This window comes from Echeneis naucrates, unplaced genomic scaffold (genome assembly GCF_900963305.1).
Source record: "Echeneis naucrates unplaced genomic scaffold, fEcheNa1.1, whole genome shotgun sequence".
Lineage (NCBI taxonomy): Eukaryota > Metazoa > Chordata > Actinopteri > Carangiformes > Echeneidae > Echeneis > Echeneis naucrates.
In genome coordinates, this window is record NW_021780168.1 from 377,088 (window position 1) to 521,266 (window position 144,179).

Below are 144,179 nucleotides of genomic sequence, written 5' to 3' on the forward strand. Positions count from 1 at the left end.
TGAAGATAAATAGGAAATAGGAGATAGTAGGGCAGGTCAATCAACACCCCGTCACTCAGCTCTACCCACCTGCTGCACCCACCTAAACAGTGCGTTCATCTCATTCCACCCATTTCCACCAGATTATCTTTAGCATCTTGCAAAGCTCTGTCATATTCATTGCCAGATTGTTTGTCTGGATTTCACCCTGCCTGTCTCTGACAACATAACCTGACCACCGTCTGTCTCTGACTCCTCTGACTGCCGGCCCCTCACCGCTCCCCTGTTTACCTGCATTCCCTCACCACAGGGGCTTCAGAATAAACTGTTGAACTGTTCTTCTTTGTTCTCAGTCTGTGCTGCTTGTTTCAACCTAACGCCCGTTACAGTCAGTTAGTATTGAAATTTTGTACCATAGGAGGATATTACTTTGATCGGAGGGTTAAAGATGCAAACCAAATACAAAACAACAAAAATGTCCCTAACATGACACGAAAGATAATCTGTCAGAAAATGAGTGGAATGAGATGGTTGCACTGATTAGTGGGTGCAGCAGACGGGTAGAGCTGGGAAGAGGAGTGGAAAAGTGCTGGCAGGTAGGGGTGAGCAGATCGATCCACATAACAACAGTGTTGACACCAAGGTTGGATCGATACTTGCATGATGTTTTTGTTGCAGTCTCTCTTTTACATGTGAAAAACGTGACTTGAATTTCCTCACAGAGTGTGTGTGAGTGCAGCTTCTCTCACAGTCCTAATGTGCATACAGCGCTCCTCCCTCACTCCACTCAGGCTCACTTGGCCCGCCACAACTCTGCCAGGTCAGAGACAGGCATTATCAAAACAAGGCAAACAGTCTGGAAATGAAAGCAAAGAACACTAAAGACAATCTGTCAGAAAATCAGAAGAATGAGATGAATGCACTGATCAGGTGGGTGCAGCAGGTAGGTAGACAACCAGAAGTGGAGTGTGACAATGTCACGTATTTGTGATGATTCTATCATAGCGTGCATTTATGACCTTTTCCATGGCAGAACTAACACAGACTAACATTATTAACAGCTTTCAGTTCATGACACGCACAACTGATCTTCATTGCCACTGAAAATTCTTGAGGAAACTCATATTAATGCATTTAAACACACCCAACACAAAAAAATATCATAGATATTTTATATTAATTATTTTGCATCTACAAAGCATTGTGACAACACATTTGGGCAGAAAGTATATCCATGGTTGTTTCTTTCCTGTTCTCTTCTCATTTGAAGTTGCAGACTCAGGTTTAGAGACAAACCAGCCTTATTGCCTTATTGACTCACTGAGGATGATTTGTGTTGCATCTACCTGGAGTTTGTCAGTTATCTTGTCCACGGTAACATGCTAACAGAAGTAATGCGTTATCCATTTTACTTGTACCTTCAGAGAAGTTAAGGGCAAAGTTTCACTCTGCCAGCATGGTTTTCATTCATATCAAAGCAATGCTTCATGCTGTAGTACTGTTAAATCTATTTTTGCTGCCACGTTGATGAACTTTTTACCTTCAAAAACAGTCCTGCCAGAGAAATGCTCTCCTGGGTTTCAAATTGTCTGATACCACAATTTGTTGAATTGTTTAATAAATAAAATAATAAATGAAATAAATGTATTGCAACAAATTCAGTAATGGCTTCAGAATTCATTTCAGCTGCCTCCCGTATAGCGTCAATTTGTCAAAATCGCGATATAAATAAAATGTATTATTATTATTAGTGGTAGTCGTGCAGGCCTAATAATAGTAGTATTAACTAATTAGCTAATTAGCTAACCCACGTCTCATTTGATTCCTTTTTTGTCTAATGTTAACGAGTTATCCTGACTAACGCGAACAGGTTATTCTGACAAACGGTAACAATCGGTTACGTCCAATGCGAATGCGTTATTCTTACTAATGCTACCAATTCATTCTGTCGAATGCTAATGAGTTATTCTAACTAATGCTAACAATTAATTCAGTGTAATGCGAATGAGTTATTTTGATTTAGGTTATAAAATTATTCCTTGTTCTTCCATCTTCTGTGTTGTGTGTGATCTCAGCTCTGGCACAAGTGGACAGAGTAAAGATCTCTCAGTGGATCAACCAGCTTTCCAGTCCAAAGAGCAGAGAGAAAGCCCCCTGGAGCTCATCAGGAAGAGGGAGTCTGCAGGTAAGAGAGCCAGAGCAGGATTTTCTACATGAGGGGGACAAGAGATGCACCGAGCAGAGTTATTTTGGATTTAGTTGTGCTGCAGTCCTTTTAATTGAAATGTCACGTGTTATTCATATACACCGGTTCAGTTCAATTCCAGTCAGGTTCCAGATTGTCCTTAATGAGGACATTATATGTGTTGTTGTACCTCGCTGACTAATAGCAGCAGTACAACAACAAATCAAGTTTCTAAAACAGGTTGGAGCGGTTTTAACGTCACTCTGATGCTGTTTTATACTTGATGAGGATGTGACTTTTCCTCAGCTCAAACAGACACCAGGACTGACGAGGGAGAACAAGCAGCTTCTTCTCTTCACGTGAAGCTGGAAAGTGTCAGAAAGTCTCCCTGAAGTGAGTTCAGCAGGTGAGAATCTGTAAATGTGTGAACAGGATCACTGTGATCACATTGTGTTGTTTCACTATTTTGACTGGACGGAGAACTTTTGTGGATGCTGATTGGCTGCTTTCAGATGTGTAAAAATAATATTAATAGTTTTATTTTTGGAGTTAAAGGTAACAATGATTTCAGGATCAGTTGTATTCATGACCATTAATAGAATCAACAGAGCACTGATCTTCAGTGTCAGTTAAAAGAGTTTATTAAGAATCTGTAAGTGTGTGTGTGTTTGTGTGATTTCTCAGAAACACAGTCTCAAGGTTTGTGGAGTAAAAACAATGTATTATTTATTTCCAATTTATTTCACCAAGATAATTCCCTTTTTATCAATGCAGTTGTGCTGGCTTTGAAAATTAATACAACCTTTATGTGATAAATGTAACACATTTGGGATTACAGATAAGTAAATACCAAAGGTAGAGCTGCTGTCACAGATAAAGATAGTTTGCTTTGGTAATTTCTTCCATGTTAACGAGAGAACTAATGTGTCCTGTGATTATGGAGAGAATCAGATCAGACAGATCTGTAAATATCTCATGACCATGATTACTGAGAACAGACTGTGAATCCACAGTTTTTAAAATAAGCCTGATTCTATTAAAGTGCATGTAATTAGCAACAGATTATTTACTTTCTTACCTCCAGACTCTATAGTTCTGACAGGTTTCAACAATAGAGAACATTCACCTGGATAATGTACACTAAAGCTAAATACAGTCAAGATAACTAATGTTAGCTAGCTCATAATGCTCCTTTTTATGTTCAGTGTTAGCTTGGTATTTCATCTCCAGCATAAAATATCAGAGCAAACACATTAGACAATGGAGGGTTATTTATTTAAAGATATCTTATGAGTTATATTGTATCAGAATATAAAGTACAGTCTACTTTTTATCTGATTTTTATGTCAAACCATCTCCTTTTGTTTTGTTTAAAGAATTCAGGAGTTTTAACTGGTAGAGTAACTGAACACCAAATAAAATACATGTGTGCTTAAGTATTTGTATGAACAATTATTATATGAAATTAATTCATATTTTTACTTAAGTACAGTTTAAAATGCTTATATAGTATTTGAGTGTTTCTGTTTATTGGTACGGTATTCTTGAATACCATCACATTTCAGAAGGAAATATTGGACTCATCTACTGAACTACATTTAATTGACAACTTAAGTCAAAAACAAATATTTTATTCTAAACATTTCAGCAACATGTCAATAAAAACATTAAGGCCTGTCACTAATGACTTTGTAATTTTGATATACAATTAACACAATTTCCTTTCCGTGTGTCCTCAGGGACAGGCAGTACGATCCCTGATTATTATTACCAACCTTCTCTGTCAATATTTTATCTGCAATTAGCAGAGAACAGTTTCATCACTTCATTATTGTTCTAATATAAATTAAGATTTACTGAGGAAAGTCAAGAATTTAAATCATATTAAATCACCAGACTTAAACTAGATTTTAATTTTTGAAAGAGTCTAAATTGGCATGACAAGTTAATCGAAAGTGAAACAGAATTTTTTATCAACTTTCATGATGATTGAGTTGATTTCCTTTATCCAGTGTGTTTCTGTTGATGCGTGACAGAACAAACATGTCAGAACTGGTCTGATAGCTTGGATGAACTTGTCTAAGAGAATTGAATTCTTGCTGTTCTGAGTATTTCCAGATACAGTGAATTTCTAAAATGTGGAAAAACCTTGTCCACAGGAGAACAATGACTTCAGACTGGTAGCTTTATCTTATCTCTACTGTGATGACGGCACTTGAGCGCATCATGATAGGGAATGTGAAAGGTGAAGCTCAACATCTCTTCAACCCCTACCAATTTGCGTATAAGGATGGCTTTGGCACTGTTGATGCTTTAAACACAATCAAACACATAATTTTGAAACACCATGGCCTCAGATTTAGAGGTGCTGATCCTCATCCCAGCTGCTTCACACCCGGCTGTGAACCTGTCCAGTGAGCATTGGAGGTCACAGACCGATAGAGCCAATAGGACCACATCATCTGCAAAAAGCAGGGATGTAACCCTCAGCCCCCCAAACTGCAGCCTTCCTCCCCCACGACTACGCCTCGATATCCTGTCCATGAAAATCACAAACAGGATTGGTGACAAAGCGCCGCCCTGGCTCCAGGAGTAGGGATCCAGAACCAAGGCTGTGCGTAGAAGTAAGCCCGGCCAAATCCAACTGGTAGCGCTCCCCTTCCTGCACAAGCTCTGACTCCTTCCCCCTAGCAAGGTTTCACATCCCCAGAGCCAGCTTTTGCCACCCAGGTCTGGATTGTCGAGGCCACCACCTTCACTGCCACCCAACTGGCAGTGCACCTGACCCCATTGGTTATCCCAGCAGGTGGTGGGCCCACGGGGTACTACTTTCAATTTTCTTAAAATAATTATACCACATGTTGTTCAATCATTTTCTATATTTAAATTGTTTACATTAAAGGTTTCAGGCAAATTTCAACTAAAAGTTACAAAACCATATTATTTCAGATTTATTTTAACATGTGGAGGTTTTTCATTTCATGTAATATACAGCACAGGCCAAAAGTTTGGACACACCTTCATTCATTCAAATGAATAGGAAAGTATGTCCAAACTTTTGGCCTGCACTGTACAGCAGGTGAACATGGTTCCTTTCAGTAAACATCGTGAATATTGTATTCAGGTTATTTTTAGATCATTTAGTTCTATGGAGTTATCTGTTCATCCACACAGAGCTAATCCCAGATTGATTTTAATTTCACTTTCTACAGCACAGCAGCTTTTTATCAGACAGTCTATAAATACAACAGGTGGCTGCAGCTGGTGACTTTTACTGAATAAAGGCAGCTACAGACTGAGCCCACTCAGCAGATTTTTGGACCCGCCCCCTCAGATTGGTACACAGCCAATAGGAAACCAGGATCATCTGAGAGAAACGTGATGACGGGAGGTTTTGAGCTGCAGCTGCTGCTCTACAGTTTCCTCCATCATCAGATCTGAGTCAGAGGATGTGATCAAACACTGATTTCTGCTATCTGCTGTGTCTTCTCCTCTCACCAGGTGATTCTGGTGTCAAACAGAGTCCAAATACAGCAGAGACAACAATGGATGTGTCAGAGGACAAAAAGCTGGACAAGGTGAGAGGTCAAACATCTTTCCTGATGCTCCAGACTGATTTAGAGGCTCGGCACACGGCAGGAAATGGAGAACAAATATTAAACCAATATCTCCTGTAGCTGGAAATGATTTAATCTCTTTGGGCAGAGAAAGAGGAAAGGACAGAAACTGAAACTATTGTTTACATTTTTTATAATGAGTGACAGACGAGTTTCTTTGTTACATCACAATAAGACTGAAGGCAGAGACACATACAGTTTCAGTCCAGTTTATTCCCTTACATTAAATTTTTTAAATCCAGACAAACATCATTTTGAGGTCACAATCAGCTGATTGATCAGCAGTCTGGCTTTCAGATGAACAGTTAGATTTCTGTCTGATCAGTTCTACCGTCTGATTTCCAACATGGCTGCTGCTTCTGTGCTTCAGTTCAGATTGACCTGTGTGTTGCTTATTTCCAGTCAAACTGATGATGTTTCTTTCTGGACCACAGTCTCCACAGAGCTTCACACCTGAACTGAAAACTGAATCTACCAAAGTGTCATACAGGTAATTCAGCTGATGTCATCTCTGCAGTGTTGGTGGTCTCATGGATGGTTCCTCCTCTTCACCTTCATGCTCAGTGTGCTCCTCTTAGACAGTGATATGGTGTTTGTGTGTCAGCTCATTCTACCTTCTGTGTCCTGCAGGTTCAGGTGTCCTTGTCCAGGTATGTTCCAGTGTTCTTTAACTGGACTGGTGTTTGTTGTTGATCAGGAGGCGGAGCTCCTCTACAACACTGTCCAGTGGGATGAAAGCCGCCTCCAATCAGCTGGCAAGACGGCTGCTGGGCTGCTGTTCAATATCCACTGTGCTGAGGACGCTGTCTGTGAGCTCCACCTCCCACACTGTGAGACAGAAGATGGTGAGATAGAGATTAGTGCTTTTTAGAGCGATGATTAAAAGCCAACAGTCCTGTTATCTGTTCTAACAGCCCTGCTGTGATGACAGACTTCCCATTCAGACTTTGTTTTATTAGTTAGTTAGTTTTATTTTGGACTTTAATCTCAGCCTGACAATGTTACAGTCACAGTACACTGACAGTAACAGACCTTATTAAGGAACTCTGAAGAATTTAATAATTAATAAAGAAGTGACATTTTTCTCCTGACAAAATGCTGGAAAAGAAACTGTTTTCTAAGATTTAGATCAAAGGATGAGCTATTTCTATAGCAAGTTGATGTTGTCCGATGGTTCATCAAGAAGAATAGCTTGGATGTTCGGTAACAAACAAAGTCTGAACATCACAGAGACAAACACTGATAGCTGACTGAATTTCCTGACGTTCCTGTCCTGGATATAGAATAAGACCATCACTATCGTTTTACAGAATGTGTCTCTGTTTTCCCAGCTCTCTCCTCTGAAGGTCTGCTGTCTGTCGTCCACATCACTGATGATGGAATGAGCTTCCTCAAACCTCTGGAAATCACAGACACTCATGTGATTGTGAAAGTCTCTCATCTATCTGCCTTTGGCCTCGTCAGGGATGCAGGACAGAAGCTAAGGGGGTTATTCACCAGAAAGAAACGCGTTTGTGGCCAACTTCTGCTGTTCCTCCGACCTCCGGCCAGAGACATTCAAATACTGGATGTGTTTCTCCTGCCAAGCAACCTCCCTTTGTCTGAGGTAAAGCTTTGTGTCATTGATTTTAACTTATCAAACCTTCTCATACTGGGACTCCTAGAAACTGACATCTGAACTGTGAACCTTTAGATGTCTTCTGTTCATGTTAATTTCTGCCAGGCGGTTCAGCAGGTGTCACAAACAGCAGCTTAATGAGTCCAATTTAATCAAACAGTACAGAATGGAGCTTTAGATCAGGATCTTTGTGTGTGTTTTTCAAAATTAACTTTAATCTCCTTAAGCACTAATGATATAATGTTGCTGAAGGTTGCTGCCCAGCAAGATGATGCTGTTTACATCAAGATCTCTTCTGCCTGTAAACTGAAAGTTGGCGAAAGGTACATTGTCCGCTCTGATCCAGGGAAGTTTAAAATACAGCCTGAGGTGAGTCAAACCTCCATACACTTCTAACAGATATCAAAACCATAAAAATGTCCTTCTATTCGTCTGAAAGCTGCGTCACTGTTTGAAATAATTCTTGTTTTGCTCTTATTTTTATTCACTATCTGTTGTGTTGACTTTAGCATGCTAACGAGGTAGCTTCATCTAGTCACTAAGTAACATCTTGTTCCTGCAATTTGTCTCCTCTTTCACAGTCTGCTGTGTTTTACTCAAAATTTGGGGTAAATTTCTTTCCAACATTTGAGGTCTTCCTGACTCCAAACATACAGACATTGACTTTGATGGTCAAACATGAAAAAGGAACAGAAGTGTGGAAACGCAGCATTCCTCTGCCAAGTAAAGGTTTCATCTTCCTCTATATAAAATAAATGAAGAAGTGACCCAATCATTGCTGTTGCAAAGATCCCAACAATCCTGTCTGTGTTAAAATAAAAAATTACACTGAAATCATCTGAAATCTGACATTATATCAGTGTTTTAAAGTGCTGGTTGTTATTGGTGATTACTAAATTAGTCTTTCATCTGGTTACCTGTTAGGTCCAAAAAGGAAAACTGTTCAAAACCCAGCTGACAAAAACTTCCAAGCAGAAGAGAAGCTGTGTGCTGTTCGGGCAGAATTCATTCAGAGAGTGTCTGACACTGTTCTCAACCAGCTTCTGGATAAACTGCTTGAGCGTGGTGTTATCAGTGATGCAGAAATGGAGTCAGCCAGAACAAAATCCAGAGCAGAAAAAGCCAAAGACGTGATCGACTCAGTAAGAAGAAAGGGAAGCGAAGCCAGCTCATTTCTGATTTCTGCTCTCTGTCAGCTGGATCCTTGTGTTTCCAGAGAGCTCTCATTAAGATGAAGGCAAAGACACAAAGTCTCTGAGGATGGATGGAAATATTAACATGCAAAGTTTTGCTGTAAAGTCTCTTTTCTTAAGTAGTTAAGAACACATGTCTCCACCAGATCCCACAGTACTTTGGGCTCTGGGATTTATTTTCTGATTTTTAAATTTAAAATGTGTGTTTGTGTTTACTGTTGGGAGGAAGGAGAAATAAATAAATAAAGGAGAAATAAAGGTCCAACACAGGGCTAGTTATTGTTCAGTCAGATCCACAGCAGGCTGCCTTCCACTTCTCACTTTTATTTTCATTCCTCCTTCAAATCTTTATTAATATGATTAAATATGTTTTTTTGCTGTTTCAAATCATTAATGCTTTGAGCTTTGATATTTAACTTTTCTATCCTTTTTTTATAAGCATTTTTAATGAACGGAGCAAATCTTCAAAGGCTCTTCATACTTTTTCATCTTTGATGTACTTCCACATACGTTCACCTAGAGACTCCATTCAAAATTTAAAATGTTCACAAAATCTTCAACTATTAAACTTGTCCACTTTCTGAAATCAAACAGTTTAAACCTTGTGCTCATTTCTGCTGTTTCTGACTTTATGATGGGTGTGTATTGGAAAGAATGTTCACAGCTGGAGTGGAGAGTCGAAAAAACCTCTTTAACTCATTCTATAATTTTTACTACTTTAGTTTACTTTACTACTTTACTACTACTTTAACTTGTGCTTGTCCAAATAATAAACAATGTTCTATGTTGCTCAAAGTGAGATTTACAGTTTACTTCATCCTCACACTACATGCTAATGTTAGCACAGTTGCACTGCCCCTTTCCTCTACATTGGTTTCTGTTTCCTCATCAGAGACTGGCAGCTGGACGAACATGTCAGGATGGTCGGTGGTCTAAGGCTCCTTGAGAGATGTGTTTGCTTTCCCACTAAAACTTGAAAACGTATCTAAGTAATACTTCTACAGAGCTTTCAGTTGTCACCCTACCACTCCAAATGTGAAACTGAGTGTGCAAATATGGAATGATGCAATAACAGCCAAACAACTAGTTGAGTATGTGATTTTATTTATATTTAGCATGCAATGTCTCAGTCTCTGCTGTCTGTTCCACAGAAGAACACGACAGCTCAGCGGGACTCCTCTCTCTCTGTGACACTGGATCTGTCTGTCTGTATCCATGTCAGAAACTTCATGCATGAAACACTCTGAACTTCTTTAAAACACGGTGGATTTATTGATATGAAAGTGTCCACCGGTCCACCAACCCACCATCGATATATTGTGATGGTGTGAAGAACATGTGAGCAGGAGAGCAGCTGCTTAAGTTTATGATGTGTTCAGGAAACAGTCAAAGCTCCATACACAACAACAGTCCTGCTTCTGTTTACCAAAAGGCTCCAAAGCCCACCCAGGGACCTGCTGTGTTTAGTTCACTTGTTGCTGTAATCTCCAACAAAGAGCTAAAGTCTTGTGGAGAATGTGGGCATCGATCCCACTACCTCTCACATGCTAAGCTAGCGCTCTACCATTTGAGCTAATTCCCCAGCCATCAGCACATGTTCTCTAAATGAACCCAAAGTGGTACCGTGATGCACATATATATCTTTATTTGCACGTGCACAATGTGATAATATACAGTGAAAGTATCTCCAGGAGTAAAATGATTAAATCACGACCTCAATCTGAATTGACAATCTCTGTATTATATCAGAGGCCCTTTGCGGTACATATACTTATCTTTATTAGCATTTGTATCTGTATATACACACACACAAACACATACACCACGTTTTCCAGCCCTCATGGTTCTTGGGGAATCCATACATGTGGAAACCCTTCTCGGACTGATTGGAGCATCCAAACGCTGCACTCCTACATTAAAACAAACCACTTTACCATCAACCTCACCTGCAGGATACACATTACACTTCCATTACCCTGGACTGATCACTGTAACTTTGTGTTATTGTTGTATCTGATAAGTTAAGGACCAGAAACTTTCTATAAAAGTGTATGAGCAGGTTAAAAAGTACTGAGACTTCCACCTGCAGTCTATCTAATGACCACCAGGGGGCGGCTCCACTCTGTGACACAATGATCAATGTGATCAGCTGTTTGCTGAAAGGCTGTGAAGCCCACCAGAGACCTGCTGTGTTTAGTTCACTTGTTGCTGTGTGTAGTTGGAACAGCAGGCTGCAACATCATGTCTCTGTGGGGCGATTGGTCAGCGCGTTTGGCTGTTAACTGAAAGGATGATGGTTTGAGTCCACCCATGGAAGTGGTTTGTCTTATCCACTGGAATTATAGTGGACATGTGGAACCCCAAGATTTGATCTGGAGAAGGTGTATGACCGGGTTCACAGGGATGTTCTGGAGTATGGAGCCATCCCATCACTATATGACAATAAGCTTCCCTTTCCCCGAGACAACTACAGGGTGTAACAGATGTACAGCTGTGGTGAGGACGGGTTACAGGTCTGTAGCTGGAGGACTTTGGCACCATCGGCCTGAGATCTACAGGATTTCTGGAAGGAAAACAAACATGAAAAGCACAAAGTTAAATTGTAGACACACAGTTGAACTGCAATGGCCGGGAATCAAACCCAGGTCAACTGCTTGGAAGGCAGCTATGCAAACCAAGCAAAGCTCCATATAGCAGATACCAGGTCCATCCACAGCTACTGATCAGCTGAAAGCTAAAAAACTGAGCAGAGTGCTGTGGACTTGAGTGAAACAGTGAAAGGATTTCCCCAACAAGCCTTTTGATCGTAGCTGTCGAATGTCATAAAGATGTTCTGTGGCTTAGCTGCTCACAGGGCCTGTTTCTGCAAACAGAAAATCACCGCACCTCCACTGATGTGATTCAGTTTTCAATTCCTCTGATTCCTCAATCAACTGTTAGTAGAAACTGTGGCACCTTTGGCATTTCCTACAAGCTTTTTATCTCTCATTTCAGCATGCATGGTATAAAAGGTATTCAAGTGGGAGACCTAGAATCCATCATGTGTTAAACTGATGTTGTATGCAGGATCCAAAGGAATGGAGGCAACTGGCAGTGGTGGGATTCAAACCCACGCCTCCGAAGAGAGTGGAGCCTTAATCAGGCACCTTGGACACTTCAGAATGGGAATGACACCCACGTCACATTAGTACAAATAAGTACTTCCTGTGCTTGTTTAGCAATGCTGGGGATTGCACCAAAGGACTCATACATGGAAAGCACACATTCTACCACTGAGCTACATTCCCTGTATGGTGTGGCAGATGAGATGATTGGATATCCTTCTTCCTGCTCTCAAAATACAAGTCAAAATAATTTTAATAAGAGTTTGGTCTAGACCTGCTCTATATGTACTTGATGTAACTTCATTATGATGTTTTGACGTGAATTTAAAAAAAGAGGCCGAAACATTAGGAGTTTGCTTTTAAGTGGACTTCAATGGCTGCTGTTTTGTCATCACATGTACACTTGTGTTCACTTTGGTAATTTGGTAGGATGACTGCACAGGATAAATTGCTCCAAGCTGAGAGGATAGTTGAGAGATCAGGGTGTTGCACAAGATAAGTACTTGCTGTGCTTCATTATCAACGCTGAAGATGACAGGGATTGAACGCAGGGCCTCATACAGGCAAAGCATGCACTCTACCACTGAGCTACATCCCCTGGATGGTGCACAATGCCAGCTGGAAACTAATCACTAAACTGTAACAAAGGAAATGATCAATTTGCAGTCTGTGCTCTGATCATTGTAACTTTGTGTTATTGTTGTATCTGATAAGTTAAGCTGTACTTCTAATGACCACCAGGGGGCAGTTCCACTGGTTGGAAAAAGACTTCAGACTGCATCAAAGTCTATGGAGAGAACAACATCAAGTTCTGAGATGCTGCTTGTGGCCAGTATGGGGATTGAGCCCATGACCTTGGTGTTATTAGCACCACGCTCTAACCTGCTGAGCTAACCGTGTTTGTAGAAGTCTGCAGAAGTCTGAGATCATAACAGTGAAAACGTAACGTTCTCCCCCAACCTGTCAATGATCTGGATAGTCTTCGTGTCTCCTTCTGGTACAGCTTCAACTTTGGTTGAAGAGGTGAAACCAAGCAAAGCCCCAGATAGCAGATACCAGTCCCACTACCTCTCACATGCTAAGCGAGCGCTCTACCATTTGAGCTAATTCCCCTGTACTGGCATGCAAGCTAAGCTTTGGGAAAAGGCCCCTTTAACAACCTCTGAGTTCACCATCAACAGGTTTCAAAGATATTTAGAAATCATTCACGATGGCCCTAAAGGCAGATATTTAGGATAATTCTAGCTGGAATAGCAGGCTGCAATCGGAAAGGTTCGTTCAGTTGTGTCATGGTTCATTGGTTACAACTAACATTTTGTAGATCAGTATCATACCATGGTTGGCTGTGCAGCGTGTGGATGCTCCAATCAGTCCGAGAAGAGTTACAGCATGTATGGATTCCCCAAGAACCATGAGGGCTGGAAAAGGTGGATGGTAATGTGCGTTTGTGTGTGTGTGTGTGTATACAAGTACAAATGCAAGTATATGCACCATAAAGGGCCTCTGATATAATATAGAGATTGACAATTAAAAAGACGACGCGATTTAATCATTTTATTCCTGGAGATACTTTCACAGCTGCCAAAGTCGTGCGAACAAACTAGCAGACAATCGGTCACCTGCCAAGATAAAAATATATATAATCACACTGTGCACGTACAAATAAAGAGCCGTATATGCATCATAATTATGGACCAGTAAAGTTGGTGACAGATAGAACATGATGTTACTTCATCAGTTAAGTTTGGTATATTTCATTAACATTTTGTTAGAGGCAGGTGGAAGGAATTTCAAAAGCTTTGTCACAGGTTCCTGCCATAATTCTTTTTTTTTAATGTTTCTTTTCATTCTGATCTTTATTCAATCCTTCTTTATTGACAAGAAAGATCCAACATTAAGAACAGAACAGCTACACACAAACAAAGGAATCATTAACAGCCCTTCAAGAAGGGGGACCAGAGGGTGTGTGCCAACTACAGGGTCATCACACATCTGTGTGAAGCTGGCCCCCCACCCCACGCAAAATTTCAGTGAAATTTTGCGTGGGGTGGGGGGCCTTTGTGTTTCGTCTGTGCTGGTTTGTATGGTATTATTTTATAGGACATCCACAGGTCGCCCAGCCCGCCATGAATTCAAAATGGACCCAAAATGGTACCGTTCATTTGTACTCCTACGGTTTCATAGATATTACACATTTTAATTTCTGGTGATGGTGTCGCCCAGCCTGCCACGTTCTCTGAATGGACCTGAAGTGGTACAGTTCCTTTGTGCTAAATTGTGCCATAAAAAAAAGGTTTGTCTCTCTGCTAGATGAGTCCTAACAACAGCACTCAGCTGTGTCATATTTTAAGGCTGTGCAGATTACAGAGATTCTCCAACATGCTCTGTAGCTCCCCACCTGGGAAACTTGGTCCATGAAAGCAACCAACCGTCAGAGTCAGGCCGACCACAGAGCCTGTTCTCCTGATCAGCCTGTTCAGTCTCTGTGTGTCTCCCCTTTTGTTGCTGTCTGCTTTAGTTTAGTTTATTTGCACATTAGAAGGACACTGAAAAAGACTTCATGATAAAACACTGTGCAGGGGAAGTTAGAAGTCACAAAAGGTTTATGGAAATACTAAAAGCACCAAACTTTTCATTTTCACATTATTACTTTATTATTCTTCCTATAGTCTGGGGAAAAAAACTGCTAAATCTACCACGCCATGGAGGGGATGTAGCTCAGTGGGAGAGCGCATGCTTTGCATGTATGAGGCCCCGGGTTCAATCCCCGGCATCTCCACAACTTATCTTGTTTAAAACTTAGACAATTTTTACGATAAGAGCAGAGGAGTATCTTACGAGTATCTCAACAGAGCCGGGCTTTGTTTGGGTGAGCTGGCTCGACAGTCGAAAGCTCCAACCAGAGATAACGAGTATCACGATGTTATCAACTTGGTTTGTCGACCCAGGCTTTCCTCAGCAGGCTCTGTGCATGTCCACATAAAAAAGGGCTGTTTACAGGGACCTTTAGATTTTCAGTCCAACGGAGGCAGACTGGGTACTCAGCACTAAAACAACATTTGAAATTTGCTTTACTTCCACTGCTAAGGAAAACTGCTGGGAATTAAAACAAGCAAGGTTAATACTGTACTGAAGATGTTCCCTCTTCAGCTAGTGCAGCTTCAGTATGGCATTGTTACTATTGTAATGATGTCATCTTCAAATACGACAAACTTTGGATAGTGAACAGCTAGCTGTTGCTAAAAAGCCATTAGCAGAGGATGGTTTCGATCCATCGAACTCTGGGTTATGGGCCCAGCACGCTTCCGCTGCGCCACTCTGCTCATAGGACCCCCAAAGAGAAGCACTTGTACTAAAGGAAGTCGTCTGTGTTTCATAATTGAAATGATCAGTATTGTATTCTAAGAAGAAGTTGTTGTCTTTGTCAATCAGCACTGCCCCAACAAGTAGCACTTACAGAGTAAAGGAAGGAAAACTTCTGAAATCACCAACATTACCCCAACTAATAGCACTTACTGCTCTCACAACACAAGTCTGTGCTTCAGTTCGGGAAATGCTGATGACAAATTAAAACATTACACAACTAATCCTGCTGACTAATTTTTCCTCAATATTCCAACCAGGACAACCCCAAAGAGAAGATGTTGTTGAATCATCAATGTCTCTGATTGAAATGATGAGAGTTAGATTCTAAGAAGAAATGGCTCCCAAACCTCCCGTTGTGTTTGTCAGTCAGCACTGCTCCAACAAGTAGCACTTACTGAATTCAACAGTCAAGTTAGTGCTCAAGTTAAGGTAACATTTGTGACTTTCAAACTACTTCCTTATCCCCCACCCCCCATATCATTGATAATATCTGCTGTCCTGGTGATTGAAGAAAAGAAGGAATGACATTTCTCATGTTTTTTGTCCAAATTCCATCCAGGACAACCCCAAAGAGAAGCACTTATGCATCAGACTTCATCAGTGTCTCTGACTGGAGTGATCTGAGTTAGATCTGAAGAAAACATGGCTCCAAGAATGAATGCTGTTTTTGTAAATTAACACTGAAAGGGGAAAAAGAGCAAAGAGCATCTCCTTTTCCTGTTCCATCAGTAACCATCAAAGGAGATGCTGATTCTGTGATGTCACAAAGGTTCTAACGACATCACAGAGATCAAAGACTCCTCCCACTTTTTTGTCATGACCTCCACAGAGTGCACTCTGTTCATGAAGCTCAAAAGACAATCATGGTCCTGCCAGATACCTTTGAGTTCTGCAGACAGAAGCAACATCAAAACTGGAACTATTTGGACTGAACCTGGTTTGTCTGGATTACCTCCCAGGTAGGCTTGGAGGTCTACCAGGTCCAATTCTCTCCAGATGTCCCCAAACACACGCTTCCCCTCCAGGTTTGTCATCTCAAGTATAATTCCCTCAAAAAGAGTTGGAAGCTGTGCTTCCTCACAACAAGAAGGTGCTGTTTCCTTTGAGGAGGAAACTATCTAGGCTGGAAAATGCTGAGAAATGCTGGCACCGGTGTGTGTGGTTGTTGTGGCCAAGTGGTTCAGGCGATGGACTTGAACTCCATTGTGGGTTCCCCGCGCAGGTCCAAATCCTGCCAACAACCGTCTGTTGTTGGCACAACATGTGCTTCTTTCATGCTTCTTCTTTTTGCTGCCACAGTCCTGGTCATATTGGATGAACTGTTGGAGTTACTGCCTTCACTCCTGACGTCCAAGAATCATGCTACATGTTAGGAGAAATTACACTTCCTGTCTGAACACCCAAAGAACAACTTGTCCATCTCCTCCTTAAAGTTGCATCCTCATTCTGATCACCTGGCTCCACCCTATATGCAGCTCCAGGCCGGGAACTGAACCCAAGAACTTATTGAACGTATTGTCTTATTCACAAAAATTCATCAGTGTGTCTCATTGCAGAGTTCCGAGTTAGAGCTGAAGAAAACATGGCTCCAAGACTGAAAGACCAGAAACTGAAAGGGGAAAAGCATAGAAAATAGAAACATCCATGCAGAAAATAATCATCAATGTCTCTCATCAAGTCACATTAAGCTTTCATTCTGACCTCACTCTGGTGATTACTGATTAGGGTAGTGTTGTTTCAATTGATCTGGAGAAATCTGTTCAAAGTGGGAATCTTGATCATTTTGTTGAAACTCTAACCAGGACAACCTCAAAGAGAAGCACTTGTGCACAAATAATTCAGCAGTGTTTCTGATTGAGGTGGTCTGAGTTAGATTCTAAGAAGGGTCTAATGGGAAATGGATAAAGGAAGGAAAACTTCTGAAATCACCAACATTACCCCAACTGATAGCACTTACTGCTCTCACAACACAAGTCTGTGCTTCAGTTGGGGAAATGCTGATGACAAATTAAAACATTACACAACTAATCCTGCTAACTAATTTTTCCTCAATATTCCAACCAGGACAACCCCAAAGAGAAGCTGTTGTTGAATCATCAATGTCTCTGATTGAAATGATCAGAGTTAGATTCTAAGAAGAAATGGCTCCCAAACCTCCCGTTGTGTTTGTCAGTCAGCACTGCCCCAACAAGTAGCACTTACTGAATTCAACAGTCAAGTTAGTGCTCAAATTAAGGTAACATTTGTGACTTTCAAATTACTTTCTTAATCCTCACCCCCCATATCATTGATAGCAGTTGCGGTTGGGGTGATTGACGGAGAAGGAATGGCATTGCTCATCATTTTTGTCCAAATTCCAACCAGGACAACCCCAAAGAGAAGCACTTATGCACAAAGACTTCATCAGTGTCTCTGATTGGAGTGATCCGGGTTAAATAGCTCACACATAATTTCCCCCAAAGAGTCTTGCAGCCACTTCCCTGTTGTGTCTGAATGAAACCACTCCCACCTGTCTACGTTGTTGAGACGGTTTCAGTGGTCTTGGTAATGGTTCATATCAGGAACAGACAACGATCCTCTTAAATTCATGAGGTCCTTTAGCATATGGTGAGACGGCAGCTAACTGTGGTGATTGGTTATTAGGGGAGTGTTGCTGCAGCTGATCTGACCAAATCTGTTCAAAATGGGAATCTTTGCTTTTTTTTTTTTTTGTTTTCCAACCAATTCCAACCAAAACTAGAGATTCAAATTTTTGTTATTCATTGACACAGCACCAACAAAGAGCATGTACTACTTTCTGAACACAAGTCTGTGCTTTGGTTCAGGAAAGGTTGATGACAAATTCAGCTGCTTTAAGAAATTTATCAAAACTGGTTTTAACTTTTAACTCCATCCAGGACAACCCCAAAGAGAAGCACTTGTACCAAAGGGACGTCATCAGTCTTTCTAATTGAAATGATCAGTGATGCAGTCTAAGATGTCTTTGTCAGTCAGCACTGCCCCAACAAGTAGCACTTAATGAATGCAACAGCCAAGTCAGTGCTCAAGTTAAGGTAACATTTGTGACTTTCAAATTACTTTCTTAACCCCCACCACCCAAAAATTGATAGAACCTCATCTGCTTGCGATTGGCTTTTGAAATCACCAACATTACCCCAACTAATAGCACTTGCTCTCAGAATACAAGTTGGTGCTTCAGTTCGGGAAATGTTCATGACAAATTCTGTTGTTTTAAAGAAATCTATCAAAACTTTAATTCCATCCAGGACAACCCCAAAGAGAAGCACTTATGCACAAAGACTTCATCAGTGTCTCTGATTGGAGTGATCCAAGTTAGATCTGAAGAAAACATGGCTCCAAGACTTAATGTCGTTTTTGTGAATTAACCCTGAAAGGGGAACAGAGAGCAAAGAGAATAGAAGTCACATTAACCTCTCATTTTTACCTCACATGATCTCCTCCAAAGAGTCTTTGCAGCCACTTCCTTGTTGTGTCAGTTCCAATGGACTCCCGTTCAGGCTTTTACCTGAATTTATCTTATACCTGAATGAAACCACTCCCACAGCTGCCTGCCTACTTAGTTTGGGCGGTTTCAATGGTCTTGGTAATGGTTTGTAATGAAGACCACATTTAGTCCATCAGGAACAGACAACGATCCTCTTAAATTCATGAGGACCGTTAGCATATGATGAGAGGACTGCTAACTCTGGGGATAAATGTTGCTGCAGCTGATCTGAACAAATCTTTTCAAAATGGCCATCTTTGTTGTTGTTTTTATTCCAACCAAAACTTTTTTCCACCAAATTGTTAAATAAACTCTCTGTCCTGGTTAATCCTTGGACGGAATGAAAAACATTTCAAATCACAAACTCTGCCCCAACAAATAGCACTTACTGCTCTGAAAACACAAGTCTGTTCTTCAGTTGCAGAAATGTTGATGACAAATTCATAGATTTAGCTGATCTCAAGAAATCATTAAAAACTGGTCAAATTTCCACCAGAGCAACCTCAAAGAATTAGAATTAGAATTAGAATGTTTTTATTGCCATCATACACAACGTATAACAAACTTTAAAGACAACTTTGTGGTACAAAATATAATTATAAAATAAGAAAGATAAAAGATGAAGGAAAAAATATATATACAAAAATATATTTACAAAAGAAGCCAGTAAGAATATATGTACAGTTGAGAATTAGCATGACTGTAGATAACGGTGGAAATAAATAAAAAAGTAAAAAAACAAAAAGTAGCTATTCCTGAATTTAACAGTTAAGGTAACATCAGGTAAGAATAAATAAAGGACACATTGACAGAACCACTGTGCTTCATACCAGGACACAGCAGCGTGAATCATGAATCATGTTCGGGAAATGTTTATGACAAATTCATGACTTCGGCTGATAAAAAATAAATATAAATAAATAAAACATTTTGTCCAAACAGGACAACCCCAAAGAGAAACGCTCATGCAGAAAGGAATCAACAGTGTCTCTGACTGATGTGATCTGATTTAGAATACATTGATTCTTTACTTCTTTATTGTCTTTGTCAGTTAACGCTGCCGCAACAAGCAGCATTTACTGAATCCAAGTGAATCAAGTCAACAAACACGTTGGATTGTGACTCTGAACTTTTTTCCACTGTGTTGAATAAATGTGTTGTCCTCCTTCAGCAGGAAGTTTCTGTGGGCTTGGTAACATTTTGAAGAACAGAATGATCAGACAATGATCCTCTTAAATTCATGAGTCTTTCTTTTGTCATCCCTCACAAAATTTTATTTGTAGGCACAGAGGCACAAATAGAAAAATGGCGAGGGGGGCTGTGACTTGGTTCCCATCATTTACATTAAAGAGCCGTTCAAGAGACTCTCTGTGATCTCTGTGAACATAAATCTTTACCTCGGTCTTCTGATCCAAAGTCAAACACCTTGTCCTTTGGGCCATGTGGGGTCTGAGTGTGGCCCATTTTAATGTCCTGTTGTCAGTTTAGTGTCTGTTCTTGTCATATTTCATTGCTTCAACATTCATCAGGATGAAGGCAGCATCAAGCAGCCTGAGATCAGATCCACCTTCTGTGGAGGAGATCTGAAAAACCTCACTGATTTCTGTAAAATGGACACAGTTTAGTCCGTTCACCTACACACAGCTGACCAACCACGAAGGGACTCGAACCCTCAGTCTTCTGATCCGAAGTTAGACGCCTTGTCCATTAGGCCACATGGTCACTGGGCCATGCTAATGTCCCATTGTCAGTCAGTCAGCACTGCCTGGATACAACAGTGGTCAGGGCTACAGGAAAGTAGATCCCTCGAACTGGTTCAAACCTGAACCTTCTACTGCTGGATGTGCTCCTGTGATGTGTGTTAGCAGAAGCGTCACACAATTTAGCCCGTACGCGGTTCTTATATGACAGTAACCTGCTGAAGTTGTGAGTTCAAGCCTCAGCTGGTTGAGCTGTTTGAAGAAAGGTGGTATCTTCTTACAGCGCAAAAATTCTTTCTTTTTTTGTGGATGATGTCACAGTACTCACAGAATGAAAGTCTTCCTTTGAAGCTGCTTTGAAGAATTTCCAAAATCACATGTGATTGATTATTAATGATCAGCTCAGAACCAAACAGTGTATCTGAAGCACAGGAAAGAGTTCTGCTCTCCAACACTCTGATCCCTCAATTACCATCGAGTGCACACTGTTAATGAAGCTCAGGTAGACACAGGTAGATGAATAGTCCTACATTAAAACCGTGAATTGAATTCCCCAACAAGCCTTTTGATAGCAGCTGTAGAAGGTGCTGTGATCAAGTGACGGTCTCCTCTGGAAGTGAGGGTTCAAATACCACTCCTGACAGTCTGTGCTGTTACCCAGCTTCTTTGTCTGAGGGCCTTCTGGGAAAGATCTTTGTTGTGCTTTAAGTCACATCTGTCCTCATTCAGCTGATTCCTCAATTAACTGTTAGTACTGTTTGTAACTGTTTGTAACATATCACATACATCTTCACTGAAATAATGACACCTGTGTCACCTGTGAGAAAGCTCAAAGCTGTGTCCAAAGGTTTGGAGGAGTGAATGGCAGAAAGAATATTTCATGTGGTTGTGGTGTGGTTGAAAGACGAGGCAGAATATTGGAAATGTAGGTCAAAACAAGGTCCACCTCTGATGCTGAAACCCGGGATCAAACCAGGGACCTTTAGATCTTCAGTCTAACATCAGTTTTAGATTTAATTAAACAATTCAATGTTGCACTCATCCATGCACTATGCAATGTTGCAGCTAATGGCTCGTTGCTCTAGGGGTGTGATTCTTGCTTCAGGTGTGAGAGGTCCCGGGTTCAAATCCCGGACGAGCCCTTAGTGATATATTGCCAATATCTTCCCAAAGTTTGTCTCCTGTGAAAAGCAGTCACCACATTTCCATCTGCTCAACACAGCAACAACCACTTTGTCTTGTCCAGAAACTGCAAGCGAAAGCTGGAATACAGGAAGTGATGAGCAGGAACTCCACTGAGAGCAAAGCACTGCTGGGGTTTGAATGCAACATGTCCTGTTTACAAGACAAGACTTATTGATACTAATACATACTAAGCCAGCAGCCTGCCCATTGAGCTAATTCCGCTGTGCTAACATGCTAGCGTGCGCAGCTCACTTGGGAGAGCGTTAGACTGAAGATGTAAAGGCCCCTGGTTTTTGGCATCAGAGGAAAGAAAAGCAGCTTCTGTCAGAAGTGGGATTTGAACCCACACCTCCTGGGGAAACTGCGACCTGAACGCAGCGCAATGACAGCCTGATTAGAAGCTGTAGAGTGGACAAACAGGAAGTGTTTTAGTGTTTCACTTGTAAGATTCAGATTTGAACTCAGATCGCTGGATTCAGAGTCCAGAGTGCTAACCATTACACCATGGAACCCTCCAGGCATATGCTCATTATACAAACAAACTAATTTCGAGATCATTCAAGACTCGAGATCAAGGACTTGAAGAAGCCTAGTCAAGAGTTACACTCATGAACGTGCAAATAAAGATCAGTATATGTATCACAATCATGGACTTAAAGCTTTGCAAGAACAAATGAATGGTACCACTTTGGGTCCGTTTGGAGAACATGGGGGGGCTGGGTGATGTCATCACCAGAAATTAAAATTTGTACTAGCATGCATACAGGGGAATTAGCTCAAATGGTAGAGCGCTCGCTTAGCATGTGAGAGGTAGTGGGGTCGATGCCCACATTCTCCACAAGACTCTAGCTTTTTGGAGATACAGCATACAGGGTGGACTTTGGAGGCTTTTGGTAAACAGAAGCAAGACTGTTATTGTGTTATTGTGTAAATCATCATAATTTTTACTGAATTTCTGAGCAGGACAATCCCAAAGAGAAGCATTTATGTAGAAATGAATAACTGTAGCTGTCTGAGTTAGAGCCTCAGATATGGCTATGGAAGTGCAACAAATTCAAAATTTATCTGGACAGACTGTATCTGCTTTCAAAGCTGTTGTCAGATCTTTCTGTTTTAATTACACAACTCCAATACCAGTTAGTCAGCAAAACATGATGAGCCAAGTCCACTGTGACAAATAAGGATTTTCTTTAGCATAAAATAAACTGTCTCATATCAATCAGAAAAACGGCTGACAGTTTGAGATTCAAACCAACGACCTTCTTATTGTGGGACCAGTTCCTGTTACAGCAGGCTGTAACAGGAACTGGTCAGGAACAGAGAACAGAGCAGGCTGTAACAGGAAATGTAACAGGAACAGAGACATGATGACCAGTTCCTGTAACAGGAACTGGTCATCATGTCTCTGTGGCGCAATCGGTCAGCGTGTTCGGCTGTTAACTGAAAGGATGGTGGTTCGAGCCCACCCAGGGACGATCTTTGTTTAATTCACTGGTATTATAGTTCACACATGGAAGACCAGAGGATTTTTAAGTTGATGCTCAGCTATCTCCATCTACTGGACAGATGGTAGAAGTTGATTCCTGAAAAGAGGAAGTGACTTTTCCTCAGATCAAACTGTTGAAGGAGAACGAGCAGCTTCTTCTCTTCACATGTTTCCTCACTGACTCAAATAGATGCAGAATGTCATTTATCACTTCCTCCAGTAATGTGGACAGTTGTCACTGTGCTGCTCCTGACTCAGTGATGCTGTTGGATGCTTATAGGGCCGCCGTTCTTAAAGTGTGGGCTCCACCCCACTGGTGGGGAATAGAGACATGACAGGTGGGGCGTGAAGAAGTTGAGGAAATGTTCCTTTTCATTCTGATCTTTATTAAACAACAAAGATCATACATTCAAAACAGCCACACACAAACAAAGTTATCATTAACAGCCTGCATGGAGTCTAAATGAAAAGAACATTAGATGGAGACTTTTCATTTGAAAATTTTAAGATGGGTGTATTTCTTCAGCATTTTGTTGGGGCAGGTGGGACTTAAACACTGACCCTTGTTCAAAGTTGCAGTTTGGCAGGGGACACTCAGAGACAAATGTTCTACCACTGAGCTACACTCTCCATAAACACACACAGCCAGTCACTGCAGATCAACAGATCTGGGTAGGACACCTGGTCAGCTACAGAGAGAGTTCACTTCTGTCACTCTGGTTAATGAGACATTACAGAAAAATGCATGTGCTCTCCCTGTCAGGGAATCAAACACCGGTCTACTCCGTGACAGGCGGAGATACTGTCCACTATACTAACGAGGATCCCACATGCCCCTGGTGGTCATTAGATAGACTGCAGGTAGAAGTCTCAGTACTTTTTAACCTGCACATCCACTTTTATAGAAAGTTTATGGTCCTTAACTTATCAGATACAACAATAACACAAAGTTACAATGATCAGTCCAGGGACATTTCTGTGCGTCTTTCTGCGCATGCGCTCATACATTTGAAGCGAATTTGAGATAGTGTGAAGTATGCATCTGTGTCATGTTGGAGATCAATGAAAGACAGGAAATACCTTTGATCTCCAGTGACGTTACACAGTCTCGTTGTGGAGTTATTAGTTGTTGATGTTGTTCTGTAAAAATCTGCATCAGTGAAACATTCATTCATACACGAGGACATCACGTATATTGTTGGAATAGAAAATCTTATTATTTCTGTGTGTGCTCCTGAGAAAACGGCTCATGTGCTGCTTGAAGTGAATCAGCACAGCTTCTTTGAAGAACATCTGTTTGTTGCTTACAACATCTGGATTACAGATTACACATCAGACTGATATTCTCTGTGTCATGGTGTTCAGAGATTTCAGCAGCTCACATCCAACACAGAGACTCTGAGCAGGCCCACCTGGTCTTAGACCCAGACCCAGACCCAGACCTAAATCCAAACCCAGGAGACAGAGGTTGAGTGAGTCAGTGAGGAAGAAGCTGCTCGTTCTCCTTCAACAGTTTGATCTGAGGAAAAGTCACTTCCTCTTTTCAGGAATCAACTTCTACCATCTGTCCACTAGATGGAGATAACTGAGCATCAACTGAGAACTGAGTTCTTCATCATCTGGAAACAGACAGCATTGTTTTCTTCAGCTGGAGCTCTTTGTTCAAATCTACATTGAGATTCAGAGCCAAATGTTTTTCCTTTCCTGGATTTACTTCATCATTTCAGTCACTCTGTGGATTCAGCTGACAAATGCAAAATACAACCAACATTTAAACGATGATGTGTTGAAACTAAACTTTATTGATTCAGTCTGGTCAGCATAATATAACCTGATGAAATCAGCAACATTAAACTGATGTTTCTACATGAATGCATCACTGATTCTAAAACCATAAACTGAACATGAACACTCTGTACACTCAGCGTTACACACATGAAGACAACATCATGTGTTTAAGGTGATGTTGAGCTGAACAGGACTTGTATTGAACACACAGAGGGAGTGCACCGTTCCTGAAGATACTGCAATACCAGGTCGATGCGTGGAGTGGACGGAGCAAGCACCTATTCCATCTCCCTGTTCCAAAAATCTATTTAATATATGGTCCCCGGGTAGGAGACGTATCAGATATTAAACTGATAAGAACAGATACTACACTTGATCTTAGCCAAAAGGCCGAGAAGCGATACCGCTCAGCTGTCGGAGGTAACGGAGTGTTTCTCCGCACCGACCCGCTCAGTGAGGGGTCAGAGTCGGCTTCAGTAACAACATCACTCCGAGAGAGAGACACAAACAGAAGACATGAAGAAACGAAGGAGGGATCAGAAAACAACCACAGACATGTTATTTTCACAAAGTTACGTTGTAGAGCAAAGAAAACGTCTCTTCTTGGTCACCTGTAAAACTTCATATCTATGTCAATTTACCAGCTGAATATTATTGTGAAAACATCAGTTTGTCCTCTCATGTGATTGGCCTCATGGTGTGTCCATCAAAATAACCCCCCTGTCTGCACGGATTCTCTGAAGATTCGGCTCTCCTCGACTGGACTCCTTTTTTCGACCGAAAGCGAGAATAATAAAATGATACTTTGTCATCCACAGAATAAAACCACAACTGAACACACACATATTTAAAACAGCATTCAAAGTCATTTTAACCAGCATTACTGCCATCATTTTATCTTAACATAAAGTCCGTTATGTCCATTAAATGCTAACATACAATGGAAAACGCCATAGACCGGCTAACGGGATTAGCATCAGTACCGCGATCATTTTAAAGCGTCAGTGAATTTATTCCAACTCCAACATGGCAGTAATACAGACATGTACAACAACACTTACAGACATGTATTCTCTCAGCTCTTCCAGAACAATAAAACAGCAGGAATTTAGTTTCTACCTGTCTGTTTCTGTCTGCTACTCGACATCATTAAAAACCTGCTGTCACACTACTGACCCCTTCAGATGAAGGAAAAAACTGTATTCTACATTTTAATACATTTGCCTGCAATGGTGTTATTCTGGTCAGCATAGCTGCCTTCCAAGCAGTTGACCTGGGTTCGATTTCTGGCCATCGCCGTTTCCTGTTATCCTTCCTCAAATCTGAAGCATTATCCCCAAAAACCCCGACCTGTAAACTAGAGGAAGGTTAATCTTTTTTCTGTGATCTGGGGAGTCCTTCTTTAAACTCACAGGACTAGTGTGTTTCATTTAACTCAACATAAGTCAGTGAAAAAAACTATAAATCAAACTAAACAGAAGTTGAAAACCTGCTCCCTGCTCTTCCTCCAACAATACTCTGCTCCACTTCTTCTGGGCCTCACTCTCCATATTTGGCTTTCTGCCAGCATAACCTGCAACCAAATTATGAAATGATTAAAAGTGTGAATAGATACATTACTGGCACCCGCTTACAATCAAGCACAATGTTTGTTCCTAAATGGCCTTTTGTAACAATCATTAGTCAGACAGCAGGAAGTGTACTTCATAGAAGTAGCCACATGAACATTTTTCTTCCATGGGAAGTGAAGGCAGCAAGAGCCCTGTCCTTTGAGGAGGAAACTATCCAGGCTGGAAAATGCTGAGTCATGGTATGGTGTGCATGGTTGTTGTGGCCGAGGGGTTAAGGCGATGGACTTGAAATCCAATGGGGTTTCCCCGCGCAGGTTCAAATCCTGCCAACAATGGTTGGATGGATGCATGGAGGATGTTTCACGCGTCTTTAAATTGGTCACTGGCTGCTTCTGGTTATGTTTGATGAACAAAAGCACAAAAATCATGGTACACGTCAGGAGAAATGACACTTCATGTCTGTTTTCTGAGTGTGCTCAGAACAACTTCATTCTCAAATCACATCCTCACGACACTGTGTGACGTCACTGGAGATCAAAGGCATTACCTGTCTTTAATCGCTTTCCCACGCGTGACACTCTAGCGTTCGTGTCAGATGGATGAGCGCATGCGCACAAAGACGGACACGAACGAATGATAAATGGCAAATAATAAATGAAAAAGCACAAAAACCCAAAGATCCAACTCAGTTTGAAAATATTTTTAATCTTTAATTAAATGTAAATCATTTAAAAATGTTGAACTACTTACATTTAAACCACATAGACAAGTATGAAGGATGATACAACAGGACGTAAATGAAAATCCTAACAGTTTTATCTCGTCTTTGGTTCAGATTGGCATGAAGAAAAACCAAGTGGCTCAGCTTTGATGGCTTTCTTGGTTCCTTTTTAGGACAAATAAGGAGAAGGAAAGAGTCGAAGTGAATGAGAATATTCTCTCGTGATCACAGATGAGGCTCCCTCCCCCGAAAACCTGATTGGTCCTTCCATGTCCCCTCAGCTGTCATTGGCTCTCAGTGGTGTCATTCATTTGGAGTGACAGCGCGTTGTGTAAAGTTGTTTAAGTGGCTACAACTCGACATTTTGTGAGAAAATGGAAAACAAAATAAATCTTAGAAGTGAACTGAAAAGAGGAGCAGTGCCGAAAACAAGTTCAGGGAGTTCTGCTGCAAACTAAATGCTGTAAATTCACCAGTCTGAGTTTTGAAACAAACTTCCGTCTTCCTGCAGCAAATATTCACCGGAGTTCAGGTAAGAACTTTAATGAGAACTTTAACGCAGAATTTCTGTAAAGTTGTCTTTTCTCTGTTTCCACGTGAAACTGTTCTTAAACAACATTTAATCGACATGTTGAGCAGAGTCCTCCTTGTTGAAGGTCGTTACGTCGTTATGCTAACATCGCTAAATTAGCTAATTTGGTTAGCATGCTAACTTTGTTAATTTAGCTAGCATGCTAACTTTGTTAATTTAGCTAGCATGCTGACGTATCTTAATTAGCTAATTAGGCTTCGTTAGCATGGAAAAACATTTCTCACTGTTGCAGTTACTGCCTCAGTTTGAACTCGAATTAAAGACTTGTTCTTTCAGAGGAAACACAGCAGCTCAGTGTAGGTCAGCAGGCTGAAGTCCTGTTAGTCAGAGCACACCTGGACCGACAGGTGAAAATACAGAGAAGGAGAAATTGACTTGGTGTTTGATTATTTCTCCTCAAAGACAGTTGATGATGTGTAAACTTGATGACCTGATGAAGACATCACTGAATCTGATGACAGCGGAAGGTCCCTCTCTGTGATGAAGTGATGATGAGGATTGTTTCTTTTTGGGTGGTGTTGTGGGGAGGAGGTTTGTCCACATCTGGTTATGGATGGCTGGCTCCTGTGTTCAGGGGGAGGACATGGACATGCTTCTGTCTCTCTTTAGCCTGTTAAAGGAGGAGGGTTGGAATTGTGACAAACAAGAAATGAAGAATAGACAGAGGACAGTTCATTTGTAGTTCAAAACATATTTAGGGTGTTTTTTTTCGGTAACTGATAAACAACTTTTCTTAACAACATCCAAATGTTAGAAACTCAGTGCTGCTTGGAATAGTCAGTACAGTCTGGATACAACAGTGGTCCGGGCTGCATCATGTATGTTTATATTGAATGTGGTGGAGAGTTAATATTATAATCCCAGTAATTTACTCATTGACAGAGCCTGTGATTAATTTCCCAGAATTTTTGCAGCCTTTGTGAGCTGCAAGTCTGTTGCTTTTTGTTCATTTTATTGGTTTATAGTCTTTCTGTTTTCTTAATTTTACAGTTGTGAAATTCAGTATTGTGTCTTCTCCATGTGGTCGGTTGGTCAGATGCAGCAAACCCAGCCCTTTTTATGTGGACGTGCACAGATCTAGATGGAAAAACCAGGTTTGATTATCAAGTTGATAACCAGCTTTGTGGATCACTAAAACAGATCCCAGGCATGTTAATCCAGCTTTGTGATACAGGCCTCTGGTTCCTCAGTGTCTCTTAGCTCTTTGAAGGAGGCAACATCTTTTGAAGAGACACCCTGATCTGCAGTGGTCTAGTCCCAGGGTGATCTGCTGATATGCTGATGCTGAAGATGTTATGTGTCTCACCAGAGAACTCTAGATATACACTGTAGAAAAACAAACTGTCCCCTTACACACTGTAGACAAACACACTTTAAAATATACCATCCTCATAAATGCTCTCATACATTGTGCCACTATGCCATTTCTAATCTGATCATTGTAGACAAACATAACTGTGTATCTGAGCATGTGTAAAAATGTTTTCTAATCGTATTAAAAGATAAAGGATCATTTATTTGTCCCATATTGTACAACACATCATATAAATCAAAGGTCATTGGATCTTTGTGATCTACCTGATATGGTTTTATTATTACTGTCTGTTAATGATTGACTTCAATTCATTCCAAAGTTCAGATTTGCTGGGGTATGAGATTTTCCTGTAAGTCATATTCAGTTTTCCACAGAGAGCTCAGACTGTGTTTTGATCAACAACTTTAGAAAACCTCCTGCTGTCAGATATACATGGATATATTGTCTTTAGTTTTTTCATGGAAGCTGCAGTTAAAGTTCACCTTCACTCATCAGCTGCATGAAGATCAGTTCGACCATCAGGTAACGTAACCAACAGCCTTCATCCTGTTTGTGTCAGTGAATGTTGAACTGATTTAAAAACAGATTAAGTCAACAAAATGGAAATATTAAAATTAAGATAAGATTTAGCTGCATTGACAGCTGAACTTTACTCCTTCTGACTTCTACAAATCAAGAAATAATATATTATTGAGGAAATTATATTTACAAATTTGATTTGAAAACTGATAATTTGATGCTCATATCTGGGGCCTTGATGATCATTTTCAACCAGCTACCTTCTCAGATATATTTACGAACTGAGAAGGGCTGTTGAAGAGTTGAAGAACATGGCAGAAAGACAGGGAGATAGACGAAGTGATAAAAGAACACAAACAGTTCAGTTTTGTAACCCTTAATGTTCACTATTAAAGGAAACTGTTAACATAATTTAAATGTTGCAGTCAGTGAATGCTTTAATCCGTATGCTCCCTGTTCAGATTCCAGATAAAGAGGGTTGGTTGTGGATGATGTGGTTACTTATTAACAAGATCTCTTAAAATGTTTGTGATAAAGACATGAACTCATAAAATTAAAATAAAAACATCAGCATGCTATCAATTAACCCAGCAGGATGCTTTCTGACAATTCACTTTAATGTATTTCTAACCATATCTGCTCATGAAATATAATATCTCTAAATAACAATTTAAAAGGTTAAAAGGGTTTTTGGCTTTCAGGACTGATTTGCTCTGATGCACATTTCGGACCAGATACCTGACATCTCTTCCTAAATGCAAGTGCATCAATGTCTGGGGTTAGGCTGTGGGCTGAGAAATCCTCAGGACTGAGTGAAAATGTTCATCAGGGAGACGACTCCATAGTGTTGATTTGTTCATCTTCATCAAAGAGATCAAATCAGATTCATTTGTATAGCACCAAATCATAACAAACATCAAGGCACTTTACATATAGAGCAGGTCTAGACCAAACTCTTTTTATAAAATTATTTAAAGAGAGCAAGCACTTGGCAACAGTGAAGAGGAAAACCTTCCTTTAAGAGGCAGAAACCTCGGGCAAAACCAGGCTCAGGGGGGGCGGCCATCTGCCTCGACCGGTTGGGTTGAGTGTGGGATTGGGAGAGAGAGAGAATGAGAGCAAGAAAAGGGGATATTCAAACAGGTGTAGGCAGGAACATGATGCTGCAAGGAGTTCATGGAGTAGTAGTACAGAATTCATGGGGATAAGGGAGCAGCAGGTGTTGCAGGAACAGGGGATGGCGATGAGTCACCACCTGCAGGATGAGGACAGGTACAGAGAGGAGAGGAACTGGGAGAGACAGAGACTTTGGTAAAACATGGTTAGTAAATCCAGTACACATGCTTAGAACTGGGAGAAACAGGGATTTCATGCAAGGGAAGGGAGAAAGAGAGATGATGCTCAGTCCTTCCCCCAGCAGCCTAGGCCTATAGCAGCAAAGCTAAAGAGTAGACAGACTTTAACTTTTTAACTTTAAGCTCTGTCATACAGAAAAGTTTTAGCCTGGTCTTGAAAATTGCTAAAGACTCAGCCCCCCGGGCTGATACTGGGAGTTGGTTCCATAGAAGAGGAGCCTGATAACTGATAGATTTGTAGAGAGCATTTGAGCAGCTTGTGCACGGAGTTGGGGCAGTGTGTCGGGGAGCAGCACCCACAGACTCATGCTTTGACTTGAGCGTGTCACTACACTGGATTTCAGTCAGCTCCATTTGGAGGTTGACTGGGGCACTTTCCACATCAACCGCAAACGGATTACTGAGCAGTCCAAATCTGCATTTCTGCTTCAAACCTGGCGCTGATTACACTGAGTTTCTCAGCGAACTGAAAAGATTTCTGATATATCATGTGCATTTCTTCATTTTTATTATTATTATTATTTTTAGGAGAGATCTGTAAAATTACGTCATATTTTATGAAAAATGACATTTGAATACAAAAAAATATGTGAAATTATTGTAAAAAACTAATGATAATGTAATATTATATTATGGTTAATTACTTGTAACTCTAAAGGTAAATCTTAAAATTTCAGCTAGCATCTCTTAATTTACAGTTGTTCTCTTATGGAAAACAGTAAAAAAAACAACTTGTATGCAAAAGTTCAGTTAAAGATGTACAAATACAATAAATTGTCATTCAAAAATATTATTTTAATATAATTAATTAACAAATTTTAAACGTAAAACATAAAATTGCTGCAAATCCATAAAGTTACTGACATCTTATTGTTTTATTTGAAAATAGGAAAAATCTCTAAAAATAAAAATACATAAAAATATTTATATATTTTTTATTTACAGTGCAGAGAACAGAGAAAAGCCCTCCTGGAGCTCAGCAAGAAGAGGGAGTCAGTGCCAGAGCTGGCCCCCATGTTGTGGCCCTCCTGTGGCCCCGTAGCAGCCCTGCTGCAGGTAAGTGAACCAGAGCAGGATTTTCTACATGAGGGGAACAAAAGATGCACCAAGCAGTGTTATTTTGGCAGCAAGTTTGGATTTAGATTGGCTGCAGTCTTTTCACTAAAATGTCACTTAGTGTTAGTCCTATACACCGGTTCACTTTCACTGCAGTCAGGTTCCAGATTGTCCTTAAAGAGGACTTTGGATGTGTTGTTGACCAATAGCAATACTAAAATAACCAACCAGAGTTATTCTGGCACAGACTCAGTTTGGACTGGTTTTAACGTCACTCTGTTTCATACTTTGGACTCTGACGTTATGAGGATGTAACTTTTCCTCAGCTCAAACAGACACCAGGACTGATGAGGGAGAACAAGCAGCTTCTTCTCTTCACATGAAGCTGGAAAGTGTCAGAAAGTCTCCCTGAAGTGAGTTCAGCAGGTGAGAATCTGTAAATGTGTGAACAGGATCGCTGTGATCACATTGTGTTGTTTCACTGTTTGACTGGACAGGAGAACTTTTTTCTTTTTTGGATCCTGTCCTGTTCAGCAGTTGGGGCAGACAGTATGAACGCTCCTGGTGCCTCGTTGTGCGGACATTTTTCTCTGTGTGTCTCTGACATACTTCTTCTGTTGCCATTTAAGTTTAACTTTATGGGCAATGGTATTGGTTTATTGATAAAAATACTCAACTGAGTTGAGTCAACTCAGGATTGGGTAGAATGAGAGAGCAGAAGGGGGGGGGGGGGGGGCACATACATAACATAGGGAAGACCCATGCACTGACCCGCAGGAAAACACAGGAGCAGCAGCCCCTGACCGGTGGCAGCCCTCAGAGACACACAGGAGACAAAGGACCCCAGGCCTTCTGTATAACATGTCTGCTTTCAGATATGTAATAATAATAATGAGAGTTTCTCTTCGACGATGATTTAAGGATCAGTTGTATTAACGGCCACTAATAGAATCAACAGAGCACGTCTGTTCAGTGTGAGTTGACAGAGTTTAGTGACAGAACTGGTCTGACAGCTCAGATCATGACTGAGGTGTTAGTCCTTTAAAAGATCAACATCTATAATTATCACTAACACTAAAACAGACTTGTCTTTGCTTAAACTGTGTGTGATTTCTCAGAAACATAGTATCAGAGTTTGGATAATAAAACAGATGTATTATTGAATTTATTTCCAATTTATTTCACCAAGATAATCCACCCTCTATCAATACAGTTGGGCTAAATTTGAAAACAGATACAACTTCTGTGTGATAAAACAGATTTTGAATTATCAAACAATAAATACCAAATGGTAGCGCTGCTGTCACAGATAAAGTCGGTTTGCTTTGGTAATTATTTCTTCCATGTTAATGAGACATGAGACATGAGAGAACTAACGTGTCCTGTGATGTTGGAGAGGATCAGATCAGACAGATCTGGAAATATCTAATGACCATGATTACTGAGATCAGACTATACTAAGTCTGGAAAGTTAAACTGAGACTCCACTGGTTGTAAAATAAGTCTGATTGTATTGAAGCCAATGGGAAAATAACTGTACGTATAATTAGCAGCAGCTACCTATCTGTCTTATTTGCTATATAACTTCCAGACTTCTGACAGGTGTCAACAATAGCGAACATTAATCTGGATAATTTGCACTGAAGGTAAATACACTCCAGCTAACTAACAGCTAGCTCACAGTGCTCTTTTTTTATGTTCAGAGTTGGCTTGGTATTTCATCTCCAGCATAAAATATCATAAAATAATGACCAAGCAAACCCTGGTGCTCAGTCATTACACAATGAAGGGTTAGTTTATTTAGAGATATCTTATATATGTTATATTGTGCCAGAATATAAGTACAAATTCATTTTAAAGGCCTGAATATTATTACCAACCATATCTGTTTCTTAATTTTATTTCTAATATAAAACAAGATTCACTCACACAAGTCACACAAGTCAAGAATTTTAAATAATTTTAAATTATCAAATTTAAACCAGATTTATTTTTGGAAAGTTGGTTAACAAATTAATCTTAACTTATTAACCTTGAACTGGAATGCCTTGTTCCTGTTGAGAAACAACAGACAAACAACAGAACAAAAATGTCTGAACTTGTCTGATACTTTGGATGAACTTGGCTCAATGAATTGAACTCTTACTGTCAATGGTCCACTCTGAGTATTTACAGACATGGTGAAGCCACTGAAGATTTAAAGCAGCACTCCTTGTTTTTATTGTTGGATTATTAGAAGCAAAACAGAAATATTTACATTATCACATGTAGTCTGATCAATAATGTGACATGAATTAAATTCCAGCTCCATCAACACATCCACAGAGAGAAGAAGCACCATCAGATCTGAGACACATTATGTGAAACCTGCAGATTACTGACAGGTTAGACTGATATGTGTCTGAAGTTGTGGAGCCACAGTATTTAGATAATATGTCAAACAAAGAAACAAATGTTTAAGGTGCATCCTAAACATTAGATGAAGGAACCACCTCTCCAGTCTAGGGTTTCCTGATAAAGGTCAAATTGGTTTAGATGTAACTGATGTTTGATTAGGCTTGTAATTATTTGATGAATTGTAGGTTTTTGGCCTTTTTAAATGTTACACAATGTCAATATTTATCTGATGCAATTAGAAATTGTGTGTATAATGCAATAATAAATAATTGAATGTTGGAATGAACATTAATCTTGAATGTTGTTTCTGGATTTTCTGTCTCTGTTGATTTCAGTCAGATTCTGTAAGAAACAACAGTTTGCTGTTGGGAGTTAAAAGCTGAAGTTAATGACATGTTAGTGACAGTAATGCTGATTATGTGTCCTGTGATGTAAATCCTGTTGTAATTAAGCTTTTTGTTGTGTTTGTGTGAAGGTGGAGGCTCAGCTATGAATCAGTGTGAGGACAGAGAGGAGGGAGCCCCTCCCTCTAAAACCACTCTGTGTGGGGAACATGAGAGTCAGACCAAAGCTCAGAGGTGAGATGAGGATCTCTAACTGTCCATCTGTCAGAGCTCAGCACTCAGATCACTGCTCCATCATCATTCACTCTCACTGTCACTTACATTTTTTTACTGCTTCAGTTTTTTTATCCTTGTCTCCATTGGGAACTCAACCAGGATGTGGAGATTCATTCATTCATATTCACCAGTCCATCACAGGGCCAACACACAGAGACAGACAAACAATCTGCCACACTCACACTCAGACCTACAGACATGGCTGTTGTGGAGTAACAGCAACATTATTGTTATTATTATTATTATTATTATTATTATTCTTTGACTTGCACAGTAAAATATTCTGGCTGATTTGTGGCGATGCAAATGAAAGCTGCACTTGGCTGATTTATTTGAAACTGATCATTTTCTGCCCACTTTTTTGATTAATTCTTTGACTGTCAACACTGTTTCTACCAGACCAGATTCTCCTGAACTGAGCTGTATGTCCATGAAGAGTGATCGGTCTACGAATCCTCCTCTTGACTTAAAGGGAGGACAACAGTCTGCTGTATCCAGTTGTCTGTCCATGAAGAGTGATCAGTCTATGGATGATTTTATCAAAGAAAAAAGGTAAAAGCTGATCATTTGTTGTTGTTTGACTCATTAAAGGTATCAAAGCTTGTCTATCAGTTTCTCTGCTGTTCATAGAAAACTCCTGGAACAAACTGTGTGTTTGTGTCTTTTCTCCTCAGAGTTCAGTCTGACAAACATCATCACGCAGACCTGGACTCCATATTTATGTTGTGTAAATGTTCATCCAGTGACTACAACAGACACCAACAAAGACTTGAGTTTGAAGCTGCACTCTTTAGACCAGTAGAGCTTTACTCTGTGACAGACAGGAGTTGAATTGGGATTGAACAGGTTTGGGGTGGGAGAGAGTGGGAGAGGACTGGGAGTTGTAGTTCACCACAGAGCAATAATCCATCAGCCTCAACAGATATGTTCTGTATGAATATGGTCTGTTGGAGACTTTTACAAAACATTTCTGCTCCTTCTTCTTCATCTACAGTGAATCCTGAAGGAAAATTTGTTATTTAGTTGTTTTCCAGATAATTTCAGCTGTGACTTAATAACAAAGACCAAAGTTAATCAGATTCAGTCCTGGACCTCCATGGACTCTGTCTCGACAGGGTTTAAAGATGGAATAATTCATCAGTGAACTAGTTCAGGTGGTCTGATCCATCTTCAGCCACAGTCACAGTTAATACCCTGAATTTTCACTTCCTGAGTTGATGTGTTGAAGGGCTGTATCAGTTTGGTCTTCATGTGATGATCAGGATCTCTGTGTTGTCAGAATCTAAAGTCAAACTTAGTAAGTTACACCAGTGAAGTTAGTTTAGTGAAGTCAGCAGGTCTGAATCTTTCTGTGTAGCTCTGGAAAGAGACGTGGCAGCAGATGATACAGCAGCAGCTAAAGTTGAACTCTGCTGACTGATGATCTGATGCTTTGATCCATCAGTTTATACTGTGAACTTTACACAGGATGTTATTGTGTTCCAGCTGCTGGAGGAGAACATCGTCTGTTTTGTGAAGAACGAGCTGAAGAAAATCAAAAGGAGTCTGAGTCCAGATTACACACAATTCATCAAGAATGAGGATGATGAGGTGGATGAAGAGCAGAGGAGGAGCAGAGAGGCATTTCTGAAGATCACAGTGAACTTCCTGAGGAGGATGAAGCAGGAGGAGCTGGCTGACTGTCTACAGAGCAGTAAGAGAATTTAACTTGATGGATCAATTAGATATTTACTAAAGTCTCAGGAGACGGAGAGAAATATAATCATATTATTCCTTAGGAGAAACAAAAATCAACATTGTTGATAAATATTTTAATCTCATCTGTTTTCATTTATTCAGAAAGTCATGCTCTAATTTGTCACCGTAAACTCAAATCTGTCCTGAAGAAGAAGTTCCAGTGTGTGTTTGAGGGGATCTCTAAAGCAGGAAACCCAACCCTTCTGAATCAGATCTACACAGAGCTCTACATCACAGAGGGAGGGACTGGAGAGGTCAATGAGGAACATGAGGTCAGACAGATTGAAACAGCATCCAGGAAACAGGACAGAGCAGAAACAAGCATCAGACAAGAAGACATCTTTAAACCCCCACCTGGAAGAGACCAACCAATCAGAACAGTGATGACAAAGGGAGTGGCTGGCATTGGGAAAACCGTCTTAACACAGAAGTTCACTCTGGACTGGGCTGAAGACAAAGCCAACCAGGACATAGAGTTCACATTCCCCTTCACCTTCAGAGAGCTGAATGTGCTGAAAGAGAAGAAGTTCAGCTTGGTGGAACTTGTTCATCTCTTCTTCACTGAAACCAAAGAAGCAGGAATGTGCAGCTTTGATCACTTCCAGGTTGTGTTCATCTTTGACGGTCTGGATGAGTGTCGACTTCCTCTGGACTTCCACAACACTGAGGTCCTGACTGATCCTACAGAGTCCACTTCAGTGGACGTGCTGCTGACAAACCTCATCAGGGGGAAACTGCTTCCCTCTGCTCGCCTCTGGATAACCACACGACCTGCAGCAGCCAATCAGATCCCTCCTCAGTGTGTTGACATGGTGACAGAGGTCAGAGGGTTCAGTGACCCCCAGAAGGAGGAGTACTTCAGGAAGAGGTTCAGACATGAGGAGCAGGCCAGCCGGATCATCTCCCACATCAAGACCTCACGAAGCCTCCACATCATGTGCCACATCCCAGTCTTCTGCTGGATCACTGCTACAGTTCTGGAGGAGGTGTTGAAGACCAGAGAGGGAGGAGAGCTGCCCAAGACCCTGACTGAGATGTACATCCACTTCCTGGTGGTTCAGTCCAAAGTGAAGAAGGTCAAGTACAATGGAGGAGCTGAGTCAGATCCACACTGGAGTCCAGAGACCAGGAAGATGATTGAGTCTCTGGGAAAAGTGGCTTTTGAGCAGCTGCAGAAAGGAAACCTGATCTTCTATGAATCAGACCTGACAGACTGTGGCATCGATATCAGAGCAGCATCAATTTACTCAGGAGTGTTCACACAGATCTTCAAAGAGGAGACAGGGCTGTACCAGGACAAGGTCTTCTGCTTCGTCCATCTGAGTGTTCAGGAGTTTCTGGCTGCTCTCCATGTCCATCTGACCTTCATCAACTCTGGAGTCAATCTGATGTCAGAAGAACAAACAACCTCCTTGTGGTCAAAACTTTTTTGGAACAAACCTGAATCTTTAATTCTCTACCAGAGTGCTGTTGATGAGGCCTTACAGAGTCCAAATGGACACCTGGACTTGTTCCTTCGGTTCCTTCTGGGTCTTTCACTGCAGACCAACCAAACTCTCCTTCGAGGCCTGGTGACACAGGCAGGAAGTAGCTCAGAGACCAATCAGAAAACAGTCCAGTACATCAAGAAAAAGATCAGTGAGAATCTGTCTCCAGAGAAAAGTATCAACCTGTTTCACTGTCTGAATGAACTGAATGATGGTTCTCTGGTGGAGGAGATCCAACAGTCCCTGAGATCAGGACGTCTCTCCACAGATAAACTGTCTCCTGCTCAATGGTCAGCTCTGGTCTTCATCTTACTGTCATCAGAAAAAGATCTGGACGTGTTTGACCTGAAGAAATACTCTGCTTCAGAGGAGGCTCTTCTGAGGCTGCTGCCAGTGATCAAAGCCTCCAACAAAGCTCTGTATGTGCAAGTAAATCCATCTAGATTAACTGAATCTTTTTTTTTTAGTTGAGAATCAAATTTCATGTTTCTTTAATAATTTATCTTATTTTGCTGATTCCTCTTCAGACTGAGTGGCTGTAACCTCTCAGACAGAAGCTGTGAAGCTCTGTCCTCAGTCCTCAGCTCCCAGTCCTCTAGTCTGAGAGATCTGGACCTGAGGAACAACAACCTGCAGGATTCAGGAGTGAAGCTGCTGTCAGCTGGACTGAAGAGTCCACACTGTGAGCTGGAAACTCTCAGGTCAGAATTCATGTTTGTGTGAATACTAAAACTAGATTTAGTTTTTTATGATAACTTTTTATTTAAATGAGTAAAAAATGTAAAAACTGGAGAGGTTTGTATATTTTGGTTCGTAGTGGTGTCTTCTATGTTCACTGAGGATCATTTACTTTTAGGGAGGTGGACACAACCTTTCTGCTGCTTTTGGCATCTGTCACAGTTGTGATGATGGAGTTCTCATTCAGGAAAATATTTAAGGGGCTCAAAGACACCAGAGGTTGAGTGGACTGCTGATATGATGCTCTGTGGATGAATGAACCTTCTAGCTTAGGGTCTAGAAACGGTAACACACACTGTGAGTTTCATCTTCACGTCAAAGCAGAACTTTCCTTTGCTGCCACATATTTATGAAGCAGCCATCTGCTGTATTCCTACACACAAGTATGTTCTGTATTCCACTGCAGCCGCAGGTTAGCTGAGGGAATCACTTTGTTTTAGAGTGAGGAGCTGCTGAACTTCAGCCTCCAGTGGCTGAAATGACAATTACACTAAAGAAACACTTCAAACATCCAGACAGGATGTGGTAGCACTTTGAACATTTCTGACTGATTATCAATGGTTTTATCTGCATCTTTTATTCCTTATTCAGATTTGACAACTCCAGTTTGTCAGAGATCAGCTGTTCTTCTCTGGTCTCAGCTCTGAAGTCCAACCCCTCCCATCTCAGAGAACTGGACCTTAGTCACAACAACGTGAAGGATCTGTGTGATCTTGTGGAGAGTCCAGACTTCAGACTGGAGACTCTGAGGTCAGTAAAGTTGGACTCAGTTCATTTTCCTTTCAGTAATATTGTTTAAATCCACTGAGCAAAGACTCAGTGTTTCCTGTGAACCTTCAAACTCCTCAGTGAAGCTGTGAGAGGAGAACAGAAACAGACTTTACAATTAGACAGAAAGACAACACTCAACCAATTGGATCAGAGGACTGTTGATATCAAATGATACCATGATACCATCAAATGAAGCAGATTCCAGCTGAAGAACTCAGATGTTCAGATTCTGGTCCTCGTCCATCAAACTGTCAGATCTGAGCTGAGACTGTTTGTTCTCTGATCAGGTTCATCTGTCAAAGCTCTGAGATCAGTCTGACTGAAAGCTGCACATCACTGATCTTCTCTCATCACACTGTCACCATGTGGCCTTTCTGCAGACCAGAATCCCATCTGTCTGTCCATCTGTCTGTCCATCTGTCTGTCCATCTGTCTGTCCATCTGTCTGTCCATCTGTCTGTCCATCTGTCTGTCTGTCTGTCCGTCCGTCTGTCTGTCTATCTGTCAGAGTCTCTCAGTTTAAATGGACCTTCAGTAAATCATCAGTAAAGTGATGAACCTTCATGACTCAGCTCTTTATCTCCACTGCAGACTCAGGGAAATGTGCTGAGTCAGCAGACTTGATGCTAAAAGTCTCTGCAGGTCTGTGAGTTTCCAGCTCAGTGTGTTCACTCCAACACGTTAACATGAGCTGAGAGGAAGCAGCTGCTGCACATCTGGACTGAACAGGACTGAAGTCCCTGCAGGTCTTTATGCTGGATCTGCATCACTGATTGACAGCTGATGGACAGAGTCAGGAAACACTGATGGATCTGCTCTCTTCTTCTTCTCTACACAGGTGGAGGTGGTGAAGAGGAAGGTGTGTGCTGATGGAGGATCAGCTGCTTCCTGATGATCCAGATGTTGCAGCAGCAGCTTGTCCAGACTCTGGACCATGTTCCTGGGAGGTGGAGAGGAGAGCTTCATCCAGCAGAGACTGACAGAGGAATCAGAACTGGTCTGAGAACAGAGTCCAGTCCACCATGATCCCAGAGACTCCTCAAGTCCTTCTCTCCTCTCAGCCAGTTCTGCCAAACTCCACCTGGGGTTGAGGTTCAGCTTCTTCAGGACCATTTGGGCTGCTTTGGGAACATTTCTAGAAGTGTTTTTGTGTAAAGTATAAAATATTTCCATGTGAAACACGCAACTTTTTTTTATGAATAATTTTTCTTAGCTTGAATATTTTTTTAAATAATCAGACTTTATTTTAATTTCTGAACTTGCATTACAATAAAACATGTAAACATACATCAATAAAAAGTGGTCTGTGTCGGGGCGGGGCAAAAGTAAAAATGAACTGAAAGAAAATTACAATAAGAGGTAAGAAATATGAAACAAACAAAAAAAAATTAATAAAGAAAAAACAGCAACATATCAACAGATGAATTACTAAGTGTCCTTACACATGTTATATAACCTTAATCAGCATCGACGGAATTGGTCTGGGACCATCTAATCCAATATGCCATTTCACCTCTGAATAGTTACACTTATATCCCTAGTAATCTGTCAGAGGCCGCCATATGTCCAAAAAATTCTTTCTAATTTTTGGAATCGCACACCTCGTCCACAATGTGTATGTGTGCACTCTGCTGGTCTTAGCGCTCAGTTCATTTAAATGCTTTGTTGGATCTGTCAGTAACTCTGAAACACTCTGAACTTCTTTAAAACATGATGGATTTACTGATATGAAAGTGTCCAGCGGTCAGTGGTAGAATTCTCGTCTGCCACGCGGGAGGCCCGGGTTCGATTCCCGGCCAATGCAGAGTAACTCTAACAACATCCAAATGTTAGAAACACTGTGCTGCTTGGAAGATACACGACAAAAAAAAAAAAAAAGAAAAACTGATAGACTCCAACACACTGTGACTTTCTGAAACAGCCAGTGGAGCCCCTTGGTTGTCAGTAGAAGTGCAGCCCCTCTGAGCTGGTGGCAGACCAAGGCTTCAGTCTGCACACATCTTCCACATGTGATGGCACACACATTGTGTATTGTGGCAACATCCGTCCCCTCAGAGAGAATCTGCTCTTTAACCCTCCTGTCGTTCTCACCCCACGCCCCTAACTTTAGTGTTCCTGCTCTATTTTATACGGTGGCCGGTAAGTGCAAAACAAAATTACAAAGTGCCAAACACTTTTACAAAGCGTCAAACAAATTTACATGTTGGAAAATGTTTTCACATTTTATTAAACAACATTGCATAAGAAAAACACTTTTACCATGGACAAAACAAATTTACAAGTGGCAGAACGCTTTTACAAATCCCGAAACAAATTTCCAAAATTTGTATGGCTCATCCACGAATAAGCAGTGTATTGAATCCTGGTGGGCCATATTTAGACGGGGAAGGTAAGTGGCCTTCATGAAGTCATTTTATTATGACTAACCTTTGATTTGATTTTTGTGTTTATGTTCTATGACAGATTAACTCCTAAACATATATAATAATTGAGGCTGGGACTTTAACGCGTTCATTTCAATGAATTCATCACAAAGCCTTTAATTAATTTGATTTTAATGGAGTCCCACTACTACTAATAATATATATTTACTTCAGATTCTATCCATTTCTATAGGTCTCAGTTCTGAATGGAGTTGTTTGCAGACCTCCGAGATGCTGGATACTTCAACGGGAGCCATGAGCATCAGTGCCTTCTGAGATGTTGCTATGGTGATGTTGGATGAGTGTGTGAGACTGTGGAACAGTCACAGGATTCACACTTCCAGAACAGCGTCATGTCCAATGAACTGTACTGCTGACCACACAGGTAATATTGGTGATAGATTGATATTTCATGTTTTGTTTTATTATTATTTTATATATCTAACATAGATTTGGCTCCAGAGACTGTGGATTTGAGATTGAACCAGCTGATTTGGATGCTGTTCCAGAGGCGAGCCTGTCAATAGCTCCATGTGGGGACTCAAACATGCAGGAGGACTTTGACTTTGTTATGGAGCACAAACAACTACAGAAGCCAGAGAACTGGGAGTCTGCAACAGAACTGTACATGAAGCTGAAAGAAATTGCTCAGCTGTAAGTCAGTGAGAAAGGGAATCTTCCCTTCCCACATTATTAAGTGCTTGCTCATTGGGGTTTCTGTCCTTTTTTTTTTTTTTTTTTATTATATTATTTATACATGTCAAGAGCCATGAGATGACTGTGCTGTGATTTGGTACTAGACAAATAGCACTGAATTGAATCAAATATTGCCATGACTGAAAAACATGCAATTTTTCTGTTTTAAAATAGTTTGAAAAAAAAAATAGTTTGAAAAAAAAAAAACCTCATGACTCAAAACTCATCTGTCACAGATGCAATCAGAAGGCAATGTCTGCATTTTTTTTTATTGTTTGCAAACATAACATTTGCATTCCCATTGTTTCATTTCTTCAGATGAACAGGTACCAGAATAATTTGGAAACATCAAAAGGAAAAGTGAATGACAAGCTATGAAATCTGATTTGGAGTGGTGGAACACTGCAGTCTATGTCTGAACACCAAGTGTCACAGCTTCATTTTTTCTGAGTTTGAAATCAATTGATCAAGAATATAGCAAAGTAATGAGTCTTATATTTTTGTAAGTATAGAAAACAAAACTTCTTGAAATACTTGTTTTGTCTAAAACTTAACAGTGAAAATCTTAACTGTGAGGGGTAAAAAACATGCTCACATCTCTTTATATTATAAAAACACACTTCACAACAAAGAACAAACCACCTTTTTGGAGTCTGGTCGCGAGGGGTGATCCAGTCACACGGCTTATAAGCAGCCAAATCCTGGGGAATTTTGAATTCCAAAGTCCATGTGTGACTTAAACACAGTGTGTGAATCTAGGAGTGCTAGTTTCAATGTGTTTGAACATGTATTGGGAACTGGGAATGGAGAGTCATCCAGGAACTCTATTCTTGGCCATGGTTCCAATCTGGACAGGGGAGATGAAGTCAGCCCAGTTGCAAACATCAAAACATCCTCCAGAGACACAGCAGCCTGACCTTCTGCAAAGAAAAACCTTCAGTTACATCTTGGCAATGTATTTTCTCAATAAATCAAAATAAATAAATAAAAAATTGAGATTTACAAACCTTCACCATTGAGGACACAGTCTGCTCAGGAGCCCAAAGTTTGACTTTCTTTAAGTCTCCTGTTACTTCCTGATGGACTGAGGTCAGGTTTGAAGAGTCTCAAGTTCCAGACCAGTGAGTGGCTTTTCAGAGTGGCACAGGACAGGGGCCAGCAAAGTAGGGTGTTACTGCAGTGCAGTCAGAAACTGAAGAGCTGAAAGACCATCTTTGAATCTAAAAAGTGACCACAAACATTGTTTCACTGTGTAGTGCCAATCACATTTAAATGACCTAAAGAAACTTAAATGTTTTCTAAAATGACTATCCACCCAAACATATAGAAATTAGTGTTGAACATTACTGATTTAAAGAAGAACCCTGTGTCTTGCTTTGCACTTGGCAGGGTAATTGTTACTCTACAGACGGCAAGAATTACGCACACAAACACTAGACTGGAATGACATGAGCACCTTTTGATTGGCATAAGACAGAGGAAGGGGAGACAGACATCACACACCAATTACACTAAACTAAGGCGCACATTTTGACACACTGACTCAGCTAAAAAATACACATTCTTGCATAAACCACAGAGGGGGATGATGAGGCATTTCAAACTAAAAAAATCTCAAATACAAAAAAATAAAAATCACATCACAAATACATTACAAATATGATCTTACCTGTCATTTACAGATGAGCAATTAATAATGATGAGTAAGAGTAATCAATAATGAGATGAGTAATCAATAATGTACCATCGGAGGTAGTCTGGCACGATTTCTTTCTTTTCTTCAACAGGAGCAACAGACAGCCTGCTGTCTGTAACATTGTGCCGTGTCTCATGATGCATTTTCGCAGAGCATCTACTGAAGAAACATTCTCAATCTGAAAGACACAAAAAGGGACACAAACACTCATATCAATAACTATGTTACAGTGTGTACTGTATCTTCTTGCCTACTTTTTATTCCACGACACAAGATTTAATTCTATGACATACAAACAATAAATGAAGTCAATTCTGTGTATGTGATAAAACAGTTAAAAAAAAAACAAAAAAACTGCAGGAACAACATAATACTCTGTCCTACCACACCATAGCCTACTCTCACCTCTTTCAAAGTGTTCCCTATTTCTTCATCAGTGATCGAATCAACTGTTGGCCCACAAAATAATGAACAAGATCTTGTGACAGGAAATGCGGCAGAACCGCATTAGCTTTGTTTTTTGCAAACAGATGTTTGACAGATCTATCAATCTATCAACAGAACCGTGTAAATTGGCTCAAGTTGTTTCCACAAAACGGGCAAAACATCATTTACTCCATGCGTGCCATAAACTTTCACTCCGCATGCAGACTGGAGCAAGATCCGAAAACACCTGCAAACCAAACCAGCATTTTTTTTCATAATACAAATCCTTAATGAAAAATACATTGCACTGGGGGGGTATAGAGTTCCCAGCCCTCTGTGTGTCCTGCTGAGAAAAAAGGGGGCTGAGCTGAGAAGCATTGTTGGGAGGGTTAGTTCACATCATGATTAAAAGGGAAGAGCTGGCCCCAGAAAGGCTGCAAGGTTTTCCACATAAAGGTGAGTGCCATCAGTGAACATGCAGTTCCTGGAGTGGTGAGGTGTTTGGGACACAGGAGAGAAAACTGACAGTGGTAGAAAACAAGCATATAGTTAGTTTTATACTGAACTTCTCAGAAACTCCATCCTTCATTGCTGATAGATACATTAATGTGAGCAGTTAACTATTGGCCTATTCACACACAGCCGAGGTCGCTGCATGCTGAGGTGGCCCAGTGTTTAAGGTGATGGACTGCTAATCTATTGTGCCTTGCATGTGTGTTCAAATCTCATCCTCTTTTGTGTTCAGCTGCCCATGTTGCAGCCTGCTGTTCTAGGTAGAATTATCCAAAATGTCTGACTTCAGGTCCGTCTTGAATTATCTTGAAATATCCATCAAACCTGTTGAAGTTTAATTCAAAGGTTATCTGAATGTACTGTTGTATATTTCAAATTTGTTGTCAGATCATGAAGAGTAATTTTCTACACAAGACTTTAGCTCTTTCAGATATGGCAACAAGACAAGGCCAAAATAAGGAGCTTACAACTCCAATACCAGTTAGTCAGCAAAATATGATGAGCCAAGTCCACTGTTACAAATAACAAAGGATTTTCTTTCGCATTAAAAAAAACTGTCACATTAATGTCCTGAATGCGCTGTGTGTAAATAATGAGGTTCATCAAAACAAAACGCCACACAAGTCAGAACCAGAGCTCAGGCTGTTGGTACACAAACAAAGAAAGGCATACTTGTGGATTCATAAGATTATATCAGGATCTGACCTTTTCTTGTTCCATCAGTAACCATCAAAGGAGATGCTGATTTGTGATGTCGCAAAGGTTCCAATGACATCACAGAGATCAAAGACTCCTCCCATTTTTTCTCATGACCTCCACAGTAGAGTGCTGCCTGCTGCAATAATGCTGCCTTAGGTGTTTAGGAACATTTGATGAAAGAATACATTTTGATGACGATTGGAAGCGTCTGTTTATTGTTTATCACTTGTTAGGATTCCCGTTAGCAGTTTCAGGTAGATGCAGAGTTGTGAATCAGATCCACAATGAAGAGCTCAATTAAGACTATAATTTCTTTTAAAGGTCTGACATCACTGTATGATAAATGTGGTGACAACATGTTGAATGTCATAAAGGTCCTGCTGCTCAAGGCAAATCAGTGTTCACTTGCAGCCCCCAAATGGCCCAAATGGCTAGGTCCAGCACTGGTTTGGAGTGTACAGTTAGGAACAGGGACTTGAACCCCGGACCCTCAGATTAAAAGATCCTCTACTGACTGAGTGCATAATTTAGTGCATAATTCAGATGAAATTCGATTAATCATTCCAACTTGGCTTGTTGAACAAACAGCCCTGTCCCAACCAGGGGTTGACACTGCAGGTCATCTCTCTCTCTGTTGTCCCTGCTATTCTTCATATTTGATCATAAAATCTTTAAGGTCATAATGTATTGAAATCTACAGGACAACGAGCTGTCTTCTTACTTACAGAAGACCCAACTATTTCAATACGCACGGGGATCAGCTGAGAGAGATTCATTCATTCAGAGATCAACTCCTTTTAAATTCATTTCTTTCATAACAAGCCTAAAAAGTTAGGTTGGCTCATCTGGTTAGAGCGTGGTGCTAATAACACCACAGTCATGGATTTGTTCTCCACACTGGGCCGCTACAGATTCCTTGAAGTACTTCAGGAATTCATAACAGTTTCATCTTCAGTTGAACACCCAAAGTATTCATGGAAACCAGGCATTTTTTGAATTGCAAAATATGTTTAAGCTCTAGTCTCCTCCATTGAAAAATATCAAAACATGTCTTGACTGACTGGGACAGACTGTCTGCAAGATCAGCGGATATATCGTGCATCAATACTTCAAACCCTTGAGAAAATGACACACAACTGTGAGGAGTACAAGTATTCACTGACACAAACATGGTTTCAGAGACAACCTGGAGAAAAAACTCAAGTATTGATGCTTAAATTGCCTGTCTTGTAAACAGGACATTCTGCAGCTAACAGACGATTTGAACACGCAGCCTTCTGAACTGGAGTTAGATGCGCTACCATTGCACCACAGAGTCTTCTTCTAATGCAGTTCATTAACTGTCACCATGAGGCCTTGTAGACACCAAAAAGGCAGCCTACAAACTTGGAGAGCACCAGCATTGATCCTAACAGAATTTTAGCACAGAGCCTTCAGATGTGCAATCAGTCTTCCTGGAATTCAGATATTTTTTATTCCTTCATTCTGGATCTGATTCATTCAACTTTATCATTGCCAACACCTTTTGACTTTATCATATCATCATTATCATTTGACGTTATGAACCCCAGACTCTTCAACTTAATGTATTGTATATCCCCTCCTCCTGCTCTCAAAATAATAGTCAAAATAATTTCATAAAGAGTTTGGTCTAGACCTGCTCTATTTGTTAAGGGCTTTGTTGTAACTTCATTATGATGTTTTGACGTGTGATTTAAAAAATGGGGGTGGGGGCAAAACATTAGGAGATTTTTGTTTTTAAGTGGGCTTCAATGGCTGTTGTTTTGTCATCATGTATATGTTTGTGTTCAGTTAGTAATTTGGCAGGACAACTAAGCTGAGTGGATAATTGAGAGATCAGACTGTTAGACAAGATAAGCACTTCCTTTGCTTCACTATCAATGAGATTGGAGATGCCAGGGATTGAACCCAGGGCCTCATACAAGCAAAGCATGCGCTAAGCTAAAACAGTGATCTGTCTGATGAAACCTTTTGGATGATATGAGGTCATTGATAATGCTGCCTGTCCTCACTAGCTCCTCCTCTGTGGTGACCCCCAAACAGGACACAACCTCAGTATCATGACATTAATGCTACAAGGATTCATTTCAGCTTCACTTTAACAGATTGGTTTCAAACATTTATGTGACACACAGTCAGGTCGTGTCCTCTGTGTCTTTGCAGTTTTACAGACGCACAACAAAACAATACAAAAACAAATGTTTTTAGATTTAAGTTCTGCTTTTGAAGCTGTACTACTGTAGCTGTACTACTTCCGGGTATGCGGCCTCGTATAGTTTCATCTTTCATTTGCATTTCTGACCCTCGAGTAACTTCTGAGGTAGGTTGATTAAATAGCTCCCTCTTTTTATTGTCCACTGTATATATTTTATCAGAGGTTCTTTATGATGCGTACAATGATCTTTATTTGCATGTGCAAAGCGAATTCTATGTATTTTTATCTTGGCAGACGACCGATTGTCTGCTAGTTTGTTAGTACGACTTTGCTGGCTATGAAAGTATCTCCAGGACTTGGCTTGTGGAAGACTCGTGATTTCAAAAATCAGCTGTGAAAAGCAGTCTATCACCACTATGCACGCTGACTGCTTGTGTCAGCGTGCATAGCGCTTCTAGGACATCTTTCTGCCATTCTCTGCTCCAAACATTTGGACACAACTTTGAGGTGTTAGAAAATGTGAGACGTGGCATTATTGCAGCGAAGCTGGCAAAGTTATGTGGTAGTGTGGCCGAGCAGTCCAAGGCGCAAGTAAGAGTAGCAAAAAAAAAAAAAAAAATGTCACAAAGGTTCTAATGACATCAAAGACATCAAAGAGCTCATGACCTCCACCATAGAGTGCACACTGTTAATGAAGCACTGAAAACCAACAAAACTAATCAACTAATTCATGCATTTTCGGTCAGAGTGGCGCTGAGGAAGCGTGTTGGGCCCATAACCCCAAAGTTGATGGATTGCAACCATCCTCTGCTGTTCTTACACACTGGTATTACAGGTGAAGCGAATAAACAATTTGAAATTTCCTAAATAACTTTTTATCTCTCATTTCAGCTTTAAGAAGCAATGCCTGGTATCAAAGGCGTTCATGTGGGAGACATAGAATCTGTGATGTGTTACACTAAGTGACTTCAACTCCATAATTCAAAAACATAGTTCAGGGATTGTCTTTGAAAGGACCCACAATAGCTGCTGAAAACCCAGGATTGAAACAGGGACCTTTAAGGCTCTTTCAAATGGGCTATTTCAGCACAGCACACCATGGAGATGACTTCTCATTATGGCTTCTGTCCCTGGGTGGGCTTGACCCCACCCAGGGACAGAAGCGTGTTCGGTTAACAGCCGAACGCGCTGACCTACTGCGCCACAGAGACATGCTATTCCACCTAGAATTATCCTAAATGCCTGACCTTAGGTACATTTTGACTTATCTCTAAATATCTTTGAAACCTGTTGATGTTGTGAAAGGGGCGTTTTCCCAAAGCTTAGCTTGCATGCTAGGATGCTACCACAAGGGAGTTAGCTCAAATGGTAGAGTGCTTGCTGAGCATGTGAGAGGTAGTGGGATCGATGCCCACATTCTCCACAAGACTTTAACTCTTTATTAGAGACACAACAACAAGTGAACTAAACACAGCAGTTCCCTGGGTGGGCTTTGGAGCCTTTTGGTTAACAGAAGCATAATGTGACATGGGTGTCATTACTGCTGTGAAGGTGGTATTTTGGTCAAGCAGCAATTCATTCTCTCGTCTCTTCAAAGGGTGGGTTCAAATCCCATTGCTACTAATTACCTCTATTCCTCTGAATGTAACCTGTTTACAACATCAGTTGAGTGTGACGACTGAGCTCTTAGTGTAACACATCACGGGTTCTAGGTCCTCCACGTGAATGCCTTTTATAGCAGGCATTGCTTCTTAATGCTGAAATGAGAGATAAAATCTCAAGTCCATAGCACTCTGCTCGGCTTTTTCAGTTTTCAGTTGATCAGTAGATGTGGATTGGACCTTGTATCTGCTATCTGGGGCTTTGCTTGGTTTCACCTCCTCAGACAAGGTTGACGTTGGACCAAAATGGTTCTAATGACATCAAAGAGGTGAAAAATGTTGGTCCAACTGCGTTGTTTGACACACATCAAACACCTACCACATCGCTCACCTACCAACTCAAGAGCCGAGAGGAGGATTCATCAGACAGTTTTTCTTTTTACTCGCTGCAGTAGCTCAGAGCCTCTGTGGTTAGGTGAAGGTCCAAAGAGGATGTAGCTCAGTGGTAGACGTTCATCAAACCAAAAGGCCACTCAAGGTAGAACCACTGCTCAGTCTAAAGACCAGACCGTGTTCCGACCACATCTTAACCGAGTGGTTAAGGCAGTAGACTGCTAATCCATTGTGCTCTGCATGCATGGTTTTGAATCCCATACTCGTCGGTGTTCAGCTCACTTTTGTCTGTCCATGTTGCAGCCTCCTTGTTAGAGTTATCCTAAACATCTGCCTTTTGGTCCATATTGAATGATCTCTAAATATCATTGAAACCTGTTGAAGGTTATTGTAAAAGGTTATCTGAATGTACTGTATCTGCTTTCAAAGATGTTGTCAGGTCATTCTGTTTTTTTGAAACAGATTGAAATAGCTCAGTTGGCTGATAAGTAGTTTCTTTAGACCCATAGTTACCCAGCAGAACACTGCCTCTGCCAGCTTGCCTTCTTCCACCCTGACCGGTCTGCAGCTGCCTCATACACAGCTAACTGCAATCCACTGTGTAGCTGACACTGTATTATCAAAGCTACCATCAACTTCTGTTTCCTCATCAGAGACTGGCAGAATGAATGTGATGCAGATTTTTACAGAACAACATCAACAATTAATAACTCCACAACGAGACTGTGTGACGTCACTGGAGATCAAAGGCATTTCCTGTCTTTCATTGATCTCCAACGCTACACAGATGCGTACGTCACACTCTTGTTCACGTTTGCTTCAAATGGTTGAGCGCATGTGCACAAAGACGCACAGAAATGTCACTGGACTGATCATTGTAACTTTGTATTATCATTGTATCTGATAAGTTAAGGACCATAAACTTTCTATAAAAGTGTATTAGCAGGTTAAAAAGTACTGAGACTTCCACCTGCAGTCTATGTCCTGTGGGAGTATGGAGCCATCCCATCATTATATGGCAATAAGCTGAACTTGTTTCTGGTGGGTGTTGGCGTCCAGCAACTGTGCTCTGTGTCCCATACTTGGAGGTTGTCATGGTCTCCAGGGTTACAGTCCTTTTCGTTTTCTTATGGTGTATTGTGGTAATCACTTATTCTATTCTGTCCATTAGGACTGCTCGACCTGAAGTCCACCCATCTTCAGACCTTCAAACCGCCCATCTTTGTTTTTCTTGGTTATACGGGGGGGGCTCTGTCTTGGTTTTTGTATTGGCTGTGGTTGCCTGAACACTCTGGCTTTATGTTGCTTCCCTTTCCCTGAGACAACTACAGGGTGTAACAGAACTGTGATGAGGAAAGGTTACAGGTCTGTAGCTGGAGGAGATCTATAGCGCTCATTGGATCAGTTCACAGCTGAGTGTGAAGCAGCAGAGACGAGGATCAGCGCCTCTAAATCTGAGGCCATGGTTCTCAGTAGGAAACTGATGGATTGCCTACTGCAGGTGGGGAATGAGTCCTTGCCCAAAGTGAAGGAGTTCAAGTATCTCAGGTCTTGTTCATGAGTGATGGAACGCTGTTGCTTTGGTTGAAGAGAGCTGGATGGATGCAGACAAAGTTCCATTACTGTGAATAATGCAGAGAAAAGACTAACCTTCCTCTGGCAAAAGTTAAACTGCAATGGCTAGGAATCGAACCCAGGTCAATTGCTTGGAAGGCAGCTATGCTTACCACTATACCACCATTGCATGTGGGGAGGTAAAATCACAGTCCTTTTTAATGAAACTGGTTATTATATGAGGCTGGCTCAAAGTAAACTAATCATCCCTCAAGAAAGGAGAAGGCCTCAGATATGCCTTTCTTTCTTTCCATCCTCTGGTGGAGGCCACGAGAAGAGAAAAAAATGTACAGTGTTCCCATCCAAGCTCTAACCAGGACTGACCCTGCTTCACTTCTGAGATTGAATGAGACTAAAACTGTGTCCGGTTAAAAAAAAGAAAAGGAATTAAAATTATTTGTTTACAGTTCATGGTCACAAGGTGCCAATTCCAAAAGAGACAATATTTCTTCCTCGCTAACCATTACACCATGGAACCACAAGGAGGCAGCTGAGGGTCTGCTGATGGTGTCCTGAGGTGACAGCAGTTTGTAGTCCCTATTATATTACAGAGTGGAGTATAACAGAGTGTCACTTATTTAGTTACCCGTTTTGTTTCAACAAGAATTTGGTTCGGGTGTCATCAGGGGAAAATACATGATGAACAGCAAACAATATTTGGCAAGGATCATGTAGATCTACATACTGTAGGGTATCATCAAGATCACAGGTTGGTAACATCACCTGTGAGCAGAGTGGAGCAGTGGAAGAGTGCTGGGCCTAAAACCCAGAGGTGGATAATGGAAACCATCCCCTGCTAAGGCAGTGATGTAAATAACAAACAATGTTCTATGTTGCTCAAAGTGAAATCTACATTTTACTGCATTCTCACACTGCATGGTGATGTCAGCACAGTTGTGCTGTCCCTTTCCTCTACATTGGTTTCACCAGAACCATGAAATATTGTTTGAGAGTTTGTGAGGTTGGATGCTGCACGCTGACTGGTTGTGTGTCCAAGATGCTTCAAGGACATCTTTTCTGCCATTCTCTGCTCCAAACATTTGGACGCAACTTTCAGGGGTCAGAAAATGTGAGACGTGGAATTATTGCAGGGAAGCCGGCGACGATATGTGGTAGTGTGGAACTGTGGATGGCAACCTGCCGTTGATCTGACAATGATGCAGAAACCTTTACCTCGTTGTTTCTCTTGTCTTGTGCAGCACGCTGCCTACTGCACCAACAAGGCCTGGAAGGCGAGTAACACAAGACAGTCAACATGTCTCTGTGGCGCAATCGGTCAGTGCCTTTGGCTGTTAGCTGAAAGAATGGTGGTTCGAGCACACCCACAAACATCCTGTGTTATAAACCCATATGTGGACAGGATATCTGTCTGTCTAGTGGAAGACTGGGATTTTGATTCCTAAAGGGGAATGAGCTTTGTGGCTCTGGAGAAAGTCTATAAGGTGTATAAGGTTGCATGATGATTAACGTTGAGCTATGAGCTGTTACAAAAATATAAAATCACTCTCACAGATATAAGAGATACACAAAAACACAAAGTTACAATTAGCAGTCCAGGGGCATTTCTGTGCATCTTTGTGTGCATATGCTCATCCATTTGAAGCGAACATGAGAGAGTGTGACGTATGCATCTGTGTCACGTGGGAGATCAATGAAAGACAGGAAATGCCTTTGATCTCCAGTGACGTCACACAGTCTCGTTGTGGAGTTATTAGTTGTTGATGTTGTTCTGTAAAAATCTGCATCAGTGAAACGTTCATTCATTCGCAAGGACATCACGTATATTGTTGGAATAGAAAATCTTATTTTTTCTGTGTGTGCTCCTGAGAAAGAGGCTCATGTGCTTGATGAAGTGAATCAGCACAGCTTCTGTCAAGAACATCTGTTTGTTGCTGACAACATCTGGATTGCAGATGACACATCAGCTCGTCTGCAGTGGTCTAGTCCCAGGGTGATCTGCTGATGCTTAAGACGTTATGTGTCTCACCAGAGAACTCTAGATATACACTATAGAAAAACACACTTACACACACTATAACGCACAACACCTTCCTCAAAAACATTGTCATATGTTATATTATACCATTATGCCATTTCTTATCTGAACATTGTAGACAAACATAACTGTGTATCTGAGCATGTGTAATAATGTTTTCTAATAGTATTAAAAGATAAAGGCTCATTTATTTGTCCCATATTGTACATCGCATCATATAAATCAAAGGTCATTGCAGCCTTGTAATCTACCAGATATGGATTATTACTGTCTGTTAATGATTGACTTCAATTTATTCCAAAGTTCAGAGCTGCTCTGGTATCAGATTTTCCTTTAAGTCATATTCAGTTTTCCACAGAGAGCTCAGACTGTGTTTGGATCAACAACTTTTGAAAACCTCCTGCTGTCAGATATACATGTATATATTGTCTTTATTTTTTTCAGAGAAGCTGCAGTTAAAGTTCACCTTCACTCATCAGCTGCATGAAGATTAGTTCGACCATCAGGTAACGTAACCAACAGCCTTCATCCTGTTTGTGTCAGTGAATGTTGAACTGATTTAAAAATAGATTGTAAAGTCAACAAAATGCAAATATTAAAAGATTTAGCTGCAATAATATAAAACACATAAAATGCAGAACTTCACTCATCACTCGACTCCTCCAAATAAAAAAGTGACATATTATTGAGGAATTGATATTTTCCAATTTTATTTGAAAACTGACTTTTTGATGCTCATATTTGGGGCCATGATGTTTATTTTCAACCAGCTACCTTCTCAGATATATAAACAAGAGTAACTAACTGAGATGGGCTGTTGAAGAGTTGAAGAACATGACACAAAAATAGGGAGATAGTAAAAGTGATAAAAGAACCCAAACTGGTCAGTTCTGTTTAATGTTAACTATTAAAGGAAACTGTTCAATTTAAATGTTGCAGTCAGTGAATGCTTTAATCGTGATGATGAGCCAGCAAACTCCTCACAGCTCAGGCTCAGCTCAGTTCAGATTCAAGGTAAAGAGGGTTGGTTGTGGATGATGTGGTCACTTATTAACAAGATCTCTTAAACTGTTTGTGATAAAGACAAGAACTCATAAATTTACTGCTGACATCAGCTTCATATCAGTTAAACCAGCAGAATGTTATCTGATAATTCACTTTAATGTGTTTCCAACAAACAATAATAACAATGTAAAAGGTTATAAACCTTGTAAAAAGGTTATGTGGCTTTGTTATAAAACAAAAAAAGATCTGTTTTTCCAATAAAGCTACAAGATATATTGCAGAATTTTAGTAAAATATTAACAGCAGAGATTATAAAACTACACTATAGCTGTTAATACAAACATAACTTGTGGGGGATGTGGTTTTAAAAAAAACAAAAAAAACAAGATGCTTCTTCTGGAATTTACTTGATGTAATTAAGAAATCCATATTTCTGATGGCTCCATCTGTTGGAAGAACTCAAAGTGACAGTATTTCTTAGCTGTGAATGATTTGATGTGATGATTGTGTAACTTTTCCAGCAGGTGGAAGCTCAGCTATGAATCAGTGTGAGGACAGAGAGGAGGGAGCCCCTCCCTCTAAAACCACTCTGTGTGGGGAACATGAGAGTCAGACCAAAGCTCAGAGGTGAGATGAGGATCTCTAACTGTCCATCTGTCAGAGCTCAGCACTCAGATCACTGCTCCATCATTATTCACTCTCACTGTCACATTTTTTTACACCTGAACTTTTTCTGCTGCTCTTTTGTTTGCCCTTGTTTTCACAGGTAGCTCAACCAGCATGTAGAGATATTATTATTGATGATCATGATGAGAATCATAATAATCTTTGTTTTGTGCTTTTTAATCAAAGTAACAAAATGTTTCATGTGAGTCAAATGATAAAATAATCTGAATGAGTTGTGGTTATACAGATGGAAAACTTGATTATCATAGTTTAAATGAATCATTTTCTGCTCAGTTTTTTTTTTTTTTTATATTAATTATTTTAACCCTCATATGTTTCTACTAGTAACAACAGATCAAGACCAGATTCTGCTGAACTGAGCTGCATGTCCATGAAGAGTGATGGGTCTATGGATCATCCTATTGTCTTTAAGGGAGGACAACAGTCTGCTGGATCCAGATGTCTGTCCATGAAGAGTGGTCGGTCTATGGATCATCTTATCAAAGAAAAAAGGTTGTTGTCTGATTCATTAAAGGTATCAAAGCTTGTCTATCAGTTTCTCTGGTGTTCATAGAAAACTCCTGGAACAAACTGTGTGTTTGTGTCTTATCTCCTCAGAGTTCAGTCTGACAAACATCATCACACAGACCTGGACTCCATATTTATGGTGTGTAAATGTTCATCCAGTGACTACAACAGACACTAACAAAGACTTGAGTTTAAAGCTGCACTCTTTAAACTAGTAGAGCTTTACTCTGTGACAGACAGGAGTTGAATTGGGATTGAACAGGTTTGGGGTGGGAGAGAGTGGGAGAGGACTGGGAGTTGTAGTTCACCACAGAGCAATAATCCATCAGCCTCAACAGATATGTTCTGTATGAATATGGTCTGTTGGAGACTTTTACAAAACATTTCTGCTACTTCTTGTTCATCTACAGTGAATCTTAAAGAAAAGTTTATTCTGTTTTTCCAGATCATTTCAGCTGTGACTTAATAAAGACCAAAGTTTTGGCCAGGGTTTAAAGATGGAATAATTCATCAGTGGAATTGTTCAGGTGGTCTGATCCATCTTCAGTCACAGTCACAGTTAATACCCTGAATGTTCACTTCCTAAGCTGATGCGTTGAAGAGCTGTATCAGTTTGGTCTTCATGTGATGATCAGGATCTCTGTGTTGTCAGAATGAAAACGCAAATTTAATAAGTTACACCAGTGAAGTTAGTTTAGTGAAGTCAGCAGGTCTGAATCTTTCTGTGGAGCTCTGGAAAGAGACGTGGCTGCAGATGATACAGCAGCAGCTAAAGTTGAACTCTGCTGACTGATGATCTGATGCTTTGATCCATCAGTTTATACTGAGAGTGACCTTTACACAGGATGTTATTGTGTTCCAGCTGCTGGAGGAGAACATCGTCTGTTTTGTGACGAACGAGCTGAAGAAAATCAAAAGATGTCTGAGTCCAGATTACCCACAATTCATCAAGAATGAGAATGATGAAGTGGATGAAGAGCAGAGGAGGAGCAGAGAGGCATTTCTGAAGATCACAGTGAACTTCCTGAGGCGGATGAAGCAGGAGGAGCTGGCTGACTGTCTGCAGAGCAGTAAGAGGATTTAACATGATGTACCAATCAGACATTTACTAAAGTCTCAGGCGACGGAGAGAAACATGATCATATTCTATATATCATATTCTTACTTATTCATGGAAGAAGTAAACATCAACCTTGTTGTTTTCAATCGCTTTTTTTTTTTATTCAGAAAGTCGTGCTCTAGATTGTCAGCGTAAACTCAAATCTGAGCTGAAGAAGAAGTTCCAGTGTGTGTTTGAGGGGATCTCTAAAGCAGGAAACCCAACCCTTCTGAATCAGATCTACACAGAGCTCTACATCACAGAGGGAGGGACTGGAGAGGTCAATGAGGAACATGAGGTCAGACAGATTGAAACAGCATCCAGGAAACAGGACAGAGCAGAAACAAGCATCAGACAAGAAGACATCTTTAAACCCGCACCTGGAAGAGACCAACCAATCAGAACAGTGATGACAAAGGGAGTGGCTGGCATTGGGAAAACCGTCTTAACACAGAAGTTCACTCTGGACTGGGCTGAAGACAAAGCCAACCAGGACATAGAGTTCACATTCCCCTTCACCTTCAGAGAGCTGAATGTGCTGAAAGAGAAGAAGTTCAGCTTGGTGGAACTTGTTCATCTCTTCTTCACTGAAACCAAAGAAGCAGGAATCTGCAGCTTTGATCACTTCCAGGTTGTGTTCATCTTTGACGGTCTGGATGAGTGTCGACTTCCTCTGGACTTCCACAACACTGAGGTCCTGACTGATCCTACAGAGTCCACCTCAGTGGACGTGCTGCTGACAAACCTCATCAGGGGGAAACTGCTTCCCTCTGCTCACCTCTGGATAACCACACGACCTGCAGCAGCCAATCAGATCCCTCCTCAGTGTGTTGACATGGTGACAGAGGTCAGAGGGTTCAATGACCTCCAGAAGGAGGAGTACTTCAGGAAGAGGTTCAGACATGAGGAGCAGGCCAGCAGGATCATCTCCCACATCAAGACCTCACAAAGCCTCCACATCATGTGCCACATCCCAGTCTTCTGCTGGATCACTGCTACAGTTCTGGAGGAGGACTTGAAGACCAGAAAGGGAGGAGAGCTGCCCAAGACCCTGACTGAGATGTACATCCACTTCCTGGTGGTTCAGTCTAAACTGAAGAACGTCAAGTACGATGGAGGAGCTGAGTCAGATCCACACTGGAGTCCAGAGACCAGGAAAATAATTAAGTCTCTGGGAAAAGTGGCTTTTGAGCAGCTGCAGAAAGGAAACCTGATCTTCTATGAATCAGACCTGACAGAGTGTGGCATCGATATCAGAGCAGCATCAGTTTACTCAGGAGTGTTCACACAGATCTTCAAAGAGGAGACAGGGCTGTACCAGGACAAGGTCTTCTGCTTCGTCCATCTGAGTGTTCAGGAGTTTCTGGCTGCTCTTCATGTCCATCTGACCTTCATCGACCCTGGAGTCAGTTTGAAGTCAGAAGAACCATACTGGCCATACTGGTTGGGAAACAGATTCTACCAGAGTGCTGTGGATAAGGCCTTACTGAGTCCACATGGACACCTGGACTTGTTCCTCCGGTTCCTTCTGGGTCTTTCACTGCAGACCAACCAAACTCTCCTACGAGGCCTGGTGACACAGACAGGAAGTAGCTCAGAGATCAATCAGGAAACAGTCCAGTACATCAAGGCAAAGATCAGTGAGGATCTGTCTCCAGAGAAAAGTATCAACCTGTTTCACTGTCTGAATGAACTGAATGATGGTTCTCTGGTGGAGGAGATCCAACAGTTCCTGAGATCAGGACGTCTCTCCACAGATAAACTGTCTCCTGCTCAATGGTCAGCTCTGGTCTTCATCTTACTGTCATCAGAAAAAGATATGGACGTGTTTGACCTGAAGAAATACTCTGCTTCAGAGGAGGCTCTTCTGAGGCTGCTGCCAGTGATCAAAGCCTCCAACAAAGCTCTGTATGTGCAAATAAATCCATCTAGTTTAACTTAATCCTGTTATTTAGTTGACAATGAAAAACACATTTTTGTAATTGCTTTCTCTTGTTTTGCTGATTCCTCTTCAGACTGAGTGGCTGTAACCTCTCAGACAGAAGCTGTGAAGCTCTGTCCTCAGTCCTCAGCTCCCAGTCCTCTAGTCTGAGAGCTCTGGACCTGAGTAACAACAATCTGCAGGATTCAGGAGTGAAGCTGCTCTGTGCTGGTCTAGAGGGTTCAAACTGTAAACTCGAAGGACTCAGGTTTGTGTTCAGTGGGTTTCAGTACCATAGCCGATACATTGTGTGAAACCGCCAAAATTACTTTTTTATACTGGTTACCAATTCACTTCAAGGTGACGCATTGGTGAAATACATGCTGATGCCCAATGAAATGTCTCTCCAACAAAATGCAGAGCTGGCGGTGGAAACACTTGAAACATGAGGAAGCAGCTGGGGAAGAATAAACTATTTTTAAAGGTGGATGATTGTGAGTCAGAGGTGTATTTTAGTACGTTCAAAAGTTTAACTTCTATATTTGTGTTCAAAAGTTGAACATTAATTTTTATGTTTATATTTTCTTCTGTTTTGTATTGAGAATTTTCTAACAAAAAAGGCAAAAAAAAAAATGTAAACAATGACGTTTTGCATGTTTTTTGACAGTAATTCCATGGTTTGGTTGATACTTCAGGTGTTACACATTCACAGTTAAATACCTAAATAAAGTACCTTTCAGTACGGGTACCACACACCGGGTCGCAGTACTGGTATCAGTTCAGCTATGAAAGTAGCCAACCCTGATGTTCAACTGATTCATATTGATTATACAATGACCTGCTAATTACTTTAAATAATGACTGTGTGTATATACACATATCACTGCAGTGTTCATGTCACATTATATGTTTTCTTTCTCTGTTTACTCTTCAGACTGAGTGGCTGTAACCTCTCGGAGAGAAGCTGTGAAGCTCTGTCCTCACACCTCAGCTCCCAGTCCTCTAGTCTGAGAGATCTGGACCTGAGTAACAACAACCTGCAGGATTCAGGAGTGAAGCTACTGTTTCCTGGACTAAAGAGTCCAGACTGTGAGATGAACAGACTCAGGTTAGTTTCAACAATTTTATATTAATAACCAGTATGTTACCTTGCTTAAATACTGAGTTTGTAAATAGTTTTTTTTTTCTGAAATTCCTATTCAGACTGAGACTCTGTAACCTCTCAGAGAGAAGCTGTGAAGCTCTGTCCTCAGTCCTCAGCTCCCAGTCCTCTTGTCTGAGAGATCTGGACCTGAGTAACAACAACCTGCAGGATTCAGGAGTGAAGCTTCTGTCTGCTGGACTAAAGAGTCCACACTGTGAGCTGAAAACTCTCAGGTCAGATTGCATGTTTGTGTCAAGGCTTTTTATATTTTTTTAGATTTAGATTTTCATCAGTATAAAAAGCTTCATGTTCCATAATGAAGCACTGATTTGATTCACCACCTGGAGAACACGAAATGAAACAAATCAAATACATGTTGCTGAGCCAACAGGTGCATGCTGTGTCATGCTGGCGTCCTCCTGGTGAATCCGCCAGTGGTGACTTCTATGTTCACTGAGGATCATTTACTTTTAGGGAGGTGGACACAACCTTTCTGCTGCTTTTGACATCTGCAGGGCTTAAAGTATTCCAGCATCGTCCTGGATCTCCAGCAAGTGTCTTTGAAAAAAAATCAACATTAGAAAAAACTAACCTGTTGTTGGAGGATATTGTCACGTTCAAGCAGTCAATTGATAGAATGAGAGTAACGCAGCTTTCCCTTTTAGCAACTCATCACTAGCCAATCAGAAGTAGGGTGGGGGGGGTCTGGAACAACTTGGTTGAGATCCAGCAGCAGGTGATGCTGCATTCTGAACAACTTGGGGGAAAAGAATTAGCTCTTAGTTGTTAAACTGGGAAATTACTGCTTCCAAAATAAACGTAAATGGCTGCTGCACATATTTTAGCACCCAGAAAACTATGGCAGAATGGCAAACTTATTTTTTCTCCTCCAAGTTAACCTTGGACGCTCGGGAATCAGAAATTTTGGATTTGGAATATAGAATTCTCGGTTCTGAGTTTTCGTGAACGCAGCATCCAAGCTGGCATTTTTTTTTTTTTTTTTCATCGAAGTCACTGTTTGAGATGATGGAGAGTAAGTTTGTTAAGCTAGGGGAAGATGTCCTAACAACAGACAAAGGACTAAGTGGCGCTGGGTGTGAATAGAAGAGAAGGGCAGAGATGACAAGCCTTTTGGTTATTTATTTCCTATTTTGTATTTCGAGTAAGAATGAAATAGTTTATTATTGCAACCGCCTGGGAAAACAGTCAGGCTCAGGATGCTGTTGTTTATCTTTGTGTTTGTTTGTTCTGCTGATTCTCTAAAAAATGGTAACTTGTTTAATTCATGCAGCGCATGAGTGCTTGTTGTTCCTGCTGCAGTGTCTAAAGACCTGATTATATATTATTTATCACTTCTCTTCATTTAGAGTTATTTTCTGGTTATTTGTAGCTGCACTAATGAAAGTAGTTATAACTTATACTCAGCTGTCTGCAGAGTGTCTGTTTATAGAAAAAGGAAAGTGTTGTTTTGGACATAAGGGTCCAGTGAAGTGGAGCAGATGACATGTTCTACTAATGTAAAAAGTGGAAATGTTTAGAGAAACACAAGAAACTTATGCAACAAAAAATGGACCAGACTCAGTGATCACCTCCCTAGCAACAAACTTTCACACTGCTCTATGTTCCCTACAGATAATATCCAACTAGGCCAGTGAGCGGTGATAGCTATCATGTCTTTGGGGTCATCAGGTGGAAACCTCCTTTCACCGGTGTTTCGTCTAGTTAGGCCCACAACACCTCCAGAAGGCTAGACCGTGAACACTGGCGTCCCAGAGTCACCCCCTAATGCCAGCCATCACCACTCCTCACACAAAGACAACTATCTCAAACAGCACTACTATCACCTACTCTGACCTCTCACCAACTGCACCAGTGAAAGCGGGGTGGGGATACAGACCCTGGTTCAGGTAGGGGGCATGAAAGTATAGATGATGTAGGAGGTGGAGGCAATACAAGCTGCATTAGTAGATTCAGCAACTAAACTCACCTAAATGGTCCTATACTCAAACAACACTCCAACCCAGGCCAGCTCACCTATACTAACTGCATGGTGTCAAAGAGGCACAAACACAAAAGGAACTATCTCAAGCACCACTGTCAACTACTCTAACCTCTCACCAATTGCACCAGTGAAAGCGGGGTGGGGATACAGACCCTGGTTCGGGTAGGGGGGAGAAATTGTAGAGGTGGAGATAAAAGTAGGGATGGGATACAGACCCTGGTTCGGGTAGGGGGCATGAAAGTATAGAGCGTGCAGGAAGTGGAGGCAATACAAGCTACACTAGCACACTAGCAGATTCAGCAACTAAACTCACCTGAACAGCCAAAGCCAACACTCCAACAAAGGCCAATTCTCCTAGGCTAACCGCATGGTGTCGAAAAGGCACAAACACAAAGAACTATTTCAAGCAACACCACTGTCAACTACTCTAACCTCTCACCAATTGCACCAGTGAAAGCGGGCTGGGGATACAGACCCTGGTTTGGGTAGGGGGCAGAAATTGAAGAGGTGGAGATAAAAGTAGGGATGGGATACAGACCCTGGTTCGGGTATGGGCAGGAGAGTATAGAGGGTGCAGGAGGTGGAGGCAGTACAAGCTACACTAGCAGATTCAGCGACTAACCTCATCTAAACAATCCTATATTCAAGTAAAATCAACACACCAACACAGGCCAACTCACCTGGACTAACCGCATGGTGGCAAAGAGGCTCAAACAGGCCACACCCCCACTTAAAAACACTTCCCCTTCCTGGATTTCTTCCTTTGCTTCTCCCTAGAGTCTGTCAATCTTAAGAGCTCCCCCTGCTGGGCCCCCAGCTACTATTACCTCTTCTAACCCAAATCCACTGACTAGATCTTACTGCCTCATCTGACATTTCCTTCACTATTTTCCTCACCCTCTGGCCGCTTCCTCCTAAATCCCTCAACATAGCAACAGCAGATTTTGCTACAAACCCTCTACATCCTACTTCCACTGGACAAATCCTAACCTTCCATCCTCGCTGCTCAGCATCCTTACCTAAATCTGCATACCTGAGCTTTTTCCTTTCATATGCTTCTTCAACTAAATCCTCCCAAGGCACAGTCAGCTCTATGAAATATACTTTCTTTCTACTCCTAGACCACAAAACTATATCAGGCCTTAGCTTTGTGCAGGCTATTTCCTAGGGAACAACAAGCTTTCCTCCTAAATCTACCTGCATCTCCCAGTCACTAGCATCCTCTAAACTGCCTTGCTTCCTTATTATCTTATTAACTTTCCCTCCTTCCTGCACAAACTGTATTGCAACTCTCTTTGTCTTAGACCCTCCTAAAACTGCCTGCTGAAGTATGCCTTTCCCATACAGTGCCACAGTGCTTAAACATTCCGGAACCCCGAGCCACTTCCTAACGTAAAAGCTTACTAGTCTTTCCATTTTCTCTGCAACAGATATGGGAATCTCATATACTGACAGTGGCCACATCAATCTAGGAAACAATCCAAACTGCAAACACCACAACTTCAACTTTCCTGGAAGTCCTGATTTATCTATTCTATCCAGTCCCTCAGCAATATCCTTCCTAAACTGCACTACCTGTTCTCTGTCATTCAAATCTGCCTTGTACCACCTACCTAAACTCTTTACTGGTTTTTCCCTAATTATTGGAATTGCTTCTTCATCTATTACAAACTTTCGATCACTTAATCTTCCTCTACTTATTGAAATACTTCTAGACTTACTAGGCTTGATTCTCATACTAGCCCACTTTAAGTTTTTATTAAGTCTCTCAAGTATTCTTCTCATACATGGCACCGTTGTAGTTATCAATGTCATGTCGTCCATATATGCCCTAATTGGTGTAAGGCGCATCCCATCCTGCCGCCTCTCTCCACCTACAACCCACCTAGAGGCTCTAATAATTACCTCCATTGCCATTGTGAATGCTAATGGAGAAATCGTACACCCTGCCATAATACCTTTTTCTAACTTCTGCCAAACTGTTGTAAAGCCTACCGTACTTACATAGTCTGATATCTTGGAAATAGCTTCTTACTAAATTGACAACTACTCCAGGCACTCTAAAATAATCAAACGCCTCCCAAATAAGACTATGTGGCACTGACCCAAATGCATTTGCTAGAATGAATATCACAAGAATATCACATGCAAATCTCTTTTCTCACTCTTGGCTGCCTGAATCTGATGCCAAATCATGCTAGTGTGCTCTAAACACCCTGCGAAACCTGGTATTCCTGCCTTCTGTACTGAAGTATCTATTAAGCTATTCCTTTCTAAATAACTAGCTAGTCTCCGTGCAACTACACTAAAGAAAATCTTCCCCTCTACTTCAGGAGAGAGATCATACGAAACTGACTTAACTCTGAGGACTCCTTCTCCTTAGGAATAAGAACACCTCCTGCCCTACGCCATGCTCTGGGAATAGACTGTTTCTTCCAAACTATTCTTAACTGCCTCCACAAAAACTTTAGGATATCAGGTGCGCTTTTATAGACCCGGTAGGGGACTGGGGCCGAAGAAGCCTTCGCACGCCTGGCTACCTCCTCTACCTCCTTCCACCTAGTTGGTCTAACATCCATTTCTTGATCTATCTCCCCTAATGGTGGCATGTCAGGTGGAAGTCCTACTACTCTATTCTGCTCAGAATCTGAATATGTATTTCTCAGGTACTCTTCTACTTCTATCTTTGTTGCTTTAAGCTGCCCTCCCTTTTCCTGGTTAAACAATCCTTTAACAAACTTGAACGGGTCCCTGTAAAATGCTGTTCTTACATATTCTTTCTTTTTTCTCTTTTTCCTAAGATTTTCAGCCCTTCTAAGCACAGCTAGCCTACTTCTCAACCCCTCTTGCAACACATTAATTCCCTCTCTCTCTTCCTCTGTAGTTCTTTTCCACTGCTTTCTTAATTTTCTTCTTTCTTTAACTAATTTCTCAATTTCTCTTTGCTGTCTAGACTTAGCTACCTGTACTCTTTCAACCCTCTTTCTATCTTGCATCCCAAATCTTTCGACACCGTAACAGTAAATTATGTCTCCCATTTTTTCTAATCTATCACTTGCGTCTCCTCCTAGTCTACTCAGAATTATTGACAAGTCCCTGTTGACTGTCTCCCATCCCTTGCTACTATTTGCCCATGGCCATCTAATTCTAGCTTTCTGCTCCATATTTCTCTCTCTAACTGGCCTATTCACCTCAATGTCAGCTGCATCCCTTCTTATAATCTCCTCTTCCACCTCTGTGGCTGTGTTGTTGAAATCCTTCGAACTTTGGTTTTCTACCTGTCGCTGGATTTCATCCGACTGACTTCTTAAAAAGTTCTGATCGATGCGGCCACACTGCCCTTCCTTTCCCACACATCTCATTCTTCCTTGATGCACTCTAAGGCCTCTGACTGATGTTATTTTCTGCCAACCACAAGGACAAACCTGGAGCATCTTTCCCTCTAATCTACCGTCTTTATTCCCTCCAGCCACACTCGCTATGCCCTTCAAACTATTCTGCCCACTTATAGTCCTAGAGAATAGGTCCGTGCCCTTATCACATATCCAACTCGTAGTCGTATCCATTCCAGTATCTGTTACCATGTAGTCTGCCTGTGAGTCATCTTCCACCCCTGCTCTCGCTGACCCTTGGGGTATTTGTATTATGTATTTGGTATTTTTTATTTAATTGTTCTTTCATCTGACATTGTTATCCTCCCAAAACATTTTTTATTGTGTGTGTGTTCAGTCTGTCAGGATGTCTGGTCTCAGAGGAAGGCTGTTCTTCTCTGGCCTCAGCTCTCAGCTCCAACCCATCCCATCTGAGAGAACTGGACCTGAGCTACAATCATCCAGGAGACTCAGGAGTGAAGCTTCTGTCTGCTGGACTGGAGGATCCAGACTGGAGACTGGACACTCTCAGGTCTGGACAGCTCTGAGGAACTCTGCTATGGTGGATCAAATTGATCCTGACTCTGTTTCTTCCTCCAGGGTGGACCATGGTGGACCACAGAGCCTGAGACCTGGCCTGAGGAAGTGTGAGTGTGTTTTCACTTTGAGTCATGAAAACTCAGCTGCTCATGTTACACTAGATTTTTACATTTCTGACTGAAGTACAAAGATGAGTTTTATTCAGGATCAACACTTAATGTGTTTATTGATGTGGATCGCCATCAGCCGTCATCTTTGACTCCACAGCAGAAAAAAAACAGAACATTGCTGACATCTTGACTCTCATGTTCATAAACTGTTGATGTTCTAACTGGATTCTGGTTCTGGTTCTAACTTTTAATTTAAATGTAGTCAAACATTCACAGGTGATGTAAGTTTGAATGATTCACTTTCAGTAAAGTGGTTGATAAATGAACAGATGATAAACTGCAGCTGTTGTTTCTTGTTCTCTCCATCAGATGTCTGTGAACTGGAACTGGACACAAACACAATCAACAGAAACCTCAAACTGTCTGACAACAGGAAGGTGACACGTTTGAGAGAGGATCAGTCATATACTGATCATCCAGACAGATTTGATGACTTGTCTCAGCTGCTGTGTAGAAATGGTCTGACTGGTCGCTGTTACTGGGAGGTCGAGTGGAGTGGAGAGGTTGATATCTCAGTGAGCTACAGAGGAATCAGAAGGAAAGGAAACAGTGCTGACTGTTTATTTGGACACAATAATCAGTCCTGGAGTCTGTTCTGCTCTGATTATGGTGGTTACTCTGTCTGTCACAACAACAGAAGAACATTCCTCTCCTTCCCCTCTGTCTCTAACAGAGTAGCAGTGTATATGGACTGTCCTGCTGGCTCTCTGTCCTTCTACAGAGTCTCCTCTGACTCACTGATCCACCTCCACACCTTCAACACCACATTCACTGAACCTCTCTATCCTGGGTTCAGGATCTGTTCTGGTTCAGTGTCTCTAAGGGAGTTGTATTGAAGGAGACTTGAAACTTGAAAGTGAGACACTTCACTGTTGGCTTCACTTCTAAGCTCTGGAGTCTCCGTCAGTTCCATATTGGAGACAGATCTGGACTTTACTGTCTAAATCTCAGTGTCTTCCTGAAACTCCATTAGCCTGCACACTGATTACATTACGTCATGCTTTGCTTGGTTTTTGTAACCGAAGGTGAGATCTGAACCTCTCTCAGCATTAATCTTTCGAGTGACTTGTTGTATGTGTCCTTCATTTCCTTCTTCCTGTCTCCTGTTGGAATGTCAGTTTATTTCAGTTCCATTGATCTGTTCATTAGCATGATGTCCCCAGGACTTCAGGCTGCAGTCTGAATGAGACAAACATAGACCACAAGAACCGTTCAGTTCCTTCAAGAGAATCATCAGGAACTCAAGAGTTCATCATCACAGCAATCAGCTGCTGTTCAAGCCTGTCTTGCCTTTAAAGGGAGCCTGAGATGGCACTTCCCACCCAGAAAGCTCCCAGGATTCATTCAGAGCCTTAATCCAACCCTTTTGGACCAGGCTGCTCCCACAGTGACTGTTTGCTCCGTCACTGAAACAGGAAAAGTCATTTCCACCTCCTGCTTTGGAGCGTTATAATAGCTCTGCAGCAAGCTGAGCTATCTGATCTGTACAGGCGAGCCATGAAGGCCAGCACGTAATGGTCTTGGAAATGGTTTGTAATGAAGAACACATTTAGTCCATCAGGAACAGACAACGATCCTCTTAAATTCATGAGGACCGTTCGCATATGATGAGAGGACTGTTAACTGCAGTGATTAGGGATTAGGGTTGTGTTGTTGCAGCTGATCTGAAGAAATCTATTGAAAATAGCAAATCATCATAATTTTTTTTACTGAATTTCTGAGCAGGACAACCCCAAAGAAAAGCATTTATGTAGAAAGGAATAACTGTAGCTGTCTGAGTTAGAGCCTCAGATTTGAAAATGATCACTAATATAATAAGATCACAAATGGTACAAATGTTCATTTTGTTAACCATTGTTTTGGGAAATTTTATGAAATAAGTAATTTTTTTTTCTGGCACTAGACAAGGGGACAATTGGTAATCAGGGTAGACGCACGGGTGCCATATGAGGAAGGGCAAGTGCTCTGAAACGAGAGAGTTAGAACTTTCTAAATAATAAAACAGGAAATGCAGGTGTGCAGAGGAGGGTGGATGCAGTAGGTACTGGAGGGCCCTGCCCAGCCCTGGGGGAAAAGAAAATAGGGACATAGAGAGCAGAGACGAACTGGATCCTGACACACGGTCTCCACATTTGGAGAGAAAAGTTTGGAGAAATGTGATCATTTGTTCTGACACAAGCACTGGGAGACCTGTACAATATTTTTATCCAGCTCACAAAGTTATCTCCGCACCCCAAACTTTTGTAATGTGGTGAGGAGATAATTCCAATTTACCCTGTCAAATGCTTTTTCTGCATCTATGGAGACTACTATGGCATCTTTGTTCTGACTGTTATTTTTGGTTGACTGCTCAGAAAAGTTTCAAGGCTGGAATTGGAGGGGTTAATCTCAGATGAATAAAGTTTTTATGGAATTCCGTAAAGATTTGTTTTATTTCTTCTGGGTCACAGGTTATTTTCCCAATGAAGTTCTTTATCGATGTTGTTGCTCTTTCTTTGTTCTGTTTTAATGGTTTGCTAGAAATCTGATGGATTTATTGCTATGTTCAAAGTTCTCCAAGTATAATCTCTGCAGTTGAAATTGTATTTTGATGTTGAGTAATTCATTTAGTTTCAGTTTTAATTCCTAGTTTTCTCAGGAAATGTTCCTCTTGTGTCTCCAAAGCTTTAATGTTTTTGTTTAGTTGTGTTTCGAGAGCTTTCTCCTGTTTTATTTTTCTTAAATGAAGAATAAGATGATATTTTGCCTCACATGGCAGTTTTTGCTCCCTGCCATAGCACACACATCAGGCAGGTCATTTATTTTACAGAATATTGTCCATTCCTCCTTAAAAAATTTCATAAAGTTGTGGTCCTTAAGTAATGATGTATTAAATCTCCATTGCTTAGAAGGTGGTGTTTTTTTTTTCTTTTTGTTTTGTTTTTTTGAGTGTCAGAGTGTCTGGTGCATGGCTGCTGATGGCAATGGGGTGGATCTTTGTGTCAAAGATATCCTTCACAATGAATTACGAATTAAAAAGTGGTCTAAACGGATATAAGAGTGGTGGACTGGTGAGCAGTATAGTAGTAGTATAGAGTAGGTGAGCAGCATGGGGTGACGTGAGCGCCATCCATTGCAAAGACCAAAATCACTCATACTGCTTTATTATCTCAGATGACTGGTAGCTGCATTGACTAACTCCCCGACTGGTTCTGTCCACTTGTGGGTTGAATATCAGTTTGACTATAAGTGCTGGGTCTGAGTGGCCCGAAAGTGCTGTGAAGAAGCTTTGGAAGAAGGAGGTTCATCAACATTTGGCCATATACTGTATATTGGCAATAAATACCTCAGTGTTTTGTATATATTATAAACCGACCTTCTGGGTCTACAATGGTGCTCTTACAAGTAAACCTAATGTTTACTTACATACATTAGCTGTGCATGTGTGTGGAAACTGTGGTGAGCTTAATATATGATTTCCTGCTTTGGGTAGATGGGTTTCCTTTAGTGAGACAATGTCTGCTTGTAAATTGTGTAGGTGTGTTAAAATTTTTTGCCTTTTTTTTTTTTTTAACTAATCTACTGAGAGTAACTTGCTATAGGTGTCGTGGATTGAGTTTGTTTGCGCAGTTCAATTCCTGTTTTATCTTGATAGTTTTGTCTCCCCTTGTATTGTCTCTCTTTACTTCCTCCCTTTGTTCCCACCTATAGTGACTACCTGAATGTGTTTCACATGTGTCTTTTTGTCTCCCAGCCCTCATGTGTATTTAAGCTGTACTTCCCTTCCTTCTGTTGCACGTTCGTCTTGTCTTCCTATTGAGCAGCGTTCCAATACTAGTTCCACTAGGTTCCTCGTGTATGACCTCCATTTCTAGTTTACCAGTTCCTGAGTATTGCGTGCAGATTCTGTACCTGCCTTGAGCTGTAGTTCACTGTGTCCTGAAATTGAACTACATTGAAGACCTTGAGACTGCCCATCCCTGTGTACTGCCTCCACCTTATTGTGTCCACCTGTCTGTGAGTTCTTGACAGAATGAACTGGCCAAGAATTGCACTGTGAGCCATATCGACATCACATTCATAAATAAATTAGAACAGTTATACAGCATGCAATGTGCATTCATGTATTTTTACATGATTCACACAGGCGTGAAAGAAAGTTACTTTAACCATACTATTACCATGCTTGGGTGAATCTGGTGGTGAACCTCGCATGGAGAGAAGAGACGTGCTTTAATAGAGCCAAGGGGTGATCTCTGGATCCCAGAAGAGCTGGCTGTTGACATATAGCTTGTCCACAGTAGTAGTAACACTGTAAGTGTTCTTATTAAGACAGTAGGTTCTTCAATTTGACTTCCTCCAAACATCCAGAGACCATTTATCTCTGTTTGTTAGTAATATCTGGAATGTCACATCATTTTTTTTTTTATGAAAATATCAAAAGATAATTCACTCAAATAGAATATTAATTTCACCTCACTGGCCCAGGGATGGTGATGCAAAGTGTATATAAGTAAATGTATATCTTTTAATTCTATGATCAGGCAGCTTTACAGATCTGTTCCAGAGCTGGAGCATTTGTCTCTTATGTCTTAGGGCTCCCAACCCAAATCACCATGAAGAGCCAACACTGAGGTCAATTTGTGTACTGCTGTAAGATAACCAATAGCTCTATGATGCTAAGTATTACAAAGAGAATATTCACAGAATCCCCAGACAGCAGAAGGATCGTCTGACACAGGACACACATTGTAGAACAGAGTTTAAGTAAGAACTCCCAGATGAGCACAGTGTTCAGACTTGTTCAGTCCAGAACCCAGGGCTGTACCTGCAGACTGAGCTAAAACACTGACAGCTGGGTTAAATGTCATGCATTGGTCAACGTCAGGCCAAGACATTTCATCTTCAAATATATCATTCATGATGAGTTTGGTTTTCTGTGTACAACTTCTGCAGCTTGTTTGTAGACTGTTTTACTGGTTTTAGAGTGGACTTACCTGCTATTGTTATACAGAAGTTCATATGTGACAGAATCAGATAGAAATTGTCAGGCCGGGATTCAAACAGGACTCAGGAGCAGAGGCTTTGTAAGTCACAGACTTTATTCTCAGCAGCAATGACCTCAGAACCAAGTGAATAAAGAAAACAGGGCTATGAAACATTAACTTTAACCGGGAGTCACGAGGGAAAAAGGGGGACAACATAAAAAACACTCCGTAGGGAGGAAAAACCTGACTAATAAAACGAAAGAAAACTCACTCACGCTACTAAGCGGAGGATCAAGGTAATTCTATGAAAATGTTATGAAACTCAAAATCACTCTCAAGGAGGAAAACACAAAAGCTATGAACATTAATCTATACAACAGAGTTTACAAACAAAAAGTCATTCATATAGAGGAAAAAACAAAAGGCTATGTTGAAAAAGAGCTAACTCTGATATAGAAATTACAAATGAAAACTCACTCAGTAGAGGACCAAAGGCTTACACAAAGACACAAGGGCTGTGGCATGGACGTAACGCTGGCGTGGGACATGAAACGACAACACACTGGCACAAGACAAGGGGAAGACAGACTATTTGAACTGTGGGGAAAATGGGGAACAGGTGGAGACAATTGGTAATCAGGAGGACACGCAGGCGACATGAGGAAGGGCAAGTGTTCTGAAACAAGAGCAGGAACAAGTTAGGCATTTCAAAATAAAACAGGAAATGACGAGATACAGTAAGCCCAGACAAGACAACCTCACCACGGTGTGACAGAAATAATGTTTTGCTGACTCTGCTGTTTGGTTATTTCTGAAGTGTTAAAATCACAATGGTGACAGTTTGAGTCAGTTCAGGTTTTTTACAGTGTTGTTTCATTTTTTCATTAAATCTTGTCACTGTTTGTATTTGACTTTTGTGAAGCTGCTTCCTGTTGGTTCAGCTGTTTTCTAAACTTCTCTCTAAACCTTCAGCTCTGAACAGATGATGAAACACTGAACACTTTTAAGCAGGTACTTTGTCTCCTAAAGTCACATCTTTTAATCTTTACTCAGGTTGGAGCGCTGCAGGTTGTCAGAGATCAGCTGTTTTTCTCTTGTCTCAGCTCTGAAGTCGAACCCCTCCCATCTCAGAGAACTGGAGCTGAGCCAGAATGAGCTGCAGGATTCAGGACTGAAGGATCTGTGTGGTTTTCTGAAGAGTCCTCACTGTAGACTGGAGACTCTGAGGTCAGACTCATGTTTTATTTCTGCTCCCAGATTACAGTTGTGGTGACTCCGACCTGCAGACAGGCTTATATTTTTAAGGGAAAATCCTCTTCAGATTTTAAAGATTTAAACTGTTAAATAGTTTGAAAGTAACTTTGGAAAACGTATTTCACGCAGTTTATCAATTAATGTTGTATTTTTGAAAGGGGACATCATATTCATAATTATTTTTATGTTAACATGAAGATTTTGGTTAATTTTGTTTATGTATTTATTTGCATGTCGAATCGAAAGCAACTGCACTTAGGTTTGTTTAAGAAGATGTTTGGCCTCTTATCCCAGGGCCTTCATCAGTCCTCAGTTGTCTTACAGACAGCAGAGTTGGACCCAGGTATTTAACCTCTGTAGGAGTGTTCACAAAGCTCCTTGTGATAACAGCCCATTCGATAAGTTCCACTGACCATTGTTAGTCCAATACTGTATATGCTTTTGCTGGCAGACAAGTTTTTAATTTCTTTGCAAAGAAAAGGTCAATCATCACACAAGCTGTAAAAATGAAGACAGACCCCAAACATGGGGAGAGCTAAACATTTATACTTGAGGAACCCCTCCAACCCAAAGGTGTGTTTTCACACCCTCTGGTCTGCCCAAAAGGATCTGACATCCTGGTGAGGAAAAGGGAAGTGGGGTATCCCAAGTAGATCAAATGTAAGGAACTGAAATTACCATTATATTTCATAGAACTGTCCAACCCACATGGGTTTATAAGACGTGTATTTAATCATACAGTGGTTGCTGTAACAACATAAACTCTCATATCTGCATACAAACATACATAGATATATTATCCTTTTCTCAAGTAATAATGTTACATAATATATTAAACACAACAAATAACCAAACAAAAGATTTAGCTGTGCTTCCTCAGCCCTGGAAATAAAATCAGCTCCCCCATGAGTCTCTTTGCTAAAAAGGAACTCATGTTTCTCAGAATCATCCAAATTAAAGCCATGAAAACCTCTGAAGTGCTCGTATGCAGAACAGCAAAACAAAAAAATGGATCTGACTTTCTACTTCATCCAGTTTGCAGAGTGAACAAATCTGGTCTTCCTCAGATGTGGCATTTGTCATATCCCCAGTGTAAGCCCCTGTTACAGGACTCCACTGGTCCAGCTCTCCATTTAAAGGGTCAGAATCTCTAGTTCTAAAAGGCTCTGTCCTGAGTATAAACTTTACAGATTTGTTTCAGATGGTAACGAGGAAACCCGCCTCACTTCTAACTGCCTACATCCGAGCGTCTACTCTGCTTCCTCCAGCTGTCAGTACCATTAGAGTAGCTGTGTTGACTGTGACTCACTGCTGGCTGCACCCGTTAATGGCAGCTTTCCTCTCAATGATCTTGGTGAATCGCTATAGTCTGGATATAGTAGCTCTAAGGGTCTGTTCATAAATTCATTAAAGTGGAAACACAGTTAATTGCATCATGCAACCAAAACTTATCCTTTTACATTCATGATGGAGAAGCTAAAATAATAGGGATGAGATTAGCAATCTTTACTGCAAGATGCAGTTTTTGCAGGTTTTTATTTGCAGGGTTAATACAGCGGTGCAGTTAATAAAATAAATTCTCAAATCAAACAATTTGTAATAAAAAAATGCTAAAATCTTGACGCTACCTTAAATCTGAACTACTTCTGTTTTGCGGGGTGGGATGAGAGCGCCTTGCATGGCCAGTGCCAACCTGTTTCAACCCTTTCTACCGAGGAAGTGGAAATCACTGCTCCAGTGATGAGGAGCTTGATGCTTGGTCTTCAGGTGTGGCAGATCAGATCTTACTTCTCACCGTTTGCCAATTCTGGATAGGAGACGGCTTCTTTGGTGTCTTCACCATCTGCTTATTGGTCTGTTTCTTCTTTCTTCATCAGAAGTAACATTCCCTTAAGTCAGCTATCCTTCGGTACCTCTGGGTGTTGGAAAGGGAACTGCCAAAACACAGTCCCTCACTGTCCTCAGCTGCGGTCCTTCACCGAATTCCTCTTTCTCCGGGGATTTGATCTCCAGTGCACCCTTGCTCCCCCCCATCTCCGAAGTGACAAAGCAAATTTCCCCTTAACTTCACTCCACTCAACGCTAACTTTTTATACAAGACATCGCTTTTTTCACACCCAGCAGTACAAAGCACAAATTATGTATAAGATTACCTCATTTGATCTTCATCCTGTCTGCCTTGGTCGGGGTTGTGTCTGTGGCAGCTCTCCCTAGCTGTGGAAGGTGGCTTTCGTGTGTGTGTGTGTGTGTGTGTAATCCCACCCACTCCTGCAAGGCCAATGAAAACTAGATAAATAAATGTATTCAAAAATAATAATAATCAAAACATTTTTTATATATAAACACATAGGTAAAAACCTACCCATGTGTGGATATACTGTATATCCACATGGGTAGGTTACAAATTTGTCTGCTGTTACAGCTATATTTCAGCTTCTCCAGTGGGATCACAGAGAGCACCTCTTTAGCCCAGTGTTTGAATGAGGGAGGTCTTACAGACTTCCATTGCATGAGAATCAGTCTCCCTGCCATCAGCTTTAGGAACGCAATGGCATTCATCTGTGGGGTAGTACAATGTTTTGTTGTTTTTTTTTTTTTGTTTTTTTTGAGGAAATTGTCCCAAAGATGACAATTACTGGGTCAGAGTCTACATTAACACCACGTATATAAGATATAGCTTTGAAGATTTTTGTCCAGAAGGTGTTTACAGATCTGCATGACCAAAACGTGTGACCCACCGTTGCTGGACTATGAGTGCATCATGGACATTCAGGATTGATGTTAGGGTATATTCTGGCCAGTTTCTCCTTTGAATAGTGCAATCTATGTACAACTTTAAATTGGATGAGATCATGCTGTATGCAAAGAGATGTGGTGTGTATGCGTTCTAAACGTTTTTGCCATATTTCCTCAGACAGTGCGGTGTCTTAAGTCTGCCAGTTCCATGGCAACTGAGTACACTCGCATGACAGTGGGTTGTAGCTTGCAACATTTGGTAGATCTAGGCTACCCTCCTCCTTCCATTGGGGTCTAACTCCAATATGGTGTCCAATACATTCCAATATGGTGTCCAATATGGTGGTAAGTGAGGAAATTGGAGGTGCTTTTTGGCAAAACTGTGTACCTGTAGGTATCTAAAGAAGTGGCTCTTAGGAATGTTGTTGTATTTCTGCAGTTGGTCAAAGGAAGCAAATGTGCCCTCTACAAAGAGGCCTTTAAGGAACACCAATTCATTTTGGTGCCATGTTTTAAAGGCAGTGTCAGTTTGGGACGGGGGAAACAGATGGTTTCGTACCAGGGGAAGGAGGGTGATTGGCTGATTAATTTGGAAATGCTTCCTCAGTATCAGCCATATCTTTGAGGATTTTCTTATAACTGGCCCCAGGTGTTGAAGTCTTAAATAACTGGGCAGGCGGCTGCTAAGGATGGAGATTGGTGAAAGCAATAAATTGGACTGGAGTTCCATTGCAGCCCACATTGGTCTCATCTCATTTTGATGCATCAAGATCCAGTAATTCAATTTGGAAATATTAGCTACCCAGTAATAAAACAGGAAGTAAGGCAGACCCAGTCCCCCTGCGCTCTTGGGCATCTCTGATGAGGTTCTCTTATTTTGTGGGGAGGAGGTGCTCCAGATAAAACTCATGATGTAACTGTTTTAAACCATGACTTAGTAGCACCGGGATCATCTGTAACAGGTTTAGAAACCGTGGTAGCACTGTCGTCCTGCTGTTGTATTGTCATGGATGTAGCAAGTGGCTCAATAGCTAGCTAACTCAAACTGATACCTGCCAATGTGTTATCTAGCATACAATATTTAACGACTTGACAGATTCATGTTTTAATTTTGTGAATCCTGTGAACAGTGAATACTCCCACATTAGCGAGATGTCTGTCCCTGGCCACAGCACCCAGTGTTTCCCCTACCATTATGTTAGGGGGGGCAGAGTTCCATCTCGACGCATGCACACAGAATTGCTCACAGGGTGATGGGAACACCATTCACCCCCTCTTTTTCACCTGCGGTTTCTGAGGTTGAGGGTAGGCATGTATCTGTTGTGCTTTCTTTTTTGTGTATGTGTTAAAAATCGATCAATTTTTTTCTTTTTTTCTTTTTTTTCAATGCAAAACATTAGCTGCAAGCTGGTAGCATAATAAGAATGGGCCCAAGAGCTGTTTGGAAATGACAAGTCCAGCTGGACAGGGCAGTGATCACAGATTTTGATACTATGGTATCTGCTGTCAGCTACAAAGGACATTGTTCCTTAATCAATAAGACAAAAGTTTATTCTCGTATATGAGAGGTGAATTGGCAAGGGGTTGGCGTGTCCCCAAGGATAGTTTGAGAGGATATAGTTTAAGAGATTGCACAAAAGAGGTAAGTAGTGCACCTGATTTGGACACATTCCTGTTTTGTTTAGGATTACACTTGTCTAAAGATGGCTGTAAAGTACAATTAAAGTCTACCCCCTAATACCAACAAATGTGAATTAGGGTCAGGGAGTTTTCCTTTGAGGCTGGAGAAAAACTGAGGGTCATCCCAGTTTGGGCCATGAAGATGGTCTGACAGGTGCTACCAGGTTAGCATACAGCTTCCTGTTACTATGATGAATTGAACTTTGTTATCTGGTGTAATATTGATTGGTGAAAGGGAGACCCTTCCTCACCAGTACTGCAGCTCCTCTAGATCTGTCACCATAATCTGAATGGAATACCTGCCCAAACCATCCTTTCTTCCATTTGTCATATTCATCATTCTGGAGGCGTGTCTCTTGGAGGTACATGATGTCTGAACCTAAAGATTTCAGGTGTGTGAAAATGCCATTGTGTTTAATCAGATGTTGGATACTTTTGCTATTTCAAGTAATGAATCTTATTGAGCCTAGGCCCTGAGACTTTATTGTTGTTATCTTGATATGTTGTGCAGACGTATGGCTGTGTAACCACCTGGACTACCTCAGATGAAATGTATGTCTCCGTATTACGGCCCTAGTGCCGAAATGTGTGTGTGGCTGCTGTGCTCTCTCAGGGAGGCTCAACACCCTAACCCTAACCCTAACCCTTTGGGGAGTGAGTCCACCTGTAAAACGAGCGCTGCAGTGAGGGGGATCAGTATGAGTGTCATGCCAGCACCTCTTCACCGTGTTCACTTAAAATCAGACTTCAACAGATTTTTTTCACGGGAGCTGCTTGTGACACGTTCCCAATGGAGGGGATTGATTTTTATTATGGGGAACGATATCGTGAGAGGTAAGGTTTACCCTAACCCTGAAGTCGTGAGTGTTCCCCTCCCTAAGTTTGAACCAGACGAGTTAGCCGTCACCCGGTGTGTGTGTTTGGTGTAAGCATTCTTATCCAAGCCCAAGCCTGTGGAAAGGAATTTGTGCTTGCTGACTCTGTTTTCACGACTGCCCTGTCAGAGGATAAGGTGCCCTGGATGGGTGAGCTGGAGGATGAGTTAGAGAGCATAGGAGCACGTGGGAGTCAGGTGCTATTTCAGGGATCACCCTGCCTTTAAACCGTGAGGCTCTGATCAAGGCCCAATAAAGTGACCATTCTCTTAAAAAGTGTTTTGCAGCTGTGGTTGACATAAATGACTCTACTACAACTGGTAGTGACAGGTCAGCTTATTTTAAGGACAATGGACTGCTAGTCCGAAGGTGGGTTCCGCTGTTAGAAGCAGCAGATGTGGACTGGTGTACTGGCCATCAGATGCTTGTTCCGGCTGGTTGCAGACATCGCATGAGCATCCCTGATCTGGTCAACTGGGCGTGACAAAAACATATGACCAGATTTTCACACTTGTACTGGCCAGGGTTAAAACTAGATGTGGCGCGGTTCTGCAGAACCTGTCATACCTGTCAAGTAACTGGGAAGCTGAACTAGTAAATCCCTCCTGCTCCTCTGCACCCAATTCTAGCTGTCGGCGCCCCTTTTGAGCATGTCATTGTTGACTGTGTTGGACCCCTGGCAAGGACAAAAGCCGGTAACCAATTCTTACTAACGGTGATGTGTTTGGCGACCCGCTTTCCTGAGGCAATACCTCTGCGTTGGTCCGATTTTTTTTTTTTTTAAACATTTTATTTCTTGTCTAAAGTCTTGAGAGAGACTTTACAATATTTAGCCATTTCTCACTCTGTAAGTAGCGCATATCACCTCGAGTCACAGGGAGCAGTTGAGCGCTGGCACCAGACTTTAAAATCCATGTTCCAGAAATACTGCTGCGAGACTGGTAGAAGCTGGGATAAGGATTGGCTCTGAGGGCTGGGCCTGCTGGGGAGCAGTTGCTCCGTTGCCCTCCTCTCTGCTGCAGGAAACACGTTTGCTCCGTCTGCCTTGTGGAACTCCCAGCTATGTTAAATATCGATCTTGGGATTCTATGGATTGATATCAGATCATTCAAATGAAGCTCGGGTCAGAATAGGGAAAATCTTTTTTTTTTTTTTTTTTTTTTAAACCCATCCCCATGATCCATTAAAGATGATATAGATCAAGAGTTCATATGTGGCAGAATCAGATAGAAACAAAGTTTGGCTAACTCTGCTGTTTGGTTATTTCTGATGTGTTAAAATCACAATGTTGACAGTTTGAGTCAGTTCAGGTTCTTTCAGATGTTGTTTCATTTTCTCATTAAATCTTGTCACTGTTTGTATTTGACTGTTGTGAAGCTGCTTCCTGTTGGTTCAGCTGTTTGACTTTCATTTTCTAAACAACTACTTTCTAAACCTCTGAACAGATGATGAAACATTGAACACTTTGAAGCAGGAACTTTGTCTCCTAAAGTCACATCTTTTATTCTTTACTCAGGTTGGAGAACTGCAGATTGTCAAAGATCAGTTATTCTTCTCTTGTCTCAGCTCTGAAGACCAACCCCTCCCATCTCAGAGAACATGAGTTGGAATGTCCTGAAGGATCTGTATGGTTTTCTGGAGAGTCCTCACTGTAGACTGGAGACTCTGAGGTCAGACTCATGTTTTATATCTGCTCTCAGATTAATATGATGTTACAGTTGTGGTGACTCTGAGACAAAATGATGTAATTTCACACAGTTTATCAATTAATGTTGTATTTTTGAAAGGGGACATCATATATTAATGAATATTTGTATGTTAACATGCAGATTTTAGTCTGTGGTTAATTTTATTTATTTATTTATTTGCGTGTCAAATCAAAAGCAACTGCACTTAGGTTTGTCTAAGAAGATGTTTGGCCTCTTATCTTAGGGCCTTCATCAGTTCATCAGTCTGACTAGTCATCACTAGTCTAGTCTAGGAGTTGGACCCAGGTATTTAACCTCTGTAGGAGTGTTCACAAAGCTCCTTGTGACGATAGCGCATTAGAGGATTTCCACTGACCATTGTTAGTCCGCCACTGTAGATATAATTTCTGTTGTGGAAATTCTCTGCTGCTGGTGAAGAATGAAATGGAGACATTTGCGGGCCAAGTTTATATTTTCTTTGCAAAGAAAAGACCCCAAGCATGGGGAGAGCTAAACATTTATACTTGAGAAACACCTCCAACCCAAAGGTGTGTTTTCACACCCTCTGGTCTGCCTAAAAGGATCTGACATCCTGGTCAGGAAAAGGGAAGTGGGGTATCCCAAGTAGATCAAATGTAAGGAACTGAAATTACATTACCATTTTATAAAAATGTCCAACCCACATGGGTTTATAAGACATACACAAATACATTATTATCTTTTTCTCAAATATATATGTTCCATAATATTTTAAACACAACAAATAGGAACTCATGTTTCTCAGAATCATCCAAATCAAAGAAAGCAACATAAATATAAACAATTTTGTCAACAAAAACACCTCTGAGTTGCTTGTATGCAGAACAAAAAAACAAAAAATGGATCTGGCTTTCTACTTCATCCAGTTTGCATAGTGAACAAATTCGGTCTTTCTCAGGTGTGGCATTAAAAGCTCCCCGTTTCTGGGGCTAATGGAAGTGTTCCTGAACACAACTGTCCATAATGATCTTTGTCTTTTAGTTCAATGATACTTAGAGATGTGATAGCAAAGCTGCTAGTAGAACTATAAATTAATCTTTTATTCTTTACCGAGGTTGAAGAACTGCAGCTTGTCAGAGATTAGCTGTTCTTCTCTGGTCTCAGCTCTGAAGTCCAACCCCTCCCATCTCAGAGAACTGGACCTGAGTCTGAACGACCTGGAGGATTCAGACGTGAAGGATCTGTGTGAAGGGTCCTCACTTCAGACTGGAGACACTGAGGTCAGTAGAGTTGGACTCAGTTCATGTTCCTTTCAGTAATATTGTTTGAATCCAGTATCAGAGCAAAGACTCAGTGTTTCCTGTGAATCTTCAAACTCCTCGGTGAAGCTGTGAGAAGAGAACAGAAACAGATTTCAGAATTAGACAGAAAGACAGAGAGAAAACAGTCAGCCAGTCAGATGAGTCAGAGGACTGTGATCATGTGACCATCAAATGAAGCAGATTCCAGCTGAAGAACTCAGATGTTCAGATTTTGGTCTTCGTCAATCAAACTGTCAGATCTGTGCTGAGACTGTTTGTTCTCTGATCAGGTTCATCTGTTACAGCTCTGAGATCAGTCTGACTGAAAGCTGCACATCACTGATCTTCTTTCATCACACGCACATACACAAACTCTGATGTATCTGCTACCGCTTCTTCTTCTCTACACAGGTGGTGGTGAAGAGGAAGGTGTGTGTTGATGGAGGATCAGCTGCTTCCTGATTATCCAGATGTTGCAGCAGCAGCTTGTGCAGACTCTGGACCATGTTCCTGGGAGGTGGAGAGGAGAGCTTCATCCAGCAGAGACTGACAGAGGAATCAGAACTGGTCTGAGAACAGAGTCCAGTCCACCATGATCCCAGAGACTCCTCAAGTCCTCCTCTCCTCACAGCCAGCTCCTCCAAACTCCACCTGGGGTTTAGGTTCAGCTTCTTCTTCTTTCCTTTGGGCTGCTTTGGGAACATTTCAACAAGCATTTTTCTATGAAATATAAAATATGTCCTTGATAAACGTGACTGTCAATCAACACAGATTAAGCTTTTAAATTGGCCCTTTCTTCCCTTCATAAAATGTAATTTTTGCGCATGTTGCGAAAAATGTCTTATGTAAATAAATAACAGGATACTGAAAGAGCAGAACTCAACAGTTTATCTTCTGAAAGGACAATTTTTATTTAATGTACTAAATGTCCTTTGTGAGACAAACATTTATCTGAATGTCTGTGTGGATGGTGATGTGGGCTGGGTGGGAAATATATTCATGTTTGTTTATTTTAATGTGTAAAGCACTTTGTGCAGCATTGTTCTTTGTTTGAAAAGTGCTGTATAAATAAAGTTTGACTGATATAATACACTCCAATAATGTTCTAGCGGAGTCGTGCAGCAGACTCTCAGCTCAGTGTGTGAATGTGCTGCTGGTGAACTGGGACTGAGAGACACAGGACTCATGAGTTCCACTCTAAACCAATGAGTCATGAATCATGAGTCTGACTGTGAACCAGTCTACAGTATGTGCTGTGGGTGAGTGATAGCTCATAGCGGGCAGGGAAAGGGAGTGAAACTGCTTTTCCTCTTTTCTAATCTGTCTGTGTTATGGGCCTATACTTGAGGGCTCCTTCGTCACAGGATGGGACCATTATGTGATCTCTTACCATGGAAGTTGTTGGCTAACTGTTCCCAAAAGTCTAAAACCTCTTTCAGATTGCGGGAGGGCTGAAACGATTCCTTGAATAATTTGAGTACCTCGATTACAAAAAATTAACAAGGAATCGTTTACCGTCGTGCAGGCTGGGGTTATGAATCCAGGCGTGTGCTGGGACAAAAGAAAACAACAATGTACCTCAATGTGGTGTGTAGCTGCTCCACAGTGCTGTTCCCACATGAATTCATTCAATGTCAAACATAACACACAGGCTGACTAAACTAAACAAGCTGAATAAACCTTCACTTAAGGAACTTTTCCTTTTGGTCCTTTAACTACATTTTCATGTTTCTATACATTTGTACTTTTACTTTCCCACCACTGTTATCAAATACAGTTGCTGAATAAAATTTATTAAATATTACAACGTACATAAAGCAGAAAATGAGGCAGCTAGACTACATCAGCCTTTTGAAATAAGGGGATTTACATGGGGATCTCGTTTCCTCAGTACGCTGGCGTGGAAATGTTTACAGAGCAATGGCTCCACCTGCTGCTCAAACGGCTATTTATGGTGCGTTAATATGGTAACGTGGGTTCTCATCAACCAATGGTATTATTTGTTTGGCCATCACTTCTCTGCTACAAATTTCAGCATATTTCTACTCCTCAGAGACTGAAGCCTTTAGATCTTCACCACCAACCTAGGCCAACTTCACGTCTTCAGCTGTCCCACCATTCAGAATCTGAAAAGCTCAGCCTTCAGTGTGCCCTGAGTAAAGCCTAGCAACTTACTGATAGCCTGCGAGTAGCCACTTAGCATGTCACGGTGTTTGGTCCCATGCTCCGGAACGCAGCACTGCATGTTATCAAGCATTCCCTCCATATACGCTGAGAATAATAATTGATAATATAGTAACACATCAAACTAATATGATCATCAATGTTACATATATGTAGAAGGGCACTTCTACTTCATCTTTGTTCTGTTTGACATACTCCATATAATAAAGTTTACTTCTTGTTTTGTCTGATGATACATTGGCCTGTGTGGTGAGTGTGACTGAGATATGAAACATTATGAAAATGGAATCAGTGTTTTGAGTAGCTTTTCAATAAACTGAATAAACAAACTTTAATCTGGAAATCAGACTCTCCTACCTTCTTCAGCTCCTCCTCTGTGGCAGAGATCCGGTCTGTGTACTCTACCTGTTTCTCATGAGCAGTGCTCTGGCCCATCATACTGCTGAAACAGACACACACAAACATAAATGTTAGGGAGCATCACAAACTATATTCAGATTTATTAAAGATGAATTAAGCTTCTTTAAAGTGACTGAACATCTCAGTAAATCTGCTGTTCCCAAAAGAGACTTATCAGTCCCAGTTTAAACAAAGGCAGTAAAAACTGATGCTTTGGGGTTGAACCCAATTCCTCAAGACATTGTTTTTACTTTATTTTATTTTTTTTATAATCAAAAGTATAATTAGAAACTAGCCAGAATCTTTAAGATATATACCATAAGTGTGAAGCGTGTTGTGTGTTCACCAGAAAGAGAAACTACATGTGTAAATAGAGCCAAATGCTGGAAGCATCCATTGAGAATGCAGAGCTTTGAGTGTATAAATATTAATATAAAGCACTTGGACTTTCTTAAACCGTCTATGTATTCTAATCTGGCATCATTCCAAGAAAATAACATCTGACGTTATTTCATAAAATTTAATCCGTCAAGTCTACAGAAAGCATTAAAAACTCACCAACTGATCAAATGACTCAGAAATGACAGATTTTCCCCCCGCATCCTTTGAGACATGAGCATTTTCTACTTTTTCATCAGTGTATGCAGGTTATTGTTTAAAAACAAGAACACCTGACACACAGAGACAGTGGGACACACACACAAAAAGACACAAATATACAGAAGACAGCCATAGATAGACACGCACCCACACAAAAACATACAGAGACACGCACACAAAAGCACAGCCGGATGCAAAGAGACACAGACTCACGCAGACAAATATACAGACGCACTCATACAAACACACACACAGACAAATGTAATGATGCACACAAACAGACAAATAAAAGACAGCCATATACAGCCCAATTCATAGAAACAATTATACATACACAAACACATACAGCTGACACACAATAAAACAGCGACACAAACACACAGCTGACGAGCACTATGACTATGGCCATCAGTTTGAATAATTTCTTGTGACTACTGGCATTTGTGTTACACTGCAGGACACTCACACACACATGCAAAAGAAAATAAACCAACACACAGAGACAAAAAGAAACAACTGACACACAGAAACACACATACAGATAAATAGCCCTTGCCGGTTTTCACAATAGTGTCAGAGGGTGCATGTGTGATATAGATGTCTGAAATAAACACACAAACACACAAAGACTGTGTAAAGCCTGTCTGTGTATACTCAGGCTCTGCACAGAGTCACTATTGTTATCCTGGAAAAATATATTTTGGCGCTGTAAATGGCAAAGACAGTCAAAAAAAAAAAAAACAGACGGCAAAAATCCCCCAAAATCTTCAGCTTTTTCAAACCTTTGATACTTTGGCATACTTCCAGCTACACTTACCACTACAATTTAACCTTTAAAACGGAGGAAAATATGTTCTCTAACAAGTCGTCAGTCAGAAGAGGATGTCATGGAGCAGGACAGTTGAAACAGTGAGAGGAAAAATGTTTTCACATAAAAAAAAATTGGGAGATAGGAATTTGTTTTGTTTTTATTCTGTTTTTAAATATTTCAAATTAAACATTGTGTTGAAATAAAAACAAAAGCAGCAAAAAATATTGTATGATGTTACATTTTATTTTCTGTTTTACACAGTGAGGATATTTTGACACTACACTAACATTGCAGTCAGTTTCATAAAATACAAATAAATCAGGCGTTATTGAAAATGTATAAGTTGAGAGCAGAAAATGTTGAAAATGAACTTTTTGAATGAATTTTAAAATGTTTTAACATTGTGTGATATATTGTAGAACAATTATACAAAGACAACCCTAACAGAGTACCACAGGAGTGTCAAGAGCTACATAATGGGGTACCCGATCATTCTTACTGGCCATAGATTCCTGATAATGACTGAAATGTCCTAAATGCTAATGACTGCTCCAAATGAGAGAATCGGGCCATTGGATTAATTTCCAAGTTTGAAAATGGTCCCTTTTAGGTCCTCTGTTGACATTGGCACAAAAACGTAACTGCTCTAAACTCTTGAGCATCTATGTTGCACATCTTGTGCACAAAAAGAATCTATCAAGCAGACCCACTGAACAGTATCAAAACTTTGTTTTGTCGCAAATAATTAAATGATTTAGGATTCAATTTGATTCAATTCTTAATATAGAAGTTCATTGCTAACCAATTTCTGTTTAAGTGCTACTTTTTCCACTTGTCACTTTTCCCTGGGATAAGACAGGTGGTTATGAAGGCCATCATGTGCTTTTTGACAGTGAAAATCTCTTTCTCCCACATCCTTCGAGAGCTTGGTGACCTGTGAAACAAATTAATGTTTCAGCATTTCTTAATGGAAACGCCTATTTTGGCCGTTTTTGAATTCTTTTGATTTTGCCATTACATACTACATAAATGTTTACCACACCCATGTTTGTTTTTCAGCACAACTTCACCTTTTTAAATTAAACCCTTTTTAAATTGTGAGCGTGTACTACGAACAGGACGCTGCAAAAACTCAGCTGATTACTATGGTCACAAGACATCCTGCTGGCAGGAAAGAGAAAGAGAAAAAGAAAAGTACTGCAAAATTCTGTCTGCAGGAGCAACCGAGGCAACTCTGACTGCTTCCAATCACACAGACAACATACAAAAATAACAAACAGCACTGAAACACAACAAAGCCAACAATCCCTCCTTATGAGGAACTGCTGCTATGGCCTATTTGGGGGAACAAACAAATGCTCCAGCCAAAACAACATGCAGTACATGCAGTGACCTGCAACTACAAACAATTCACTCCACAGCACCAAACAACTGCTCACTGAAAACTACTAAACTCTAAATTCTCCTCCCCTCCACACTTCATTAAAACAGCATTATAAAACAGCAAAAATACCAGTCCAAACATTTCTACATCTGGGGTAACAAACACCTACACAAAGAAAATGCCCGGATGTTAAATGGACAGAGGCGGGGCTTCACAGCAACCAGGATATATGAACCGAAGATCCACATAGCAGACAGCAGAGGGACTCACAAAGCAGCAGTGGCAAGGAGACACACAGCCAACACACAACCAGACTGTGTGACGTCACTGGACATCAAAGCCATTTCCTGTCTTTCATCGCTCTCCCACGCGACACCACCGCATACGTCACTCTCGCGTTTGATTCGGATGGATGAGCGCATGCGCACAAGGACGCACATGACTCGACTCACGAAGAATGAAACAAATGAAGTGAAACATAAATCAGCTGTTATTAGACAAATAAGTGGCGTTAAATTGAACTAAAATCAAATGTGACGCGTTTATTTTCATGTCCTCTGATAAAGTTCAGATGAGAGGATGAATTCATTTCATCGCTTGACTTACATGAGTACATTTGGTTGTCAGCCTCGGAGCGGATCAGCTGGGATCAGCTGAGAGAGAGCCAGCAGCAGGAGCACATTCAGAGATCAGATCAGAAGATAAAAACTGAGCCCTGTCAGACACTAAGATGTCATCTGAGGAGGATCACTGACGTTTCAACAATAACAGCCCCCCAAACTCTTTCTGCCCCCAAGGGGCTCCTTAGATTTGTTGATAAATTTAATCTATAAAAAAATATGTGTAAAATGAATTATTAATCTATTGATTCTATCAAATGTGTATTATTTACATTGCCTTATTTATATGTTTACCAAACTGAACTTGGAGCTTAATGCCACAAATAATAAATGATAAAGTTCAGAAACCCAAAGATCAAATGCAGTTTAAAAAAATGTTTAATCTCTAGTTGAATGTAAATCATCTAGAAATGTTGAACTGTTTATATTGAAACCACATAGACAAGTATAAAGAATGACACAACAGGATGGAAATGAAAATCCTGCTAACAGTTTCAGCTTGTCTTTAGTGAAGATTGGCATTCAGAAAAACCAAGTGGCTCAGTTTTGAGGGCTTTCTTGTTTCTTCTCTCTGTTATTATTATCTGCCCCATTAAAGAGCAGATTCTCTCTGAGGGGACGGATGTTGCCACAATACACAGTGTGAGTTGTCTCTGATTGTAGCGCACAAACTTTCTTTAAGTGACGGAGGTACATACTGAGACAACCACTTCATTCAAAGTGTATTTTTTCTTTCAACATGAATTTGCATATTGTTTTCCTTAGTTAACAGATATGTATACTGAATAACATTTCCACTGCAACACGTTTCTTTTATCTTATAAACTCAAATATGACAGAATGTACCAGTATGTTAGCAGTAGGTGCAGAAACATATAAAACTATATGAAATTAAAAACAAAAGGAGCTAATCACTTAGCGTAGCAGCATGAGACAAACTTGTTTTTTATAGCACAAATCAGCATAAACGAACGGTACCACTTCAGGTCCATTCAGAGAACATGGCGGGCTGGGTGACGCCATCACCAGAAATTAAAATGTGTAATATCTATAAAACCGTAGGAGTACAAATGAACGGTACCATTTTGGGTCCATTTGGAGTACATGGCGGGCTGGGCGACCTGTAGATGTCCTAAAAAATAATCTTTAAGAACTGAAAAACCGTAGCAGCACAGACGAAACACAAAGGAGACAGACTATTTCTCCGAAATTTTGCATGGGGTGGGGGGCCAGCTTCACGCAGGTGTGTGATGACCCTGTAGTTGGCACACACCCTCTTGTCCCCCTTCTTGAAGGGCTGTTAATGATAACTTTCTTTGTGTGTAGCTGTTTTGTTCTTAATGTTGGATCTTTCCAACATTCCATTTAAAAACGTTGTCAAGGGCTCGTTGGTCTAAGGGTGTTATTCTCGCTTTGGGTGCGAGAGGTCCTGTGTTCAAATCGACGAGCCCTTCACAAGATGTGTCCAATGATCTGCACGCCTGTTCAAGTATCAGAATGTTAGGCATCAAGAATTAAGGAAGGAAGCTTTGATGAGGCTACCTGCCTCCAACAAAATGTTATTGAAACATACCAAAATTTAAAATGTGATGAAGTAACGTGAAGTTCAATCTGTCAGATGCATATGATGCATATCCTTATTTGCATGTGCACAGCGTGATTATATATATTTTTTTTTTTATTTTGGCAGGTGACCAATTGTCTGCTAGTTTGTTCACACAACTTTGGTAGCTGTGAAAGTATCTCCAGGAGGCATTGTCCTGCGGGGTGTTCCAGGTAAGAGGTTCAATAAACTCTGAGTCATAAAAAAGGGCTGTGATTTACCAGTTCTCATGCAATAGTGGTATAGTGGTGAGCATGGCTACCTTCCAAACAGTTGACCTGGGTTCGGTTCCCGGCCATTGCAGTTTAACTTTGTGTTTTACGTTTGTTTTCCTTCCAGAAATCCTGAACTATTGTAGATCTCAGGCCGATGGTGCCAAATTCCTCCAGCTACGGACCTGTAACCCGTCCTCACCACAGCTGTTACACCCTGTAATTGTCTCGGGGAAAGGGAAGCTTATTGCCGTAATGATGGGATGGCTCCATACTCCCACAGAACATCCCTGGGAACCCGGTCATACACCTTCTCCAGATCAAATCTTGGTGTTCAACATGTAGAGCAGCTGTGTTTTATCTTGCAAGCAACACTGAGTTTCTAACATTTGGATGTTGTTAAGAGGATCGTTACCATAAGCTGAGAATCAAACACGTACAACACGTAGGAATTCTACCACTGAACCACTGATGCTGACTGCAAGTTATGAGTACCACTATGTCACTCTGGGCATCAACTTCAGTTGGTTTTCACACAATGAAAAGTCTTTTAAGGTGCTAACTGAAAGAAGTTTATTGTTTCTTTTGACAAAGATAAGAAAAAATAAAAACACTACATCAAGCATTGCTCCATGCACATTCGGCCTCCATAGAAGGCATACACCCTCTCTGCCCTGGACACAGAAACCTCCCAGGAAGTGCTGTGGTGAGGAAGAAACACATTCGTGCAATGCTTTTGTAGCCTTTGAGGAATAAACAATTAACAAAACTGTGGTTGTGCGTTTGTATACAACAAAGACAATGGCACAGGAAACCTGCTAAGTTGTTAAATATAGCTGAGTGTGTGCACCCACTAAACTGTAGTACGCTACCTGGCTAACATGTGGTGCAGGGTGCTACTGGTGGCAGGGGAAACTGCCACAGTCTTGAATGATCAATAAGCTTCACAGCTGTTCTGAATGCTCACAGTGGGGCAGCCATTGTGTATCTGAATCACATGTGATTTTGTAAATTCTTCAAAGCAGCTTCAATTATCTATTAACACTCCCACCAACAGAAATATAAATTAGCACCCCTAACTTATGGGCTCATCTGGGAATTGAACCCAGGCCCTCTCAGACCCTAAGGAAGGATCATACCCCTAGACCAACAAGCCTTGAGCGGCAGGACTTGTATGGCATTCAACATGTTGCACATCACATTTATCATACAGTGAGACAGTAATGTTTAAGGTGGAGTCATAAACATATTAGAACATAACATGGGTGCAGGGAGGGAGCTGATAAGTTTAGACTTCTTCCCACTCCTTTGGATCATCAGAGAAACTCTTCCTGATGCATAACAGAGTATGTGAGTGTTTACCAGTGCAGAGATGATCTGACACTGACATGATTTGAACACACAACCTTCTGATCTGGAGTCAGATGCGCTACCATTGCACAGAGACTTTGTGTTTACTGAAGTTGGTCCAAAGATAAAGAAGGCTAATCGGTAGATTGTGGGGCGTAGAAGTTATCAGCATTTCCATGAAGAATTCTTTCTTCCTTCTGCAGGTAATAGCTGAGAGGTTGGCGGTTTGCTGACAGCTGAATCTTATAAATCCAGAAAAGTGTTTAATCTCGTCCAGTGAGGGTGAAACTCCAACGAAGGGGGAATAAGCACCCGTGTAGAAGTCACTTTTGTCTGTGATCCAGCTGGTCGAAAAGGGTAAACCTTCTCATGAGCATGAATAGTGCACAGCAGTCACAGCAGAAAGGATTTGGCAGGAGTCATGACTTAGCGGGGTACTTAGGATGAGGTATCTTCAGCATACAGTGAAAATTTGTCGCTTGACGGGCAGCAATTTTGCACAAAGACAACACAACACAACCTTGTCACTGCAGCAAATTTGAGGTTTGTGCTGTACAAAGGAGAGGGAAGTCTTGGAGATGGACTTCTGAATTAAAGATTTCAAAAAGGTAGGAAGGGGATTGTCAGAATGGCAGAAATGTGTTTCCAAACTATGAACAAAACAAAATGCATTTGGAGATCTTCACTTTTAGTGGCCTTCTTAAAATACAATACTGATCATTTCAATTATGAAACACAAACGACTTCCTTTTGTACAAGTGCTTCTCTTTGCGGTTGTCCTGGATGGTATTAAAACCAGTTTTTGATAGATTTCTTCAGATCAGCTGAGTGAGTGAATTTGTCATCAACATTTTACCCTAACCCTAACTGAAGCACAGACTTGTGTTCTGAGAGCAGTAAGTGCTATTTGTTGGGGTAATGTTGGTGATTTCAGAAGTCAATCACAAGTCAGCAAGTTTTATCAGTTTTTAGGGTGTGGGGGTTAAGAACATCTGAATTAGTTTGAAAGTCACAAATGTTACCTTAACCTGAGCACTGACTTGACTGTTGAATTCAGTAAGTACAACTTGTTGGGGCAGTGCTGACTGACAAAGACAACAGCAGGTTTGATGGGAGCCATGACTCCCAACACAAATGCAGATAGCTTTATCTAGAGAGCCTAACCCCAAGCCTTGTTTGGAATAACAATATAATTGTCTAAACTGTTAAACAGTTAAACAACATTTAATAGACATGATTAGCAGAGTCCTCCTTGGAAACTTAAATTTGTTACATCTAACTCAGCTGTACTCAGTCAGCCTGTACAGGTGATTCAGCAGATTCAGCAATTCAGCAGTTGTTGGACTAAAGATAACTTAGCTGTTACTGAATCATCTGTACAGGCTGACTGAGTACAGCTGAGTTAGATGTAACTTTCACTGCCTTCTGTACTTATTTTGTCTAACACGTTGATATTTCAACTGGCACGCTGACTGGTTGTGTGCCCAAAAGGCTTCAAAGACATCTTTCTACCATTCTCTCCTCCAAACCTTTGGACACAGCATCAAGGTTTCTCATAATGTGACATGGGTGTCATTACCATTCTGAAGTGTCCAAGGTGCTTGATTAAGGCTCCGGTCTCTTCAGAGGCATGGGTTTCTACTCACAGTTAATTGAGGAATCAGAGGAATTGAAAATTGAATCACATCAGTAGAGGTGCGGTGATTTGGTCCCAGGATTTTCACATAGTTTTCAGCTGATCATTAGCTGTGGATGGACCTGGTATCTGCTGTCTGGGGCTTTGCTTGGTTTCACCTCCTCAACCAAAGTTGAAGCTGTACCAGAAGGAGACAAGAAGACTCTCCAGATCATTGATAGGTTGGAGGAGAACGTTAAGTTTTCACCGTTATGATATAAGACTTCTGCAGACAGGATACTGAGATCGGACTTTCGGGAACAAAGTATCATAGGTACAGCACACAGCTGAAACGTTTCCTGTTCAGGATGGAATACGGCACCTCACGCAGTGCTTGTCCAGGAAGGAAAAAGTTGAGCAGCCAGCTTGTGATATTTGCAACATCTAACATTAGTAGGATGGCACGGCTGGGATTCGAACCCAGGATCTCCTGGTTACAAGGCAGGTGCTTTGACCAGCTAAGCCACAGCACCACTCTGAAGTACATGTATATGCAGAGGATCTGTTAATCGAAGTGTAATGTGTATCCTGCAGATGAGGTTGATGGTGAAGTGGTTTGTTTTAATGTAGGACTCTGCATCTACCTGAACCTGTTTGACTGCAGATGTGCATTTTCATTTGGACCCCAGGAAGAGTAGCTGCTGCCTCAGTGACAGCTAACAGGGATCCTAACAAATGATAAACAATAAACAGACATTTCCAATCTACCCTTACCCTAACCCTTTCATAAAATGTTCCTAAACTTCTATTAAAGGCAGCATTATTGCAGCAGGCAGTACTCTACTGTGAAGGTCATGACAAAAAAGTGTGAGGAGTCTTTGATCTCTGTGATGTCATTAGAACCTTTGTGATATCACAGAATCAGCATCTCCTTTGATGTTTACTGATGGATTTGTGCGGTGTTTTGTTTTGATGAACCTCATTATTTACACACAGCATATTCAGGACATTAATGTGACAGCTTATTTTATGCTAAAGAAACTAAAGTGACTGTTATTTGTCACAGTGGACTTGGCTCATCATATTTTGCTGACTAACTGGTATTGGAGTTGTAAACTCCTTATTTTGGCCTTCTCTTGTTGCCATATATCCAAAGAGCTAAAGTCTTGTCTTGTGTAGAAAATTAATCTTAATGATCTGACAACAACTTTGAAAGGCGATACAATACATCCAGGTAACCTTTGAATTAAACTTCAACAGGTTTGATGGATATTTCGAGATAATTCAAGATGGACCTAAAGTCAGACGTTTAGGATGATTGTACCTAGAACAGTAGGCTGCAACATGGACAGCTGAACACAAAAGAAGATGAAATGTGAACACACACATGCAGGGCACAGTAGGTTAGCAGTCCATCGCCTTAAACACTGGGCCACCTCAGCATGCAGTGACCTGGAGTGTGTGTAAATAGGTTGATAGTTAACTGCTCACATTAATTTATGTATCAGCAATGAAGGATGGAGTTTCTGAGCAGTTCAGTATAAACTGATAAACATACAGAAAACTATATGTCTGTTTTCTGCTCAAATTTCCCGCCCTCCATTCAGGGTTTCTTAAGGGCATACATTTTTTTATTTTCTATTTGTATGTACCCTCACCCTCAGTGAGTGCATCTCTTTGGGGGTGTCCTTGTTGGAATTTCAACTAAATCTATGAAGATTGACATTTTGAATGGGTTTGTTGAGATCAGCTAAAAGTATGAACCTGTCCTTAAGATCACCATAACTGAAGCACAGAGTTGTGTTCTGGGAACAGTAAATGCTGTTTGTTGGGTAGTTGTTAGAATAAATGTACATAAAGTGATTATCACAGTACTGCTCAACTTTTACTGACCCTGCAAGAATGCAGAAACCTGTGTTTTTATTAGCAGGAGCAGAGGTCATACCTCCGAAGAAGAAGCAACGACCTTCAAAGAAGATTTATGAAGAAAGGGAGGATGTCGAAGCGAGATTACTTCGTTCATAAACTAACCCTCAATGTGTTTGTGTTTCTTGTGACTTATAACTTGAATATAAATCATATAACAAGCATCTATTCATTCACTACTTGCAGCTGTGTATTCTCACCTTTAGAGCTGCAAGATTTTGTAACTAGGAACCACCCTAAGGAAATAAAAAGGGGGAGAACAGAAGAGATACTCCAGAGCGGGTAGAGAGTGTCACTGAGCACATCTCTGTCTGTTCTCCTTGCAAGTAAAATGAGTGCTGTTGTCCTTTGTCTTTCTTCCCTGTGTGTTTAATAATGTTCTAGGTGGTTTAAACCTGACAGTAGTGTTGGTGATTTCAAAAGTTCTTTCCTCTGAATCAGTCAATAGGATAACATGTTTTATCAATGTATTGGTAGAAATGTGTGAACTAAGCTCTACTTGTTAACAGACAAAAACAACGGCAAACCACATCTGAGGCTCTAACTCAGACAGCTACAATTATTCCTTTCTACATAAATGCTTCTCTTTGGGATTGTCCTGCTAAGAAATTCAGTAAGAAATTATGATGATCTGCTATTTTAAATAGATTTCTTGGGATCAGCTGCAACAACACAACCCTAATCCCTAATCACTGCAGTTAACAGTCCTCTCACCATATGCTAACGGTCCTCATGAATTTAAGAGGATCATTGTCTGATCATTTTGTTCTTCAAACCGTTACCAAGACCACAGAAACTTCCTGCTGAAGAAAGACAACACATGTATTCGACAAACTGGAAAAAAGTTTAGGGTCACAATTAATTATCCAACATGTGTGTTGACTTGAGTTTTGGATTCAGTAAATGCTGCTGTTGGGGCTGCGTTAACTGAAAAATACAACAACAAAGTAAAGAATCAATGTCTGACAATCTGACTCACATCACTTCAGTCAGAGACACAATTGAGTGTTTCAAGTGTTGCTCTTTGGGGTTGCCCTGGTTGAAATTTTGACAATTTTCTTTTTTTTTTTTTAGATTAGCCAAATTTATGTTTCCTTGGTTGGAATTCAAACTTTCTGCTGAAGGAGGACAGGGTGCATCTCGGAACAATCTCTTTTAAGTTTAAAATAAGTCAGGTGAAGAAAAGTTGCCACAACGGTGGCACGAAGATTAATCTGAAATAAAGGCTTTATGTGACTTGGTGAATTCAGTGAGAGACACTGATGATTATTTTCAGCATCAGTGCTTCTCTTTGGAGTTGTTCTTGTTCAATGGTCAACAAAAAAAAAAGAGAAAGATTGCCATTTATTTAGATTCTTCTATACAATCAGCTGACTGTATGAATTCATCCTCAACACTAACCAAAGTGAAGCACAGTGTTATGACTGGAGTCAGTTTGTAAGAAGTGCATGGTAGTGTGGGTTGGACCTGGTGTGTGTGTGTGTGTGTGTGGGTGTGGGTGTCCTGTGTCTGTGTTCTATCCCCTATGTAAATAGGTGTGTTCCATAGCCGGTAGCCGATTGGTGGATGAGTTCCAGCCTGGCCTGTGATAAGCTAACAACCAGAACCACGTGAGATAAGAGGAGGCCAGGCAGCAGACGTGGGGAGGCAGCTGGCATTTGCTCATCTTCCCTCTCTCAACCGGATACGCTAGATTGCATAGTGTTGCACTTAAAACTCGTGAGCAGTAGGGGTGGACTGCTATTTTTGATTTATGGTGTTTTTCTCTTGTTTTGGTTAGGTAGGGGGGTAATTCCTGTCTTTTGTTTGAGTAGTTTTGGATAGGGAAGTCTTTTGTTTTGTAGTTACGAATCTTCTATTTGTTGTTTTGGCCTTGGTTCACCCTGAAGCTTAGCGCTCACCTTTAGTTTATTATTTTGTATAGGTATTGTGCCGAGAGCACCTTGTAAATAAAAATCCCATCCATAGCTGCAAACAGTAGTTTTTTCTATGACTACTTGGGACTTGGGGAAGATGGGACCTTATCATGTTGTGCTCTAGGCACCCCTAGACTGGGGCATAACACACAGCTCTGTGTTCTGAGAGCAGTAAGTGCTATTTGTTGGGGCAGAGTTGGTGATTTTGGAGTTGCTCTTGTTCAATGGTCAACAAAAAAAAAAGAAAAAGATTGCCATTTATTTAGATTCTTCTATGCAATCAGCCGACTGCATGAACTCATCCTCAACATTAACCAAAGTGAAGCACAGCTCTGTGTTCTGAGAGCAGTAAGTGATATTTGTTGGGGCAGAGTTGGTGATTTCAAAAGTCAATCACAAGGACAACAAGTTTTATCCGTTTTTTGGGGGTGGAGGTGAAGAAAGTAGTTTGAAAGTCATGATTCATCATGATTCATGCTGCTGTGTCCTGGTATGAAGCACATTGGTGTCCTTTCTTTCTTGTTACCTTGACTGTTGGATTCAGTAACAGTTACTTCTTGGGGGAAAGGTTTGTGACCTTACAAATGTTATCTTAACTGGAGCATTGATGTGTGGATCAGTGCTTCTCTTAGTGGACAGTAAGTGCTATTAGTTGGAGTTGGTGATTTAAAAAGTTGTTCATTCTGTCCAAGCATTAATCAGGACAGAGAGTTTATTCAACAATTTGGTAGAAAAAAAGCGTTGGTTGGAATAAAAACAACAACACAGATGGCCATTTTGAAAAGATTTGTTCAGATCAGCTGCAGCAACACTAATCACTGCAGTTAACAGTTCTCTCACCATATGCTAATGGTCCTGAATTTAAGAGGATCATTGTCTGTTCCTGATGGACTAATTGTGTTCTTCATTACAAACCATTACCAAGACCATTGAAACTGCCCGAACAAGGCAGAAGATGTAAGATGGGTAAAAGCCTGAAAGGGAGTCCATTGGAACTGCGACACAACAAGGAAGTGGCTGCATAGACTCTTTGGAGAAGGTTGTATGTGCGGTAAAAAATTGCTGAATGTGACTTCTATTCTCTGCTCTCTTTTTCCCTTTCGCTGTTAATTTACAAAAACAACATTAATTCTTGGAGCCAAGTTTTCGTCAGATCTAACTCGGTGGGAGCCATAACTGCCACCACAAATAGAAATCTTAGAAATGAGTGAAGTTGTCTTCAACGTTTTGAAGGGCTGAATTTGTCACAAATGTTTACCTTGAGCACTGACTTGGCTGTTGAATTCAGTAAGTGCTACTTGTTGAGGCAGTGCTGACTGACAAAGACAACAGCAGGTTTGGTGGGAGCCATAACTGCCACCACAAATAGAAATCTTAGAAATGAATGAAGTTGTCTTCAACATTTCCCCAACTGAAGCACACACTTTTGCTCTGAGAACTTAGAAAGAGTTAGTGCTATTAGTTGGGGTAATGTTGGTGGTTTCAGAAGTTGTTCCTTCAACCAATAATCAGGACAGAGAGTTAATTCAACAATGCTATGACCCGCCCAAAGCACAAGCTTACCTTTAATTTAATAATACCCTATCTTTTTGTTTGTTCCGGGTCTCCTTTAGTGGATTAGTTTTGATCCCGGACGAGCCCCCACTTATGTTACGACCAGCTCGTTTGGGGAAACGGAAGTAACATAAAAACCCGATGGTAAGGGGTAAAATAAAAAGGTATTTTTTTTATAAAGGTATGCAGTTAACAAAAGAAGGTGGCCAACGGAGAAAACAAAAGGGCCACAGTCAAAACAGCACAAAATGAAAAGACGAAAGCAACTAACAGCACCTAACAAAATGTCTACGAAGATAATTCCTAGTTAACACACAAAAGGGGGATGCAGGATTCGGGACAACAGCAAATGTTCACAGCGCGACGGCGAGTCAGAGTATGGGGAAACCCAGCTCACCCCGGAACAAAGGGTTGACAGTTGATTTATAGTCGGGGGTGGAGACAACAGGTGGGCCCAGCTGATCAGCTGTTCGCTACAGCTGGCGCAGCGAAGGTGCGAGGTAGGCGGAGCCGCTCCCGGGGAATTCCTGATGACGTTGGTATCCCCCCCACTTCTCGCAGGATCCGCCAGGTGATCTGCTCAAAACAACCACAGAGAGAGAGACAGAGAAATCCCCAATAATATGGCGATGGCCATAACAAACAAATTAACAATTCATTAATTAACCCAACCTCAACATTTACTTGAGTTTTGAATTTAATATTGCTACTTCTTGGTGCTGTGTTACAACAAGTCACGGAATTGATGTCTTCTTAGACCTTAGTTGGAATTTGGACAAAAAAACAGAATGCCAATCCCTCTTTTCTTTTAATCAGCTTTTACCTGCAGTATCTGGACAAGAGGAACAGTATTTTAGTGGTTGGTGCTGTGTTTAGCAGAGGGAAATCGCTTTTCACAGGAAACAAACTTTGGTAAGAGTCATGACAATTGCCAAGCACCCACATGTTGCCCTTCCTTACATGGCAAATGTGATAACAATTAAATTACCTGCAGGGGAAAATGTTTCTATATTGTTTTTCACACAATACTGTGGGAATTAAGTCCTCGGCTGTATTTCTATGCATATTATACTTAAATTAGTAAATGGCAGAGAGAGAGAGATGACCTGCAGCATTATGTGTATTTCTGTCATAAACTGCAAGCTGCGCCTCCAAAGAGACTGGAGCCTTAATACAGTGCCACACCTAACCTGTGTCACATTATGAGAAAGCTCAAAGCTGTGTCCAAAAGTTTGGAAGAAAGAAAGATGTCTTTGAAGCCATTTGGACACACAACCAGTCAGTGTGCAGCATTCAAACTCACAATATTTCATAGTGTGGTTGAAAGAGGAGGCAGAATATTGGAAATGTAGGTCAAAGTCACAGAAGCCACCTGTCAAGAGTCACAGGTACAAGCAGCAGTGAAAATTAGTTCCAGTTTTGTTGTTGCTTCTGTCTGCAGAACTCAAAGTTATCTGGCAGGACCATGATTGTCTTTGGAGCTTCATTAACAGAGTGCACTCTACTGTGGAGGTCATGACAAAAAAGTGGGAGGAGTCTTTGATCTCTTTGATGTCATTAGAACCTTTGTGACATCACATCTCCTTTAATGTTTACTGATGGAACAGGAAAAGGTCAGATCCTGATAAAACTTGTGAATCCACAAGTATGCCTTTCTTTGTTTGTGTACCAACAGCCAAGCGAGGTAGTGTGGCTGAGCGAGTACAATCTTGAAGTGTAAATGGAAAACTGTTATAAACTGAGTGTTGCACCAGTGGCCACCATCACTTCAAGTAACCCAAATGGGAACAATCCTTATTGACAGCATTGTTGCGCTTTGCTACATCTGAGCTAAAGATACAAATAAAATAATCAAAACCGGCTTTTATTTTGAAATGATTGCGTGGTGCGACTGGTCGTCTTCTGTAGCTCAAAGCATTAAGGAGTTGAAACACAGCATAACATATTAAATGATCAAAATAAATGAGGAAATACACACAACAGTCTGTTGTGTTTTTGGCAATTTTTTGGAGGTCGTTTTTTGCAATTCTAGCAGCCTGGCTAGCCTAGCTCAGCTGCCTCATACACAGCTAACTGCAATGCACTGTGTAGCTGACACTGTCCTATCAAAGCTAGCATTAACTTTTCTGTTTCCTCATCAGAGACACAGCTTGACACACGTGTCAAATCAAATCAGATTTATTTGTATAGTGCCAAATCATAGCAAAGTTACATCAAGGCACTTTACATATAGAGCAGGTCTAGACCAAACTCTTTATACATTTATTTAAAGAGACCCAACAGATCCCCAGATGAGCAAGCACTTGGCAATTGTGGCAAGGAAGAACTTCCTTTAAGAGGCAGAAACCTCGAGCAGAACCAGGCTCAGGGGGGGCGGCCATCTGCCTCGACCGGTTGGGTTGAGAGTGGGGGAGAGAGAGAGAGAGAGTGAGACAGGCATTGGACGGGGCGGGGGGGTGTAGGCAGGAACATGTTGCTGCATGAAGTTCATGGAGTTGAGCTGTAATATAGAATTCATGAAATATGGGACCAGCAGGTGTTGCAGGAACATGGCATGGAGATGAGTCACCACCTGCAGGATGAGGACAGGGAGAGAGAGGAGAGGAACTGGGAGAGACAGAGACTTTGGCAGAACATGGGTAGTAAATGCAGTATAAATGCTTAGAACTGGGGGAAACAGTGTTTATTTAAGGAAGAATGGTTCTTATCAACGCATCGCAATGAATGGGGAAAAAGAGAGCAAAGAGAATAGAAACATTCATGCAGAAAATAGTCATCAATGTCTCATTGCTAAGTCACATTAAGCTTACCATTAATTCTTACCTAACTCTGTTTTTTTCAAATGATCTGAAGAAATCTGTTCAAATTGGGAATCTGCATCATTTTGTTGAAATTCTAACCAGGACAACCACAAAGAGAAGCACTTGTGCACAAAAAATTGATTGAGGTAGTCTGAGTTAGATTCTAAGACTCTAATGGGAAATAGGTAAAGGGGAAATGTTGAGGACAAATTTGGGAATTTAACCGATCACAATGAATCAAGTTAGCAATATTTTTGTCAAATTTCAAACCAGGGCAACCTGGAGAGAAGCACTTATGGACAAGAATTCATTTGTGTCTCTGGTTGGAGTGATCCGAGTTAGATCTGATGAAAACCTGGCTCCAAGAATTAATTATGTTTTTGTAAATTAACACTGAAAGGGGGAAAAAGAGAGCAAAGAGATTAGAAGCCACATTCAGCAATTTTTTACCACACATATGAGTCTTGCAGCCACTTCCTTGTTGTGTCACTGTTCCAATGAACTCCCTTTCAGGCTTTTGCTAATCTTATACCTGAATGAAACCACTCCGCCCCAACAAATATCACTTACTGCTCTCAGAACACAGAGCTGTGCTTCACTTTGGTTAATGTTTAGGATGAATTAATGCAGTCGGCTGATTGCATAGAAGAATTTAAATAAATGGCAGTCTTTTTCTTTTTTTTGTTGACCATTGAACAAGAACAATCCAAAGAGAAGCACTGATGCAGAAAATAATCATCAGTGTCTCTCACTGAATCCAGTTTAATTCAAAGGTTATCTGAATGTATTGTATCTGCTTTCAAAATAGATGTCAGATCATTAAGATTGATTTTCTACACAAGACTTTAGCTCTTTGGAAATATGGCAAGAAGAGAAGGCCAAAATAAGGAGCTTACAACTCCAAGCCCTAACCCTAACCAGTTAGTCAGCAAAATATGATGAGCCAAGTCCACTGTGACAAATAACAAAGGATTTTCTTTAGCATAAAATAAACTGTCACATTAATGTCCTGAATGTGCTGTGTGTAAATAATGAGGTTCATCAAAACAAAACACCGCACAAATCCATCAGTAAACATCAAAGGAGATGCTGATTCTGTGATGTCACAAAGGTTCTAATGACATCACAGAGATCAAAGACTCCTCCCACTTTTTTTCATGCCCTTCACAGTAGAGTGCTGCTTGCTGCAATAATGCTGCCTTTAATAGAAGTTTAGGAACATTTTATGAAAGGGTTCGGGTAAGGGTAGATTGGAAATGGCTGTTTATAGTTTATCACTTGTTAGGATCCCCATTAGCTGTCACTGAGGCAGCAGCTACTCTTCCTGGGGTCCAAATGAAAATGCACATCTGCAGTCAAACAGGTTCAGGTAGATGCAGAGTCCTACATTAAAACAAACCACTTCACCATTAACCTCATCTGCAGGATACACATTACACTTCAATTACCAGATCCTCTGCATATAAATGCACTTCAGAGTGGTGCTGTGGCTTGGCTGGTCAAAGCACCTGCCTTGTAAACAGGAGATCCTGGATTCAAATCCCAGCAATGCCTTCCTGCTAATGTTAGATGTTGCAAATATCACAAGCTGGCTGCTCAATTTTTTCACATTTATCATACAGTAAGACTAATGTTTAAGGTGTAGTCAGAGACATATTAGAACATAACAAGGGTGCAGGGAGAAGGGAGGGAGATAAGTTGAGACTTCTTTATTTTTAAATTGCAAAGCTTGCTTAATATATATTTTCTGTGTGGCTTAGTCTTAAAATTATAATGGTTGTGTGGTCAACTCCTGCCTGAAATTTGCTGAAAAAATAGCCCATCAAAGTGAGTCCACAATATGCAAAGACTGCCTGATTAGATCGCACAGAGGCTCAAAATTTGCATTCCCTCATATGTGTAGATTGGAGTGGCAACATTTCGACATGTCAAAGGAATGTTGGTCTTTTAAAAGTTTGGGTGGTCAAAAGTAGACCAAAACAACTGTCCTGCAGTGCTGCAAGGCAGTGGAGGTGAAAGAAAAGTCTCCAGGGGAGACTGCAACCTGAACGCAGCACCTTAGACCGTTCGGCCATTCTGACAACAAAAGCTGACAAATGAGCTGAAAAATTTCCTGAAAAATTTGCCCATCAAGAGACAGAGACATGCGGAACTTTTCAGAAGTTTAAAGAAACTATATGTAATAACTTCAATTAGGTGGTCAAATAAGTTTTGTGGCTCTGAGTGGGTTTTAATTTGGTGGAAATGGACCCAAATAACTCTTTTAGTGCTAAAGGTTGCAGACCCCTAATCGAGGGGTATGATTCTGACTCCCAGAGGAGCCCCTCATATGATGTGTCCACTGTCTGCAGTTCCACTATTCAAGTGTCAGTAAGTTAGACAACATGAATTCAGGAAGGCTTCTCTGACTTCAACAGACTCAACTGACTTCAATGTGCTCTAACTGCTTATAAATGTCTCACTATATCAAAAGCTTTGAGCTACGATAGGCTATGTAATTATTTAAGTTTGATTTGTAAAAATTAGCCAAAAACACTCTTTCACACAGGCCGGTTAGCTCAGCTGGTTAGAGCGTGGTGCTAATAACGCCAAGGTCATGGGTTGAATCCCCATACTGGCCACAAGCAGTATCTCAGAACTTGGGGTTGTTCTCTCCATAGACTTCAATGCAGTCTGAAGGTCTTTTTCCAACCAGTGGAACTGCCCCCTGGTGGTCATTAGAAGTGCAGCTTAACTTATCAGATACAACACAAAGTTACAATGATCAGAGCAAAGACTGCAGATTGATCATTGCCTTTGTAACAGTTTAGTGATTAGTTTCCAGCTGGCATTGTGCACCATGCAGGGGATGTAGCTCAGTGGTAGAGTGCATGCTTTGCATGTATGAGGCCCTGCGCTCAATCCCCACCATCTTCAGCGTTGATAATGAAGTACTTATTTTGTTCAACACCCTGATCTCTCAATTATCCACCCAGCTTGGAGCAATTTATCATGAGTAGTCATCCTAACAAATTACTGAAGTGAACACAAGTCAAATCAAATCAAATCAAATCAGATTTATTTGTATAGCGCCAAATTATAACAAAGTTACATCAAGGCACTTTACATATAGAGCAGGTCTAGACCAAACTCTTTATAAATTTATTTAAAGAGACCCAACAGATCCCCCGATGAGCAAGCACTTGGCAACAGTGGCAAGGAAAAACTTCCTTTAAGAGGCAGAAACCTCGAGCAGAACCAGGCGCAGGGGGGGCGGCCATCTGCCTCGACCGGTTGGGTTGAGAGTGGGAGAGAGAGAGAGAGAGAGAGAGAGACAGGCATTGGAGGGGGGGGTGTAGGCAGGAACATGTTGTTGCATGAAGTTCATGGAGTTGAGCTGTAGTACAGAATTCATGAAATATGGGACCAGCAGGTGTTGCAGGAACATGGGATGGCGATGAGTCACCACCTGCAGGATGAGGACAGGGAGAGAGAGGAGAGGAACTGGGAGAGACAGAGACTTTGGCAAAACATGGTTAGTAAATGCAGTATAAATGCTTAGAACTGGGTGAAACTGTGTTTTTTTAAGAGGGATGGTTTTTATCAGCGCATGGAAGGAGGGAGGGAGAGAGAAAGAGGGAGAGGGGGAGAGAGAGAGCGAAGCTCAGTCCTTCCCCCAGCAGCCTAGGCCTATAGCAGCATACCTAAAGAGTAGAGGACTTTTTAACTGTACGCCCTGTCATACAGGAAAGTTTTAAGCCTGGTCTTGAAAGTTACTAAAGAGTCCACCCCCCGGACCGATACTGGAAGTTGGTTCCATAGTTGGTTCCATAGAAGAGGAGCCTGATAACTGAATGATTTGCCTCCAGATTTACTCTTGCAGACTCTAGGAACCACAATCACCATCTAGAGAGCGGAGTGGCCTGCTAGGACAGTAAGGAACTATGAGCTCTCTGAGATATGACGGAGCTTGGCCATTAACCTTGCTTGTTTTAACTCATCAACTCACTTGAGTGTTGAGATTATGTTCAAGTCCCAGCTGAGGATAGACACCAGTAAGTCCATTACATGTTTTCAAACCCACACCTCCAGAGGAGACTGCGACCTGAACACAGCGCCTTGGACCGCTCAGCCATCCTGACTATTCATCAAAGCAGAGGAGCCCATCAGATTGCAAAGTCAAAACGACGTCTCCTTTGGGAAGAAGAGTGACGATCAGCAGCTCATGTAGAGGCACCAAGATCACAGGTTGTTAGAACCACCTGTAAGCAGAGTGGAGCAGTGGAAGAGTGCTGGGCCCAAAACCCAGAGGTGGATGATGGAAACCATCCTCTGCAGTTCTTACACACTGGATGTTCCTTCACTATCCCATCATGAGACATGACTTTTAGCTGGAAAATGTCAGCAGTTTTTCAGCAGCACTGATTAACAGGAAAACATAAAGACAGCCATATATTAACGCTGCGCAGATTACAGAGATTCTCTAACATGCTCTTTCACAGAATCAAAGAAAGCTAACCGTTGTTGGCAGGATTCGAACCTGCGTGGGAAATCCCCAATGGATTGCTAGTCCATCACCTTAAGCACTCGGCCACAAAAACTACACAGGGCCACTGAGCCTTATATCATAGGTGATAGAGCTATAGATCTCTAAAAGGAAATAAAAGGAAAGGAAATATTTTTCATAACATGCGCCATCCACCTAAAACAGAGCAGAAGCCTTGTGAGCAGAGAGGAGGCTTCATCAGATGGCAGCAGCTCAGAGCCTCTTTGGTTAGGTAAATGTCTAAAGAGGATGTAGATCAGTGGTAAAGCAGATGCCATATTTCAGGTATTCTGCCTCCACTTTCATCCAAACAGTTAAATATAGTTTAAAGTTTGTGAGGTTGGATGCTGCACGCTGACTTGTTGTGTGTCCAAGAGGCTTCAAAGATGTCTTTCTGCCATTCTCTCCCCCAAAACTTTGGGCACAGCTTTGAGGTTTCTCATAACGTGACATGGGTGTCATTCCTGCTGTAAAGGTGGTAGTGTGGTAGAGAGGTCCAAGGTGCTGGATTGATGCTCCAGTCTCTTCTGAGGCATGGGTTTGAATCCTGCCAGCTGCCTGCATTTACTGACAGCAAATGCAAAAATGTGTCTCACTGCAAAAGCTTTTGAGCAGTGCTAAAAAAAATACATCACACTGAAAATGCAGTGCAGAGTAATCACCACCACCACCAAGTGCGCTCCAAATACACTTTCAAATTACTGCCAATCCACTGCAAGATTGGCAGTGCATTTGCTCTGTGGTGCATTTTCTCCCCACTTCCTTTTCACTGCATTTTGTGTAGATAAGACATCCCTCGTACTCACCTATGTGGGATATGTGATAGATTGATTTGACTAAAATATATATTGAGTATTAATTCATGAGTTGCTAAAAACTGGTTAAAAACAGGTGATATAAATAGTTGTTAGAAAAGAGTGAAAGATGATTATTAAATATTAAGTCCTTTCATGCCTATAAAGGGTTAAAATGTTAAGTAAAATGAAAGTATAAAATGGGTTACAACAGTTATTAAACTATCACTTGATCTGTGATCTACCTGTTTGGCCTTATCCTGTGTGATTAGTTTTGGCTGCAGAGGCCACGGCTTCACTTTGAATGAAGTGTGCTTTATTCATTTCCCCCCTATTTCAGGTATGCTATATGTATTTGTGTTCTTGAATTTAAATGTTTGTGAATGGTTTTGTGTGTTTTGTATATATATCTACCAGTTAGCTGTATTTTGAACCGTTTACATTATAAATGCCTGGTTTATACTATCGAGCAGCTCGCTTAGCTCGTCCTCTCATCGGGCAGCATAGACCAGAGTATTAACCTGCATACATACAAAGAATGTTATTTTCCACATGTGTAGTGTCACTTTGAAACCTCTAATAATATGTTTTTACGTGTAGCATGATGAAGGTGTTTGTTACTCATCACAAGTGTGACGTACAGTGAAGAAATCTTTGTAGGTTATAAGTTTTGTTTATTCAGTCAACACGCATTTCATTGTAATGATTTCATTTTGAGTATTTTTTTTTCTAAATGGAATTTAACATAACGGTAAATTCTGTCATATTAGAATTTATTGCTTTATGGCAGTGACGTCACAGCCCAAAAGGGATGGCGACACCTGGTGGTGAAATTCGTGAAGTATTTGTAGAGTTTGAATTCACTGATAAATAAAAAATAAACTAATCATGTGAAAATGAAAACTCTAATGCTTTTATTATTTCCATAAACTTTTTCTGACTTCTAACTTCCCCTGCACAGTGTTTTATCATGAAGTCTTTATCAGTGTCCTTCTAATGTACTGTCAGGTTTTGGGTTAAAGCTGGTGTTAGTGTTCTGTCCATGTCACTTCCTGTTTTATTTTGTAGTCCTGGTCCCTTCGTGTTCCCGGTTATGTTACTTCCTGGTTGTGTCCCATATTGACTGTCTCCCCTGCCCTGATGTGGATCACCTGTGTCTCGTTTACCACTGTGTATTTAAGCCCTGTTTTCAGTCTTGCCCTGGTTGGATCATTGTCGTTGTCGCGTCGCCGTGTTGTTGCATTGCCCATGCCTTGCCAAGTGTCATTTTGTCCATGCCCTGCCTAGTTGTCTTGCCCATGCCCTGTAGATTTTTTGCTGTGTCAGTTCTTGAGTAAAGTCCTTTTTTCCACCTACCTGGTTTCCGGCTCCTGCATCTGGGTCCTACCCACAACACGCTCACCGCGTTCTGCCCCCCTAGTACTGACATGTACAAATAAACTAAACTAAAGCAGACAGCACCAAAAAGGGAGACACACAGAGACTGAACAGGCTGCTCAGGAGAACAGGCTCTGTGGTCGGCCTGACTCTGGACTCTGTGCAGCTTGTGTAGAAACAGTTTATTCCATCAGACACCTGAAACACTTCCTGTGTGGAGAAACTGTCAGGATTTGGATGAAAGATACACTGTTTGGTTCTGAGCTGATTATTACTAATCAATGAATGATCAATAAGCTTCACAGCTGTTCTGAATGGTGACAGTGGGGCAGCCTTAGTGTTTACATCTGAATCACATGTGATTTTGGAAATTCTTCAAAGCAGCTTCAAAGGAGGAGTTTAATTCTGTGAGTACTGTGACATCATCAGGTGACATCATCAGGTGATGTATCAAAGGCAGCAGCTCTTCAGATTAACATATCACTTCAAACCTTTGAGGAAGTGACACACAACTGTGAGGAGCACAAGAGTTCACCGACACAGACGTGGTTTCAGAGACAGACTGCAGAGAAACTGGCAGCACTGATGCTGAGCTGCTTAAAGTGTCTGTCTTGTAAACAGGACATCTTCATTCAAACCCCAGCAGAGCTTCACTCTGCTCATCATGTCTCTGTGGCACAATCTGAAGGGGTCAGTAGTGTGACAAGAGGTTTGTAATGTCGAGTAGCAGATAGAAACAGGCAGGTAGAAACTAAATTCCTGCTGTTTTATTGTTCTGTAAGAGCTGAGAGAATACATGTCTGTATTACTGCCATGTTTGAGTTGGAATAAATTCACTGACGCTTTAAAATGATCGTGGTACTGATGCTAATCCCGTTAGCCGGTCTATGGCGTTTTCCATTGTATGTTAGCATTAAAGGGACAAAACAGACTTTATGTTAAGATAAAATGATGGCAGTAATGCTGGTTAAAATGACTTTGAATGCTATTTTAAATATGTGTGTTTTCAGTCATTTGTGGTTTTATTCTATTTATTCTTTATTCTATACAACTTTATGGTAGTGTGGCCGAGCGGTCCAAGGCGCTGCATTTAGGCTCTAGTCTCTTCAGAGGCGTGGCTTTGAATCCCACCACTGCCCGTAGCCCTGCCAGTGCATTATGTGATATCATCTTAAATCTAGCAGCCCTGTCACTTTGAGCTTCCAAAGTGGGGACTGAGCTAAAAATACAAATGAAACAATGAAAACTGCCTCTCTTTTCGAAATGCTTCCATGGTTGTTCTTTAAAGTTAAGGATTTGAACCAGTTAAGTTGGTGACAGATAGAACATCATGTTACTTCATCACATTTAAAAGTTTGGCATATTTCATTAACGTTTTGTTGGAGGCAGAGAGAATTTCAGAAGCCTTGTCAGTTTCCTTCCTTAATTCTTGATGCCTTGATGATATTTTGATACTTGCAGATCATTAGACACATCACATAAAGGGGAGTTAAAAAAAGGGGCCAAAACATTAGGAGTTTACTTTTAAGTGGCCTTCAATGGCTGTTGTTTTGTCATCACATGTACACTTGTGTTTACTTCAGTAATTTGGTAGGATGACTACACAGGATAAATTGCTCCAAGCTGAGTGGATAATTGAGAGATCAGGGTGTTGCACAAGATAAGTACTTCCTCTGCTTCATTATCAATGCTGGAGATAGCAGGGATTGAACGCAGGGCCTCATACATGCAAAGCATGCACTCCACCACTGAGCTACATCCCCTGTGTGGTGCACAATGCCCGCTGTTATGTTATGAATGACAGATTTAGAGTGCTAACGATTACACCATGGAGCTGTGTGAAGTTTGCTGTCTGGTTGTGTTACTTAAAGGAACTTGACAAGACACTTGCCACAGTGAAGACGCCAACTGAAGCCGTAACATAATCTTCAATCAGCTTCATCATCAACGGCGTGGCCATTTGACTGCAGGTCAACAGGTCCCCAGTTCAAATTTGGGTGCCCCCTGCCAAACCTGCATGTTTTCATACGCAAGCATGAACTCTGGTTGACTGGCCGAGTGGTTAAGGTGATGGAGTGCTGGACATTGTGCTCTGCACACGTGGGTTGGAATCCCAACCTCATCTGTGTTCAGCTCCCCTTAGTCTGTCCAAATATTCTTTCTCTTGTCATGAGAGATGTGAATTTGAAACCTTCACTGTGGGACTTTTGGACAGAACATCCAGCATTAAACATACATTATGCAGACCTGGCCACTGTTGTATCTGTTAGCTCTTCAGTCATTCAGCCATTAATGCTGGATGCTCTGTCCTAAAGTCCCACAGTGAAGGCCTCAAATTCACATCTCTCACAGTGTTATCACAGAACACAGACGAGGTTGGGATTCCAACCCACTCGGCCACCTTGTCATGTTTGTTGTCAAAAAGATGTGGTCTGAACGTTAGACTGATCAGTGGTTCTGCCTTCAGTGGCCTTTTGCACAGGAAGTGCTTATCTTGTGCAACACTCTGATCTCTCAAATATCCACGCAGCTTGGAGTGATTTATCCTGTGTAGTCATCCTACCAAATTACTGACTGAACACAAATGTACATGTGATGACAAAAAAACTGCCATTGGGAAGAAGCTGCATCCTGGATCCTCAGATTAAAAGTCTGATGCTCTTCAATAAGCTCTGACTTCATTTTCCAAGCTGGCCCCTCGTGGTCATTTGATACACTGCAGGTGGAAGTCTCAGTACTTTTTAACCACCACACCCACTTTGACAGAAAGTGGATGTGGTGGTCAAAAATTACACAAAACTCGAGAGGACACTGCAACCTGAACGTAGCGAGCAGAGGGGTGCAGTGGAAGCATGCTGGGCCCATAACCCAGAAGTCAATGGATCAAAACCATCCTCTGCTATTTATACACACTGGATGTCCCATCATGAGACATTAGTTTTTCAGCAGCAGTGATTAACAGGAAAACATGCAGAATGTTGTCTATCATATCTGTAATATTGATGGTTGTAACCTACAGCTGATGAAAACCCCCAAATTGTTTGTTTCTTCAACATCTGACCTTCTGCCTTCTGACTATCTGCATTGAAATCATTCAGTCCACAGCACTGTACTCAGCTGTTTTTGTTGGATAGTATCTGGTTTGGTTTCACCTCTTCCACAAAATGTATGGATGTTCCAAAGGGAGACAGGAAGACTGTGACAGTTAACTGACTAGTCAGAGAGAGCACTGTGTCTTTTTAATAGAACTTATGCTGAGGAAGTCACATGAGTTTAACTCAACAACCCTAAACTTCATCAATGAGGTACTGCTGGGATTTGAACCCAGGATCTCCTGTTTACTAGACAGGCACTTTGACCAACTAAGCCACAGCACCACACTGACATACAAAGATGTGAAGATCGTGACTCTTGCCAAATTTTCTTTAGCATATAATGAACTGTCACATTAATGTCCTGAATGTGCTGTGTGTAAATAATGAAGTTAATGAAAAAAAAAAAATGCCACAAATGTTCCATCAGTAACCATCAAAGGAGATGCTGATTCTGTGATGTCACAAAGGTTCTAAATCTCTAAAGAGATCAAAGACTCCTCCCACTTTTTTGTCATGACCTCCACAGTAGAGTGCACTCTGTTAATGACAATTATGGTCCTGACAGATACCTTTGAGTTCTGCTGACAGAAGCAACAACAAAACTGGAACTAATTGGACTGAACTGGATTTGAAACCTTCACTGTTGGACTTTGGAGAAGTGGGTGGTGAACATCCAGCATGAAAGGTGTGGGTTCGAATCACACCAGTGCCAGTCTGTTTCTTGTCAATGAAGACCAATCCGCTAATTTAGGCATTTTTCATCTCACTATGAACAAAAGTTACAGTGACAGACGATACCAACACCAGGTGGGCTGAAATGAGAAACATCACAGTCAGCCAGAGTTCGTGCTTGCGTGTGAAACCTTGTATGTTTGGCAGGGGGCACCCAGATCTTAAGTGGGGACCTCTTGATCTGTGTGTGATCTTGTGTTTGTATGTATGTGAATTCATGCACATGAGTGGCATTTGACACTCAGGTCAGAGTGGGCCTTACAAGCATTGACATCACATTTGCAGCATCTCAGGCTTGTTTTGTTGTCTCTTTTCAGACCCAGGTAGGTTTGGAGGTCTACCAGGTCCAGTACTCTCCAGATGTCCCCAAACACACGCGACAAACAGCAGTTTGTAGTCTGTAATATAATACAGACTGGAGTATAACAGAGTGTCACTTATTTAGTTACATGTTTTGTTTCAACAAGAATTTGGTCCGGGTGTCATCAGAGGAAATTACATGATGAACAGCAAACAATTATCTTTGGGTTATGAACCCCAGACTCCCCAACTTAATGTATTGGATATCCTTCTTCCTCCTCTCAAAATAAAAGTAAAAATTATTTGAATAAGAGTTTGGTCTAGACCTGCTCTATATGTACTTGACGTAAGTTCATTATGATGCTTTGACGTGTGTTTAAAAAAAGAGGCCAAAGCATTAGGAGTTTGCTTTTAAGTGGCCTTCAATGGCCGCTGTTTTGTCATCACATGTACACTTGTGTTCACTTTGGTAATTTGGTAGGATGACTACACAGGATAAATTGCTCCAAGCTGAGTGGATAATTGAGATATCAGGGTGTTGAACAAAATAAATACTTCCTGTGCTTCATTATCAACGCTGGAGATGGCGGGGATTGAATGCGGGGCCTCATGCATGCATGCAGAGCATGCACTCTACCACTGAGCTACATCCCCTGTGTGGTGCACAATGCCAGCTGGAAACTAATCACTAAATTGTTACAAAGGAAATGATCAATCTGCAGTCTTTGCTCTGATCATTATAACTTTGTGTTATTGTTGTATCTGATAAGTTAAGCTGCACTTCTAATGACCACCAGGGGGCAGTTCCACTGGTTGGAAAAAGACTTCAGACTGCATCTAAAACTGTTATGAACCAACTTGTGCTCCAGTTTTTAACCTGATAGAGCTGCAGGTGGACAGTATTGTGACGTCATCAGGTGACATCATCAGTTGATGTATCCAAGGCAGCAGCTCTTCAGACTCCCATTCCTCCAAACCTTTTCATTTCATTTTCACTCCTATGCTGATGATCCCCTCCAACGAGACAACAACATTTGGTTCCCAGTGTCATTCAACTTTGTTATGATTTGGCGATATCTAAATTAATATAGGAAATAGTATAAGTATATACTGTATTTATACTATATTTATAGTATAAATAGAGCAAGCGTCTCCCTTTGAAAGCTCAGTTGGTAGAGCGGAGGACTGTAGAGACTTTCAGCTGAATCCTTAGGTTTCCGGCTCAAAGGAAGTTTTCTTTTTTTCCTCAGCTTCATCCAGCACGGTTATGAGTCTGCCGACAGACAGGAGGTGACCACTGTTGTATCACTTTTCATGTAGAGCAGCTGTGTTTTATATTGGAAGCAGCACCGAGTTTCTAACAATTGGATGTTGTTAAGAGGATCATTACCATCAGCTGAGAATCAAACACGTGCAGCACGCAAGAATTCTACCACTGAACCACCGATGCTGACTGCAAATTATGAGCACCACTACGTCACTCCGGGCTTGTTCATGAGTGATGGAATTCTGTTGTTTACATTGAAGACAGAGGGATGGATGGAGACAGGCAAGATAAGTTAAATTCCTGTGAAGAATGTAGAGAAAACACTAACCTTTCTCTGGTGTTAGGGTTGCTGGGCTGCTTGGAAGGCAGCTATGCTAACCACTATACCACCATTGGTTACCACCACTACGTCAGGTACACTCCAGGTGTCCAGCTGACCTTGTCCCTTCGATAGCTCAGTTGGTAGAGCGGAGGACTGTAGTAGCTCCTCATTGAAATCCTTAGGTTGCTGGTTCAAATCTGGCTCGAAGGAGATCAGTTTTGGACTGCTAATCCATTGTGCTCCGCACATATGGTTTCGAATCCCATCCTCGTCGGTGGTTGCTTTAGTCTGTCCATGTTGCAGCCTGCTCTTCCAGTTAGAATTATCCTCACCATCTCAGAAGTTAGGTTAACTCAGGCTGTTTAGAGCGTGGTGCTAATAACCCCACAGTCATGGATTTGATCCCCACTCTGTGACAAATGACATTCTGCATGTTTTCCTGTAAATCAGTGCTTCAAAAATGTTGAAATGGAAACATAAATGTTACTGAGTGTTATTTTCCCATTTGTTTTTACTTCTTCGACGATACAGATACAGACGGTTTCAGAGAACAACTGCAGAGATGACCCTTCTGCTTTGTTGAGCAGAATTAGCGCAAAATAGCTTTGAAAGCTGTTGATGTTGTTAACGCTGCCTTTTCTCAAAGCTTAGCTTGCATGATAGCATGCAATTAGCTCAAATTGTAGAGCGCTCGCTTAGTATGTGAGAGGTAGTAGGATCCATGCCCACATTCTCCACAAGAAGCTCTTTGGAGATGCAGCAACCAGTGAACTAAACATTGCCCCTGGGTGGGGCAATTGGGGCCTTTCAGTAAGTAGGAGCTCTGACTGTTACCTGAACACATCATGAACTGCAAAAGCCATAATGCAGGAAGTGATGGAAGTGCCATAATTGCCTTTTGAGCTTCATTAACAGTGAGCACTCTATGGTGGAGGTCATGACAAAAAATGGGAGGGGTCTTTGAACTCTGTGATGTCATTAGAACCTTTGTGACATCACAGAATCAGCATCTCCTTTGATGGTTACTGATGGAACAGGAAAAGGTCAGATCCTGATATAATCTTGTGAATCCACAAGTATGCCTTTCTTTGTTTGTGTACCAACAGCCTGAGCTCTGGTTCAAATCAAAATCAAATCAAATCAGATTTATTTGTATAGCGCCAAATCATAACAAAGTTACATCAAGGCACTTTACATATAGAGCAGGTCTAGACCAAACTCTTTATAAATTTATTTAAAGAGACCCAACAGATCCCCCGATGAGCAAGCACTTGGCAACAGTGGCAAGGAAAAACTTCCTTTAAGAGGCAGAAACCTCGAGCAGAACCAGGCTCAGGGGGGGCGGCCATCTGCCTCGACCGGTTGGGTTGAGAGAGAGAGAGAGAGAGAGAGAGAGACAGGCAGGCAGGCATTGGACGGGGGGGGGGTGTAGGCAGGAACATGTTGTTGCATGAAGTTCATGGAGTTGAGCTGTAATACAGAATTCATGCTATGTGGGACCAGCAGTTGTTGCAGGAACATGGAATGGAGATGAGTCACCACCTGCAGGATGAGGACAGGGAGAGAGAGGAGAGGAACTGGGAGAGACAGAGACTTTGGCAGAACATGGTTAGTAAATGCAGTATAAATGCTTAGAACTGGGTGAAACTGTTTTTTTTTTTTTTTAAAGAAGGATGGTTTTTATCAGCGCATGCAAGGAGAGAGTTAGAGAGAAAGAGGGAGAGAGGGTGACAGGGAGAGACAGAGAGCGAGAGAGAGAGAGAGAGAGAGGGAGAGAGGGAGAGAGAGAGAGAGAGAGAGAGAGAGAGAGAGAGAGAGAGAGAAGCTCAGTCCTTCCCCCAGCAGCCTAGGCCTATAGCAGCATACCTAAAGAGTAGAGGACTTTTTAACTGTACGCTCTGTCATACAGGAAAGTTTTAAGCCTGGTCTTGAAAGTTACTAAAGAGTCCGCCCCCCGGACCGATGCTGGGAGTTGGTTCCATAGAAGAGGAGCCTGATAACTGAACGATCTGCCTCCAGATTTACTCTTGGAGACTCTAGGAACCACAAGTAAACCTCCATCTAGAGAGCGGAGTGGCCTGCTAGGACAGTAAGGGACTATGAGCTCTCTGAGATATGATGGAGCTTGGCCATTAAGAGCTTTATACGTTAAAAGAAGGATTTTGAATTCTACTCTATATTTTACTGGCAGCCAATGAAGAGCAGCTAACACGGGAGAGATGTGATCTCTTTTCCTAGTTCCTGTTAATATTCGTGCAGCAACGTTCTGAATTAACTGAAGGCCTTTTAGAGATTTGTTTGGACATCCAGATAGTAATGAGTTACAGTAGTCCAGCCTAGAAGTTACAAATGCATGGACTAGTTTTTCTGCATCATCCTGAGAAAGGATGTTTCTGATTTTCCTAATGTTTCTCAGGTGGAAGAAAGCTGCCCGACTAACTTGTTTTATGTGAGGGACAAAGGACATGTCCTGGTCAAAAATTACTCCAAGGTTTCTTACAGTGGAGCTGGAGGCCAAAGTAATGCCGTCCAAACTGATGAGATGATTAGATAGTATTTTTCTGAGGTGCTTAGGACCGAGTACAATAACTTCTGTTTTGTCAGAGTTGAGAAGTAAAAAATTTCCAGTCATCCAGACTTTTATGTCTTCAAGGCATGCCTGCAGTCTGACTTTGTTTTGATGAACCTCATTATTTACACACAGCACATTCAGGACATTAATGTGACAGTTTATTATATGCTAAAGAAAATCCTTTGTTATTTGTCACGGTGGACTTGGCTCATCATATTTTGCTGTCTAACTGGTGTTGGAGTTGTGTAGAAAAAACAGAAAGAGCTGACATCAGCTTTGAAAGCAGATACAGTCCATTGTATTATATACAATACAATTGTATATATATATATATATATATATATATATACATCCATTCAAATACCGGACGAGCCCTTCAGAACATGCTGCCATGTAAGTGCCTGAACATCGTGACTCTTACCAGTTTCTCTCCTCTGAAAAGCGGTCAATCACTGAATTACCTTCTGCCAAACACAAGAAGAACAATGAAATTACCATTTACCTCGTACAGATACTGCAGGTAACAACTGTAATACAGGAAGTGATGATTTCATCAGCTTGTTTCAGTGATGAGCAGGAACTCCACTGAGAGTGAAGCTCTGCTGGGGTTTGAATGCAGGATGACTTCTCAAAGGTTTGAAGTGATGTGTGAGTCTGAAGAGCTGCTGCCTTTGATACATTACCTGAAGATGTCATCTGATGATGTCACAATACTAAAAAACTGAGCAGACTGCTGTGGACTTCAGTGACACAGTGAAAGGATTTCCCCAACAAGCCTTTTGATAGGAGCTGTAGAATGTCATAAAGATGTTCTGTGGCTTAGCTGCTCACGGGGATGTGGGTCAGTGGTAGAGCTGAAGATTTTATGATCAAATATGAAGAATAGCAGGGACAACAGAGAGAGAGATGACCTGCAGTATCAACCTCTGGCTGGCTCAACAAGCCAAGTTGGAATGATTAATTGAATTTCATCTGAATTGTGAACAAATCTGAAGCCTGAGTAGCTCAGTCGGTAGAGCAGAAGTCCGGGGTTCAAGTCCCTGTTCAGGTGATGCAGCTTCTTCCCTTTCACATTTTAATGAATGAATATGGTACAAGCCAGCTAGTTAGTTTGGGTCACGCCCCCTCCCCCTTCGGGAAAAAAAACTTACCTCTCTGCTCCAACATCTCTCTTCTGTGATTGGTCAAATGTTGGAGCTGGGGGAAAAATCCATGATGCCGATTGTCTGACGAATTTTGGACTTTGTGTACGTGACAGTGGCCTCCAACATTTCTCCATTCATAGAAGCAGCCTGCTATTCCTGCTAGAATTATCTGCTTTTAAGGACATTGTGAAAACATGTAGTTTGGCAGGGGGCACCCAGATTTGAACTGGGGGGACCTCTTGATCTGCAGTCAAATGCTCTACCACTGAGCTACACCCCCCATAAACACGCACAGTCCATCACTGCAGATCAGCAGGTCTGACTGAAAACAAACTAAAGTATGAACCACAGGGGTCAGACTGAGACTTCTGAAATGTTTCATAAATAGACTGAATAGGTGAGGGCTTTGGGACGGGGCTCACTGCAGCATCTGCTGTTGATAGCTGCGGTTAGGTAAAGGTCCAAAGAGGATGTAGATCAGTGGTAGATGTTCATCAAAACAAAAGGCCACTCAAGTCAGAACCACTGCTCATCACTGCTAATCCATTGTGCTCTGCACGCATGGGTTGGAATCCTATCCTCGTCTGCATTCAGCTCATTTTTGTCTGTCCATGTTGCCGCCTGCTGTTCCAGGTAGAATTATCCTAAAAGTCTAACTTTAGGTCCATATTGAATGATAATTGAAACCTGTTGAAGGTTATTGTAAAAGGTTATCTGGATGTACTGTATTCGCTTTCAAAGATGTTGTCAGATCATTCCGTTTTTTCAACACAAGACTTTAGCTCTTTGGTTGGATGCGTCACGTTGAGTGGTTGTGTCTAAAAGGCTGTCAAAGACATCTTTCTTCCATTGTCTCCTCCAAACATTTGTAAACAGCTTTGAGGTTTCTCATATGTGTGTCATTTTTGCAGTGAAGCTGGCAGAAGTATGTGGTAGTGTGGCTGAGCGAGTACAATCTTGAAGTGTTTAATTAAACTGTTACAAACGGAGTGTTGCATCAGTGGCCAACCAACACTTCAAGTAACCCAAATGGGAAAGATCCTTATTGACAGCATTGTGCGCTTTGCTACATCTGAACTAAAGATACAAATAAAATAATCTAAATTGGCTTTTATTTTGAAACACTGCTCTTGAGACTGCTCTTGTTCTTTCTGCAGCTCAAAGCGTCAAGGAGTTGAAACGCAGCATAATGATAAAAATAAACAGTCTGTCCAGTCGGTAGAGCATGACACTGTGGGTTCAAGCCCCCTGTTGGGTGATAAGCCTCTTTTTTTTTTTTTTTTTTTTTTTTTAAGACCCAAAGTTACCCAGTAGAACTCTGCCAGCTTGCCTTCTTCCACACTGACTGGTCTGCTGGTCTGAAAATTCCCCCAACGTACGTGGCTGACCATCATGACTCTTACCAAAGTTTCTTTAGCATATAATAAACTGTCACATTAACTGTCACATGAATGTGCTTTGTGTAAACAATAAAAAAAAAATCCATCAGTTACCATCAAAGGATATGCTGATTCTGTGATGTCACAAAGGTTTTCATGACATCAAAGAGATCAAAGACTCCTCCCACTTTTTGTCATGAACTGCATAGTCCAAATGGCTCTTTGGTCTAGGGGTATGATTCTCGCTTAGGGTGCGAGACGTCCCAAGTTCAAATCCTGGACGAGCCCATCTGTTGCCGTTCAGTGAACAGGGGTGCTAACTGTTACACTATGAAGCTGTGTGAGGTTTGCTGTCTGGTTGTTAGTTGCAGTATCTTAGCAACTGAAGCAAGAGCAATGGTAGTTTTGTGGCTCATGCTGTGCTGAGGAGAAGGGATATTGGTGATTGACTGCTTTTCACAGGAGACAAACTTTCGTAGGAGTCATGATGGTCAGCCACTTACTTTGCAATATTTTCAGATCTATCTACATCTTGGTACTTCTTTTTACTGCTTTTCAGAATGCCTACCTAGTAAACAGGAGGTGCTGGGTTCACATTGCAGCAGTGCCTCTTTATTGAGTGTATATTATATTATAAATCTATATTAACTTTAAAATTTAATCAGCATACCAGCACTTCATGTAACTTCCTCTACAGAAGTTCAATTGAAAGGACACAGCAGTCAACTGCACAGTCTTCAAACCAGATACAGCACACAGCTGACACATTTCCTGTTCAGGATGGAATATGGCACCTCACTCAGTGCTTGTCCACATTTCAACAGCCAGCTTGTTATATCTGCAACATCTAAGATCAGAAGCAAGGCACTGCTGGGATTTGAACCCAGGTTCTCCTCTTTACAAGGCAGGTGCTTTGACCAGCTAAGCCACAGCACCACTATGAACAAATGTATACAGAGGATCTGGTAATGGAAGTGTAATGTGTAAACTGCAGGGACGTTCTTTGTCTCTTTTTTTGTGAAGATCAGATGGTTACCTGCTTCAACAGTCCTGTCAACCAGAATTATATCTGAAATATCAATAAAATATTGCAATCCACAGCCAGCATTTTGTTCTTTATGTGAAAGAAGCATCACGCCCTGCACCTTATATACCATTATGGTGCACTGATGCTACATGCTACATGCACTGTAGGGATAAAAAAAAAATTAACTAAGCACACTTTGAGAGCACAGATTTCATGACCCCTCTGCAAAATCAAACTTCTGACCAATGTAAGTAAAATGTGTAAAAACTGAGTTCATACAATATAGAATGAGAGACATCATCAATAGTCTGTGAACAGAGTCTGCAGTGCAAAAGTAAAGAAAATCCTCATCTCTGCTCACTAGTTAATTAACATTATCACATTAGAATAGAGTGCCTTTATTGTCAGTATTGTCAGTACATTAGGAATCATGTGTGTAATTTAGCAACTTCACAAAAGCTTCACGAATTTGAATTTCCAAAACATTAAAATAATACATCATCTTGATGAAATTAAAGATATTGTTGTCTAAAAACACCTCTTCATACTGTTACAGTTGCTAACTCCTGATCTAGACTAGTTTTCTAGATATTTGAGTTAATTTGAGGTAGTTGAGCCCAGAATACCTTTGTCCTCAAACACACAGCATGAGAGGTGAAAGAAAAGTGGTTTCTGTGGTTTCTTCTGTACATCAGAGTGGTGCTGTGGCTTAGCTGGTCAAAGTGCCTGCTTTGTAAACAGCAGATCCTGCTTTCAAATCTCAGCAGTGTCTAACTCTGCATGTTAAACTTTGCAGATATAACAGCTGAAACTTTTCCTTTCTGGACAAGCACTTGTTTAGCAATGCTGGGGATTGCACCAAAGCACTCATACATTGAAAGCACACATTCTACCACTGAGCTACAGCTACTTCCTTGATACTGGAACCTCAACCCAGCACCTTGACCCGCATCCTGCAGCACCTGTAGCAAATATTCCCCAGAGATCAGGTAAGAACTCTACACTTGTCTTTCCTCTGTTTGCATGTGTTCTTCAACAACATTCAATAGACATGATTAGCAGAGTCCTTCTTGGAAACTTCACTTTGTTACATCTAACTCAGCTACGTTAGACAGGTTTCTGAGGAGCTCAGATATCTGGGAGAGACTCAGAGTAGAACAGCTCCTCCTTTCTGATGCTCCACTGACTGAGCTACAGATGATTCAGTAACAGCTGAGTTATCTTTAGTCCAACAACTGCTGTCCATTCCTACCACAGGGAGCCACAGGCTTTAGTGTTTTCAGTCCTAACCTCTTTATTGTGAAAAAGTCAAATTACGTTATACAGATTTTTCATCCACTTTGGGGCAGGAAGGAGCTAACCTTGAGTCCGGCGCCTTAGACCACTCGGCCATCCTGACATGTGTCTCCAGCTGGCAGTCTCTGATGAGGAAACGTTAATGCTAGCTTTGATGGGACAGTGTCAGCTACACAGTGCACTGCAGTTAGCTGTCTATGAGGCAGCTGAGCTGCTGACCAGTCAGGGTGGAAGAATGCAAGCTGGCAGAGGCAGTGTTCTGCTGGGTAACTTTGGGTCTATAAAGCTATTTAAATTTAGACTCTCCTGTTCTACCGACTGAACTAGCCAGGTTGGTACAAGCACACGAAATGGCCAAAAAAGACAGACTGTTATGTGAATTTTAAAACGCGGTCTTCCGTGTGACAAGTGGAGATATGATAGGCTCTACTCATGAGTAGTCTGGCTGAAGCTGCCCGGATGTGTTTGGAGTGACCCCCATCAAATGTTCCCATCTCTGTTTGGGTGTGGGTTTGGCTGTGCAGTCAGCATTGGTGGTTCAGTGGTAGAAATCTTGCCTCCCATGCGAGAGGCCGGCGTTCAAATCTCAGCAAATGCAATGGCCATGGTGCTATGTGGAAAGTGATAGTCAGTCACTCTCTGATGTATATGCAGAGGATCTGTTAATGGAAGTGTAATGTGTATACTGTAAGGTGGTTTGTTTTAATGTAGGACTCTGCATCTACCTGAACCTGTTTGACTGCTGTGCTGTGACCCAACTTCTTTGTCTGAGGGTCCTCTTCGGAAAGATCCTTACTGATGACTTTGTTTTGCTTTCAGTCACATCTGTCCTCATTCAACTGATTCATCAATTAACTGTTGGCAGAAACTGTTTGTTCATTCTCTCATTTCAGCGTTAGGAAGCAATGCCTGCTATAAAAGGCATTCATGTGGGAGACCTAGAATCCATCATGCGTTACACTAAGAGGCCAGTCATCATCAGACATCACATTCACCTGATTTTGTACACAGGCTGGATCCAGAGCAGAGCTGGGCATTATGCAACGCGCCAGATTGCTACTTCGTAAAATTGCAATTACATTGTAAATTGCAGTGCGCCATTTATGAGTCAGTATGTTCTGTTCATGAATGTTTAAGTTTATGCTTATTTATGCTTATTGTGTATGGAGCTTTGACTGTTACCAAACTGTTACCTTAACAGGTGAAGGTTCATTCTGATGGAATGAACTTTTTCTACACAAGCTGCATGAATGTGACACAGAGTTCATGTTTAAAGTATTTTTCTTCAGTACTCTTATTGTGTATGGAGCTCTGACTGTTGACATAAGTGCAGGTGACCTAAATTCAGCAGCATCATCAATGTCCTCATCTCATCCAAAAGGCTTCATCAGAGAGATCACCGTTGCAGGGGCTCAGAAGCTATCTGGTTAGCTAATGCTGCCAGACCATGCAGGGGATGTAGGTCAGCGGTAGAACGTGCACTTCCCATGTGTAAGTGTCGATCTATAACATCTTACATTATGAACGAGGCACTGCTGGGATTTGAACCCAGGACTGGGCTGATGTAGCTTCCAACCTGAGGCATCAGGGGTCGGGATGGAGCGCTGGGCTGCTCTCTACAGAGTCCCACCATCAGAGAAGCAGTTCTCTGTCTTTTCAAAGAAACTTCATTCCTTGCATTAGCGTGCGTGGTTGTTGTAGCCGAGTGGTTAAGGCGATGGACTTGAAATCTGTTGGGTCCCCTGCGCAGGTTCAAATCCTGCCAACATCAGTTTGTTGTTGTCACAACACGTTCTGGTTTCATGCTTCTTCATTTTGCTGCCACAGTCCCGGTCATATTGGATGAACTGTTGGAGTTACTGCCTTCACTCCTGACGTCCAGCACAAGAATCATGCTGCATGTTAGGACAAATGACACTTCCTGTCTGAATACCCAAAGAACAACTCCAATCTCCTCCTTGAAGTTGCATCCTCATTCTGATCACCTGGCTCCTCACCTGGTCACTTATTGATACAAATACATACTAAGGCAATAGCCTACCCACTGAGCTAACTCCCTTGTGGTAACATACTAGTATGCATCCATAATTAAAAAACAAAGCTCAGTTCTTTGAAAGGACCCACAATAGCTGCTGAAACCTGGGATTGAAACAGCTTCAATCTAACGCTCTCCCAAATGAGCTATTGCAGCACAGCACACAGCCGAAGTGACTTCTCATTATTGCTTCCATGACCTGGAAGTGGAATTAAAGGTGTGTCCCTATCACCGGCCTTGATAATGATAACTGAGCATCAGTGAGTGCTCTCATCCTCTGAGATGAGTCCTAAAAACAGCACTCAGCTCTTGCTTGAGAACATGTGAAACTTGGTCCATAAAAACAACCAACTGTTGTTGGCATGATTTGAACCTGCGCGGGGAAACCCCAATGGATTTCAAGTCCATCACCTTAACCACTCCGCTACAACAACCATGTGCCATAAAAGCTTTCGATCTTCTTTGACAGCCTTTTTGGACACACAAACAGTCAGCGTGACGCATCCAACCTCACAATATTTCATGGTGTGGTTGAAAGAGGACGGAGAATATTGGAAATGTAAGTCAAAAAACCTGAGCTTGAACTGCACTCAGGTAATCAGGACAACCAATTCCTCAAGCTGGTAAAAACAATAACAACACAGGCTGTGACCAAACAGGTGTATTCACAGAGGGCAGAACTGCTGAAGGAAACCTGTCCACCTGACCGCTGCTGCTCTCCAAATTGATGCACAATGTCACATCTCTACTGTGATTTACAGAACCATGAGGAATCTTCCAAGTGTTTATTTGATTAAACAATGTTCCTCACAGTGCTGCAGTCTCAGCAGACATATCACAAGGGGAGTTCCACTTACCACCACTGCTGATCTGCAGAACTGTGGCATGGCTCATCTTGAGACTGCAGCTAAAGAGGGTCTTTTAAAAGTGTGGGCGTCAGTGCAGCATCAGTGCTGCCAATTTCTCTGCAGTTTGTCTCTGTAACCACGTCTGTGTCGGTGAACACTTGTGCTCATCATAGTTGTGTGTCACTTTCTCAAAGTATGCACAAAGTATGCACAATTCTTCACAAGTATGCACAATTGATGTCAGTATGCACAATTTATCAGCTGATGCAGGTAATTCTGTAACATATCAGCCTCAGTCCGATAAGTAAAACGGCCAATATCAACAACCAATGTTTATTTCTGTGTAGTTACCGTTTGTGTGTATGTTTCAGGAGGGGGAGGGGGATTTGGCCATGTGGAGTTTGTTTGGGCATGTGACAAGTTTTTCACAGATTTGAGTTTAAATGGAGGAGACTTGAGCTCCCTGCACTCTTGCTATATTCTAATATGTCTCTGACTCCACCTTAAACATTACTGTCTAACTGTATGATAAATGTGCTATGCAACATGTTGATTGCCAAACAAGCGCCACGTGGCCTGTTGGTCTAGCGGTATGATTCTCGCTTAGGATGTGAGAGATCCTGGGTTCAAATCCCTTGCAGTCGTTAGCAGTGCTAACCGTTACACCATAGAGCTGTGTGAGGTTTGCTGTCTGGTTGTTAGTTGCATTGCAAGAGCAATGGTAATGTTGTGGCTCATGCTGTGCTGAGGAGAACGCTTACGGCAGGTGAGGCAGAGATACATCCTCCCACCTCTGAGAGGAAAAACAAGCACTTATTCCTGAAGGTGAGCTGCTTTGTTCTCTACAGAGTCCCACCATCAGAGAAGCAGTTCTTGGTCTTTTCAAGGAAACTTCATTCCTCTTAACACATCTTTTACACATCTTTTACTCCAAATAGGAAAAAAAACAAAAATCCCATTTTAATGAACAACAACCAGTTCTAACTGGTTGATGCATTGTTGCAATGCTTGATTCCCATACCAGGAGTTGAACCCGGGCCACCTGGGTGAAAACCAGGAATCCTTACCACTAGACCACATGGGACACATTTTGTCACACTTTAGGCTGCTTAATAAAACCATCAGGCCAGGATAGACATTCTCTGATGGAGGCAGACTCTGGCCACAGCATGCTGGAGACACCGGACACAGGCACAGCAAAACCAGAAAGGAGGAATGCCCGCTGCCAAAAGCAGCAAACAGCTGCTTGGGTGAAAACCAGGAATCCTCACTGACAGATCATATGGGAAATGACTATACGACCCAATGGAGCTGAACAGAGAGGCGATCCCTGATGATCACCTCACATAAGAAGCATGTCACATGTTTTTCCAACACGTTCTGACTTAGGTTAAATGAGTCACGTTCAGCACATGACTAAGTTAACTGAACAAATGAGTTTGAACCACTCACTCCCTCACCAGTTATCCACCACTGCTGAGACCAGACCATGCTCAGATGGCATTTTCACTTTACAACAGCCAGAAAACATCATGAGGTGCCAAGTGGTTAAGGTGATGGAATGCTAATCCGTTGTGCTCTGCACATATGGGTTCGAATTCCTTCCTTGTCAGTCTTCAGCTCTCTTTAGTCTGACTAGAATTATCCTGAACGTCTGACTATATCTCCATCTTTCACGGTCTATAAATATCCCTGAAACCTGTTGATGGTGAACTTAAAAGTTCTCTGAGAGCTTTTCGTGTTCCATCAATATCATCAACATCAAAGGAGATACTGTGATGTCACAAAGGTTCTCATCAAAGAGATCAAAGACTCCTCCCAATCGTGGCCATGCCAGAAATCTTTGTACAACATTTTCTTCCTCTTTCTTTCATCGAATGTTCCTAAACTTCTATTAAAGCTTCTATTAAAGCTCTTAGTGAAACACATCACGGGTTCTAGGTCTTCCATGTGAATGCCTTTTATAGCAGGCATTTCTTCTTAATGCTGAAATGAAAGATAAAAAGCTATGCCGGAAGTTTCAAGGTGCTAACATTTCCAAACAGTTTGTACTAACAGTTAATTGAGGACAGATGTGACTTAAAGCACAGCAAAGATCTTCCCAAGAAGGCCCTCGAACCACCATCCTTTCAGTTAACAGCTGAACGTGCTGACCGATTGCACCACAGAGACATGTTCACCAGTCCCTGTTACAACCTGCTGTTCCAGCTGGAATTATCCTAAATGTTGCCCCACAATAAGAAGGTCGTTGGTTTGAATCTCAAACTGTCAGCTGTTTTTGAAAATATTGTCAGAGCAGTTTACTAAACAAACTGTCCCCTCATGGTCAAAGCACATGGTCCAAATATCTGATTTATATGAGTTCCAGCCAATGATGTTAGTGATAAGAGACGGCTTGACATGACGGGTTTCAATCTTACGTCCTTTTGAGGAACTGATGGAAAATAATCCTGTTGTTTATGAATAGTCCTGATTGGTGGTTTTTTCTGCTGCTCTTATTTCATTTCTTGTGGTTGTCCTGCAGAGTTGGTTGTCTGACTGTTCTCTGTGTTACTGATGCAGTAAAAAACTTTGAGAGTTCTTGACGTGTTTCGTGGCTTCTTTGGTCACATTTGCTCCCTTTGTGTCTGACAGAGATCCTGAACCTTCCCATTGCTGGATGTACTCCTGTGATGTGTGTTGGCCAATTCATTTCAAATATTTCTAAATCTGTCAGAAGGTCATTTCCCGTCTGTGTTCTTTGATCTTATGGTTAGCACTGTGGACTTTGAATCCAGTCATCTGAGTTCAAATCTCAGTGGAACCTCTGCCATCTGATTCAGTGTGATAGTGATTAAGAATAACACCCAAAATAGATACTCACCGACCTCTGTGGTTAGGTAAAGGTCCAAAGAGGATATAGATCAGTGGTAGACGTTCATCAAAACAAAAGGCCACTCAAAGCAGAACCACTGCTCAGTCTAACATTCAGACCATATCTTTGTGACAACAAACATGACGAGGTGGCCGACGACTCTCTCCTTCATTGCTGATAAATACATTAATGTGAGCAGTTAACTATCCGTCTATTCACACACAGTCGAGGTCGCTGCATGCTGAGGTGGCAGAGTGTCTAAGGCGATGGACTGCTAATCTACTGTATCCTGTGTGTGGGTTCACATCTCATTGTCTTCTGTGTTCAGCTGTCCATGTTGCAGCCTGCTATTCTAGGTAGAGTAATCCTAAACGTCTGACTTCAGGTCCATATATCAATCAAACTTGTTGAAGTTTAATTCAAAGGTTATCTGGATGTGTTGTATCTGCTTTCAGAGTTGTTGTCAGGTCATTAAGATTAAATAAGGAGCCTACAACTCCAAGACCAGTTAGTCAGAAAAACATGATGAGCCAAGTCCACAAATCACAATAGGATAATAATAGGATTTTCTTTCGCATAAAATAAACTGTCACATTAATGTCCTGAATGTGCTGTGTGTAAATAATGAGGTTCATCAAAACAAAGTCAGAACCAGAGCTCAGGCTGTTGGTACACAAACAAAGAAAGGCATACTTGTGGATTCACAAGATTATATCAGGATCTGACCTTTTCCTGTTCCATCAGTAACCATCAAAATACATACATTTGTCCCCAAAATACACCCTACAGCAGTAGAGGTGAAAGAAAAGCAGCTTCTGTCAGAAGTTGGATTTGAACCCATGCATCATGTATGAATGTTGAATGCTTATGTTGTCACCTGAAGATGTGATAGTTGTGTCTATCCTCAGCTGGGACATGAACATAATCTCAACACTTGTTGAGATCAACAAGCTCTAATCAACTCAACACGAGTTGATTTTGGAAACTCAGACTGGAGCTGGTTAACTGACATGTCAACTTTTCAATAGCTCAAAGGAGGCAGACTGGGTACTCGGCACTAAAACAACAGTTGAAATCTGCTTTACTTCCACTGCTAAAGAAAACTGCTGGGAGTTAAAACAAGCAAGGTTAATACTGAAGTATGTTTTCAAGAAGATCTTCCCTCTTCAGCTAGTGCAGCTTCAGTATGGCATTGTTACTATTGTAATGATGTCAAACTTTGGATAGTGAACAGCTGCCTGTTGCTAAAGAGCTGTTAGCAGAGGATGGTTTTGATCCATCGACCTCTGGGTTATGGGCTAGGCACGCTTCTGCTGCACCACTCTGCTGTAAAACACCCCAGATAGGACCCCATTGTTTATTATTTGCATCACTGCCTTAGCAGAGGATGGTTTCCATCATCCACCTCTGGGTTTTCAAGAAATGAAATAAGACCACCAATCAGGACATTTCATAAACAACAACAACAAGAAACAAAAAACATCACATGTATTCAAAAGTAGCCCAATTTTAATCTTGGCTGCTGACACAGACACCACGTCTGTGTCGGTGAACACTTGTGCTCCTCATAGTTGTGTGTCACTTTCTCAAAGGTTTGATGTCGGTATGCACAATGTATCAGCTGATGCTGGTAATTCTGTAACATATCAGCATCAGTCCGATGAGTAAAACGGCCAATATCAACAACCAATTTGTGTGTATGTTTCAGGAGGGCGAGGGGGATTTGGCCATGTGGAGTTTGTTTGGGCATGTCAAGTTTTTCACAGATTTGAGTTTAAATGGAGGAGAGTTGAGCTTAAACAAGTTCATACCCCTAGACCAATGAGCCTTTTACAGCAGGACATTTATGGCCTTTAAAATGTAGTCAAACGTTTTCTAAGGGGAAAAACTTAATGGTCCTGATGGTCTAGTGGCTAGGATTCGGCGCTCTCACTCCTGCGGCCTGGGTTAGATTCCCGGTCAGGGAAAATGTTTTTACTGAGAAATACAGGTGCTATTCTTCATATTTGATCAACGACCAACGAGCCATTAGCTGCAAGAGTCTGTCCAAGAGTCTGTCTAATGTAGCCAAGTTTCCAAGGAGGACTCTGCTAATCATGTCTCTTAAATGTTGATTAAGAACAGTTTAACGTGCAAACAGAGAACAAACACTTGTAGAGTTCTTACCTGAGCTCCGGTGATACAACACTCAACTGATGCAACACTCCGTTTATAACAGTTTTACATTTAATAAAACACTTCAAGATTGTACTCACTCCGCCACACTACCACATCATTCTGCCAGCTTCACTGCATGACAATGACACACATATGACATTATGGGCAACATGAAGACAAACGTTGTGTGTCACTTCCTTGAAGGTTAGGGTTAGTGATCCATCACCTGATGATGTCTTTCACTAGCTTCTATAACTTTTGTTGACAGGGAGACTAAAAATGCCTGAACTAGCTGATTAGTTTTCATTGACAAGGAACAAACTGGCAGTGGTGGGATTCAAACCCACGCCTCCGAAGAGACTGGAGCCTTAATCCAGCGCCTTGGACCGCTTGGCCACCCTACCCTGTGAATGAAAGTTATAGAAGCCATTTTCGCAGGGGAATTAGCTCAAATGGTACAGCGCTTGCTTAGCATGTGAGAGGTAGTGGGATCGATGGCCACATTCTTTAGCTCAAGACTTTAGCTCTTTGCAGATACAGCAAATATCATAATAACAAGTGAACTGTGTTTTAGCTGTCGCAGGAGCTCAGAAGCTATCTGGTTAGCTAAAGCTGCTACACCATACAGGGAATGTAGCTCAGTGGTAGAATGTGTGCTTTCCATGTATGAATCCTTTGGTGCAATCCCCAGCATTACTAAACAAGCACAGGAAGTTCTTATTTTATCTAACACGCTGATATTTCAACCAGCACGTTGACTGGTTGTGTGTCCAAAAGGCTTCAAAGACATCTTTCAATTAAATTTAAAGAACAGTCAGACCGAACCTGAACGCTCCACCTGGACTCAGGTTCTGATTGGACCTCAGCTGATGTTAATAAGTGTAATCAGAGCAGAGAGCAGCTCCGGTATAAAACCAGAATCATTGATCCCCCACGCAACACAGATGCATACGTCACACTCTCTCATGTTTGCTTCAAATGGTGAGCTCAGCACCACAAAAGTAGTACAAAGAAGTACCAAGATGTACAGAGGATCTGAAAGTATTGCAAAGTAAGTGGCTGACCATCATGACTCCTACCAAAGTTTGTCTCCTGTGAAAAGCACTCAATCACCAATATCCCTTCTCCTCAGCACAGCATGAGCCACAGAATTGCCATTGCTCCTGCTTCAGTTGCCAAGATACTGCAACTAACAACCAGACAGCAAACCTCACACAGCTCCATAGTGTAACAGTTAGCACCCCTGTTGACTGAACGGCAACAGATGGGCTCGTCCAGGATTTGAACCCAGGACCTCTCGTACCCTAAGCGAGAATCATACCCCTAGACCAAGGGGTGTGGGCTGTAGAGTTCATGACAAAAAAGTGGGAGGAGTCTTTGATCCCTTTGATGTCAGTAGAACCTTTGTGACATCACAGAATCAGCATCTCCTTTGATGGTTACTGATGGAACGTTTGTGGTGTTTTTTTTTTATTATTAACCTCATTATTTACACACAGCACATTCAGGACATTAATGTGACAGTTTATTACATGCTAAAGAAACTTTGGTAAGAGTCATAATGGTCAGCCATGTACGTTGGGGGTTTTTTCAGATCCAAAATACATCCCTGTACATCAGAGTGGTGCTGTGGCTTAGTTGGTCAAAGCGCCTGTCTAGTAAACAGGAGATCCTGGTTTCAAATCCCAGCAGTAGGATTTGTCAATTTTTTTGGAGTTATATTTCCTAATTATGTAAATTGTTCTTTGTTGTGACATTGTTTCTTTTAATTAAAAGGAAAAAAAATCTTCTTTCATACCTTTGACCTTTTCTGTTAGATCCCCAACAGTGCTCATTAGTTTGATATATATAAAAACTTAATGTTGGATTTGATTCCACACACAAAAGTGTGTCATTAATCTTATGGATTCTACAGACTGAGGAGTTCATGTTCTCTTAGATTTATTTTACAGCTGTAGTAACAATAAATCTCCAGCAGGTGGAAGTATTGCTGCTCAGATGTCATGTACACTGTGGGACACACAATACTCACAGAGGACTTTATTGTGCTGCAGTGAGATGTATAAAAAGCTCCAGTTCTACAGTCAGAAGATGTCCAGTCTGAAGGTGGATGAGTTCTGACTGCAGAAGAAAGTTTCAGAGCATCTTCCAATGGCTGATTATTGATCTGTGATCAGGTTATGAGCTATAAACACTGATCACCTTCAGGTTGGTACAACAATCAATCAAATATGCTGCTTTCTGGGTCTTAACATTAATTATAAGTGTTGACAAAAAATGCTGTCTGTGACATTCACATTAGAATTCCAAACAATATGTAAACTCCATGTCTGAATAGAGGTGGATGTGTGAACGTGTGTTAAAATCAGAGAGAATTTACACTCATTCAACTCAAATCCAGGACCATCCCAAACATGACTATTAGTCCTGTCTGAGAGTTTCCTCCACTGACAGCAAACATACTGTATATCCATACTGATCACTGTGATCAGGTTTGAATCATCTCTGTGAGAATCCCACATGAAGCTGTCAGTCCTGCTGGATACACACACATCCCACTGAACACATTTTACCTCACTATCATATGAAGAAATATCACAAACCAGATGAACTTCTCAATGTGATGATCAGAGAGCCTTTAGATTTCATCATCATATGATAGAAACATGTTGGTTTTTTTATGAATATATTTTAATTTGTTAATGGCAGAGAGAGAGAGAGAGAGAGAGAGAGAGAGAGATGACCTGCAGGATCAACCCCTGGCTGGGACAGGGCTGTTTGTTCAACGAGTCAAGTTGAAATAATTAATTGAATTTCACCTGAGGTGATGCAGCTTCTTCCCTTTAGTGGTTCACATTATAGACTCCACAGCAGTGATAGGTGACACTGATCTATGAAATAATGAAACCATGAGTCTTTCATGTTCAAGGCCTATTTGTGCAGGAAAGATCTTGAGTCTGGTACCTCAGACCACTGAGCCATCCTGACACGTGTGTCCAGCTGCCAGTCTGTGTGTAACCCTGTTAAAAAAAAGGGTCAATAAATAGTTTAAATATGTTCATGTTTGATAAATTGTGGTTAAAAGTATTAAGAATAATATTTCATGAAAAAGCTTAAAAGATACAAATGTGCACTTTAACATATTTTGTTTTATTTTGAAAAGCCACCGGGTTAAGAAAGAAGTACAGATCGTGAAAATTGTAATTCTGGTAATTAATTGGTTAAGAGCTGGCGAAACAGGAAGTGTATGTATTGTTGTGTGTGAAAAAAAAAAAAAAAAAAAAAAACTTGACAGTTGCGAGAGGAAGAGCGGGAGACTCGAGGAGGAGAAGCGAGGACTGCTGGCGTTCAATGTGGCAGAGTGAGCAAATATGCAGAACACGGACATTGTTTGTAAGAATATCAGGAGATAAGCGGACAGTGAATCTCGTAGTGACTGATATTCAGCGCAACACCGCGTTCCAGTGGAAGGACGAATACTTTGGCAGAGAGTATTCCATGAGGAGCACCGCTAACCGCTAATGCTGCTCGCATTAGCTTAGCTACTTCATTCACGTGCAGCTAGACCAGCTACTCGACTACGGGAGAAGTTAGCCTGCTGTGTGCCGGACCTGTTAAGACAGTCAGCGGTGACGTTCTACCGGGAGTGTGGGAGTCATCTGCAGCCGTCTTGGCAGCAACACGCTGATCCAGACAGGAAGAATAGTCACCATCCGCCCATGCATCAGCAACCCGCTGGTACTGCATACGGGACGAGGACGCCATCACTGCAGTGAGTCTCTTGGCTGTTTTATTTCAGCGCTTTAGCGTGAAACAGCCATTGTGTTTCTGGCTACAACGCACACGAGCATCGCTTCGGGCCTGCATCGTTAATATCCTTTTTTTCAGTTAGTTATAACTGCCGGCTTTAGGTGTGTTATTAATTTCTTATTAATGAGTGCACTCAAAATAAGGTGTTATTTGAATATTTAGAAATCGATAAGTTAAAGGTACAGAAAGGTTTTGAATTGGAGTGTTTATTTTGTGTGTATTTTCATTGTTGAGCGAGCATTTGTGTTTATATTTACATCAGTAAATCTTTAAAATTGACCTTTCTTCTGGTTATTTGTGTTTGACATATTATTGTTGTTTACAAAGTGTTAAAAGGGTACTTACAGGTGGTGAAGAAAATTTAATTATTTCATTTATCTATAGTTTTGAGTAAAATCATTAAAAATTAGTGTAAATACATTCGATGAGTAGATGAAAGTGGTTTGTATCATAGTATAAATAGATATTAGTTGGCCAATATTAAATTACAGTATACTTCTCATTTGGTATTAGTTAACCTTAAAGAAAGAGATTTCTAAACTGTAAGAACTTGGGAAGCGTACCTCATAAACATAGACAGGCCGTCTAGAGGGCGCTACATAAATGGAGGCACCGCTGGGATTGTGGGTTAATTAATGCTGAAATTGGTGATTAGTGACTGTAAATTTCATAGTGTGTGAACTATTTAACTAAAAAAAAAAAAAAACCCCAAAACAATATATAGTGATATCTAACTAATAGCAGCTTAAGTGTCACAATGTACAGGAACAAGCTGAAGAACTGGTGTCGGGGTGAAAACCTGGAGGAGAGCCATGCCTTACTGACCATCGTTCCTGAGAAAACAGAAACAGCTCACATAGTAGAGACATTGGAAACTGTTAAGTGCCTGGGACGGGTACGAGTGAGAGGAAGAATGTTAAACGAAACTACAAATGAAGTGCTGGTGCTTTGCGAGTGCAAAGAGGAATTGACTGATGCAGACGTCCCAAGTGAAGTTTTGAGCTCAGATGGACAGACTGCATGGAAAATATTCACGACAACTCAGAGCTCAGACCCTGATTTGGATTTTAACCATAAACTGTATGCTCTTCTACAAGCAGAAGGAAAGTCTACAGAGGATGTGCAAGCCTTGTTGACACCGCACATACCTTCATCTACAGAAGCCATCCTTCGTGCTGTGGGTGATCTGTTTGATAAAACTGTCAAGCCCTCAGCAGAAAGTGGAGGATACCGCCGCCTGCGGATCTTTTCCGGTATTGTGCCTATACCAGCAGGAGAGGAACAATTCGACCACTGGTTAGAGCAAGCTTACCTGATGGTTGAAGAGAGTGAGGGCTCTGCAAAAGATAAGAGGAGAAAGATAATGGAGAGTTTAAAGGGACCAGCTCTGGAAGTGATAAAAGCAGTGCGTCTCTCCAATCCGGACATTGCCCCTGACAAGTGCTTGGAGGCTCTGGAAAACGCCTTTGGATTAGCAGAATCTGGAGACGATTTGTATTTCACATTCAGAATGCAGCAGCAGCAACCAGGTGAGAAGCTATCTGATTTCCTCAGGAGATTAGAACGTTGCCTGTCCAAAGTGGTACAACGAGGTGGTCTCACTCCCCTAGCCATGGATGGTGCACGGCTTGAACAGCTTCTGAGGGGTGCAGTTAATGCCGATCTGATGTTAATTCAACTGCGACTGAGGGAAAGAAGGGCTAATCCACCAACTTTCTTCGAGCTCCTGAAAGAAATTCGTACAGAGGAAGAATATGAATCTTCTCGAGCAAAGCTGAACCATTCAGTGTATACAGTTCATGCCAAGCATCAAGAAGAAAACAAACACTCAGAGATACAGACTTTGAGAGCTGAAATTAAAGAAGTGAAATCAATGTTTGCTGCGCTCTCTACACAGGACAAAGAGACACAAAATGAGAAATTTCCGACTAAAGTGAGAAATGCCCCAGAGACTAATGCTGATCCAGAAGTGATAGCTCTGAGGAAACAACTGAAACAGTTACAACAAAAGGTGAACTCCAGATTACCTCAACCATCTACACCTTCTCCCACAGTGATGACTGTAAACACCCAAAACAGACAAGGGGCTGAGACAGAAGAGCGTTTCTGCTATCGCTGTGGTGAAAATGGACACATGGCAGGGAAGTGCAGAAACCCTGAGAACCAAAGCAAAGTGATCCAAAGACTCATTCAAGCTCTTAAAAAAGCAAAGACCCATACCTCTCAACCTACTACTGATGCCCCCTCACCCACAACTGACTGTACTGTGAGGAGAAGTGTAGTAGATCAGCTTGCCCCAACAGGTATACCAGAGGGTCTAATAGGGCCACCATCTTTGGAGCCCCTGAAAGTTAATGGACATTTGTGTGATGCATTACTCGACAGTGGCTCAAGAGTTAGCATCATCTTTGAATCCTGGTACAGGAGACATCTTGCTGATACTCCTATTCGCCCCGTAAGTGATCTTAACATTTGGGGTTTAAGTGACTCTGATTACCCTTACCTTGGTTACGTAGCAGTGGAACTAGAGTTTCCCAAAAAGGTAGCGGGTACCCCAACAGCCCTGTCAGCCCTGGCTCTCATTTGCCCCGATCCACCTGGTCCTGATCAGACACCTGTAATTCTCGGGACCAATACCAAGGCTAACCTATCCAAGCGGCTAGCCCAGCTGCGTGACGATAGAGTTCAAGGTACTGTAGCTCACACCTTTGGCATACAGAACACTTCCCCAGAAACCGTGAAAGATAAAGCCATAGACTTGTTAAATGAAGAGGATGATGAAATAGGTTGTGTAAAGTTGGAGGGTCGAAGCTCACTTGTCCTACCTGCAGGTAGCAGCAGTAAAGTAGTCTGCAAACTGGTGCTTAGAAAGTCCCTGCCAGATGACATCTTGATAGTAGAGGCCTCCAGTACAGCTACTCTCCCATCAGGCGTCATGCTCCAACCTATGGCAATACCTAGTAAGGCTGTGGACATTAACCGGCTGACAGTTGTGGTTCATAATGAATCGCAGAAAGAAGTGACCATTCCTGCCGGTGCTGTCCTGGGTCACCTGTGTGTAGCTGATGTGGTTACCACAGTGCCGAAACAGAAGCAAGAGACAGAGGATGCTTTTGATGTCAGCATGATCAACTTTGGTGAGTCACCTGTCCCTGAACCATGGAAAGCAAGTCTCAGACAAAAACTGTCTGAAAGAGCCGATGTATTCTCCCTCCATGAACTGGATGTGGGACTCGCCAAAGAAGTGGAACACACGATCCGCTTATCTGATTCACGACCCTTTCGTGAACGCTCCAGACGCATCGCCCCAGCGGATATCGACGACGTGAGGCGTCATATCCAAAAGTTACTAGCATCAGGCATCATCAAAGAGTCCAGAAGTCCATATGCATCGCCCATAGTGGTTGTGAGGAAAAAGAATGGGGATGTAAGGATGTGCATTGACTACCGCACACTCAACAGCCGCACTGTCCCAGACCAATACACTACCCCACGCATCGATGAGGCTCTTGACTGCCTGTCGGGTAGTAAATGGTTCTCAGTGATTGACTTAAGAAGTGGTTACTATCAAATAACCATGAAAGAAGAGGATAAAGAAAAGACTGCCTTTATCTGCCCTCTCGGGTTCTACCAGTTCGAGAGGATGCCTCAAGGTATAACTGGAGCTCCTGCAACCTTCCAGCGCCTCATGGAGAGAGCAGTTGGAGACATGAACATGCTCCAAGTAATAGTCTATCTGGATGATCTGATCATATTTGGAAAGACTCTGGCAGAACATGAAGAGAGACTATTAAAGGTTCTGGACAGACTCAGAGAGGTAGGCCTCAAGATTTCACTTGACAAATGTCAGTTTTGCCAAACAAAGGTCAAGTATGTGGGTCATATTGTGACTGCTGAGGGTGTTGCTGCTGACCCTGCAAAAATCGAAGCTGTGACCACTTGGCCTCAACCTTACAATCTCAAGACCCTACGATCCTTTTTGGGTTTTTGTGGTTATTATAGGCGATTTATCCACAACTACTCCTCCATCGTCCGCTCTTTGACTGACCTGACTAAAGGTTATGGTCCCCCTCAGCGTAGCAAAAAGCCAGTAAAAGGGAAAAGAGATGTTTATTTGGATGAGAAGGAACCGTTTGGAGACAGGTGGGACGAGTCATGCACTGAAGCCTTTGAGAAAATCAAACAGTGTTTGACAAATGCCCCTGTGCTCGCCTTTGCAGACCCTGACAAGCCCTACACACTGCATGTCGATGCTAGCCTTACAGGGCTGGGAGCTGTGCTTTATCAGGCATATCCAGAAGGGTTGCGACCAGTGGCGTTCGCAAGCAGAAAACTGAGCTCGTCAGAGAAAAACTACGCCATCCATCAGTTAGAGTTTCTGTCGCTGAAATGGGCAGTTGTGGAGAAATTTCATGACTATCTCTACGGAGCCCACTTTACTGTGCGTACAGATAACAACCCTCTAACTTATGTCCTGACAACAGCAAAGCTCAACGCCACAGGACATCGATGGCTGTCGGACTTGTCAGTGTACGATTTTGACATTATCTACAGGCCAGGTAGAAATAACATTGATGCTGATCTATTGTCACGCATAGAGGCAAGAGATGAGGAGACGGAATGGCAGAGCATCTCGCAGGCTGGAGTCAAGTCAATCTGCCAGCGAGTCGGTGTTCTGGGCCCATCGGCAGACTTCCCCAAGTATGCTGAACAGCTTGGAGCTCCACCTGACTGCATTCCTGATGTGTATGCTTACCCCACACGTCTTCAGCTTACCTCACTGGAACAAATGTCCAAGCAAGACTTGATGGCAGCCCAAACCCAAGACAGCTTGATAGCACCCACCATACAAGCTATAAAGTGTGGCAAGTGGAAAGAAAATCCAGAGTTACTCCCTATGAAAAGAGAGATGAGTAAGCTAGTCATGACTGACGGGTTACTACATCGAGTGAGCACATGCCACACAGGAAAAAAGACACAGCAGCTAGTGCTACCTGCCAAGTTCAAAGCAGTAGTACTCAAAGCCATGCACGATGACCTTGGTCATTTAGGAGTGGACAGAGTCACTGACATGATCAGGAGCCGATTCTTCTGGCCAAAGATGTCAGTTGATGTAGAGCAATATGTGAAAAACTGCGGAGAGTGTGTGCTCAGGAAGACTCCGTGTCAAAGAGCTGCACCGTTACATCAGATAGTGAGCTCTGGACCAATGGACCTCGTCTGTATTGACTTCCTGTCTATGGAACCAGATTCAAGAGGAGTGAGTAATGTGCTTGTCATAACTGACCATTTTACGAGATACGCCCAAGCTTTCCCCACTCTCAATCAAAAAGCTCTCACCGTGGCGAAAGTCTTAGTGGAAAAGTACTTTGTACATTATGGCTTGCCATCTCGTATTCACTCTGATCAAGGCAGAGACTTTGAGTCTCGACTCATTAAAGAGCTGCTAAAGATACTGGGAATACAGAAGTCAAGGACCACCCCTTACCACCCCCAGGGTGATCCCCAACCTGAACGTTTCAACAGAACTCTGTTGTCCATGTTGGCCACACTCAACCAAGAGAAGAAGCGGCAATGGAGTCAGCATGTTGTGCACCTGGTGCATGCATACAATAGCACCAAGTGTGATGCCACGGGATACTCTCCATATATGCTGATGTTTGGCCGGGAGGCCCGACTCCCACTGGATGTATGCTTTGGGACATGCCCAGATGGCAAAGCTGAACAACCACATTCTGCATATGTTGCCAAACTGAAAGAAGATTTGCAGACAGCCTATAACTTGGCCACAGAGGTCTCTAACAAGAGACACCAGCAAAATAAAAAGGCATACGACAAGAGACTTAGGTTCCACAAACTAGAACCTGGCGACAGAGTATTGCTGAAAAACCTTGGATTGAAGGGAAAACACAAACTGGAAAATCGCTGGTACAATGTCCCTTATCTTGTAGTGGACAAGTTGCCAAACTTGCCTGTTTACAGAGTAAAGCCACTAAATGTCAAAGGGAAGGCCAAAACATTGCACAGAGATAATCTCCTTCCTATAGGAGATAGAGTGAGGATACCAGTGCAAGAGGAAATGGAGAATGTTCCAAGGAGACCTGTGACTCGAAGTCGTGTTCCCATCCGACACCAAAGAAACTCCACAAATCACACTGTACAAAGAGAAAGTAATACCTTGAGTGATTCTTCGGATCTGGAGTGTGAATGGCCGACCAAACCTTACAGGGAGTTAATGGGAAATCTCATCCGAAGGAGAGAAAGATATAGTGCTGGAGGATCAGAGCAGTTGGAAGTCCTCAGTCCTTCAGAAGAAAGTCACTCAGAGAGAGACCACACCCCTGTAGAGCATGTTCGAGATGTTCCTCAAGAAACCGACTCTGAGTCAGGACCACTCTCCAGTGAAGAAGAACAAGAAGAACTACCCTCGAGCTGTTCTAATGTACATGTGACACCAAAGCCAAGTAGGCCAAAAAGATCATTGAAACCAGTTGTAAGACTTACTTATGATGAGCCAGGAAAGGCTAAAGATCAACCCATTACTATTGTACATAGAGGGGTTACTATAAAAATTGGTAAGCACTAAGCTGGGTCTACATAAATTCATCCTTGATACTTTGTGTATAAACTTAAGTTAAGTTTTGTAATCTGATGAGGACATCAGACGTTTAAAGGGGGGAGGGTGTAACCCTGTTAAAAAAAAGGGTCAATAAATAGTTTAAATATGTTCATGTTTGATAAATTGTGGTTAAAAGTATTAAGAATAATATTTCATGAAAAAGCTTAAAAGATACAAATGTGCACTTTAACATATTTTGTTTTATTTTGAAAAGCCACCGGGCTAAGAAAGAAGTACAGATCGTGAAAATTGTAATTCTGGTAATTAATTGGTTAAGAGCTGGCGAAACAGGAAGTGTATGTATTGTTGTGTGTGAAAAAAAAAAAAAAAAAAAAACTTGACAGTTGCGAGAGGAAGAGCGGGAGACTCGAGGAGGAGAAGCGAGGACTGCTGGCGTTCAATGTGGCAGAGTGAGCAAATATGCAGAACACGGACATTGTTTGTAAGAATATCAGGAGATAAGCGGACAGTGAATCTCGTAGTGACTGATATTCAGCGCAACACCGCGTTCCAGTGGAAGGACGAATACTTTGGCAGAGAGTATTCCATGAGGAGCACCGCTAACCGCTAATGCTGCTCGCATTAGCTTAGCTACTTCATTCACGTGCAGCTAGACCAGCTACTCGACTACGGGAGAAGTTAGCCTGCTGTGTGCCGGACCTGTTAAGACAGTCAGCGGTGACGTTCTACCGGGAGTGTGGGAGTCATCTGCAGCCGTCTTGGCAGCAACACGCTGATCCAGACAGGAAGAATAGTCACCATCCGCCCATGCATCAGCAACCCGCTGGTACTGCATACGGGACGAGGACGCCATCACTGCAGTGAGTCTCTTGGCTGTTTTATTTCAGCGCTTTAGCGTGAAACAGCCATTGTGTTTCTGGCTACAACGCACACGAGCATCGCTTCGGGCCTGCATCGTTAATATCCTTTTTTTCAGTTAGTTATAACTGCCGGCTTTAGGTGTGTTATTAATTTCTTATTAATGAGTGCACTCAAAATAAGGTGTTATTTGAATATTTAGAAATTGATAAGTTAAAGGTACAGAAAGGTTTTGAATTGGAGTGTTTATTTTGTGTGTATTTTCATTGTTGAGCGAGCATTTGTGTTTATATTTACATCAGTAAATCTTTAAAATTGACCTTTCTTCTGGTTATTTGTGTTTGACATATTATTGTTGTTTACAAAGTGTTAAAAGGGTACTTACAGGTGGTGAAGAAAATTTAATTATTTCATTTATCTATAGTTTTGAGTAAAATCATTAAAAATTAGTGTAAATACATTCGATGAGTAGATGAAAGTGGTTTGTATCATAGTATAAATAGATATTAGTTGGCCAATATTAAATTACAGTATACTTCTCATTTGGTATTAGTTAACCTTAAAGAAAGAGATTTCTAAACTGTAAGAACTTGGGAAGCGTACCTCATAAACATAGACAGGCCGTCTAGAGGGCGCTACATGTGAAACAGAAAAGTTAATGCTAGCTTTGACAGGACAGTGGTAGGACGGGTATCAAGGATATTAAGAGAATGTTCAAGAAGGACCTAAAGTCAGACATTTATTCTGCCTAGAGCAGCAGGCTGCAACATGGATAGCCTCAAGTGAGCTAAACACCGGAGGACAGGATTCAAACCCACGCATGCAGAGCACAACAGATTAGTAGTCCATCACCTTAAGCACTCAGCCATCTCATCATCATCATCTTGATTGGACTTTCGTGATGAAGGTCTACCACTGATCTACATCCTCTTTGGACCTTTACCTAACCACAGAGGCTCTGAGCTACTGCAGCAGGTGAAAAGAGAAACTGTGTGATGAAGCCTCCTCTCTGCTCAGGGTTGGACCATGAACCTCTGTTTTGGGTGGTGGTTGGCTGTTTCTCACTCATCTGATCAGAGAACTCACCGTCATGACTCTTACCAGTTTGTCTCCTATGAAAAGGCTCTCACCAATTTGGATTGAGGATTTCAGCTGTAAGCCTCTACAGTCCTCCACTCTACCAACTGAGCTATTGAAGGAAGCCGTTAGCATGTTTGTCTTCTTGTCACCTTTGACTAATATTTACAGATTTGACATTACTTCACAAATCCAGCCACGTCTGAGTTTCCACAACTAGTTTCATTATAAATTCTGATGGCCACCAAAACAAAAATCGCAGATTCAAATTAAATCAGATTTATTCATATATTACAAAATCATAACATTCATAAATTCATAACATTCAAAATTCATATATCCTTAGGTCGCTGGTTCAAATCCGGCTCGAAAGGGGCCATTTTTTTCATCGGCCTCATCCAGCACAGTGATGAGTCTGCCTACAGACAGGAAGTGTGAGTGTTGAGAGATCAGAGTGTTGCACAAGATAAGCACTTCCTGTGCTTCATTATCAATGCTGAAGATGGCAGGGATTGAACCCGGGGCCTCATACATTTTGGAATACATTTTCAGTGCATATTTGTATTTTCACTGCAGCGTGCTGTATTTTCCAAAAAGTACAAACAGCTGTTTGTTCTGCGTACTTAATAATAAGCCTAAAAACCTCTAAATAGGCCAGTTAGCTCATCTGAGTGTGGTGCTAATAATACCAAGGTCATGGGTTCAATGCCACACTCAAAAGTTTAACCCATGTAGCAGCCGGTGTTTGCTCATGATGACACCATGCAGGGCTTTAATGATTACTTTGTTTATGTGTGGGTGTTTTTGAATGTCAGATCTTTGTAGTCAGCGTTTACTTGTGTCACTCTGGTAAATGAGCTATTCTAGAAAAAACACACTTTCTCCCCGTCGGGGAATCGAACCCCGGTGTTCCACGTGACAGGCGGAGATACTGTCCACTATACTAACGAGGAGCTGCAAAGACAAACCTCACGTGATGCGTGATTTCACTTCCCCTGTGGAAAAACAACATGACAATGGGCTCGCCCGGGACCTCTCGCACCCGAAGTGAGAATCACACCCCTAGACCAACGAGCCTTTTATAGCAGGATATTTATTGCATTTAAAATGTAGTCAAATGTTCTGAGGGGGAGAACTTTTCAGTCATCAAAAAAATCTCACACAGAGCATTGATCATATACTACAACATTGAGTGTGCACCAGCTCCCTGGTGGTCTAGTGGCTAGGATTGGACTATTTTTTACTAGTTTTGGACTGCTCGGCCACTCTACCACCTTCACAGAAGGAATGACACCCATGTGACATTATGAGAAACCTCAAAGGTTTGGAGGAGAGAAGAGTATGTGGCCATGACTGTCCTGTGAGCTTAATTCACAATATGGCATGTCCTCTACCACTGAGCTACATCCTCTTTGGACCTTTACTGAACCACAGAGGGTCTAAGCTACTGCAGCAGGTGAAAAGAGAAACTGTTTCATGAAGCCTCCTCTCTGCTCAGGGTTGGATTGTGAGCATATCTTTTGGGTGGAGTGTTATTGTAGTCAGTCTCCCACTAATTCAGAAGACAGAAGTTTTTTTCTTGCCCCCCAATCCAATGTAAAATTTAAGGGAAATAGTCAGTTTAGTTTGTGCTGCTATGGTTCTTCAGTTACTAAAGCATATTTTTTACGTCATTCCGGAGTTCACCCAGCCCCTCATCCACTCCGAATGGACGCGAAACGGTACCGTTCATTTGTTCATTTGATGAAATGAGTTCATCCTCTCATCTGAACTTTATCAAGGGAGATGAAAATAAACGAATCACAATTGATTTTACTTAAATTTAACACCACTTATTTGTCCAATAACAGCTAATTTGTGTTTCACTTCATTCATACGCGAGACGAGTCATGTGCGTCTTTGTGCGCATGCGCTCATCCATCCGAATCAAACGCGAGAGTGACGTATGTCGTGGTCGCATGGGAGAGCGATGAAAGACAGGAAATGGCTTTGCTCTCCAGTGACATCCTACTGGATAAGGTACTGGCCTCCTAAGCCAGAGGTTAACTGAGCAAAGTCCAACTGCACTCAGCTGTCATGCTGTGCAAGTTACAGAGATTCTCCAACATACTCTGTAGCTCCCCATCTAGAGGACTTGCTCCATGAAAGCAAGCAACCGTTATTGGCAGGATTTGAACCTGCGCAGGGAAACCGCAATGGATTTCTAGTCCATCCCCTTAACCACTCGGCCACAACAACCACATACTGGAAAGCTTCCATGACTCAGCATTCTCCAGACTGGATAGTTTTCTCCTCAAAGGACAGAGCACCTTCTTGTTGTGAGGAAGCACAGCCACTCTTTTTCGCAGAGTTCACTGAGGGGATTATACTGCAGACAAACCTGGAGGGGAAGCGTGTGTTTGGGGACATCTGGAGAGAATTGGACCTGGTAGGACCCTCCAAGCCTACTTGGGTCTGAAAAGAGACAACAAAACAAGCCTGAGATGCTGCAAATGTGATGTCTATGTTTGTAAGGCCCACTCTGACATGAGTGTCAAATGCCACTCATGTGCATGAATTCACATACACACACAACTTCATGTTGAGGAGTTATGTCTCTGGTTATCTATTTCTTTTTTGTGTTGTCTCTGATTGTAGCGCACAAACTTTCTTTAAGTGACAGAGGTAGACACTGAGACAGCCACTGACTTTCACACCTACAGGCCATTTAGACTCACCATGAAAGCCAACATCAGAAAATGAACTACAACTGTGCCTCTTCCCAATAACACTGAACAGGGTAACAATATTAACTACAGCTGCACATTCAACAAGGACAGAAAATGGAAGAAGAGCATCTGTACATGAGGCCTTTTCTGACCGTGGTCCTCAGAACAAATGTCCATCCCTCTTGAACTGAAGAATCTGGAGTCATGCAGCATTTGTTCATCAAGGCTTTTTGAACCTTCCTTCTCTCAGCTGGTGTCCATCCATCCAGCGTACCACAGAGCAGGAAGAATAAAAGAAAGCACAAATAAATGAATTCCACACATACAGTAACAGCACAATGCTGGAAACTAATCGGTAAACTGTTACAAAGGAAATGACCAGTCTGCAGTCTTTGCTCTGATCATTGTAACTTTGTGTTATTGTTGTAACTGATAAGTTAAGCTGCACTTCTAATGACCACCAGGGGGCAGTTCCACTGGTTGGAAGAAGACTTCAGACTGCATTGAAGTATATGGAGAGAACAACACCAAGTTCTGAGATGCTGCTTGTGGCCAGTATGGGCTGTTGATTCATTTCTGCAAAAGTGTTTCTCTTTGGGGTTGTCCTGCTTGGAATTTTGACAAAATATTTTATTTGTTTCTTGAAATCAGCTGAATTCACAAATTTGTCATCAACATTTCCTGAACTGAAGCACAGACTTGTGATGTGAGATGTGGTTGGAATTGAAACTTTCTGCTGAAGGAGGACAGGGTGCATGTCGGAGCAGTTTCATTTTAGTTTAAGATTAGTCAGGTGAGTAAAATAAGATAAGAAAAGTCTGAAAGAGAGTCCATTGCAACGGTGGCACAAAGATTAATCTGAAACAAAGGCTTTATGTGACTTGGTGGATTCAGTGAGAGACACTGATGATTATTTTCTGCATCAGTGCTTCTCTTTGGAGTTGTTCTTGTTCAATGGTCAACAAAAAAAAGATGAAGATTGCCATTTACTTAGATTCTTCTATGCAATCAGCTGACTGCATGAATTCATCCCCAACATTAACCAAACTGAAGCACAGCTCTGTGTTCTGAGAGCAGTACGTGATATTTGTTGGGGCAGAGTTGGTGATTTCATAAGTCAATCACAAGGACAGCAAGTTTTATCAGTTTTTGGGGGATGGGGGTCAAGAAAGTAGTTTGAAAGTCATGATTCATGAAGATTCGTGACTCACGCTGCTGTGTCCTGGTATGAAGCACAGTGGTTCTGTCAATGTGTCCTTTCTTTCTTCTTACCTTGACTGTTGGATTAAGTAATAGCTACTTCTTGGGGGAAAAGTTTGTGACCTCTAAATAATTTTTTGAGGTCTCAAATTTTACCTTAACTATTTCTACTGTTCTCTGCAGTCATGGTCATTCTCAACTGTACATATATTCTTACTGGCTCCTTTTGTAAATATAGAGTAGAGAATATAGAGTTGGTGATTTCAAATGTTGTTCATTCCGTCCAAGGATTAATCAGGACAGAGAGTTTATTCAACAAAAAAAAAAGTGTTGGTTGGAATAAAAACAACAACAAAGATGGCCATTTTGAAAAGATTTGTTCAGATCAGCTGCAGCAACACTAATCACCAGAGTTAACAGTCCTCTCACCATATGCTAACGGTCCTCATGAATTTCAGAGGATCGTTGTCTGTTCCTGATGG

The 144,179-nt window shown here is 41.5% G+C and overlaps 2 protein-coding genes and 16 non-coding genes across 19 annotated transcripts; 9 read left to right on the forward strand and 9 right to left on the reverse strand.

Annotated features, from left to right (window-relative positions):
* The first annotated feature begins 5,659 nt into the window (after positions 1–5,659).
* LOC115038405 (uncharacterized) lies at positions 5,660–9,350 on the forward strand. Of its 2 annotated transcripts, none has more exons than XM_029497245.1 (7): positions 5,660–5,742; positions 6,216–6,271; positions 6,412–6,626; positions 7,113–7,387; positions 7,652–7,768; positions 7,981–8,128; positions 8,324–9,350. In XM_029497245.1, the coding sequence occupies exons 1-7, from the start codon at positions 5,710–5,712 to the stop codon at positions 8,632–8,634; spliced, it is 1,155 nt and encodes a 384-aa protein (XP_029353105.1). In that variant the 5' UTR covers positions 5,660–5,709; the 3' UTR covers positions 8,635–9,350. The 2 variants fall into 2 exon arrangements, with proteins under 2 accessions (XP_029353105.1, XP_029353106.1); XM_029497246.1 differs by having other exon boundaries at positions 7,981–8,122; positions 8,324–9,348.
* A 5,053-nt stretch (positions 9,351–14,403) lies between these two features.
* On the forward strand, positions 14,404–14,475 carry trnaa-ugc (transfer RNA alanine (anticodon UGC)). Its single transcript has one exon. It is a non-coding gene; the product is annotated as a tRNA-Ala (tRNA).
* Positions 14,476–16,223: 1,748 nt separating this feature from the next.
* On the forward strand, positions 16,224–16,305 carry trnas-uga (transfer RNA serine (anticodon UGA)). The gene has a single exon. It is a non-coding gene; the product is annotated as a tRNA-Ser (tRNA).
* Positions 16,306–22,853: 6,548 nt separating this feature from the next.
* On the forward strand, positions 22,854–22,927 carry trnan-guu (transfer RNA asparagine (anticodon GUU)). Its single transcript has one exon. It is a non-coding gene; the product is annotated as a tRNA-Asn (tRNA).
* A 2,010-nt stretch (positions 22,928–24,937) lies between these two features.
* On the reverse strand, positions 24,938–25,128 carry LOC115038422 (U2 spliceosomal RNA). Its single transcript, XR_003840547.1, has one exon. It is a non-coding gene; the product is annotated as a U2 spliceosomal RNA (small nuclear RNA).
* Positions 25,129–26,550: 1,422 nt separating this feature from the next.
* trnas-uga (transfer RNA serine (anticodon UGA)) lies at positions 26,551–26,632 on the forward strand. Its single transcript has one exon. It is a non-coding gene; the product is annotated as a tRNA-Ser (tRNA).
* Positions 26,633–34,741: 8,109 nt separating this feature from the next.
* LOC115038388 (NACHT, LRR and PYD domains-containing protein 12-like) lies at positions 34,742–67,161 on the forward strand. Its single transcript, XM_029497225.1, has 11 exons — positions 34,742–34,830; positions 35,272–35,362; positions 36,334–36,565; positions 36,712–38,515; positions 38,624–38,797; positions 59,152–59,325; positions 59,992–60,165; positions 60,261–60,434; positions 65,933–66,106; positions 66,175–66,221; positions 66,594–67,161. The coding sequence occupies exons 1-11, from the start codon at positions 34,742–34,744 to the stop codon at positions 67,118–67,120; spliced, it is 3,660 nt and encodes a 1,219-aa protein (XP_029353085.1). The 3' UTR covers positions 67,121–67,161.
* Positions 67,162–92,001: 24,840 nt separating this feature from the next.
* trnat-ugu (transfer RNA threonine (anticodon UGU)) lies at positions 92,002–92,075 on the reverse strand. Its single transcript has one exon. It is a non-coding gene; the product is annotated as a tRNA-Thr (tRNA).
* Positions 92,076–102,286: 10,211 nt separating this feature from the next.
* On the forward strand, positions 102,287–102,360 carry trnai-aau (transfer RNA isoleucine (anticodon AAU)). The gene has a single exon. It is a non-coding gene; the product is annotated as a tRNA-Ile (tRNA).
* A 1,877-nt stretch (positions 102,361–104,237) lies between these two features.
* trnaa-agc (transfer RNA alanine (anticodon AGC)) lies at positions 104,238–104,319 on the reverse strand. Its single transcript has one exon. It is a non-coding gene; the product is annotated as a tRNA-Ala (tRNA).
* A 5,419-nt stretch (positions 104,320–109,738) lies between these two features.
* trnat-agu (transfer RNA threonine (anticodon AGU)) lies at positions 109,739–109,812 on the reverse strand. Its single transcript has one exon. It is a non-coding gene; the product is annotated as a tRNA-Thr (tRNA).
* Positions 109,813–112,273: 2,461 nt separating this feature from the next.
* Positions 112,274–112,361, forward strand: trnay-gua (transfer RNA tyrosine (anticodon GUA)). The gene is given in 2 exon segments: positions 112,274–112,310; positions 112,326–112,361. It is a non-coding gene; the product is annotated as a tRNA-Tyr (tRNA).
* Positions 112,362–116,074: 3,713 nt separating this feature from the next.
* On the reverse strand, positions 116,075–116,148 carry trnac-gca (transfer RNA cysteine (anticodon GCA)). The gene has a single exon. It is a non-coding gene; the product is annotated as a tRNA-Cys (tRNA).
* A 5,113-nt stretch (positions 116,149–121,261) lies between these two features.
* Positions 121,262–121,341, forward strand: trnas-uga (transfer RNA serine (anticodon UGA)). The gene has a single exon. It is a non-coding gene; the product is annotated as a tRNA-Ser (tRNA).
* A 616-nt stretch (positions 121,342–121,957) lies between these two features.
* trnas-uga (transfer RNA serine (anticodon UGA)) lies at positions 121,958–122,039 on the reverse strand. Its single transcript has one exon. It is a non-coding gene; the product is annotated as a tRNA-Ser (tRNA).
* A 1,426-nt stretch (positions 122,040–123,465) lies between these two features.
* Positions 123,466–123,537, reverse strand: trnae-uuc (transfer RNA glutamic acid (anticodon UUC)). Its single transcript has one exon. It is a non-coding gene; the product is annotated as a tRNA-Glu (tRNA).
* Positions 123,538–140,670: 17,133 nt separating this feature from the next.
* Positions 140,671–140,742, reverse strand: trnad-guc (transfer RNA aspartic acid (anticodon GUC)). The gene has a single exon. It is a non-coding gene; the product is annotated as a tRNA-Asp (tRNA).
* A 1,203-nt stretch (positions 140,743–141,945) lies between these two features.
* On the reverse strand, positions 141,946–142,027 carry trnas-aga (transfer RNA serine (anticodon AGA)). Its single transcript has one exon. It is a non-coding gene; the product is annotated as a tRNA-Ser (tRNA).
* Positions 142,028–144,179: the final 2,152 nt, after the last annotated feature.

Excerpts from the sequence above, each read along its gene's own strand:
- LOC115038388 (XM_029497225.1), top strand. The coding sequence starts at position 34,742 with ATGAATCAGTGTGAGGACAGAGAGGAGGGAGCCCCTCCCTCTAAAACC. Across the intron at positions 38,516-38,623 it reads AAAGCCTCCAACAAAGCTCT|ACTGAGTGGCTGTAACCTCT; the intron begins GTATGTGCAAGT and ends ATTCCTCTTCAG. Across the intron at positions 60,435-65,932 it reads TGTGAGCTGAAAACTCTCAG|TCTGTCAGGATGTCTGGTCT; the intron begins GTCAGATTGCAT and ends GTGTGTGTTCAG.
- LOC115038405 (XM_029497245.1), top strand. The coding sequence starts at position 5,710 with ATGGATGTGTCAGAGGACAAAAAGCTGGACAAG. Across the intron at positions 7,769-7,980 it reads AGTTTAAAATACAGCCTGAG|TCTGCTGTGTTTTACTCAAA; the intron begins GTGAGTCAAACC and ends CCTCTTTCACAG. Across the intron at positions 8,129-8,323 it reads CATTCCTCTGCCAAGTAAAG|GTCCAAAAAGGAAAACTGTT; the intron begins GTTTCATCTTCC and ends GTTACCTGTTAG.